Below are 137,074 nucleotides of genomic sequence, written 5' to 3' on the forward strand. Positions count from 1 at the left end.
ATTGAATTGTATTGTTTATTCATCCAACATTCTAAAAATATATAAATAAAGTTTGCTTGCATCTAGATCGAACACGTATAAGTCGCGTGTACGAATATGTAAACCATGTATGTGTTTTTTACACATAACTTACATGTGTGTAGATAAACGTTTAAAAATGAAAAAAAAACATTTATAATCAAATTCTTAGTTTAATTGTTTGTTATGTGCATAACATATGCATTCATATGTATGAAGTAAGGTTTAAAAAATATATATAAATCTTTGAAAGAAAAAAAGTTCACGATTTAGTTTTATAATTTTTTTTCTTGATAATTTAGTCTTTTGTCGTAATCATCTCCACATGAGCACACATATAAATCACACACATTGCAAAAATATAAACTATTGTGAAAATATAGAAAAAGAAAAAAGAAAACCATACTAAATCCTTAATTTTTTTCAATCAAGGGTTTATATTTTCTAAAACAATTAAAATAACTTGTTCATATATATTTGTTTTTTTTTTCATTTTTAAACATTACCTAAGCCCCAATGCACCCATTCACAACTAGTTGTTCTACCATCAAGCACCCAATATGGCAATATATCATTCTACCTACAATCATCTCACATTCTCACCTCCATCGACTCGATCTCCATCCCTTATGGAGTCACAAGACTAATCACCGCCCATTATCCGTGATCAACCATCAAATTTTCACCGCCAAAGCACAACAACCTATGCTACCCACAACCGCTTAATAAACCACAACCGTTCGACCATCATAATTACCACCATAGACATTCACCATTGTAACCACCATACTAGGCATCAATTTACGAAACATTTTGTAATTTGAGATTGATATTGATTTGTGTGTCTTGATTATATTGATTGTTAATATGGATGTATATGGATTTGGTGACAATAATGTGACAGCACACTATATATAATTACCCTGATTGTGCAAATATGTAACTTATTTATATGGATGTTGTATACTTATTTTGCATGTTTGATTAAATTAATGACCTAAATGTTTTAACTTCTTTTAGAAAATGATAACACACATTAATGGTAGCACCATAGTGTAATCATACCAAAGTCTTGTTTCATCAGTCCTTGGTGTTATTTATGTACAACCACTTTTGTTGTTTTGGAAGGAAAACATTAGACGCTGGAGCAAGCAACGTGTTGTTCATGCGATACAGAAATGTAACACCCTAGGTTAATCCTACATCGGCCGTAGACAACAAAGTTTCGGTTAATAAGTTAATGTTCCACTTCTTAAATCAGTAACACGCTTTCGGCTTAATGCTAGTAGACAATAGAGAACTCCACAATTAAGCATGCTTAGATAGGCATAGACGAATATTTATGTTTTTAAAATTATATATATATTTTTTGAAAAAAAAATATGTATTTTAAATGTTTAAACCCAAATACTTAACTAATTTAACGTCCAAATTCTTTTTCACCTTCGACCCAAAAAAATTTAACGTTTCTCGGAGACGACCCTGGTAGTAAAAACAAATCAATGAGCTTTTCGTGGGCAAAACATACAATATTAGTAGTATGAGGGACCGAATGTTACAAGAAGACGATGGAAGCTAATCAGACGTGGATGCAACTGCTTCTGGCATCATAAAAAAAGAGTTGCGCCGAAAGGGGTCAAGTTGGTCAGGTTGATCAGCTCGATTTTTCTCTTGTATATAACTTTTTATTCTAAAAAGATTTCTATAATCATTTTTCTAATACAATAAATCAGATTTTAATAAAATAATAAAAATTAAATAAAACGGGTTGCAGATTCATGTGTAGAAGTCATGGTCATGCTGAATGCTAGATCTATTAAACATAGGCGTGTGTATACATGTTGACGTCTACCAAGTGACATATGCATTTAGCTTCATCGCACGTATCAAATCAAATTAAATGTTTAAAGAAAATAATTTCAGTCTTAAAGACACGTTTTATTGATGACAGTAAATCGTGTGGCGGTGAAGTTGACATGGATTGGAATAGTTCGGTTCAGCTCCGGTAAGGTACGGACACCCATATAACTTACATTACTAAAAAATATTGTATTTTGAATACAACTATGTTTTTAATAAAATTCTCACCGGAATGTCTATAAAAAACAAACACGATTGTGTATTCGGTTTTTTAAGAAGGTTAATTAACGCACGTTATTAGAGACAAAATCAAGTTGAATGATGAAATAAATTAATTAAAGGCGTATAAATCATATAAACAAATACAAGTCATATGTTGTTTGGTTATAATCAGTTCGGTTTGTGGCGGACCGATACCATATGGTACCAAGTACCAACACATGTATAGGCTTATGATACCAAAGTATACTCTATTTTTAATAAATCTTCGCTTTCAACAAAATTTATGCCGCAACGTCGAGTAATTTTTTTTTCTAAACAGTTGTGTATTAAGCTTTTTTGTTAACAAACACAAGTTGAACAAATTTTTTTTTGGGTAAATGGGTATAGAGTCCCGACAAAGACCGTAAAACGTTAGTAAACAATTACAACGAGTAAGGTTAACAACGTACAAAACGACAAAACGAAATCTATACAGAGTGTTGCACGACCATAACCTAATGCCTTATGTTTCATTACTGTTTTTATTTTCACAAAACAATTTCATACCTATCATCCATAATATTCAAAGTTTCAAACAAATACAAGAAACTTGCAAATTCAACTGGGCCTTATGGACCCCAACTGCATTTATACTAGCCCACCAGAGCCCAATCTTGACCATTCCTCTTTTGTTTATTTTATCCAAATATTTTGGGATAGAATATCTTTTTGAGAATATTTATGAGAAAATGATTGTTTGCGTCCATTTAGTTTCAAGGCGGAGGCATAATGAGTTTACAAAAGAAAATTTGAACTGGTTGAGTCCTTGTGGTTTCAAAAATGAACCATTTGAGTCCCTGCCAGATCTGAAATTACTAGTTTACCCTTTTTTATGATCCATATAAGTCCTTGTAGTTAGGGGTGTTTATGGTTCGGTTTCAAATCGCGAAACCGCCCAAACCGGTCATCGGTTCGGTTTCACGGTCGGTTTTGTATTCTAGTTTTTGGCCGGTCGGTTTCAAAACTTTCAAACCGTAACAAACGGTTTGGTTTGCGGTTTATACCGATAACCGGCCGTATAAAACCGGATCGAACCGCGAGATTAGGATGTTTATTTGTTTTTGAATATTTATATGTATACACACATATCTTAGGCTTAACTAAAAGTGGTCTATGTTACATGTGGTTATGCCTTGATATAAATGGGTTATGAAACATATTACATTTATCCTTGCCTATATTTTTTTTCTTAATCCTAGCTGAGTAGCATATTTGCACTTAAAAACCAAATTCTGTTTGGAGTTTATACTTATAAAATAGCTTATGTCATCATCCCCAAGTTCACAAAGAATTTATCGAAAAGTAATTTATGTTTTGTGGTTCTAAAATGTCTAAATTAATAGTAAAAGTTTCATGTACTTATGTTGTTTAGTATGGTAAAATTGTGTTGAAGACCTCACCAAAGCTATAATGAAGAGTTCAACATCAAAATAGATCAGCAAAACAACATAGCATTACTTAAATAAGTTTTACAACTTGCATAAGTTCGAAAAAGTTCAAACCGTGTAACCATACCGGAACCAAACCGTTATTAGCGGTTCGGCTTGGTTTGGTTTCAATTTTCAACGGTTCGGTTTTGGTTTTCAATCATAGAAAACTGTACTAACGGTTTGGTTCATGGTTTGATCGAAAAACCGTCAAAACCGGACCGTGAACACCCCTACTTGTGGTTAAGTAATTGCTCATTTTTAGTCCCTCTTTAAAAATTAACTCCAAATTACATAATAAACCTCCAAACTATAATCAATCAAGCCATAATCAACTATCCAAACCATAATCAACCAAAAATAAATGAATCAAATTTTTTTTAACAATAATAAAAAAAACTTAAAAAAAATGAACTAAACTAATTTTTTTTAACAAAAATAGAAGAACTAGACCCTTTTTTAACAGAAATACGAACCGAATTATTTTTCAACAGAATTACGAACTGAACTACATTTTAATAAAAATAAACGAACCAGACTACTTTTTTAATAAAAATTGACGATCGAAGTACCTTTTTAGCGAAATTAAACGAACAATTTTTTACTAATTTTTACTAAACTAAATGACGTGTTTGGTTCGTTTATTTTTGATAGAAAGATAGTTTGATTCGTTTATTTTTGTTAAAAAAAAACAAGTTTTGGTCGCTTGTTTTTTGTTAAAAAAGAAGTTTGATTTGTTTATTTTTGTTAAACAAAATGAACTACTTGTTAAAAAAAATGAATTGGTTCGTTTAGTTTGCTTAAAACGTTGGTTTGGTCCGTTTATTTTTATTAAAAAGCAGTTCGGTTCGTTAATTTTAGTTGAAAATGTGGTTCGGTTTGTTTATTTTTGTTAAAAAAAATGGTCAAGTTTATTTATTTTTGTTAAAAGAGTTAAAGGAACTGAAAGTGACCAATTATGAAAGTTCAAGGACTCAGAGTGACAATTCATATATATAGAAGTGAAATGTCGAATCTACCCTTGAAGCTAACATAATTAAGTAACAGCAGGGACTCAAATAGTTCATTCTTGAAACCACAGGGACTCAACCAGTTTATATTTTCTTTTGGGGACTCATTGTGCCTCCTCCCTAAAACCATATGGACAAACAATAATTTTCTCAATACTTATTAATAAAGATTTATTTTATCCAGATATTTTGTATCTTTGGGCCTGCCATTTCTTGTTTACAACATTTCGTATCTGGGCCCAACTTCATATTAACGTATTCTTAAAAATCTTTGCAATTTTAGCCCAATTACTCATAATACAAGCAACTCATTTGGGCTTTCGTGTAACATACTATATTCTCAAACAACATCGTAGATACCGGTTTCAGGTTTGATCAGCAAAAGTCAAGAACTGGTAAGGTAGGAGCCAGTCTAGTGCTAGGTTTGTTATTGGGTTTTGTCATGCTTAGTATACCGGGTCCGATTTCAGGTCAGGTACAGACCGAGTCCAGAACCAGGCTTTTTGTGCAACTCTATTAAGACCTAACCCGAAGAAATCAATTTCTTGCCTCTTTATCATAGTTTAACTTGGTGTTATAGACATTGAATGAGCCGATCAACTTGTCATCGGGCATTTATTTTGAATTCACAAAAAAAGTTAGTTTTTTTTTGTTTTAATTTATTATTATATTGTGAAAATAAATCCTACTCTCTCTTGTTCTTGGGTTGCCAAAGCTTGACAAATAAAACAAAATCTGCAAGTTCCGCAACCAATTGAACCGCACCAATTATGCCTTAAAGAACCGATATTAGGTTCACAAGATTTCCTACATCCGATACCATACAAGTCTTGTCTTGAATGCCAGATTCTAAGATTCTGTCATGAGGGTGCCATGCATATGCAAATCAGCACAAACGTCGCCGAAACAACGCTCGGGTTTATTGCAAGTAACATGTACCTAAACATAGATCCAAACACCTCTCCAAGAAATCTCAAATATTATATACATATATATAAAAGAGAAGTAGTGTGGCGCTAACTAAGTGGCGGCACCAAACTTGTCCATACCATTTTGATTTTAATTTTTAATATTGGTAACATATCGAACGTAACGAGAACCGATCTAACGTCAATTTTTGTTTATGTAACGGAAACAGACTGAATTCGTGTAAACTCACTGCATTAACTTCCGGGACTGACGATACTATGGTCACAACAAACGTAACGAAAACTAGCCGGATGCCAATTTTCTTTTTTATTTTTTGTTATAGTTCTGGTACCGTAACAAACTAGAAAGAAACCGACCAAATTTGCGTAAAGTCACTGCCTTTTGTTTTCGTTCCAGTACCACCATAACGAAAACCGACCAACTGGCATTTTTGTTTTAGTTCTGGTATCGTAAGAAAACTGAATAAATTCATCTCAACGCTCGAGACCAACAACGCTTGAATTTTAACACCACATGGATTTTACAGACCTGCCCGGCATAACACGCCGGATATAATCATAGTTATACATATATAAATTTCATTTAAAACAAACATGTAACAAATGTCCTAAAACCTCATAAAATCTTTTCCATGTTATTTTGTCCTAATTAATTCAGTGTCATCCATACCACCACTACAAACCAATATTATCATGGCCCAAAATGGGACCAGTTTTCAATATAATCTGCCACCATTCTGCATATTATCCCACATCCAGATAATAATTCAAAAACTTCATTGTCCACTGTGCAAAACCTTCATCATCTTCCCATTTAATAATATCTCATCTCACAAACCCTAAAAAACTCAAAAAAACTGCAAATTACTACTAAAAATGTCATCTTTTTATGCATCACCAACTCCAACCTTACAATTAACCAAAACCCATTTGCCCAAAACATGTCCTGTCTTGTTGTCTTCAAGCAAATCCAGTTTCTTGAAATCTACTTCATTTTTCAAGATTTCAGTTCTTGATGTACCCAGAAGCTGTATCATCAAGCAAAAGACTTCTGGGATTAAAATGTCATGGGATGGGCCTTTGTCATCTGTGAAATTGATCCTTCAAGGCAGAAATCTTGAGGTAGTTTACTTATAATTTAAATGGGATTTTTTAATTAATTAATTTATTTATTTAATACTATTATTATTATTATTGTTGTTGTTGTTGTTGTTGTTGTGTATTTTATTATGAAAAGTTTGGGGGTGGGAGTAGTGTTTACATAGAAATATGGGATAGCAAAAATTAAGGCATTTAAAAATTGCATTCATAGATCTTGAGGTCATAGTTTGGTTTGGTTCAGTTCGGTTATTAGCCTAAACCGAAGTCATTAGTTGATCTGTTTTATTAACGGGTCGGTTTTTTGGTTGAGCGGTTCGGTTTATTCAGTTTGTTTCTCGGGGTTCAGTTCGGTTAATTTTCTTAGAAATATATGATATGAAAGTATAAAAGCTACAGATATTTGAAAATTTTGAATGGTTCTGGTCGGTTCGGTTAATTTCGGTTAATCAAGGGTACAAAAAAATCTGATAACTGATTTTTGGTTAAATTCGGGTCGGTTATTGCTTACCCCACTCTTTACATTATTATTCATGACTCGTTGGACTTGACTAAGTAGCTTGAATGTCTTAGACGCAAGGGAAGCAAAAGTATCAAATGCAAATATGATTTTGGAAAATTGTTGTAAAAATAAATAGGTTTTTTTTTGTTGTTGAAATTTGAGCTAATTTGATGATTGTGTGAAACAGTTGTCTGAATCTGTGAAGAATCATGTGGAAGATAAGGTGGGAAAGGCGATTCAAAAGCATAGTCATCTTGTTAGAGAAGTTGATGTTCGGCTTTCTAAGTTCGACGAGCTGAGGTCTGTTATTATTATTTTGTGTAGCTTTCTTTAAAATTAGGGTTGATTTCTTGAATCAAAAGATATTTCGGCGAACTGTTTGTTTATGTTCGTTTAACAAATGAACGAACATGGACAGGTAAGTTTGTTCTATTAACTAAATAAATTAACTAAATAACCGGACAGTGTTCATGAATGTTCGATAATGTGTTCGCTAATGTTTCTTTGTTAATAAAATTTTTAATGACTTTCTAAGTTTATCATATAGATTAAGCTAAATAATTAACTATAAAACAAAAATATATATAGTATTATGTGATTAAGTAATATGTAAAATTAACATATGAATATGAATGTTAAAGAAACACCACCACAAACTTGGTAGCGAGACCGAACCATTGACACTGACCATTACCAGCTAGCCAAATCAAATAAAACATTGTTTGTGTTCATTTGTGTTGCAGCCCTAAATAAAACATTAATTTTGATTAAATTACTTTAAAACATAGGTTACATTATTTACCAAGAAACATGGAGTTATTCGGGCCGAAGAAGAAGCCGAAACACTGTTTGCAAGTATAGATTTAGTATCATCTGTGATTCAAAGAAAACTAAGGAAAATCAAGGAGAAAGATTCGGATCATGGTAGACACATGAAGGGATTCGATAGGCTGAAAGTCCGTGACCCACAAATATTAATAAATCAAGATTCGGTTGCGGTTCCTCAAGAAGAAGAAGAAGATGATGTTACAAGTGAAGGTTTTACAGAAGATCTTGTCCCAAAGGTTTTTAATTATATATCTTTATTATATTATTATTATTATTATTATCATGTGTAGCTGAGTTGTAAATAATTTTGATTAGATTGTTCGAACAAAATATTTCGATATGCCCCCTTTGACTGTTGAGGAAGCGATTGAGCAACTGGAGAACGTTGACCATGACTTTTACGGCTTCCGAAATGAAGAAACTGGTAAAACTTTCTGTTCAATTGTTGCCTTTTATTTAATTTAGCGTCGATTTGGGTAACGGGTAAACCCGCGAAGACTTTTTTGTTGACTTTTTTTTGGAACTTTATAATTAGTTTATGTGCTATACAGGCTTACAAAAAGTTTATTAACCCAAAAAAATTGTTTTTGTAAAATGATTTAGGAGTGACTTATGCATTTTTTTTTTTTACATTTTGGATTAAAAATGGTAGTTTCTAAGGAATATTGACCAAAACTTTATACTTTTTTGTTGATTTTTTTTTAACTTTATATATAACTAATGTGCAAGTTTATCAACCCGAACAATTTTTTATTTTTTGTAAAATGATTTAGGAATTAATTATGCATGTTTTTACATTTTGGATAAAAGAATACCATTCATGTAGAATGTTGGCCATTACATTTTTGTTGACTTTCAACCCATCTATCCGTTTGACCCGTTGGATAAAAAAACATAATACAAATCGGCCCATTTAGCTGCTACCTGTAGTTAGTATTATTTGGTGTTAATTACTAAATAAATATTAATGATGTTTTTCTTTATTCCAGGTGAAATAAATATTTTGTACAAAAGAAATTCGGGTGGATACGGGATAATAGTTCCGAAAGAGAACGGGGAAACTGAAAAAGTAGAGGATGTGAATGCTGAAATTCTGAAGCAGCATTAGTTTGAAGAACGAAGACTGGATCACAGACTCGTGAATATATTTTGTTAAAGAAGATGGTGATTACTTGCATATGTGTGGTTGTTCTTGATTCAAGATCAGCTAAAGTTTGAATCTTTACGTGTTCTTGATTGAAGATTAACTAAAGTTTGAATCTTTACGTGTTCTTGATTCAAGATCAACTAAAGTTTGAATCTTTATGCGCCCAAATATGTTAAAATGATGTCTACTGTGTTTTGTTATCATACAAGAAGTAGGAAAACTGAGTCTGTAATCTTCAAGTCTGAGTAAGTTAATATGCTATTTTGTGCTTTCATGATCTCTCTAATCTTAATCTTGGATAGTTTTTTAGTGGATTGATACTTGATCAGAACTGAATTTGGTTCTTTGTATTAGGGTTGTAAATGAACTAACCGAACACGAATAAGACGGTGTTCATATTTGTTTGTTAAGGAAATAATGTGTTCACAAACACTTACCGAACGAGATTTTATGTTCATGTTCATTCAGTAAGGAAATGAATGTGTTTATAATTGGTTCACATACACAAATAAAATTCGAAGGAGCTTAGAGATTATGATCTATATATTCATTAATGTGAATAATGAGAAATGAAATGAGAACAATGCAAAAACAATAACAAAAGAATATAAAATGTTTAGATAAAATTATAAATGTAAAAAAATCCTTTCATGAACATGTACAAACGAATATGAACGAACGTTTAACGCATTACTGAAACACAGTTGAACGAACGGGGATTATGTTCATGTTCGTTTGTTTAACTAATCGAACGAAATATCTCGTTAATGTTCGTTCATTTATTAAACAAACTTCCCGACGAATGGTTCACAAACTGTTCATTAAACGTTTGATTCGTTTACACTCCTAGTCCTGCTTATATAGTATAAATAATTATAATAAATTACTTTATATACTGCATAGTAAAATTTATTTAAAAGTATAATATAATTATAAATGATTAAAAGAAATTTGACCATTTGTTTTTTTATTTTTGAAACACATATAATCTCACATGTAAGCCTATTTTTTCGGGGCTATGTTCAAGGTTGACTCCTCGACCGCCGTGAGATCGTACCCCTGATGCGGGGGAATCAAATAGAATCCGTAAACCCTTGCCTCCTGTCGGGTTGAACCCAGGATTAAGGCCTTGATTCACCCATTCATCAAGATGCCCATGATTCCAGGATACACATAAATTATTGAATTTTACAAAGTATAAAGTTTATATAGCTTCTTAAATTACTCACTGAAACTTCCGATTTTTAACAAACTTTCTGTCGTGTAAAAACAAAGCTAGCTTACTAACGCGAATCTTTTTTATTGATTGCACGAGCTAGCCAGCAAGCCAGCAAAGCCCCCGACGCTTAATCGCTTCATTTAGGCACCTACTGACACTAAAGCCGTTCCACTCGTGCTTCTCTAAAGAGAATCACTGTGACTAAGGGACTCATAAGCCAACTAGGCAAATTGGTACTAATATGAATTGTCGTACACTAGTGCTAGCATAAAGTAACGAATAACTTACAACCCTAAAGCTCATAAGTCATAATCTTAATATTACGTCTTAAAAAACTCATATCTACGATTATGTCATCTGAGAGTTTGTTTAGGTCTACCACTACTTCTCACCTCTGTCAGGCTTTCCAGTGCTTAAGTCGACATATATCTTTCTCTTCGTATATTCAAACCATCTTAATCTTCTATTTGTCACATATTTTGGGAAAAAAAAATAACTTTCAATTTGATTGCATATGAAAGAAAATGTAATAAAATTCTTCAAGGAGGCCCCACACTTCATCCCACCACAAATAGATATGTGAATGTTATTCACAAAGGACCAGTGCAATACGTCGTCGTCATTCACATAGCGTCCACGTGTCACACTATCGGATCTTCTAGGAGCTTTGAAAATGGAAATTGCTTATTAAAATTGTTTTCTTTTTCTTTTTATTTTTAAATAAATAGTTAAAATGAATAACCTAATCATAATTGGTGAACAAAAACCAAACCATTTTAAAAAAATGAACCGTTAACCAAAAATAAATATAATCAAACAAAAATGTTGGTTATGGTTAAAAGATTAAGTGAATCTGATTAACAGATCATCAGGTTATGATCATGGTTGTTTTCATTAACCAACTATAACCGAATCGAACCAAACTTTATATTTCATGTCTTTTCAAAATCAAATTTTTTTACATATATTTCCATCTTTTATACCTTCATTTCTAGCTTCAAACATTTCATTCTATATTGCAACATTTAAACATAGCCTGAAACACTATAGCTAAGATTGGAACCAACATATTTCAGCTTCGAAACTTCATAATGAAATTTAGAATATCATTACCGAACCATTTTAACTGGAACAACGAAAAAAAATACATTGTACAGTTAACCAAACGTAGCCGAAACCGATCCATAAACAACAGTTAAAAAAGCGATAGTTAACCGACATTTAGCTATGATTACGATTATGGTTAGGATTAAACCCCATTACCAAAGTAAACCAAACCAAACCAAACCAAACCGACATTACACACCCCTAATCAAAACACACAAACAACACAATTTTAATTAAACAGTCTCAAAAACCCTAAAATAATAATAATAATAATAATAATAATAATAATAATAATAATAATAATAATAATAAAATGAAAAACCATGTGAGAGGAGGTTACACATAGGCCTAACATTTACATGTTGTAATTGACCAAAACCCACCTTGGATTCATCGTGCTCTTCCGCCGTTGATTTCAAACCAACGGCTACGATCATCTTTCAGGCCTCATTCACCATTGGCGGTTTTAAAATCCACTCCCATTCATCCTTATCCTCCTTACACTGTAAGCTGTCTGTAACACCATACAATACAACTCTCCTCTCTAAATAAATAATATAATATCATTTTCTTTAAATTCTTCACTTTTTTAACACAAATATTAATCTTTTTCACATACGCTTTTCATAATTCTCCAAAATACATTCATAGTTGTTATAAAGCATCAATCTGTTGAGTCTTAGTTTTGAGATTTTAAGGTTTTTCTGAGATTTTAAGGTTTTTCTGAAATTTGAAGGATTTTTTTTCCTGAATTTTTAAGGTTTTCTGAGTCTAGTTGAGTCTTAGTTTTGAGATTTTAAGGGTTTCTGAGATTTTAAGGTTTTTCTGAAATTTTAAGGTTTTATTTATTTATTTATTTATTATTTTTTTCTGAAATTTTAAGGTTTTCTGAATCTTGTTGAGTCTTTGTTTTGAGGGTTTTCTGGGATTTTAAGGTTTTCTGAATTGTTAAGGTTTTTCTGGGATTTTAAGGTTTTCTGAATTTTTAAGGTTTTTCTGGGGTTTTAAGGTTATCTGAATCTTGTTTAAAGGCATGAATCTTGTTGGGTCTTTGTCTGAGATTTTAAGGTTTTCTGAGATATTAAGGAGACCAATAAGTGGTGTAGAGATGTTGGTGTATCTGGGTTGTGTTGCAACTGGTTTCTTGATTGGGGTTATGGTTGGGTGGGTGTGGAGACCCAGGTGGGCTGGGCTTAGTGGTAGCACATTTGATGGGTTGGTAGTCAAGAATCAAATTGTTGACCCGAACCCGAACCCGAGTCATTTGGCTCGGGCCAACAATGGTTTCAAATCGCAGTCGATTGATCATCCTAGTTGCAGGTAGGTATTGTGAACTTGTGATTTTAGTTATAAAGATTATGTTCAAGATTAGTAGGTGTTTGCCAGTTTATTGTTGTGATATGGTTTAGGGGGTTGTTTGGGGATTGGGATTGCTTATTAAACAGTGTATGTTATTTTATTTGAGTTTTGATGGAACTGGTTTGTGGAGTGTTTGGGAGTTAGTTTAACGGAACGAACATGAACGCTATAAAAAATGGGTTTTCTTGTTCATGTTCTACGTTAATATTCTAATCGAACAGTTCACGAACATAAACGGACACAAATGAACATAAATGACCAGACATAAATGGACATCTGTTAAAAGTAATTGTATTCCCAAACTAAAGTCTAAAGCACACATTTGAAAGTAAATAAAGATATCTAATAAAGGTTTTTATTTTTTAAATATGAAAGTCAAATTGATTTTAACTAAATATTAGTAAAAAAGAAATTCGAGCTAATATTTAAGCGAACGTAAATGTGTTCATGTTTGTTCGTTTAATTGAATGAATAAAATTTGTATTTATATTTGGTCATTTATTTAAATGAATGAACATAAACAGACATCCAGCCAAACGTTCACGATTGGTTTGCTGAACGTTTGTTTCATTTACGTTTGAAGTTGCTTAGGTCCAAAACCGGTTTTATAAGTGGGTGTTTGGGTATTTGATCCAAATTTTAATTTGAGCTCACCAAATCATGTCTTGTATGTAGTTCATCGGTTACTAGAAAAGAGGATGATCATCTTCCTAAAGACGAAGATTTGAAACATTTATGGCAACTTGTCGAAAGGAAAGACAACGGTCCACCATGGAAGCATATGATGGACCGCTCAACCGCTACAATGACATACCAAGCATGGCAAAGAGATCTCCCGGTACTTCCATTTTTTTTATTATATTGCTGACATGGCATGGTTGATGCCACATCACCTCACATGTCTTAATACGTTCGTTTTTTGTTATGGTAGACGGGTCCTCCACAATATTGTAGCAAGACTGTTTACGAAGACGCTACACCCGAGTTACTAAGGGATTTCTTTTGGGATGATGACTTAAGATTGAAATGGGATGATATGTTGTTACACGCAACCATACTCGAAGAGTATCCCGACATAGGAGCTAGTGTTGTGCATTGGATACGCAGGGTGAGTAATGAGTTAATGAGTCGAGTTTGGTTGATCTTTCTTATTCACATTTGTGTTGTTACTTGTTACTGATCTTTTACTTGTCGGTCCAGTTTCCGTTCTTTTGCAGTGATAGAGAATACATAATTGGCAGACGGATTTGGGAAGTCGATGGATCTTATTATTGTGTGACAAAGGTATGACAAAGCTTTTAAAATTCTGTAAGGCGATGGTATAGGCGGTTAATAGGAGTAGATTAGAATTCGTGCTAAAAAAATATTTCAGAAACGGGCAAAACAATCCGATATAACCACCACTAGTAAAAATATGGCCTTAACCGATACACATAACTTATAAGAAGTTGGATGTAAACGAGCCTAGTCGAGCCCAAGATCGACTAAACTCGAACCTCATCTCGTTTATTCTAAATGAGCTCAAGCCTAAGCTTGAGATTGAGCGCATAATATTCTGTATTAGGGTTGTGCAAGAAACCGAAAAAATTGATCATAAACCAAAATCCAAACCGAACCAAAACAAAGACCGACGGTTTGGTTTATCTTTTGTAAAAACCGAACTGAACCGAATTTCTAGATTTTTAGTTTTTTATTTTAAGTATTTTATTATAAGAATTTAATAAATATATAACTCATGTTATAAATATATCTCATTGTACATTATTGTTATACACACTTGATTAATGAAATCTCTCTCTTTCTTCATACATCTCTTTGTTATATTACTTTGCTATTAGGTCTGTTTTACAACAACTCAAATATTTTTGGCCAAATATATAATAGTCACTTAGTTAATAACTAACAAAATTATTTATACCTAAATTCATTATTTTCGGACTAACTTTTGTTTTCGGCCTAAATTTTTCAAGATGTAATGACAAAAACCGAAACCGAACCGAAACAAACACGAAAACTGAAAAATCGACAAACCAATACCGAACGGTTTCAAAAATCCAAAAACCGTAGTTTTGATTTTTTGTTTGGTTTTAGCCAAAAACCGCACCTTGCACACCCCTATTATGTATATTTTTTAAAAGAGCTCAAGCCTAATCAAGCTAGGTCAATAAGTATGACACTGAAGCTTGAATCCGGGCTCGTTTCTTGAAAAAGTTTCTAGTATAAGCTTGAGCTTCGTTTGATGAGAGCTTTTAAGTTTTAACATTCGATATCATTGCATAAGGCTTGAAAATACAAGCTTTTTTTAACCTCATTGTTCTTGATGTAGGGAGTCCCACGTTCTTCGGTCCCAAGAAAGCAGAAGCCACGGCGTGTTGACCTTTATTACTCGAGTTGGTTCATTAGACCAGGTATTATGTTGTTCATACATAAAACTGAATAATGCAAAATTTGTAAATTTGTTAACTTTAAAACCGATGACAGTTGAATCAAAGAAAGGAAGCAACGAACCGGCATGTGAAGTAACATTCTTCCATTATGAAGACATGGGCATCCCATGGGAACTCGCAAAGTTTGGAGTCAGGCAAGGAATGTGGGGAACGGCTAAAAACATTGAGCGAGGCTTTCGTTGGTACCAAAAGGAACGAGCTTGTGCAAAAACAATATCACATCATGTAAACATGGCTCGAATGAGTACCAAAATCGATCAAGACTATTTGACTCGGTTAGACTCGGTTGAAGATAATGAAGTTGTGGCTCAGACCCAAGTGATGGTAAATGAAGAGAAACATGGAGGGATAGATATAAACAACTTGCAGAAGCTTTTGGTTGTCGGTGCAGCGGTTGCTTTTGCTTGCAGTCTTGACCGTGGGCAACTGACAAAAGCTGTGATATTCGGAGTTGCAAAACGATTTGAGAATATAGGACGGCGGGCATTTCCGGCACCACAATTATGATGTGTTAATTTCTTGTTCTTTGATGTTTTTAAAATGTATGGAACTTGAATATAGAAACTGAAATTATGATATATACATCTTTGTTTTGTTAATAAACAAATAAGTTGATAAGTTATGGTTTCAAAATCAATTATTAAGCACTCTTAAATGTATATGATCTACAGGCATTGCCTAACATATATAAGTGGCGGCAAGCTAAAACCGGACCATTAACCGACAAAATCGAACTGAAATCAACCGAGAACCAAATCAACCAAAACTCTTAACTGATTTATTTTGTATATGATCTATATATGCAAGTAAGCTAGAACTGTAACTTAACCGACAAAACTGAACTGCAATTAACCAAAATTCAGTAACTGAATAACGGACAACAATACTAGCATACAGTTTAACATATGCAACTTGCGGTAAGCAGAAACCGACTTACAAAAGCGAACTCAAATTTTGTATTCATAGTTGGCTAAAATTAACCGAAAAAATACTATTCTTATTTTAGAGAATTTATAGCTCCACTTCTTGCATTTCATTTCCGTAAACTCTACTTGTTATTACATTCATTTTATGTAATTCTAAGCCAAATTTTTACCCTAAATTTGTTTTAGTTATTAACTAAGCAAAAAACAAACTAAATAAACTAAATCGATTAATAAAATATATATTAACCTATGGTTTCAGTTCGGTTGTAACTAAAACCAAACCATGCAAACAACAGATGAAAACCACTGGCTTCAATTTGTCCCACAAGTAACTTGTTTGATTAATTCAACAACAAAATCTAATTATCAAAAGAGTACTCAACAAAACTTAGTAAAACAAACATTACAAATTGAAACAAAAAAAAAACTAATCGAACAAGCTGAATCCCATATCGTCATCGCTCTCTTCCTTTGCTTCCTCCTGCAAATTACCAAATAAAAAAAAAAATTAAATAATCATACTTAACATTTAATTTGTACATTTGTTCCTACAGTATTCTCTTGTGTGTTTATACTTTGGCCACTAAAGTAAGATAAACAGCAAAAAAAACCTGACACGCGTAGTGGCATTATTACCCTGTTCATACTAGACGTGCAAACAAGCAAAGCAGCACACTAACTACTCAGCCCAAATCAATAGAAAGCTCGTAACAAGCCAACCCTTATAAAACATATGCCAAGCACAAGCCTCAAATAAAGCTTGCTTAGTTATCAAGCCGGGCTGAACCCTTGTATAGGAAGCACATTTAATCCCATCAAGTGTTAACGGCTTTGTGTTTTATCTTTATACTGCACAGTCAATCTCGAGTCCAGTCTTAAGGTGGTACATGAGCATGAGCTTTAGCTTAACTTAGACGTATTTAAATTTTTCTCAAAAGAATATATTAAAACGAATAAAATTGTATATTAATTGATTGACAAAATATATGCATGCCAAGACCAAGCTACAAAAACAACTCACGAGCTTTTTTTAATAAGCAAACCATGCTTTTTAAAAACAATAAAACCAGCAGTGCCGAAACCTAGCCTAAGTTATAATAAAACCAACTCACAAGCTAAACTAAAGTTTTATAAAAAGAGGACCAGGATCTAGTGAGTCTATATGAGTCAAACTCAAACCTTATAAAACACGAAATTGGCTCATTTACTCCAGTGTTGTAAAAATCACTAGTCGCTAGTCTTGCAGTAGAATGAAAACTAGCAATTAATCCGGATTAACCAAGGCTAATAAGATATGACTTTAATGTATATTTTTAAATTTCATACATATACACACATTTTTATACGTAATTTTCAGTTTTATACATACACAAACACATTTTGGCCAGAAATTTGCTAGAATCTCACTAAATCATTAAAGTAAAGACTAGCAATTAGTCAGCGCCTAGTCAGGACCGCCAAATCAACTTCACATACCAAACCCTAAAACAAACTCCCTATTTGCAATTTGATAGTGCTTATTCTAAAACAAATTTATTTATAACCTACTAGCACAAACTAAAATCCAACTTAAGTTACTTAACTAATAACCTAATATATACTAATGCTCATTTCTATTTAACATCATATTATTCAAAACTAAACCGTTGAAAACAATAATAAAATCCAAATACCTTCTTCTCCTCAGCAGCGGGAGCATCGGCAACCGCAGCACCACCACCGGCACCTGCACTAGCAGCAACAGCCACCGCAGCACCACCGCCACCATCTCCAACATTCATTACCAAATCATCCAAATTCTTCTTCTCACATAGCTTTGCAAATAAGCTAGGCCAGTATGACTCAATTGTCACGTTAGCTGCACTTACTAGTGTAGCAATCTTCTCAGCCTAATTTCAAAAAAAAAATATTATAAATTAATAATAATAATAATAATAATAATAATAATGACGATGATGATTACGGTGATTGCAATGCCGTCGTCGTGGAGGATTAAGGAAGCGTAGGTGCAAGCGAGTTCGCTAACCGCCATTTGTACGGAGAGATCTGGTGGTGATATTGTAACTGTATTGTGTTGTGCGGCGTGGATGAATAAGCGGCGTAAAATGAAGTATTGTCTTATATAGGTGGTTTATAATTTAGGGTTCCGATTATATTGGGCTTGTGTCATAGCTCCTAAGAACATTTTGGGCCTACTTTCACTAATAATGTGCACAAATATACTCGGTTTCAGATACAGAATTGGGATCGGGGTCGGTTCCGAGTATTTTCTCTAAAATCATACCACATGCATCAGGTTGGGTTCGGGTATAGAACCGGGTATTTGAATACCCTATTTGCAGGTATTGAAAAAACCCATAGTTTCGGGGTTTTTTCGGGTATAGATTTTGTTTTCTAAGGGGCTGCATTTATCTGGGGTATATGTGTGGTATTTTTCGGGTAATTTATGGCATATATCGGGTATTTGAAATACCTAGTCTCGGGTATGGAAGAGTTTTCTTATGAAAATATCCAGCCATTCAAGAGATAACATGGCTGTTCTAGAGTCTTCTTGTAGCAGCAAAATATCCAGCATTTCTAGACCTTTGTGGGCTGCTCTTGAAGCTTCTTTGCTGTCCTAGAAACGTCTTGATTCTTCTGGGTTGGTGTAATACGTACCGGGCTGTTCCGGAGAGTTCCGGAAAGTGCTAGGCTGTTCCGGAATATTCCAGCGAGTACCGGGCTGTTCCAGAATTCCGGAGTGTACCGGGCTGTTCCGGATTGTTCTGGAGAATGTCGGGCTGTTCTTGAAGGGTCCGGTTGGTTCTGGAGTCTTCTAGGCTGCTCTAGTTTCTCCTGGAATGATCCGAATGTCGCGAAAAATGTTGTGCACTTTGGTGGTGCGTGACACTAAGCCTAGCTCAAGCTCATATGTTTAGTTGAAACCAATACCAATACATAGAAGTCCACAAAATATAAAAGATAAAATTGCATTATGCTTGACGAGTATATATTTGCTTCCGATACAAGACTCAAGCTTATGATTGATAAGTGATATACTAAACATTTATGGATGTAACGATGTAAGCATACTTTCGAATTAAAACATTTGTTCTTGTTTGTTTCATTAACTAAACAAATATAGGTTTCTTTGTCGTGCTCGTTTTTCTAGACAAATAGTTTTTAGTTTTTTTTTTTTTTGTTAATATTATTGATGTTTACACCGGGACAATTACAGACTAACGGTAGATAGACGGGCAACAAGCTGCGCCGCTACACTCTTCTGAATAGCAAACCCTACCCTACTAAACACAACGTTCCCTTTAGCATGGGCGGAGTTACTGCTGACCACCTGCTGAACCCGCTTAAGGAACTGAACCGCGTCAGGGCCGAGAGCGCCAAAGGTGTCAAAAGCAAACGGTATGAACACGTGCACAAAGAAACTTTTTCAAGAACATAAACAAACAAAAGCGAGTTGTTAAGACTGATTGAAACACAACTAGAAAATACGATAAGTAGCACAAAGAAACAAGACCAACATATACATTACATACGGTTCAGACATCTAACTGCAACATTCAGAAAATAAGTTCCTACAACATATTAATCCGTAATAGATAGGCTGCAAAACGCAAATGGAGCTATCGTTGACTCAAGGACTTGCCACCTGAAAATAAAATAAGATATGATAAAAACATATCATAGACGTTGCACGACTTTATTTATAACATGCGTGAAAATAAGCTTGCTATTACCTTACGTGGCGATTCTGACTTTGACTTTGACCTTGACCTATCCCTGCTCAAACGTTGTAGAAAATGACAAGTTGGTCATGGGCATATACTATTTGAACCTCCCTATCTTATATATATATATACATACATACGTGTGTGTAAGCTATATTAAAATTACCTTGGTGACTTCACAGGGGATGTTGACCTGGACATTGGTGGTGATTTTGACACAGAGCGCTCCAATGATTTGCTGCAAAAAGAAAAAAGCCATTTCAAAAGTTAATCGAGCTATAAAACAACCAAACAATAATAACTTTTAATACCTCCTGCTTCTGCTACGGCTCCAGCTTCTGCTTCTAGGACTCCTATCATACTCCCTTACCTGCACAATAAACATTATGTTTAATGCATACAACCTTTTAATTTTTTTGTTCAAAAGTCCTTAAATGTTACTGTAACAAATATAAAGCATGGTCATGATTAACCTAATAAGTTTACGCCATGCGAATATTAGGGGGAAAACAAACTACCTCAATGTAGGTTCTTGTCCATGGATTTCTGAACTCGGTGTCATCAAGCTTTCTTATCTAAGATACAAAGTGCATAACATATGATTAATGGAGTAAATAAATATGTTTAACACGCTATAGCTGTTCTGAAATAATATATAACCAACTTACAGCATATTTCATGTCATCATAGTTGGTATAGTCAACAAGACCAAATGTCCCTGAATATGGACTTTTGTTAGAAAAATAAAATCCATGCAACTGATAAGAGTAAATTAAAAATAATGTTATAACACGTACCCTTGCTATCACGGGAAACTTCAGCAAAACATACATCTCCAGCCTTACGCATGTGGTCCTGAGAGAAAATATTATACTTTTATTTCAGTTATCAGAGCAACAAAAGTATAAAAAAGCTAAAAGCATTAAACATCAACAATACCTTAAGATCCTGCCAAGAAGCAGATGACGGTAGCCCTCGAACAATAACTGCACATAAAAACATAAGATAACAAGAAAAAGGAACTTGTCAAAAAAATACAATTGAGAAAATGCATTCATTAAGTTATAGTTTATAATTAATCTATAAATGTATATCTAAAGAAGCACCTCGATACTCAGAACGTTGTGAAATGCCAAAACGTCCACCACCACCGCGGCCACGTCCACCGCCGCCATAGCTACCGCGGCCGTCACCTGAGGATGACTGTCCACGACTGCCATGAGCAAGCTCAACCTGCACAACAAAGCATATCAAAGGTTTTTACCTTTTAATAATATAAAAGCATAGAATAAGTTGAAGCGATCAAAAACATATAACTGTGTTACCCTCAGGCGGCAACCATCAAAGTTATAGCCATCCCGGCCCCTAATAGCATCTTCAGCGTCTCGAGCATTCGCAAACTACAAATTTAAACCGCAGCAACCAGTTAATGATTGTAGAATTTCATTCCTCCAGACAAAAATTACATACACTCAGATAAGAGAATGAAGTTGGAATACAATAAATTACCTCCACGAAACAATAACAAGGAGGACGATGTGGAATCTTCAATTCTATGTCCAATATGCGCCCATACTGCACGAAGCAAAAACCAACTTAAGAATGCTGAATATATCTTCCAGCTTAAAAAAACTAACATATCATACTAAAATTTCAGATTCGTAATATGCAAAACTCCTGTACTATAAACAGGAATGACAATTAATGCTATAAAAAATGTTTATATCCAGCATAAAAGTGTAATGTGGCCAGATGTAGTTTTAATCCAGCAAGGAGTGTAAGACTGGTAAAAATGAGATTATTTAAAAATCTTTAGCGAGTGCTGCGATAATATCTCCGGATGCGCAAGCAAAAAGAAAATGCGTGACAGGTATGTAATTTGTGTTATGCAATACAAGTATATGACTATTAGTCAATATGTTTAGTATAGTGGCCCGGCCCTAATTAACATTAGCCGGCCCTAATTAGGGTTTTGTATTCTCTATATATATCTGCTATTGTACAACATTAGTACATACAATAATACAAATCATTCTTTACCAAACTTAACTTGGTATCAGAGACGAGTTAGACAGGTTTTAATGTGAGCCAATATAGCCGAGTTAGACATGTTATAATCAACTCGGTGATTATCTCGGGAAAAGAAATACGAATATGATATATTCGATACACTATACTAAACATATTGACTAATAATGACAGATTCTATATGTTAGCATTGTAAATGATATATGTTTTTTTATTGAAGTGCCAAGATGATGAAAATAAATAGACCCTATGCATCCCTTTGAATGTTTTTGAAAAAGTAATTTTACATTTTGGTGGTTTAACTACTTGACTAGAAATTAAAAACAATTGTATGAATTTTTAATTTTAATACAAGGAGACAAATGACAAACCTTGTAAAAAAGATCTTCAACTTCCCATTCCTTAATATCCAGGGGGAGATTCCCAACATAAATCATGCGTGAGAAACGGCTACTCATTTTTCAGTTCCAAAGAGACAGCTAACCGAAAACTGCAAAAAACTAATTAAATAAATAACCTATAAAAACAAAAATCACAAAGAGATCATGAAGTGATGTTTCCTAGTTTATAACTTCTAGCAGTGTGTCGTGCATGTCGTATACACAACTTTAACTGTCATGTAGTATGTTACAATAAAAATATGAATTAAAAAAAATCACGAAGCAAACCAAAAGAGCACTTCGTTAGCTCCAATGCTCATGCAATCCATGAAGCTCCAAAGCTAAAATATATTGAAATAAAATTCCCAAATCCTCTAAATTGCTCATAAGCGCCAACGTGCTCCACAGATATACATTTTGGCAATAAATTTGAGGTCCAACTATATTTTATTTAACCACAACTCCAAAAGATATTCCCTAAATCCCCATTTACATCCCTATGTATGATTCCATAGCTCATACTTGTCCAAGCGGTTGACATTTATATCATAAACAAAGCATCTCAGTCATAAGATTATGTAAAATTACCATATCTTAATCTATTTACCTTACTCTTAACACTTGTTTTTACTCTACTGTGACTCTGTGAGATATCCACCCCAGTTAACACTTTTTAGATCCCTAGTCATAAAATGATGTAAAACAGCCATTTTAGTGTATTTATTTAACACTTGTTTTTAGTGTACTGTGAAATATCCAACCCAGGTATCACTTTTAAGACCCCTCTCATTCATAAGATGATGTAAAATTACCATGCTTTAGTGTATTTACCTTACTCTTGACACTTGTTTTACTGTAGCTATGAAATATCCAACCTGGTTATCACAACTAGAAAAACTGATAAGGCATATCAGCTGCTCAATTTTTAACAACTTAATAGGTGCCATACTTTTGACACTTAATATTCAACAGGTTCAAATAATTATTTATTTGTTTCAAGACACCGAAACACCCTCTCACTACCTGGTTCTTTTTCAGGAAGCTGCAAGGAGGAACTTAAAAGCGGTTCTCAATTGACTATAATTAGGGCTGCCAATGTCTGACACGGACGTGTTAACACGACACGAAACGACGCGGAGTTAAACAAACTTGGGTTTGAGCTCAACAGGTTTCGCGTCTTAAACAGGTCAACATGTTCAAGACACATTTAAATTTATGTCCAAATTCTTGGACTTTTTATTCAAGCACGTTAAGGATTATGTATTAATTAAGATTTTTATGAACTTTTGGCAACTTTTGTTTCACTGCATAGTACATATGGCCATATGGGACCTAAACAAGTCATGTTGTGCAACCTGCTTCTAAATAGGTTCGTCTTCGTTGTAAGGCCCTGTTACCGGTAGCCCTACTTTCGTGTTGGATTTACTCATAAACGCAATTCTAAATATCAGAGTTAATTAAAACATTCGCGGAACATTAAAAACTTTCATAAAACATTTCGTAACAATCCAAAACTTGTCTTAAACAACAACTTGTCTTTCAAAAAACAAAGTAATTAAAACATATCACGTCTTGAGCCTTCTGATGCCAGCCTCTTATTCAATGCCACGTGTCTCCTCAAGCGAGCTGCCTCATCCTACTCACCTGCGTGCATACTAAAAGTCAGCTACGCTGAGTGAGTTCTAGTTAATCATACATTATACAATACACACAAACTTATATTCTTTCATTCATACTTTCATACTTTCATACTTTCTCTTGTACTAACTTGCTTTCATATCTTACGTTATAAAGAGCATTACGCCCTACATTCCTCGAATATTATTGGGGCTCGGTACCCTCCTTCCTCGAGTATTATTAGGGCTTGGTACCCTCTTTCCTCGAATATTAGTAGGGTTCGGTTCCCTAGTTCTCGAATATTAATAGGGTTCGATTCCCTCTTCGTTACCATACAACCATACATCATACCTCGAGTATTATTAGGGCTCGGTACCCTTTTCGTAACCATACAATCATCATTTCCTTCTTTTATTAACTTTATCACATTCATACACATAAGCATACATTTCATACTTACCTTATACATAGCGTTACAATCTGACAGTACGTGCAATATCCGAAGATCGTTCACGTACCATCAGGCAATCATTCATACATTTCACATTATTCACATAAGGCATACACTTATCTCTTAGGATAAGCGTATTAACAAACATATTGAGTATGCACACAGCCCCGAAAACATAACACATAAATGGGGTTAGAAACTCACCTGAATCCTGTTACGCTCTCCGTTAATCGTTATTCCCTTCTTGAGGTGCACGGCTAACTATATAATATTTACATGTATCAATTAACTACCACTACTCATATCATCTTTCTAGTCTTAGCTACTACCCACAACGAACGGGGGTCCGGGGGCAGCGCCCCTGGCAGCGGGGTCTAGGGGCGGCAGCCCCTAGCAGGGTCCAAGGGGCAGAGCCCCTGGCTGGGGTCGAGCTTATCATTAAGCGAACTTAACAATAAGCGAACTTAACATTAAGCGAACTTACTGTAAGCGAACTTAGTGTTAAGCGAACTTAACATTGAGCGAACTTACTGTAAGCGAACTTAGTGTTAAGCGAACTTAACATCAAGCGAAGTTAGGTTTGGCGAAGTTAACCTTAAGCGAACATATGTCAGGCGAAGTTGAGCATTAGCGAACTTAGCCTTAGGCGAAGTTATCATGGGCGAACTTGTCACCAAGCGAAGTTACAGTTTGGCGAACTTGGCCTTAGGCGAAGTTAAGCTTGCAGGCGAAGTTGCCCAGCTGCCGTCTCTGTTCAATCTTAATCCCCCACAATCATATCTGTTTTAACGTGAAACTCTTGGATACGATATTTAACCAACTCGCGATCAATCCTATGGTCGTTTTTGGATATGGTTTGACCCGAAAACACGTAAAGTTTAATCGAGCCGTTTCCATTTCCAGGTTCATTACACTCATATTTACTATCAAGTTTACAACTTTATCTTTCGTTTATTCTTGATCTATTCTAGGTTCAAGTTTCAAGATTAAACGTGTATAAAAATGTAACTTTAAAGGGTCAAAAACATACCTTTAGTGCTCGTTTGGATCTCGTTTAACTTGTTTATGCACTCTAGATCTCGTGAAATAAAGATCTAATACCAACTAACGTTTAATCTCTCTCGGATCTTGCTCGTTTCTCTCTCTCGGCCGCCGGCCGTATATGGCGGTGTGTGGTGTGTGTGTTTTGAATGTATAGAGAATAAGATGGAAATGAATGATGGTTTAGGGTTTAAGGGTGATTTAAGAAGGTATTTATACCCCTTAAGGCTCATGGACCTAAGGCCCATTACCCTTAATCCATCTTAATTAAATCCAAGTCCATGATCTCTTCTATATTAGACGTTAGTTAATATTATTAAACGCACGACAATTTAACGCAACTTTCTTTATTTATTAGAATATTTAGTATGTTACATTCGTGTTTGGAAAAAATGACACAATTAGTTATCGTGCAGTGTAGGGGTGTGCATGAAACTGAAAAAACCGAACTGATACAAACACCAATGATTTGGTTTTCTGTTTTTGTAAATAAGCGAAGTTACGGTTCGGTTTTGGTTTTGCATGTAATAAAAACTGAAAATTGGGAACCAAACCAAATTTATAGATTTTCATTTTTTTTGCAAGTAATTTATATAAATTCTATAAATACAAAACTCAAATGCATTAGCCTAAATGTATAATAATCAATTAATTACTAATCAACTAAATAATTTAGACCCAAGTTCATTAATTTAGGCCAGTTTTTTTAACACAAAATTTTCAAGCTGAAATGAAAAACCTGAAAAAAAAAACAAACCCGAACAGAACCCAAACTAAAGACCAAAAAACCAAAAAAAACAAAACCCAACGGTTTTTAAAAATTCAAAATCAAAGTTTCGGACTTTGGTTCAGTTTTAGCCCAAAACCAACCCCAACCGATCCGTGCTTCATGTCTAGCACCACAGTGTTGTCTGACCTATTATCCGATTTATCCCAACCCTAACTGTAATTCATGCATTCTCCTTCGTGTATATCAAGATAAATGCGATACTAAATAGGGGTGCAAACAAGCCAAGCTTACTCGATATCGGCACGTGAAAAAGCTCGATCGAGCCTAAAAGTAAGATCATTTAATAAATGAGCCCGAGCCCGAGCTTCAATTTCCGAGCTCAAGCCAGCTCGCGAACCTAAACAAGCCTACACTTCTATTAATTTTATAATGTATATTGTTATACGTATATAACGTTATAAAAACAATAACTATATAATATATATAAAATTATGATGGGAAAAAAATACAAAAATAATTATAAATATACAGAAATTAGGTAATTACAATAAGAGAAATAGTTAACGAACCAAGCCCGAGCCACACTCAGAACTTGAGAAACTGCTCACTAGCCGAGCTCGAGCTTGAGAAACTACTCACGAGCCAATCTCGAGCCCAGTCAAGCTCAGACTCAGCTCATTTGCACCCCTAACTTACTAATGCACAATAATAAAAATAAGTCACCTATATAACCTATAACTTTGAATTAGGGTTTCAAAAAGTTAAACCTAGCGATAAAATAAGTAAAATCACAAATTAACAAGTTAACTGTCAACACATGGTCTAATAATCACACATACATTAACATATGGTAATTAATTGTTCTTACTGTGAATGACGGTGAATAATGACTCCGGCTAGGGTTTCTGATTCCGATTGTTTAGCTGTAACGTAAAATCACATAAATAATAATAATAATAATAATAATAATAATAATAATAATGTTGCGGTTCAAATAGAAGATAAAATTAAGCAAGAATTAATAATGATTTGTTCAACATTTAGGATATTTTATTATTTGGTGAATGATGAATTGAATACCTGAATGAATTCGAACCGAGCGATGCGAAATTGGCTTCTCGTGTTTTTGCGTTACCACGAATATAAGCTTTCGGAAATGTCTTTTACAAACACTTTATTTGACTAGTATTTCCCCGACCTGCCACATTAGCCTCTAACGCGTCTTTAGCATCCCCTAATTATTTTCCAACATCAACACGGCTACAAATCTATGCCCCCCTATCACCCCACATATCGTCCGGGGGCGGTGGTGTAGCCAAAAGTCAACCAAATACCTCCTACAAATCGCCTCATTACGCATAGGGTAAGCGCGTATTGATTTTGATTTGATTCGTTATGGTACCAGTGTGACGGTATTGATACTTGGAATATATATGCGGTAGGAACTGATAAGAAAGATTCAGAAAATAAAGACGTAATAAAATCGAAGGATATATGTATGTGTTTGTTTCGTTGTGACGATGTAATAAAGTCGTAATACAGTTCCATTTGAACCGCACCCTTTTCATTTGTTTTTTTTACCAACCATGGTTTGTCACGTGGCTCGCTAAAAACTCTTTTCTTTTTGGTTGGGTTGCTTGGCAACCTTTGCATCGATAAGTATTGAATTAGTAAGATGTATGAATGGTTAAGAGTCTTTGAGCTATTCAATGTTGAGCATGATGATGTGGTGGTGACTAGTAGCGGAGGAGGTGGTGGGTCAAGGAAGCGGTGTGTGAGTGGCAGACTGAGGGTTATAAATACAAGTGAATGAACAAAGGGGTGAAAAATTTATTTAGCGTAATTTTGAAGGTTAATAGGTAAGAGATTTGATGACCAATTCAGAAATACCATTTTAACTAACCAAACACATATGATTCAAAGGTAGCCTTATATTGGAAACATTAAAAGGGACTACCAAATAGCACCCTTTCTCTTAAACATTTTAAAATTTGATGTTCCATAACATTTTCGAATGCACTATTGCGACATGCTTATATTTATATGTGTTTCAATATATATGTTATTCAAAATGATAATGTTCAGCTTATCTAAGTATAAATGTACAAACCATCTAACTTGCTTAAAGGTTTCGATACAACCTTTAATATATGGTGTTTTAAAAATTCAAATTTTGTCGCTCTTACATTTAGTTTTAATTGCGTTTCGTCATAAATTTTTCCCACATGATGAATACTTTTTTATTATTTAATCTTTTTATTAACTTTACATTTATATTTTATTAATTTATTACTTTACATATGTTTGTTTTACCCTTATTTAAAAAACTACATCATAATTTACAAAGTGATTATAGGCAATATAACGCATGTTATATTTTGAATTGTCACTATTTATTGTGATTGATACTTCACTAGTATTCGTAGTATGTATTTGTGTTCCCTATATATGCCTTAGGCTTTTATATTTTAGCTCAAACGATTGGACCAACTAGTCTTGTCGATCATTTTAATTCGTTAAGAAATCTAGAGTCAGGAGACATATAAAATACAAAAATATGTATTTGACTAGCATAAAAGTCAATTGTCCGAGCCCCTAGCCACGTATATCCTAGGAATCATTCTTAATACGAGGTACGAGTCACGAGTAACATAACCATAGAAAATGAACACTTACTGTATACCATTGTGGACTTTATTAGCATCACAACTTTGACCAGTTAAATGGTAATTATAATATATAAGTTATAACATAAAGCTATACATTTTTCCATAATTATTTTGTCTATACTATATAGCATAAACTCTAAAAAAGTGTGTTTATTATTTAACATTTTTATTATACCATGATAGCAAATATCGATATCGCGGAGATAGGATGATTATTAGTTATATTAATCTACTAAATTGCGTCCAACATCGGACTTCAACGAATGTGTATCGATAACGGAAGATGGAGCATACGCGAATTCATGACTTTAAACGTAACTTTTATGACAACCTCGGCTTCCATAATGAACAGGGATTTTGTAGAGTACTCATTCAACATAATTGACTTTAACCACATCTTTCATTCGCTATCCATCACCATGAAAGAGTGAATTATATGTTTTTTTTGTAGTCTAAGTTTTTTTAGTTATCTTGAGCATTGAAACTAATTTGTAGTCCAGTGCTACAACTAATACATGATAATTGTATGAGTTGAATACGATTATACATTTGTTGCAGAAGTAATTAACTTATTGATATATAAATACATAATTATACAACTTATTGCACAACAAGAGGTCACATCAAAAAGAACTTGTGTAGCCCGCCTACCTTTGTTAATACACCAGTATACCAATTAATGTATGAAAACGTGTATGATTTCGTTCGACAACTATCAAGTGTATATGATATGTAAGTATGCCAACCGAATTTGGTCCAATAGTTGTCATGAGAGCGATTATGATTACAATATCCATATATGTTCGTGTACTACTTAATATAATCTTCATCATCGTCTGTAACTACAGTGATTTTCCATCGATCATTTTCGTCCATTTGCATCATGTTTAATTATGTAGGTCATTCTTTCTCTCCATATCTAAATTTATCATTTTTTAACGACGAATTTATGTCATCTAACAGACTTTTTATTTGGTTATACTTATATGTTTAGTTCTTTGTATTTGACATGAAGTGACATATATCAATCTCATATGTCTAGAGGTTGAATCCGGCATGAAATTTTAAAGCTTGAATTCATTTGTATGCAACATTCTCCTTTTTTACCTTATTTTAGGTATCAAGTGTGCAATTTTGGAAATAGGCATGACACTTTCCAAACATCCAGAAGCACTTGTTATCAAATATCAAGATATTACATATATATGTTTTTTGGTCTTAAAAATAAGGTTATTGCAATGATTTATGAGATAATGACATGCTCCAAATGATTTAGATTATAATAAATCGGTCGATACAAGTTTTATCAATGTACACTAGCGAATAAATTTTTTTCGTTAAGGCCTACGGACCTTTATATTTTGACTCGACCGAGATATTTAAATTATCGGAGACGGTCCTGCATCATGTAGTATATATTAATTTGATAGTAAGATAGTTACTTAGAGAAGTTAGAGCTTCATAAAACATATAATATGTTTGATAAAGATTTACTTGTCAGAAATTACCCAAATCCTATGGAATATTCTCAGAGTTTGCTATCTTAGGGGTGTTTGGGATTGCTTATTTTCACCAACTTATAACTTATTAACTTTTTAAAAATGAATAAGGTGTTTAGGATTGCTTTTGATGTGAGAGGAAAAGTTCTATAAGTTACACTTTTGTAACTTATTAACTTAATGAAAAGTTATAAGGAGGTAAAATAAAGAATCCCAAACACCCCCTTAGTCTAGCTAAATGCAAAAAGAAAAAGAAAAAAAAAGTCTTGTTTAATTTAGAAGATAAAATAAAATATGAATACCGAAAATTATATTGCGAGGTCGCAAAAGAGATAGCTCTTGAATGATTTCAACATGAATAACAAATTATAACTCAACGGTTCTCATAAAAGTCTAAAAAGTTAAGAAAATTAATTAAATGGTCGAAAAACATGATATTCTGAATAAATATGGATATACAAATAAGCTTTTTATTGTAAAACTCACTGTTTAAGAAATCGAACCCGCTTCACATTGCAAGTAGGAAACCTTTTCAACGTCATCTCATTTCTACGCCATGACATGACATTTATGCGGTTTAGTTTTGACGATCTAATCTTAGATGCTAGTAACAAACGTATACATCATTGCATTTGTCATAAATTTATAACCATTAAAAGTTTTTATTCTTTGTCAAACTAAAACATTTAGCTATCACATTCAGAGTTAGGGGTGTGCAAGAAACCGAAAAAACTGACCCGCAACCGAAAAATCTAAACCAAAACAAAAACCGATGGCTTGGTTTTATGTTTTTGTAAAAACAGAACTAATGGTTCGGTTTTGGTTTTGCATATAATAAAATCCAAAAACATCGAACCAAACCGAATTTCTAATTTTTTATATTTTATATTAAGTAATTTATAAGAATTTAATAATATGTAACTCAAGTATTTTTGAAAATTTAAGGCCGAAAAACCAAAACCGAACCAAAACCAAAACGAAATGAAAAAACCGAAATCGAACGTTTTCAAAAACTCCAAAAACCGAAGTTTTGGTTTTCAGTTTGGTTTTAGCCGTAAACCACATCAAACCGCACCACTCACATCTGTATTCACAGTCATACATGCTAAAAAGCGTTCCACGATTATTAAATTACATAACTAACTAACACTTTTTGTAAGTACTGTAAACACACATGTTATACACTTTTTTTAAACCAATTAATAAACTTAAACCAAAAAATTGTAATTTTAGGTTTAACATAACATTATTATTATTAACCCAACTACCACATTACACCAAAGATTACAAGAAAGAATCTGAATATAAAAACAATCTTTTACAAAACTTTCCATGATTAAAACGGGTCCTAGTGGATGATGATCCCACAATTTTTGTCATTATTATATTACACAATTAAATATATTAATAATTAAACCCCATAAATAAAAAAGTAAATAAAACCATGAAGAAAAAATAAAGTGGTGTTGTGCTACATTGAATGCCTTCATTTCCTTTCTTCAACATTGACGGATAAATCAATTTCCATAAATATTCAATCTTTACATTTACACCACAACTCACAAATTCCCTCCTGGGTTTTCTAATTCGACCCGAATTACAAACGGGTTCGGTTTCATTCTCGGTGAATGTGTGATCTTGTTAGCTCAATTTGAGGTAACATCTTTTTGCCCAAAAACACTCAAATTATTAATTTTTATTGATTTTTATTATTTTTTATTGATTTTTATTGATTAATTTGATAATCTTGATCAACAGAAACAATACCCAGATCATAAAGATTTGATCTTTGAATCTTTTGAATCCAATTTCTTGATCAAATGGCTGTTGTTGAAAATGGGTCTGATGTTGACCAGTCAACAAACTCATCCCACCATCACAATCAGCAGCCACCGGTGAAGATGACGTCACTGCCGCCGGCGGCGGCTGCCGGAAATGGGTACTCCGGCGACAGTGGTGATGGGTTTAAGAAAGAAATAAGGGATTTGGAAGAAATGTTATCAAAGCTTAATCCAATGGCTGAAGAGTTTATACCAAATCAAAGACCTGCATTGCTGACGTCATCAGCTGCATATTTTGGTTATGCTGCTGTTAATAATTTCTTGGTGCAGACTAATAATAACAATGGGTTTGCTGCTGCTGTTAATGGCAGTCCTACAAGAAGGGTATATATATATATTTATATATATGTGTTATAAATTTTGTTAATGATATTGAGTTTCCACTTTTGTTTTGGGGGTGTTTGGATAGAAACAAAGTGCATATATTATTGAATTTTTATTATAAGTTATAAGGCTATACGTACTGGAGCGACAAAACAGGCGATAAGGGTCTACAAATTTTTGGAACACCGCCCCTCCAGGCAATAAATGGCCGATAAGGGAGGGGGGGGCGACGAGTATTTGTCGCCTGTCCTTGTTTGAAGAATATTATTATTATATTCTTTTGTGTGTGGTGTATATAGATATATATGTATAATATATATTGGGCTACAACACCACTAAACCCCTAAAACAAAAATCCACTCTTTGCTAACTGGGCGCCACATGACACAAAACGCCTCATTTTGTAGCCCCTCCACTACACATAGCCTAAAAGTTTTTAAATTTTTGTTTACCACTTTTGGTAATCTTGATTGAGGGTGTTTGGATGGAAACAGACTGCAATAAACGGATAACCTTGATTATAAATTTTGTATTTTAACGATCTTGATGTTATCTTGAATTATACGGGTGTATGGATAGAAACAAAGTGCTATAGTCTTGATTATAAGTTATAAAGTTTTAAAATTTTTATTTTCCGCTTTTGGTAGTTTTGGTTGAGGGTGTTTGGATGGAAACGAACTGCAATAATCTTGATTATAAAGTATGAATTCTTAACAATCTTGATGTTATCTTGATTCGCGGGCGTTTGAGTAGAAAAAAACGGCAATGCTCTTGATTATAAAATTTATAATACATAGTATAATTTTTTTAATAATCTTGATTATCAGTTGTTTGGAGGTTAGGGTGAAAGAATCAGTTTGGAAAATGCTTATCCAAACTGTATATCATATTGTGTTGGTTACAAACGTACAACTGATTATCCAACTGCAATTTACATGATCCTGTTGGTTTACAGGGTATTTGTGGGCCCATGAGTTTACCAGAACGGGTTCTCGTGGTTACACAAATAAAATGATTATGTTTTCAAAAAGCATATAACAGTTTAACTAAGCATAATTTATGATTATTAACTTGTAAGTTTGCTTATTAATTATGATGTTTATGACCAGAAGGGGAATTTTAGTCATGGAAAAAGAAGGATGAACAGCCGAACCAGCATGGCGCAACGTGATGATGTGATTAAAAGAACGGTTTACGTGTCTGATATTGATCAGCAGGTGAAGAACGAATCATGTATTTATTTTTATGATTTGCTGTTCTTTTGTTGAATATTAGTCATAACGTTAGATGTATGATGATGTAGGTAACTGAAGAACAACTTGCGGCTCTCTTCGTGAATTGTGGGCAGGTAGCCATGTTATGTTTTTGTGAGTTTATTGTATTATAAATTTATAATTGAAAACCAACTGATTTCGTGAAGATCTGAATCTTTTTTTTTTATTTGGAAAATTTAAGGTTGTGGATTGTCGTGTATGTGGTGACCCTAATTCCGTTCTTCATTTTGCATTTGTAGAATTTACCGATGAGGGTACGTGAATATTGATTTAAAAAAAAAATAAAAAAAAATTAACATTTAGTATCGAGTAAATACTTTTAAAACTTTTTCCGTTTTTTGTGATTGTATTTATTGTGTTTGCAGACGGTGCAAGGAAAGCGTTGACTCTTAGTGGAACTATGCTCGGGTACTATCCCATTAGGGTTCTGCCTTCGAAAACCGCGATCGCACCCGTAAATCCAACTTTTCTACCCCAGGTAATGCACTTTTGACTTTTCAAGATTTTGACTTTTGTTGACCTCAATAAGAAGCTATGAAACACACATTTTGACTTTTAAAAAAATTTGATTTATAGTCAGAAGACGAGAGGGAAATGTGTGCAAGAACTATTTACTGCACTAACATCGATAAGAAGGTAAAGTCATTTACTCTCTTTTCTTTAACGCGTATGATGATTATATATTGTTTTGGATGCACTTTTTTTTAATCAGGTTACTCAGGCAGATGTCAAACTCTTCTTTGAAACACTCTGTGGCGAGGTATGTGGTGTCCCATTTTTTAAAAGTCCAAAAAATCTACTCTTATTAGTTACTTTTAAAATTTTTAACCACACGTTGTGGAATTTGTTATTTCCTAGGTTTATCGCTTGAGGTTGCTTGGGGATTATAATCACTCCACTCGTATCGCCTTTGTTGAGTTTGTAATGGTAAATTTTCATGATACTTTTAGCGCGATTTTTGTTGCATAAAAAACGAATTAACTTGAAATTTGCTTTATTAAAGACACTTAAAACATATCAATCTCTAGTGACGTAGGCACTACTAAATCTCAAATCGTATCATATGTTAATACAATTTAGTAATTTGAGTGCATGTCTTGTATTTTTTTTTCGGGTTTATTACACTAAAATGCAACTTTCTTTCACCTTTTTGTCAGTATACGTAATAAATTTTTATTATTATTATTATTATTATTATTATTATTATTATTATTATTATTATTATTGCATTCTGTGTAACATACTTTTAATTTGTTTGCCAGTGTATGTGATTAATCTTCTAAAATAGCTGACAATTAGTGAAAGTTACATTTTGGTTTTACATATATTTTCTTAAAAACTGAAGTATTTTCAATATTTTGTTACAGGCCGAGAGTGCAATTGCAGCTCTGAACTGCAGTGGCGCTGTGCTGGGAGCATTGCCAATAAGGTTGAGTGGTCTTTTTCTTTCATTTTACTATTCAACCCGTTTATTTATAAACGGGTCGATGCAGGTTATGTTTAATATTTAATGGGTCAAGCGTATAAAAATAAAAAAAACAAAAAGCTTTAAAGGAAACAAGGCAAATGGGTCGAAATTTGTCCATAGTGTATATTTAAGGTTAAACCGCACAATACATTCAAAGAATATTATTTTTCATATTATTTTTTTATTATGTTTTCAGTAAGCATTTAACTGCATATGTGATGTTCGATGTCCCATGGACATTAAAATCAGTTAAAATGTGTTGATCCGATTGGTTAATAAAATCAATAAATATTTATAAGCTGGTTTATTTACTTCAAATTTCAACTTACTGCTAAAAATTTATATAAATTTTGTAATTATATTTATAGAAAAAATGTTTACGGTCAACCCAACTTGTCTGACCCGTCCATTTTCTCCCTTGATAAATGCTTCTGATTTGGACCCGTTTTGATGCAGGGTGAGCCCGTCAAAGACACCGGTGAGGCCACGTGCTGTCCGTTCGACTATGAACTGAATTAGCTTTTAATGGATATGGTCCTTCCTCTATATATACATCATGCATATATACAGAGAAACTGTTTGAAACATTTTCATGACATTTATGTTTCTAGTTCCTGTCTTATGCATAAGAGTATGAGATTATTAACTTTTAGTTAATTTCATGTTCCACTTTTATTTATATTTTCTTTAACCTTCATGTTTTTTTAATCAAGATTTTATGATAATGCATCTTTATAAGTGTTTTATTTATTTATTTTTTTCAACTTAATTTGGTTTCAAGTTATATGTTTTAGTATACAATGGAATTTGATGTTTTAATATTATACACTTTCTGTTTTCAAACAAAACATCAAATTTAGTGCAATAATAATTGTTACAACTATAAATTTAATAGTTTTAACCCTTTTGAATATCTTGATTATGTTTTTTTCTTTTATTTTTTTTTAAATTTTTTTTTTTTTGAATGTTAATGCTTTCCTCCTACTATTTAATAGTTTTAACCCTTTTGAATATCTTGATTATGTTATTTTTTTTTTTTTTATTATTTTTTTTTTTTTGAATGTTAATGCTTTCCTCCTACTATTTACATTAAACCGCCATTGCCAGGGATCGAACCCTGGACCTCTCACCCAAAGGCCAAAGCCTTTACCATCCCACCAAAGTGGAGATGGCGATTATGTTATATGCTTATCATGTATTGGCTGGTTGGTTTTAATAATTACTAGATTTATAAGAAAATAATTTGTACAAAATATTGTTAGTATATTGGAGATTTTAAAATGGTTCAATGCAAAATATAAAATTGATCTTTTATCAAGCATTTCTATTTGTTATTAGTAAAATTTAAAATTAATTGCTTTATTAAATAACTATAAAGTTTAAATATACATCATATTTATAAAAACTTTCAAAAGAAAATCATGAAAATGAAGTTTTAATAATCAAAATTAGTGAACAATTGAACATTAATTTACTTATTTACATGGCAAATGCCATAAAAAACCAACCAACTTTCTCTTTTTTCTCATAAAAGTCCCTCCACATTTTTTTGCATATTAAAGTCCCTATACATAGTGGTTTTGAACATAATTGTGATTTTTTTCTAGAAAGAGTAATTAAATTACAAATTAGATCCTTTATCTCTATGGTCACTTACATATTATGTACTTTAACTTGAATTTGCTCTCATTAATCCTAATACCATTACAAAAAGTATAAATCCCTTGTTTTTTTATTTCATTTTCACTCCGATTTGGATGACAATTCTTGTCGTTGAAAATATATGTTATAACTCCAAGTAGGCAAAGAAGATGAATCTCTTCATTCACACTCTAATTTGCAAAAGTGAATAAGCTAGGAATTTACATGTCTGAGAATCAATTTTTCAAGCTTAATAATTTTTTGTTGGTTTATTCTCTTGGGGGATTTATTATATTTTAGTTGAAGAACATTAAATTTGTTTCATTTCATTGTATGTACAACTTTTAATTTGTTTATTGAGGGTTGATTTAGCCATCATTATGTGTGGTTAATTTGCTATATCATACATATTATATAATTATACAACTTATATAATAAAAAATATGCATAAATAAAAAAAATAAGATGCCTCTTATTTAGCGTTAAAACATGCATAGAGGTTGATAGAAACGACAAGATTTAAAAAACTTGTATACCCGATGCCGACAAAAAAGTTTTGGGTGTAATTGTTAAAAGTGACAAAATTAAAGGAATGAAAATGATGGTTTACTTTAAACATAAAGGAGCTAATTTGTAATTTAATTACTCTTTTAGAAAAAAATTCACAATTATGTTCAAATTCATCATGTGTAGGGATTTTAACATGCGAAAAAAATGTAAATGTACTTTTATGAGAAAAAAAAGAAAGTTGGTTGGTTTTCTATGACATTTGCCCTTGTTTACAACCACAAAATATTACCTTTTTCAATCAAATAACACAACTGTAATTTTAGGTCTTTGAACATAATATACAAACCATATTTTTGTCTTTTGAGGTGGACAAATAATATCACTAACACATGTTTATATTGGGTAAAGATGACGCCTCATAATGTATCCAGGTATAATTTCCACCTAATGAGTCATTATTGGTGTATATTTCGCACAATTTAAACTAGGGTCGACCCAAAGATGGACGAGCCACACTGTCGATCGAGACCCTTTCTCTGAGGGCCTAAAATTATATATGTATATATGAAACCTTATAAAAACAAATTAGAAAAAGAAAAAAAGAGTATATATATCATTTTAATACTATAATTTTTGTTATGTTTATTGTTATAGTGTTAATCACTTTTAAAAAAAATAGTTTATTGTTTCCAAGCCGAGACTATAAGTTCTCAGGACCGGCCTCGTAAGAACACATGTTGTAATTATTATTATTATTATTATTATTATTATTATTATTATTTTTACAAATTTCATATGATAACATTTCACATATTTTATACCCAACATTGATATGTGGAAAAAAGTAAATGTATATAAGAATATTTTAACATAATTTAGTCAGTATCAACCAATCCATTTTCGTTATCTTTCCAAATTTTAATGTATATATTATATAGTATGCATAAATATAAATGTAAACGGGTTCATGAAACATTGAAATCTCATTCAATCAAAAACGTAAGACAATTGAATTCATATTCTGCGGTATATGGAGACAAACAATTTATCGGTTTGTCCTTTTCTGCGTGCCTATATATTATAACTACGATTTACACCCACGCTTTGCGGTGGAGGTATAAAAACATGTATTTACATATCCACTTCACTCGAAAGCATGAAGTTACCACCACTAACGCCTTCGTTCGCCATCCCCTCTCCCGCAGTCAGTAACTAACGTTAACCATTAAGAAAAGGTAACAAAAAGTAGACGTAAAAACGTTGAACCACACACGCTCATTGCATCGTGTTAATACACAAAAGTTAAACCGAAACATAAAATATAGAAAAAAATAAGAGTAAAATGCCATTTTCGTCCTTGTGGTTTGGCAAATAATGCGAATTTAGTCCAAAAAATTTATTTTTTTGCATATGGACCCTCCACGTTTCCCTTTTATTGTCAATTACATCCAAATCATTAACCATGTTAAATTTAATCGTTAAATCAGGGGTATACATGTTTTTTCACTATTTCTTTATTATAATACTTATTTTAGTGAACTGCGGTTTTCGTCCTTGTGGTTTGTCCAAATCTACGGTTTTAGTCCAATAGTTCCATGTTTGCAATTTTTGTCATTTTAGTTTCATTTCATTTGCAATTAAACCCGAATTTATTAACCTTGTTAAGTCTTGTCGTGAACCCATTTGCGTGCCCCTCATGTGACGATCAATTTTGTTATTGTTCTCTCCAAATAAATCTCAGTCCTAATTCGCAACCCCCCTCACGTGAGGGGTTGTGGCGTATTTGGGGAAAAGGGAAAAAAAGAAGGAACAAAACTGCTCCTCACGTGAAGGGCACGCCGATGGGTTTAACAACCAAACTTAACGAGATTAGGGAATTCGAGTTTAATTGCAAGTGAAATGAATCCATAGGGAAGAAAATTGCAAACTTAACTATTAGACTAAAACCACTATTTTGACAAACCATAAGGACGAAAACCGCAGTTCATTAAAAAATAAGTATTATAATAAAGAAATAATGAAAAGACATGTCTACCTATGACTTAACGATAAAATTTAACAAGGTTAGTGATTTGGATGTAATTGGCAAAAACTGGGAAACGTGAAGGGTTCATATGCAAAAAATAAACTTTTTGAACTAAATTCGCATTATTTGTCAAACCATAAAAACGAAAATGACACTTTACTCAAACTACTAAATGGTCAAGGCTTACCACCATATTTCTATTGGGAGCGTTTGGCTGAGCTTCTAAAAGTTACTTATTGAAAAGTAAAAGCAATTTAAAAAGTTTCAATTTAAAGCTCCTAAAACCTTTTGATTTTAAAAAAGCGAATAAGTAATTTTTATTTTTTTAAGAGGCTCAGCCAAACACCCGGTATAATAATAATAATAATAATAATAATAAATACTAGCTTTGATTTAAGTTCATTTTCATTTGGTTGCAGGGTTTAGGGTTGTGTGACGTGTTATTACATACATACATACATACATACATACATACTATCTCCGGCGACAAAATGCAGCAGCAACCACCGCAACCGCCACCGTCGAATATTCCTCTCAGTGCAATCACCGCCGATCAGATTCAAAAGGTTTAAATATTATTAATATTTTGTTTTCTTTCGCTAACATGCGCCGATCGACGAAATGAATATATTATTATTATTATTATTATTATTATGTCAGTCACTGATTCATATAGTTTTGTGTTTTATAGAACGAACCCATACATATTCATTTCATAAATTACGTACAAATTAGGGGTGCAAATGAGCCGAGCCGAGCCGAGCCCAAGCTAGTTTAGTCTCGAGCTTGGCTCGTTTTAATTTAAGAGGGTTTAAGTTCGGCTAGTTTATTATTTATTAGTTATTTTATTTATATGTATTTTTATATGTGTTTACATATATAATACGAGAAAAGTGATCGTACAAACTAAAAAAATGTGTTAGATGTGCGAATCAAATAGTGTAATTATATATACACGCAGTGTAATTATGTAATTACATTACATCGTTGTGTGGTTACAATATGCTGTAGTTACATTACACTATAATTGCACTATGTTGTATATATATATTTACACTACTTGATTCGTATAGTTAGCACGTTAATTTTATTTGAATTGATCCAACCACTACATATATATTTATAGTTATAATTCTATATATATATATAGTATGATGTAAATTATTTAATTATTTATCATTTATTTATATATAATAGTAATCATATGAGTATATTAAATAAAAGCTCGCTTAGTCTCGAGAGCCGGATGCTCGGGTCTAAGCTCATTTAAGATCGGATTGATTCGTGTTTTTAACGAACTGATCTTGAGTAGCTCACGAGCGGCTTGGATTTTTTACTCCCCTAATTTGAACTTCATTCTTCTATACTTGGGTCCAAGAAAGCCCAATATTAAATCATACAGTGTCTATAGTACTATAAACAATTGTTTTTCTAAGTCAAGTCTATGATTTTTGTATTTTATAAGTCTAGTGGGGCCCATGGTCATAATAATAATATTGGTTTTGTTCATGTAATTGTTGCAGCACCTTGAAGACAACAAAAATCTGATTTTGGCTATTTTGGAATGTCAAAACCTTGGGAAGTATCAGGAATGTGCTCAGTAAGTTATCTCATATTTAGTTAGAAATGTATAAAATGGGCAATCGGGTAACGGGTCAGAACAAGTTCAGGATAAAATGGGCCGGGTAATTGGGTCAGAACAAGTTCAGGCTAAAACGGGCTCGGCCGGGTTGGGTTGACCTGACAGATTTTTAGTCCGTTTCTATAGTTTTTGTCTTAAGAGTATAAGATGGGCAACTTTCAGCCCGATAATTGGGTCAGAACAAGTTCAGGCTAAAACGGGTCGGGTTGGGTTGACCCAACAAGTTTTAGTCCATTTTTATAATTTTTTTCTTAAGAATATAAGATGGGCAACTTTCAGTCCAATAATTGGGTCAGAACAAGTTCAGGCTAAAACGGGCCGGGTCGGGTTGAGCCAACAAAGTTTTAGTCCGTTTTTATAGTTTTGTTTCTTAAGAATATAAGATGGGCAACTTTCAGCCCGATAGTTGGGTCAGAACAAGTTCAGGCTAAAACGGACCGGGTCGGGTTGACCCAACAAAGTTTTAGTCCATTTTTACAGTTTTTTTTTCTTAAGAATATAAGATGGGCAAATTTCAGCCCGATAATTTGGTCAGAACAAGTTCAGGCTAAAGCGGGCCGGGTCGGGTTGACCCGACAAAGTTTTAGTCCATTTTTATAGTTTTTTTTCTTAATAATTACGGCAACTTTCAGCCCGATAATTGGGTCAGAACAAGTTCAGGCTAAAACGGGCCGGGTCGGGTTGACCCGACAAAGTTTTAGTCCATTTTTCATAATTTATTCTTAGAATATAAGACTGGCAACTTTCAACCCGTTAATACGACCCGTTATAGATTCAAACCGACCCTACGGGCCACTAAATATTGTAACGTTTTTAGGTACCAAGCTGTGCTTCAGAAGAACTTAATGTACCTGGCTGCCATTGCTGATGCTCAACCACCAGCATCATCACAACAACAACAACCGAATCCATCACAGGCGAGTTCTAGTTATTTAACTTATATTTTTGTCCTACAAAAACCACCATTTTATGGATTTTAACAATGTTTATATATATATATGTAGGCTATGCAAACGCCTCCGAATTCCATGCCTCAGACGAGTAGTTTCATGCAGCAAACTGGTGGTGGCGGTGGTCAGAATTCGATGTTTCTAGTAAACTCGAGGCAAGCTCAAGAACAGCAGCAGCAGCAGCAGATGTTGCAGTTGCAGTTGCAGCAACAGCAACAGTTTCGGGCACAGATGGGGTTCAGGAGTGGTGGTCAGAGTGGGTTGTTTGGGATGCAGTCTGGCGGTAGGGAAGGCGGGTCTGAGGCAGCTTATGGTGGAGATGGAAGAGGTATGTTCTTTGGCGGTGGCGGTTTTAGGGATTAATGAGGTGTTAGCATATATGTTAATGATATACTTTGCTTTTGGTTTTAGTTTATTTTGAGTTAAAAAGGTGGGAATATAGAAGAGAAAAATTAGATTGATTTTAAAAATTGATGAAACCAACTCTTTGTTTTGGAGATGTTTTATTTGTAAGCTCTCTAGAAGTTAAGCTCGGCCTGTTTCGAGCTTTATATATCAGAAACTTGATTTTGGTTCGGTGCGTATGAAAGGTTTGAAACTCAGCTCGGGTTCGGGTTATGTTTTGTTTCTCATGGGCTATGGTGAAATGGGTTGTTTTATTGAAAGCGTATTTTTAATGCATTAAACCTCTTGAATCATTTTACTAAAAAGGAGCATCTAAATACTAAAATAATATAACTTTTGTAATCACTTTGTACTGCATCATCATGTGACCTTTTTTTATAAAAATACTGTTCATTGGTTTAATGTAGGTATTTTTGTATTTTTATTTTATATATTTGTTTTTTAATTGTAAATGTGTTACTTAAAATACTCAACGTAATTACCACAAAAGATACATATTCCGAAATCAATACTGTAATTAAGCAATCGTTTCTTTCTAATATCAGTTTCCAATTTCCAAATGGTAATAACACGCGACAAGACTTGTTTATAGAAAACTAGTGTCGAATTCAAATTTACAAGGCATAGTTTTCTGGTTTGTGTCGGGTTTAACAAGTCAATCAGTACAAGACGTGTGTAGAGTAATGGGTGGTTAATAATTTTCTTTTTGTCTAGTTTGTGTCAGGTTTAGCATAATTTTCTTTTTGTCTAGTTTTTATTTTTCTTTTTGTATTAAAGTGTTGATATAATTGTACTAATTTCATTTTTGTTTCTTACCAAATAAAAACTAAGTTTCATCTTAAAACTTATGGTAACGATAAAACGCTATATATAGACCGTATTTGTAGTTGTGTGTAATTGTTAAATTTGCATCAAATAAGTATTTAAATGGGGATGCTTCTGAGATTATGAGATTGTTAAATTATTTTTTACTGTATCGAAAATAATACACAGTTCACAGAATAAAAAAAAGTTAATTGATTCTTTTGTGTTCCAATTGTGGGTCAATTTGGGCTTGGGATGAAATCAAGTTTGGTGTGACTTGGTTGGCCCATCAGCACTTTTTTTTATAAAACTTGTCAGTTATATATTTATACCCTTCTAACTAGAGGTGCACAAATCGGGTATTGGAACCGAAACCGGAACCGGTTCTGGATATGGTCAAACAAACGTCAAAACAAGGTCCAGGTAAGAACAAGTTCCGGGTAAAGTTGGGTATTTGACCGGTTTCAAAAGGGTTTTTATCAGGTTTCGGATAGAATAGAGTGACCGGGGTATTGGCAGAACCTGTTCTACCAGGTCCGGGTCAGTTCCGGGAAGAAACCCAAAGCCCAGTCCGTCCCGTGGGTAGGGTACGGGTAGGGTCGGGTCCGAAACCGGGTTTTTTTTCACCTCTACTTCTAACTAAACCACTAACAAATAGTTTTAAACATAAATCCAATACCTATTTACTTATAATGATGGCAAAACAGGTAAAACACACTAAAGATGGCTTTAAAGTCGTTATAAAATGGCTAGTATCGAAGCTTCACGGTTGACCAGTTCTAGAACCGATTACAAACCAGTTCATGCTACCAGTTCTAAACGGTCCCAAACCGGCTTCTGGGGTAAAAAAACACAGAAACCAATGTCAATCCGTCAGCTAGGTTCGAAGCCAAACTGGTTTCTATAGGAACTGATTATGCTGTCTGGCTGGGTTTTAGAACCCTTTCGAGTTCCATAACAAGGTTTGGGACTCGTGGCTTCAATCAGTAAGAAAATGGATTTAATTTAATGAAACTTAAAAAGAAACAATTTCGAGCTGCAAGCATAACTTGAAAGACACCACACTTTTACAACAGATAAAAAAGTCTTTTTAAGTTATAAACGCAATTCCAGTTTCACTTCCAATTCCAATTCAAGTTTAATTCTCATTTCCAGTTTCAATTCCAATCGGAATCGTACAAACACCAGAAAACCATCTTCATTACCACTTCAAACTCGCTTAAAACTCATGCTTCCACATCCATCCGGAATCTCCTGTTGTAAGCGTGAAAACAAAAAAAATGTTATTTGACTGAATAACTTTTACAAGTAAACTTTCACTATTAAAATGTAATGATGATAAAACATCTGATCTTACTATTTTCGGGAACCCGGTAAAGATCCACTAGACCTGTCAATAGAAAACAAAAATAACATAAGCTCAAGTTAATGCCAATAGAAAACAAAAATAACATAAGAAACAAAAAATTGACGGTTGGTTTTATGGGTTTTTTTTTGTAAAAGCCTAATGGTTCGGTTTTAGTTTTGCATGAAATAAAAACAGGTTAAATCAAACCGAACCAAATTTCTAGATTTTATTTTAGGTAATTAAATTAATAATAATTTAATAAATATGTAACTAAAATACTTTTGGCCAAATATATAATAGTCAATTGGTTAATAATTAACAAAATTATTTATACCTAAATTCATTATTTTCGGTTAACTTTCTTTTGAGCCTACAAGTTCAAATGGCAACAACAGAAAAAACCAAACCGAAACCAAATGGTTTCAAAAATCAAAAAACCAAAGTTTTGGTTTTTGGTTAATTTTTAGCCCAAAACCGCACCGAAGTGTACCACGCACACCCCTAGTGATAATCAACTTCAAATACATGTTTTTTGTACGCTAAATGTTAATATTACCTGCCCTGCTGTTTCCCATGGTAATTTGGGCCCGACCTCCCATTGTTAATAACCTTGCTTTGACTCCCCAAATTAGGTCTATTCATATTCACCCCATTACCATTTGCCAATACATGTTTCATTTGATCATTGTTTTTGCCCAAAACTCTCGCGCCTATAGGATTGAGGGCACTATTCGAGTTCTGTGACTCGGTAGATGGGACCCGCTTCAGTCGAGTTTGAGCCATTGGCGTCACAGCAACAGAAGACAACTTTGATGGGTGAGAAGCCGCAGCAGAAGCGGCAACGGTGGCGGCACGGACCTTTGCACGTGCCACCATGCTAGCTATGATCTCCTGTGCGCCCTCACGCACCTGAATATAATCCCCTTCTATCACAAACAGCTGAAACAAAAAAGAAAATAAGTCAATTTACTCTTGCCTGTATTTATCTCAATGTAAAAAGTCAAATAATCTAAGTTATGAAAACTGTTGAGCTTACTTCAGGATGACTGCCCAAAAAAGAATCAAGTTTCCCATGTTTATTCTCATAATCAGACCAACGAAGTGGTGATAGCATTTTCGTGAGCCGAGTCAGAAGCTGTATGTTATACAATAAAACATAACAGCTGTTAACATATAATTCTAATCCGCTTATTGTATGATAAGATATAATAAGCGCTACTAACCGTTGAGCTAATTTGTATCCTTCCACCTGGACCGGGCGGTATCGTGCGGACAACACAAGCCAATAAGGTTTCTTCATCAAATAAAGCCTTCTCTGCAGTCTTTCCTCCTGAAGAATTATTCTGTGTGACGATGTCCACCTTGTTTGGTAGGGCCCCACTAGCCTTTACTGACTGAATAACTTGAGGTGCAATGACAGCAGACGTCAGCTGCCCTATACTTGAAATATGAGCTTCACTTCCATGATTAGACAAAAAGATTAAATTTTTTTCCTGTATTAATTAACACAATGATTAGCGTACCGTTACAAAACCAGTGATGTGACAAAACAGTAATTAACGCAAACCTGAAGAGCAATATCATTGTCAGATTGGTTCAGCCTTAGAGAAGCATGAAATTGAGAGGAAATTTGTTGCAAACTCTGCTGTGAATAATAATTGATTCATGAGCATCAGCATTCCACAGTAATGCGGGATTCATATATAACAGACTGATGAAAATTTAAAACGTTAAATGTTATTACCTGTTCCTCATTTTTGGAAGGAACGCCATCCATGAATTCAGATCGCATAGTTTGTCCATTTACAGATGCTTCGTAGTCATAATTAGTCTCTTGCCTCATTTGATTTTGGTCATTTTGGGGAGAATACTGTTCATGATTTGGCATCTGTAAACCTTCTGTGAAAGCCTACCAACAAGTACAGAAGATCATTTGGCAAAACTGTAGCAAATGTCACAAATATAGTAGTGACAATTTCACACCATTTGAACTATAACATACTTTTGATGCATACCATCTAATAAATTGATGTATTCCAAAGTTATTATGGTACTAATATAGTTTAATGAAGTAGACCCAGTGTTTGAATATCAACCAATATGATCCACATGTACACAAATTAGAATAAAAGGCAGAAAAAAAATATATACACAACCGTACCTGTTGACTCTGCCAGTGTTGGATGGATGAACTTGCAGGTAAAGAATAAAACTGGCCAACATGAGATTGAAGAAGATGTGGATTCACATTTTGAGGGTGATGCAAAATAAATGGAGGCAAAGCTGCCAGTTGTCCAGGTGGATAGTAAGCTGGCATTCCATGTAACGATTGAGGATTCATTTGAGCAGAAGTTATATTTTTGGTCTGAAATAAGTCGAGATATTTCTTAATGTAAATAAACCAACAAATTGACTTAACATAATTTACCCTATAGCTTGGAACCAAAGATTACTATACCTGAGAAGAGACAATTTCTGCATCACCATTTTGGAGACTCCTTGAATCATCACTAGGATTGTTTCCTATGCTGCTAGCCTCCAGCTGGTTTCCACTTCCATCGACAAAATGAGACGTTTCCTTCACAGTAGTTTTGTTAGCATTTGATGAGCTATTTCCGTTCTTTTCTCTTGCCTCAATTAACTCTTTCTCAAGCTGTTGTAATGTGTGTAGATGAAGCCTCTCCATCTCAGCAAACTGGTACAAATTAATACCATAATAAATGTCATCAACATAGTAACCTAATAATATAAACTATTTAGCAAATGTCAACTACAATAATCCTAGTATAAACTGTAGTTATTGTTCAGATAAATTAAAAAACCTGTCTTTGGCAACCAATCCAAAGCTGGTTATATTGTTCTGTGCGTTCTCTGAGTTCAGCTTGCAACGAGTGATTTGTAGTTGACTGCAAAGCATCCATCTCCTGAACCCGTGCAATCCAAGCTTGTGCTTCTCTTATCTGCTCATCTTTATATATGATAGTTTCTTGAGCAGCTCTATGCTGAAAAAGATAACACGAATCACAACACTTGAAGAGATGAAAACCATAAATCAATTAGATTAAAAAGAATTAGAATGATGCTTGTGCTAATTTATATTACAAAAGCAAATAGCATAAATGTTACCTGTTCCTGCAATTCCATGAGCTGTGTTTCCTTTTCTTGAGCATGTTCTTGTAATTCAAGAATTTTTTGAAGGTGTTGGGTCCTTTCAGCTTCAGAATTATCACGTTCTCTCCTGAAAATGCATATACCGCAACTTAAATTACAGCATCACACTTAAGATACACCCCCCAAATGTGACTGATACAAGTGTATGCATTACAACTATTAACAAGAGCATGAATACACGATAGGTTTAACTTTAAATGTATAAGATATACCTAAAAGTTGCCAGTTCTTTGTTTTGTTGCTTCAAAAGATCCTCTTTAGCCCATGCCTGTAACAATTAAAAACAAAAAAAAATATATAAAAATGACAGATAAAATATAACTATAAGCTGAATCTTTAGGTAGATACCGCTTCATGGTCCAGTCTAATTGCATGCAGCTCCTTATCCTTATCATCCAAAGTTCTTTGCAAGTCCATTATAGTCTTTTCCCTTTCATGTAATTGTTCCTACATGCACACACATTCAAGTAAGTCACAATTGCCTATACACATAATCCATAAACACAAACTCTGCAAACAAGACATTGTAACACACCTGAAGTTTGAGATTCGAAGTAATGTGCTCTTTGATCTGAGACTCATATCGTTCCTGAATCCCCATCATTTCTGAATTAGCTATCAGTCTGGCTTTCATATTAACCTCTATATGCTGCAATTGCTCTCTTTGTTTCACAATCTCCTCAAGATGCAATTCATGCTCATTAACCCCATCGACAGTAACTGAAAAGGAGTCCCCATTCACAGACTCTCTCCCCTGATGCACCTTAACAAATCAACAAATCTCACTCATAAATCAATCAAAACACAATCTATGCAGTATTGCAGTTAAAACGATCCAAAACCAAATAGCAGACAAGAGCCACTATTTGAAATATAGATTATCACTATGAGATAGCGGTAATTTTATATCAAGCAAAACTTATATAAATTATATAAAAGCAAAACATATATAATATTAATAGTAATATCAAAAGTCAAAACACAAATGTCAATACTTGAAACATGAACTAATCTAATAATAAGCAATTAAATCTTCCTCCAAAACATCAGCCAAGGAATACAATCCTTCATCAAGATAACAGTCAAATAGCGGTCGATGACACCGATAATAGCAATGTGATTCCGCTATTCCGAACCGCTATTTGACTGCATAAAACACAATTTAAAAAACAAACTATAAACAACACAACATTTTACCTCATATATCAGTCTCTCATCACCTTGCCCTAGCTTCGACCGGTCCAAATCCTAATTAATAAGAATAATAATTAATAATAATATAATCAAACACCTAATCCTAAACCAAAACCCTAGAGCATTGAAATTAACGAAACTGAAGCTACAGAACACAATAATTCAACCTCGTTGCCGGAGTTTTGCGACAAGTGATCGGAAACAACACGCCGTTCATTCCGTGACGACTGCGATTGAGACGACGGCATCGTTATCGATATAGCGCGTCCGGTAACGGCAGCCTCCATCTGTATCCAAACCTACACCGTCACGCCACCGCCGTAAACCCTAGCTGAAACCACAAACGAAACCCTAGGTTAACGAGAGTATGAATCGAGTGAGATTGCGATGGATTACAGACGAGTGATCGATGAATGCAGTTGGATTGAATGCTAGGGTTTTAGAATGATAATAATAATATTATTATTATTAATATTATTATTACTGTGTAGTGAAGAGAAGAGATGATTTGGGGGAAGAAGTTTTGACGGAGGATGAGCTCCCGCCATTTATATCTGTGGTGGATTGGGGTGAGGCTTATGTCACGCGCTGTTTGCTGTAGTGTGTCACACTTCGGGTAACCCGAGCGTTCAAAAAACTCGCGGCATGAAGTTCGGGCTCGTGGTTTGTTTGAAAAAAACTTGATTTGAAACAAACTCAGCTGAGTTGGCTTGTTTTTGTAATCGAGCCAAACTTGTCCCCAGCTCAGCTCGGGACATGGCTCAGTCTTAGGCTTGTTTAACTTCAAAATCGAGATCGAGCTCTAGACTAGCTGAGTTGCCTCGTTTAGTTACCAGCACGAGCTCAAAACTTCCTTGAATCAACTTGTGAGCAGCCCTAGTAATAAACTGTACAGTTATCGGATCAGGTACTTTCGGTACCAATTTGGTAACCACTTTTTGATATTTATGGATCGGTACGATATCAACATTTTACTATTTTTTTGCCTACATGTATTGTACCTAACCAAGGCTGGGTGGTCGATGGACCCCTGGCCTGACACCCCGTTAGGCTCGAAACTCTTTTTAAAAAAAAAGTAATATGTATTTTTATGAAAACAAATATGTATATTTAATGTTTAAACTCAATTACATAATAACTAGTTTGGCTTAGTGGCAAAGGGATATTACTCTCATTCAAAAGGTTCTGGGTTCTAGCCTTATTTGAGACATGTTTAAGACTTTAAGTCTATTTTCATGCAAATGTTTTTTATACAACTCAAATCATAACCAAGTATGCACATTTAAAAGTTAAATTGTTTAAAGCCAACAAAATACTTATTTTACTTGAGCCCCAAAATTTTTTTTGCCTTCTCGGAGCCAGGCATGTACCTAACATGTTGGCCCGAACATGTAGGCCTGTAAACGAACCAAACATTCAGTGAACTGTTCGTCGGGAAATTCATTTACTAATAAACGGACGAAAATGAACAAACGGTGTGGGTTCGTTTAGTTGAACGAACGGATATGAACACATGTTTTGTACGTTCATTTATGTATGTGAACGCTTGTTCTTTTAAATGTGTAGTATGTTAGTTTACGTTTTTCTAATATGTTTATTTATCTTTGTTCAGTTATGTTGGTTTATAATCATTTATGCTTGTGAATTATTCGTTTAGTTTTTAAATGAATGAACATGAACACAAATACTTGTTTGATTAACTGTACGTGTCCGTGTTAACTTAAAGTTAAGTTAACCAACATGAACATAGTCTTATTCGGGTTCGTTTACATACCTAACTATGTTAACATTAACACGACTCGTTTTGACAGATGGTTTGATGCGTTAGTTTTTTATGCATTTAAGGTGGTTGTCGGGAATAAGATGGGATTGTATGTGTGTAAAAATACAAGGACTAGATAACTAGTGGCGGATCTAGTATTTTTTTTCCACTGGGTTATATTTGTTTGATGTTCATATTTTTCACAATCAAACATTAGAAATTATGAGTATGTCGTAGTTTGTGTCGGGCCAGGGCATGGAACATAACAGAAAACAATATCATAGTCTCGTTATAAAACACACAATAAATATACGATGGTTTATAAAAAAAAGATATGTAAGGTAACGATAAATGTATAGTTGGAACGAGTTTATGTAAATGATGATGCGTTGATGAGTATGGATAAACGGACTCATGTGACGAAGTTTATATAGCATGGGTTGCGTAAATGTGATTCTAAGTGAGTGATTGTGGAATGAATGTCTCACGGGCTAAAGGATAAGATTGATAGTTAGGCGTTTTGGAAGATTTGGACAGAGGCTATTTGGAAGGTGTCATAAGATGTCATTCTATTATGTGCGGGTTTGGCAATGCCCGTGCGTGACACTCTTATCTTATTTTAAGTCATCTTATTATATTCAAAATAAGTTTCTGCTTATGAAAATGATCCGGATGTATCATATTTAGATATAAGTTTGTTATATCATAATGTAACTCGGTAAGTATAATACACTAAAGCGGCCTAATCTAGTATACAATGTCTCCAATCAATACATACATGTTACAAATCATAAACCAATATTTATACAAAGTAAAGTATATGAATTTAAGTGTGTCAACTATCAAGTGACAAATATAATGAAAACTTATATGAGCGGTAACTATGTGTTTATTTTGTTATGGGGCGTTTCATGTAATAAAGGGTGTGAGAATGTTATTGATTTATCCTTGTAAAATAAAAGGTTATTTTATGAACTTTATGATTAATAAAGTTGTATTTGATGAAACCTTTTGTAAAGTGAACGTTAAAGGGCCAAGTTACGTTTGATTTGTTGTATTATTTGCGTCATTGTGTGCAATTAATTTGTGAAGTGAATGATTAAAGTGTTAACGCGCTTCATGAATATCTACAATAAAGTTTTATAAGATTATAAATACTGGATTGCTAAATTAGCAAACGTTGAAAATTTTAATGACAGATTCAGCGGCATAAGCTAACCCGTTTTAATACGTGTTTCAAGGTGAGCGCATGTGAATGGTGACGTAACATACTGACAAGGGACCTTAGGATAACACATAAAATAATGTTTATTAAAGGTTTTTTTGTTAAGTTTTAAATGTAACTACGTAAGTGATATTTTAAAAGTCTCTCGGTTTGTATATGATGTGTAAATCCAACAAAAGTCATGCACCCAAGTTTTTTGGGACAATTTTCATAAAGACACAAATTTGTGTTTAATACGAGGTTAAAACTATTAGTAAGGCCATTCGTTGTGGATTAGCTCCAACAAACGTTAATCATCATCCACGTTGGAGCCGCTATCACACCACCATACGCTCCCCCTCATTTCCCATTCGTTCGTTAATAAGTTACCGCCCTCCGACGTGGTGTTTAACCGACACCATCTATGCAAAAGCAATGCCACGTCGACAACCATGTGGGTTTAACGTTGGTCACTATACCGTCCCACAATGTATAGCCTAGTTGTTTTAACTGAGGGGGTGTTTGGGATTCCTTATTTTACCTCCTTATAACTTTTCATTAAATTAATAAGTTACAATATTGTAACTTATGGACCTTTTCCTCTCACATCAAAAGCAATCCCAAACACCTTATTACTTTTCAAAAAGTTAATAAGTTAGTTATAAGTTGGTAAAAATAAGCAATCCCAAACACCCCCTGAATGTTGGAGTTATTGAAGATTATATTTGATACATGACAAAATCTTACAATGTAGTTTCCACGCCTTGTAATTTTCTATTTAGAGGTTATATACTACAAACATATAACCATTCATTCTTCTTGTTTACACATATATTTTAATAAATAAAAATATATAAAAACTGTGAACGTTTTTATTGAGAAAAATGTTGAACAGACACCACAAAAACAAAAACTACGTAACCCAAACGGGGAAAAATGTGACATTTTGGTAAATATTTGTATATCGTAATTACAATGTCTCACAAAAAACAACTAGATGAATTATATTACACGACAAATATTACAAGTAGTGTAATAAAATTATTCTACTTATAAAATTGTTACGTAATAAAATTACGTTACTTGTAATATTTATAATGTAATTTTAATACACTAGTTTTTATGATATAGTGTAATTACGTTATTCAAATATTTACTAAGATGTTGATCACAGAGTCTTTATTTTCTTCGCTTCGTACTGTTCATACGAAATTTTCATTTGTACGATAGCCATCCGGTATATTATATACTATATTATAGGTATATTGGTTTTTATTAATCTCAACTATTATTTTTTGGTAGTTGCCGGTCTCAAATAACAAATTGGCTCATGACGGTCCCAACTTTTAACATATTTATTTTCAACGGTCCGCGACTAACAGAATCCTAACGCCGTTAGTTGCAGGTCGTCCGAAAAAAAACGTTTTTGGCCAGAAAACTTACATTTTTTTTCTAAAAAACTCAACATTTTCGTCCAAACATCTTTGTAACTTTGTATCGGACCTTTAGGAACCTTTTTCTAGTAAAAGACTCAATTATTGAGGTCGTCGGAACCCTAGAATTATCGTCAGAATCGGTTGGTGATGCTCAAGTGGTGGTGGCGGTGCTTAGGTGGTGTTTCCCATAAAAAAAATGTGAGTTTTCCAACCAAAAACGTTTTTCCGGCAACCTGCAACTAGCGGCGTTAGGATCATGTTAGTCGCGGACCGTTGAGAACATATACGTTAAAAATTGGTGCCGTTAGCGGCCAATTCGTTAGTAACGACCAAAAGACGATAGTTGAGATTAATAAAAACCAATATACATATGTATATTATACTACATTATTATTGCTTAATAAGCTCGATATATTTGATATCATATTGATTAGATTAATCCAATTGTTTTTTTGCTAAAGTGGTGTGACGTTGCAAATGATATGAATTTGGTAGAATGACAATGACTCATCAAAGGTACCTTACATTATATTTTGATGAATGCTTTCATGATTCTGGTTGGTACATGCTATTGCTAGTAATTTATTTTGATTGTAGAACGCTAGTTATCGTTAAAAAAGAGATTCTTTTTTTTTAATGATAAACAAACATAGAATTAATTAAGTATTTTGTACATAGTGACTCGATGGCTGGCTAAAGACCACCTGTCAGTTGGCTCAACCCAGCCGTACGAAGCCCTTAAGCGCCTTTAAGTTATCTTCATATCTTGGGGAAAACCCACCTGCCGAAGGACCACTGGTGGTAAAACCCGAACACTCTCACAACATCGAACCGAAGATCACAAAACTTCCACTCTTCTTTCATTGAGCCGCTCATGTCCTCCTCAAAATGTTATATATAGTAAAAAAAAATTTGGTTAAAATCATAAAATCGAAATACCGTCACACTTTAATGAAAAAGTCACTTACATATAAAATGACATATAAAGTCCATAAACTATCAAAAGCACGAAATCAAGCGAAAAAATCAGGCTTCACCGACCAAATAATGTTTATTTTAAACTAGTATTTTTACCGGCGCGTTACGCCGGGACAGGTTGGTAAACCCATGGTGGTAAAACTCAAGCGTTGTCGATCCTAAGCGATGTGGTGGTTTCGGCTGGTATAACTTGAGTGTTGGTAAAACCCGATCGTTGTCAATCCCGTGAGTTGAGGCGGTGAGTCTACACAAGTTCGGTTTATTTCTGACACGTTCTTTACGGCACCAGAATTAAAACATAAAAAGACAAATCGACATTCGGTTGGTTTTCGTTATGGTCGTTACGACGACGGTGGACCAGCAAAACCCAGGCGCTTAAAAAAGGAGCTTTGTCGTTCCTGGTCGTGCATTGGTGTGTCAGCGTGAATTTGGTCATCTTCGGTTACATTTATTACGGTAACGAAACTAAAACCCAAGTTTTGGTAAAACCCAAGTGTTGTAAGTACCAGGTTTCGCAGCGGTGAGTCGGCAAAACCATAACATTTTCAGTCCTGGACTTTGCGATGACGAGTCGACGCAAATTTGGTTGATTTCGTTTTAATCTTCACGGTAATAGAACCAAAACAAAAAAGGTCAGTTAAACCCGAGCGTTGTCGATACCAGGCGTTGCGACGGTGAGTTGGCAAAACCCGAACGTTTTCGGTCTCGAGTATTACGGCGGTAAATCAACACGAATAACCATTTAATTATTAAAATAAAAAAATTACTTAGTCAATCTCACGATGCCAAATGAAGCAGTAATACTCTTGCGTTGCCAAACTTTTCTTTTATATTATATAATAATAATATCTTAGATTAGCGGATTTAAAAGGTCTTGAATTTAAGGACGACAGCAATTAAAAATAAATTCTCCATAAAAATAAATAAGCAATCTCTCATAGTCTCATTCATCATACCAATCTCTGAATAAATTTATGCTTTTTCACCAGCTTAAATTATAAACAGTTAATATTTAAAAGCAACCATGCACATTCATGCAAATTACTATATGGTCATTTAATTCATTTTCTATGGGTAGATACTTGTTATAATGACACTTTAAATATCAACACCTTCAAATATTAAATATCGTTACACTTCAAACTTGTTCATGATTCCAAGAATGTTTCTCATATTCCCATTGAAATCATCTACACAAAATTCTATATAATATTATATATTTATATATATACATATAATCGTCACCTTCAATGTTTAATGTTTCCCATTAGTTTTCCTAACATCTGATACCAACTTGTCACACCTTAGACTACGGTTGATGGGGCAGTGTTGCAGCAAAGGCGCTGTTAAACCCCAGTCAACCGCAACCGGACACCGGAACCAAGAACCACCACCACCGTCTCCTGGTCCGGCTGGTGGTGGTTCTGGTGCCGGCACTCCGGTGATTTCGTTCACCGGAAGTCCATGGCAGATCCGGTGTCCGGAGGCGTCGGCGGGGACGCCTAGGAGAATTTTCAAATGGCCGTTCCCGCCGCCGTCTCCTGCGAAGCAGATAATGTCGGTGATACGGAAACGGACAAAGAAAGAAAAACCGGAGGCGGCCGGGACGATATTGGAAGAGGAGGAAGAGTTAGATAAGAATTTCGGGTTTTCGACGAATTTTCTGGCGAAATATGAGTTGGGGAGGGAGATAGGAAGAGGGCATTTTGGTCATACTTGTAGAGCTAAGTGTAAAAAGGGTGCTCTTAAGAATCAGTATGTTGCTGTTAAAGTTATTCCCAAATCTAAGGTACTATTGATGATTTACTGTGGTTACATACTTAAGTTCTTGAATAAGTTTAAGTGAATAACTGTTTTTTACTGTAAAGTTTTGATCTTGATGAGTTCTTGCTGACTTGCAGTTGCCCATTTGAAATCTTGGATATTTACATTGATTTGCAGTGGTTTACTCTTTTAAGTTCTTGATATCTTGTTTAACTTACGAAGAGCTTAGCTAGGCTCGTGAGTAGATTTTTAAGCTTGAGCTCGGCTCGTTTACTATTTGTCAATTATTTTTTATATAATTATAATTATTTTTATATACTTTTCTCTATAATAATTTTATGTATTAAATAATATATTATTTAGTTACTTTTATTTATTTTTCATAACATTATATATATTAATTAGTAATTATTAAATATATATTTTAAAATTTTATATAATTGACAAGCTTGCGAGCCGGCTCAAGTTCGATTAGTGAAGCTCGGGCTCAGGCTCGTTTATTAAACTGGCTTACTTTTAGGCTCGAGCTCAGGCTCGATTAAGCTTGGCTCGATCGAGCTTTTTAACGAACTGATCTCAAGCTGCTCGCGAGCAGCTCGGCTCATTTGCACCCCTAGTTGCGGCGCAACTTGTTGCCTGCTTACCTGCCACTTTATTGTAATTTATTTTGAGTTTAGCAATGAAAATGAATTATTGTAAAAAAATATAAAAAATTACTTGTTCTTAAATTTGTGGATTTTTATACTTACATACTTAAAAGTTCTTGAATCTTGATGAATATTTGCACTTGCCAATTTTAAATCTTGAATTTGAACATTAATTTGCAGTTGTTTACTCTCAAGTTCTTGAATCTTGTTAAATACTTGCACTTTCATACCTACAAATTTTAAATCTTGTTAAATTTTTGCACTTATACACTAAATCTTTACTAAATCTCATGCATTGCTGTTTCGGTTACTGCAAACCTTGAATATTTATTAAAAGTTCTTCATGAACTCATCAACCCGTGCTTGTTGCTAACATAGTGCCTGCTATATTTTTCACAGATGACATCTGCGTTATCAATCGAAGACGTGCGTAGGGAAGTGAAGTTAGTAAAAAGCTTATCTGAGCATCAACACATGGTCCAATTCTACGACGCATTTGAAGATGATCAATACGTGTACATAGTCATGGAGTATGCATAACCTTTCTTCATTTTTTTGCCTTACATACAAACATAATTTCTAACCAATAAAAATATTTATTCGACAGATTGTGTGAAGGTGGAGAGCTTCTTGATCGAATATTATCCAGGTTCGTATCACATTACTAGTTTTCATATGTTTTCACATATGAACTAAAATTGAAAAATTGGCCCGTTTACGTATTAATGAATATATTCGAGTCATATGTTATCTCTAATGGTTAAACTAGTTTTCATATGGTTTAACATATTACGGGCTTCTGGTTGCAGGGGCGGAAGATATTATGAAAACGATGCTAAGTCCATCGTTATTCAAATGCTAAGTGTAGCTTCATTTACTCATCTTCAAGGAGTTGTGCATCGTGATTTGAAGCCAGAGGTCGTTTCATTTACTCTTTATTTCCTTAAGCAGCTTAAGTAAATTTTATTAATTATTAAATCATGATTTTTACCTTTATTTAATCGCGTTTTGTGCAGAACTTTCTTTTTAGTACAAAAGATGAAGATTCTTTAATGAAGGTCATAGATTTCGGTTTGTCTGATTTCGTTAGACCAGGTAAGTCGCATTTTCTAAATGATACAATGATACATAAACAATTGGTTAATTGTATAAAAAAATATATTTTTTTTGTCCGTGTGATTTACAGATCAACGCCTAAACGATATTGTTGGCAGTGCATATTATGTTGCACCCGAGGTGCTACACCGATCATATAATGTGGAGGCGGACATGTGGAGTATTGGTGTTATAACTTATATATTATTATGTGGAAGCCGGCCCTTTTTTGCTAGAACCGAATCAGGCATTTTTCGTTCTGTGGTCAAAACTGACCCGAATCTTGACGGGTCACCTTGGCCTTCAGTGTCCCCGGAAGCCAAAGATTTTGTCAAAAGACTCCTTAATAAGGATCATCGGAAACGAATGAGTGCTTCCCAAGCTTTGAGTAAGATACATATTCGTTTAAATTAAATGTGACAATTATTAACAACTTATAATGTTTTGGAATACATTTGCAGCTCACCCATGGTTAAGAGACGAGAAACATGATGTGCCGTTGGACATTTTAGTCTACAAGTTGGTCAAGTCATATGTTCGAGCCACGCCTTTAAGGCGTGCTGCACTCAAGGTAATATATTTCACATGTTAGTTATGACTACACAAACAATATGATCAAGGTTATATATGCATAAAAAATATACGTTCGAAAACTTTTGGCCCGTTACTTTTTTTTTATTCATGAATTTTTTTAATGTTCTGCAGGCTCTTTCAAAAGCTTTGACCGAGGATGAACTTATATACCTAAGCGCTCAGTTTAATCTATTGGAACAGAAAGACGGGCGTGTTTCTTTGGAAAATTTCAAAACGGTTAGATTTTCATTTTAACATTTGACCCGTTCGTGATAACATAACCAAGATTGACCCGTTTACAATACGCATAATAAACTTGCAGGCTCTAGTGAAACATTCGACGCCCGCCATGAAGGAGTCAAGGGTCTTTGATATCTTAGATAAGGTAAAACCACAATATAATGATTAACGACATGTTTGACTTTTTTTTTATTTTTTTTTAGTTTTGACTCGCGATAACAACATTAGTTTGAATTCTATGATTGTAGATGAAACCTTTATCTTACACTCAAATGACATTTGAGGAGTTTTCAGCTGCTGCAATCAGCCCACACCAACTCGAGGCGCTCGAAGGATGGGAAAATATAGCGAATAAGGCTTTTCAGTATTTTGAACTCGAAGGAAACCGCGTCATTTCTGTAGATGCATTAGCACAGGTCTGGTTTTTTAAACTTTTATTATAAAAAAGCGCGCCTGAGGCGAGCCGAGGCGAGAGGCGACCTAAGGCAAGGGCCTCTTCGCTTTAGGCTAGTCAAGGCGAGCCTGAGGCGAGATTTTTAGGAAAAAAGCGACCTAAAGCGAAGCCGAGGCGCTCGCCTTTCGAACATAGGTGGTTTTTAAGCTTCTAAATGTTGTAAAATATGCTTTTTAGGTTGTATGTGTAGGTGTTTTATATATTAAATCATATATAATGCTTAAATATAGCTACATTACGGGTCGGGATGCTAAAAGCCCATGCTATATACATATATAAAAAATGATGCAAGTATGTTCGGCTCGTGTACAAAAAGTTTTCGCTTTTCCGCTTGGCGCTTCACGCTTCTGTTTTAACTTTTAAGCCCCGTCGCTTTTCCTCGCATCTCGCTTTTTAAAACCTCTCTATACTACAAAGGAGGCAAGTCAGACCCGTTTAATTATGAACGGGTCGATTTGGGCTACAAGAGGAACCGGCCAAGCGACTTTGTATATATAATAACAAATAGTCTAGTATTATATTTTTAATGCATACAACCTCCTATAGACTCACAATATTATTGTTTATTACATAAAAATGTAACTTGATGTCACCATATGTAAAAAAATATTTTATTTTTCCAATATAACATAACCTTCTGTAGTAAATGATGACGTGGCACAACTGTGTGTCGCGCCTTAAAAAGGTTGTTGCCACGTCATCGTCTACATTATATTAAAAACGGAATATTTGTGGCATATTTGCCACCTCTACTACACCCTTGATTTGCGGTTTCCGAGTTTAAACCTGATAACCTATGTAGGAAATGAACGTGGGTGATTCGGCTCACTCGATACTAAAGGACTGGATACGAAGCAGTGATGGAAAGCTCAATTTTCTTGGATTTACCAAGTTTTTGCACGGTTTATCTATTCGCAGTGTTAACACAAGGCAACATCAATAACACATGTTATAAATGGTCAACGATTGAGTTGACTTTTGATTTGTATTTGTACTATTATGTTTGGATGCTAGTGATGTCTTTATATCATTGGTTTAAATAAGTTTGAAATCAAATCATTTTTCATAAATGAATTAAAAATGGTGGTCACTACAAAATATATCAACACATGCATGGGCATTAATTAATCAATGAAACAATACATTACTTATTGCCTTATTGGTTTAGAGAGTTTATTTTTGCAAATTAGGCGATTCGTGGTGGTAATGTGAAACGTGAAAAGGAGCGTTGGCATATAGATGTGTGTGCAGTGTGGGTGGTTTCACATTTCACACTCAAAAACATGTGTTGTAATATGAAATGCGGCGTGCTGAGGTGTTTAACGTCCCATTGTCTGTGTGAAAAAGGCAACGTGTCATTTCATACACCATCAAAGATGGCTTTATCATAAATGCGTAAACACATTGAAATATAAAATATTAAGAAAAAATATCTTGGCCCCACTTACTAAAATAATGAAATTGATACTTAGAGATGGATTTGTGTAAAAAAATAGTGCGGTAGTGTGATAAGATGTTTATCCTTAGGTGGTTGAGAACTTGAGGGTTCTGCATTCTTCATGAAATACTTTGGTAATAAGCTATAATGTTTAAAATAGAACTAAAAATGATATTGGTGTTCAAAGATTTGAACTTGATATGTACTTTAATCTGAGAGGATAAACCTTAGGGTGGAATATAAATTTTGTTTTGAACAATGAAAATGTTTTATTTATTAACAAAAGTTAAAACTGCTTCTAGTATAAAAGATATTCGCGTACGGGGTACCCGGCGTTACTTAGTTGGTTGTTCAAAAAAAATGTAATATTTGATGTTTATCTTTTATTACATTGCATTATCTTTTCCTTATTTACGGGATTATTATTGTTCATGCTTTCAATTATCCAAAACAAATACAAGATAATGATTCTCTCTTTGATAGCAATTACAAGGATTAGTCACAAGAGATGACAAATGTTTCTTTCGTCAAGAACAAGATGGGCTTTGTTGATGGCTTGATCGAGAAACCTCGATCAAAATAAGTGACGGTTACTCGGCATGGACGAGACGTGACGCTATGTGTTAGGTATTAAATAGTAGAGAGACTAAAGTGTAAATGACTAATAGTTTAGGGTTATATCTGTAATATGTTCATATACAGATTCGGGAGAAGAAGAATACTCAGATCATCGATACTTTTCCATTCATCAGCTCTTGTATACGTATATGAACATATTACAAATATAACCCTAAACTATTAGTAATTTACACTTTAGTACTCCCTCTACTATTTGATACCTGACACTATGATTAACAACTGACTCAATTACGTTTTTCTTACGTTTCAAAGTACAACTAAATCAATTGCCATCTATTACAACGATTTTATTGGTTGATCTAATCCGTACACGTCCCTAATTATGACAATGGAGAAAACAATTCAAAGTAATACACCGATATGGGATCAGATATACTGGGATGATCTCAAAGAAAGATTTGTCAAAGAGAGTGCATCACGTGCTTAGGAATTGAAACAAACCCTAACCATCACTCGCCATGATAATTCATCGTTGTCAACCTATTATACATGCAAGTTCCCCGTTTTATAAAGGATTCATGACTTTTTTATACGCATTTTTTAGAAAATTTTACACCAAGATAACGAACATTATTTATCTTTAATATGAGTATAATATTATTAATTAACTAGGTAAAAAAACCCGTCACATTGTGACTGTGCATCGACGCGAATTCTGTTAGGTTTGTTACAGTAGCAACAATTAACCCAAATAAGTAAGGCTCAATACAAAAAAAACATTTTGAAAAACACATGTCAATTGTTGAAGCGCGGTGCGAGTGCTAGTAGACACGAATTCAGTGGTATTGGGTTGGGACCCTAGAACTAAAAAATAAACATGTTTAAAACAAAAAAAGAACATGCACTACGGTGACGAATCAACACGAATTTAGTCGGTATTGAATTACAACACCGGAACTAAACAAAAAAAAATACGTCAACACCTAAACACGTACAATAAATTATCATATTTAAAAAAAATCGTGTGCGGCATCAAACTCGAATTCGATCGGTATCAACAGTATTGTCACTGAATCCAAAACATAACCTTGAAAAAAATTAACATAAATTATATTATTTTTTAATAAAAAGAGATGATGTGGCAACACCATGTCGAGCCACGCGATCCAATCGAATGATCCGCGGGACCAAACCATCATTTTTAATGTTATTTATTATTAGTTATTATATTTATATTTATAATTAGTTATTATATTTATATTTATAATTATAATTAATTACATTATGACTTCTAGCCGACAACTATCAGTTAACACACTAGATAAGATTTGTAATAACATGTGAATGTTGAATTGTGAAATCGTGATAACTATGTAATGAATGGTCAAAGTCCAAGTTGTTAAAATAGTTTCATGCGCCCTTTAATTGCTTCTTTTAAACCATAACAGCTAAATGTGGTCCAAATTTAAATCATAGTGTTCATATATTAAAATAGAAATCTGTCATAAGCCAAATAGAGGTATGGACGGCCTGATATTAATAAAGCTCTTTTAGTCACAAGAAACTCCTTGTTATTAATATTGTTAGTTAGAATACTTTTATGATGTTTGTTACACTTAACATTCTAACTTTATTTTTCATACGAATCATCCAATAACAATCGATTTCATTTTATTTATAACGTAAATGTACACATTTTCTTGACTTGATCGCGAGTGAGAAACATTTTGTGTGTATAAACGTTACGTAAAATAATTCAAGAAGGTATTTGGATGTGTTATTAAACTTGTGTTATATGATATTTATTAATTTCTAATTATACAAGGTGTTGAATATTAAGAAGAAAGTATAGTCATTCCATCCTAATCCAAAAAAAATGTTCAATGAAAATTGTATTGATTAATTAGTTCTTAAAAGTATTAAAAAGATATCAAATTATCTAATAACTTTAAAATCATCTTTAAAATCAGTTACCTTATTATAATAAGTTTATAATAATTACAATAAATTCATAGTTTCATACACTATGCTTGTAAGCAACACATTTTAATCACAAAATCCGCTACCAATCTTGTTCAAGTGATTCGATCAGCGTCCCAGTTCCATTACCAAAAACCGTTAAAAAGATTAAAACTGCCATCAATCTTTGAAGCAGCAAATGTGGTCGTGGTGGTGATGGTGGTACTCTTGACGAATCATGCCTTGAATGTTACAAAAGTGTTTAACATGACAATGGATGTTAATGGGACCTTGATGGTTGAACCCATACTCATCTTCAGCTTCCTTCAAGAGCTCAATGAACAAAGGATGGTTTACATACATTACTGGTATTATGAACCTTTTCTTTTCTTCATCTTCATGTCCCACCATCACTGCCACACACCCTTTTGGTATCTTCATCTTACCATCATATTCTTTCATTATATGATTATGATGATGTTGTTGTTGATGATGATGATGGAACATCAAGAAATGTTTTCCAACACCCATGACCAAGATTCAAGAAAAGAGAAAGACCAAGAATCATAAGATGAAACTACAAAGAGAAAGAGTATATATTTGGCACATCTTTGAATGTGTGATTATGTTTTTTTTTAAGTTTGTTATTTTGTTTTCTTGAGAGTGAGGGCAGATGAGCATATATATTTGTGTATTATATGTTTGTTGAGGGGGTGGGGGGGTGGGTTGGAGGTCAAAAAGAGTAGATTGGTATTGACTTTAGATTAGATTTATATGTTATGTTTTAAAAACAGGTACGTACTAGCATGTTAAACCGGTTATATCAAATTTTGTTAAGGTAACCAGTATTTAGAGCCCGGTATTTTTTTGGGTTATTTGATAGAACATTGTACCGTCGGTTTGTTAAAAATTACCGATTTAAACCAGTTTTAAACCCAAGAGATTTTTGATATTTTTTTGTGCCCGTATTTTGAAAATGACTTTTAACCTAGTGGATAAAATTGAAACGAGTAAACACAGTAGACAACGATTCACTAATCAACCGGTACATTCCGGTTCAACCGGTAATTTTAAACCAAATCCAGTACGAGTAAGAAAAACCGTTTTTTTAATAACATTGTTTATATGTGAAAGAAGTGTGAAATGGGGTGGGTTTTAACTAGTCATGGAACTGCCCAGACCGTGGTAAAACCGGGTGGGTAATTTGGTATTTTTAAAACATGAATATGAAGTTTTAAAGTCAAAATGATGTTCTTTGACTTTCAATGCAATTTGATGATTGAAAACTTTCTAAGGATACATCAAGTTGTCTTATTTAACTTATGAAAATCTAATTCATGCGACACATGCTTCAAATACATGTTCCATACACACGGAAAGTGAAATGGTCCCACCTTGCTTATATTATATGCTATGCTAATTTGACAATTCTATTTATTTTTTTTGCTTGTCAAGTGTCTTCTTGTTTTTACTGGTGTTATTGAAACTTGAGGACATAGATAAAGAATAACTACAACTTTTTATTACACAATCATACATTGAATTATTTGAATTCGAGCTTTGAGATTTGTTGCAAGTTGTAATAACTTAATCATAGTAGCGGTCAAACCATTTTATAGGCCTAAATCATAAAAAAAGTTTAGGCCTTAAACGTGAGTTAAAAAGAAGAAATTATAGAGCTTACCATTTTTATTTTTAAAATTTACCAAGAAATTGTCTATGAATAATTAGACACAAAATAATTAGAAAATTAACTATGAAACAACAAAAATAGAGAAACAATAATATTCCATCTATATATCTTTAATATCAATTCTGTAAATATAAAAATACCTAAAATTATTAAACAAAGGTCTTATTGTTTTATCGGAGGCTTCAAACCCTTGCTTTACCCAACAATACTGTTGGCCCAACCATGCTTAATCATGTGGGGAGTCGTGTTGGTTGTATGATATTCATGGGTAGTAATTTGACAATTGCGTGATCAAAATTATTAGATTCTACCAAACATCATCTTATAGTTGATTAGCTTATCGTCAATGTATAATCTAACTTATTTGGAGTTTGGATTACCACTCTTCTTCTATCGGAATCTTCCTCTCATACCTATCAATCATTTAATGACATTACTTAATCGGCTCTTTGAATAATGAGAAATAGTTAAGTGGTAAGCTTCCTAATTGTACCGCTCATTAAGAAGGATATGATGATCGTTTATTATCCAAGTTCGGGCTCAACTTGTTTATCTTTATTAAACTAATTTATATACATTTTTATTATTTTTTTTATAAATCGCTCAAACTTGTGTAGCACTTTAAAAGAGCCAAAGTACAGCTCGAACTCGACTATGCAGTGTAAGACTCCATCCAACCCCAAAAACTTCATTTTTAATTCTTACAAGAGATAAAAACATCTTAAACCTCTTGTTAAATTACGAAAATAGGCGGTTATCCACTCTCCTATAAATACTACTTTATCTTAAATCACAAGAACTTTAATAATAGAAGTTAAAGAATTGCCTTGTTGCAACTACTTTAATAATAGACTTTTATCACTTAGAATATTGCAAATACATGATTTTAATTGTGTGGCCGTTTATTTCATGATGCAGGCAGCCAGCCATAGACTAACCTTATGATCAGCATGACTTATTTCTTTTACTTTGTTATCTTGACATACAGTGTCACCTGTTTATGTGCTTTTAAATTATAAAAAATATTGGTTTCATGTTTTTTTTATAAGTTTTGACCCAAAGTACAAAAATATTTCTTTTACTTTGTCTTTTTTAACAGCTTTCGTTTATGTACACCTTAAATTAATTGGATCTTTATTTAATACCTTCTTTAAGACTCCACTTGATCACATTAAAAATGTCTGAAAATATCACCTAATTCAAGTATTGTGGATTGTGGAATACCTTCTTCTCAAGTGATACTACTAAAAGAAAGAATTTTTTATTTTTTAATGAGAGATTAAAACTTTAAAATAGATAACTATGAAACTAACAGACTATGAAAATGAAAAATAATGTAACAACCATAACTTAACTCAAAAGTCAAAACTATAATAAAATCTCAATTAAATATAAAAACATAAAAATAAAATAATACACAAATATATATACAACAAGCCAATCCATTATTCACATTATTTCATAGCAAATGACAACTTAACAAGTAAAGAAAAGCTATTTATATATTCAAATACATTACGTATGTTAATACACAATCTTCTACACATACCCATCTCTAAATACTAATATAAAATCATACCCACAATTAGCAAAGTTACATAATTGAGGATAAAAGCTTATAGAACTATAAAGATCAAGATTTAAACCATGATGATCAATCTTTAAAGCAACAAATATGATGATGATGGTGGTCTTGATCTATCATGCCTTGAATATTGCAAAAGTCTTGAACATGACAATGAATGTTAATGGGACCTTGATGATAGAATCCATACTCGTCTTCAGCTTCCTTCAAGAGCTCCATAAACAACGGATGGTTTACATACATCACTGGGATTATAAACTTCTTTTGTTCTTCATCTTCATGTCCCACCATCACTGTTATACACCCTTTTGGTATGTTCATCTTGTTATCATCTTTCTTCATCTCATGATCATGATCATGTTGTTGTTGATGATGATGATGATGATGATGGAAGATAAAAAAATGTTCTCCTACACCCATGATCAAAAAATCTATCAAACTACAGTAATTCTGGGATTGGTGGTCTAGTAATATAGACGAAACCTTTTAATCACCTAAAGGATATGGGTTCGTATACCGAGAAGTAAAAAAAATTTGTCGTTAAAAAATGAGGAGGACAATGAAAGAATAATATTGAGAATGAAAAGTTTAGAGAATAGAGGTGGTTGGTATTTAAGGAGGGGTGTTGAGGGTTTGAGGGCGAATATGTAATTTACTAGGGTGAGAAAAAGGGTGATTCTAGGAAGGTATTTGACTTTAATTATACGCGAAGGAAATGAAGAAATGGGCCCGGTATTATCTGTTTAATAACCGACCCAGACCGTCTGACAACCGGGTTGACCAATTTGGAATTATTTAAAAAAAATATATATATTTACAAGATTAGTATGTTTCTTAAAAAGTCAAAATTTTGACTTTTGCTACGGTAGTATACTAATGGAAAATATCTTAACACGAGTTTTTTTTTGGTATCGGTACCAGTACATGTATCAACTTTTTAAGAAAATTAAGATTGATATCAGTATCGGTATTACTGAATTTTTGATTATTGTATCGATACCAAATAGAGTATTTTCGGTACCTCCACTAAGCTTTTGGAAACTCGGGATCGGTCGTGGTTTAGTACCGAGCTCATTCCTACCAAGATCTAATTTCTTTTTTGTTTTTTAAAGACTAATTTTATAAAAGGAGACAACTTACAAGAGACAAGTGGCCTAACAAAAGAAAAAAGGAACAAACAAGTTACAATCCAAACATACAACCATCTAAATAAGAAAATTCACGAAATTAAACTTGCATAATTTCTTCCTTTCTAAGCTCGATCTTTTACTTCTTTGCTTTACCAGTAAATATGGACCGATTTGATATCGTACGTTCACCATTTTAAGCATTACGAAGGGGACTTTATTAAAATTTATATTATTTATAGCTAACCAAATCAGTGAATCACCATTGTTTTGGTTAGATGATAGTTGATACATTAGAAAATGGATAGAGAGTTGTCTACTTAGACATCAGAATTATAGTAGTCTTTTGACAAAATATCTAAAAACTGAAATTAATGAATAGATAAGTGATTTAAGTTTGATTCGATTTATATTGTAAACTACATAAAATATATAGTTTAACCAACGGATATGATGGGTAACGACTAACGACGGTAATCCATTGGAAATCAGGGAGTGGGTAATGCGATTTACGAGTATTTAGCATCGACCAATACTAACAACTTTTTTTTTAAAGGTTATTCAAGTCTCGTATCGATAATCAGCACACAAACTAAACGAATAACTCTTGTTTATTAATCATAAAATATCACTCTAAAAACTGATTACAAACCCTCAAACTCTAACTCGGTTTGACTCTTGATGAACTCTAACTCGGTTACCCGGTTTATATAGACTAACCTAACTTGCTAGCCAAGACATTACCAAATATAATATAACCCTAAATCTTGTGTTGGGCCTTACACTTGGGCCAAACAACAATTGACCCAACAATCACCCCCGCAATTGTTGTACCCGAGCCACCCGACTCACCCCCTAATTTCTTACTCGAAATTGGCGGGTTTTCAACTTCAGGTTTTCAACTTCAGGTTTGAGGGTCAATTGTTGTTTGGCCCAAGTGTAAGGCCCAACAGTTATGTTTTTAACGGACGAATTGTTGTCGGATTTTTTAGCAACACTAACAAAGAAGTTTCTTTATGTGACCTGTCGATAAAAATTTCGACGACAATAATAAAAGAGTTGTGCATTTTTGAAATTCCTTCGATAATTTATCTAACGACAATTTTTATTTTTATTATTTTTTTATTTTTTAGGATCCATCGTATCTATCAACAATTATCGATGGACACCCGCTTTTCCGGTCGTGACATCATGTCCATGCTTATACAAATTGATTTGTTCATTTCAGTTACTAATCATAATCTACTGTATCAGAAGTTGACTTCACTTGTGTATGGTTAACTTAATCATGCTAGAGGCTTCCTTGTGTCTTTGATATTGTTCAATTGTCTTGTTTCCTTAAACAAGTGGAAGTTTGTTGGGTTGTGATAGATTAGTAATACTTGATATTACTAAGATGACAAATTAAATATTAGATAAGTTCATTATATATGCACATTTATCACATATATATGTGTACAACATTATATATTAAACTTGTTTTACAAATTAGTGAACAATTATGTTAGTTAAACATAGACTAAATAAATATGTACAAATAAATAGAAGTTATGAATTTTGAATTCATTACTTACATAATTCTCTTCTTTTTTTTTCTTCTTAAAACAGACGGTAATGACCATCCAAGATATTTAAATTGAAGACTTGAACTTGCAACATGTTGGCCATTTGGATACTTACCATGTGTCGATCTTACCACTAAGTCATCCTGTGATGGTTGTAATTGTCTACTAAATGTTAGAATAAAGATTCTAGCAAACCCGTGCCTCACCATCACGGCTGCCACCGCTATCCCATCCATAGAGCAGTACTCCACCGCAACCATTGCACTAGCGTGTCTTCAAGATGGTAATCGATATGTGGTGGACGCAATGATAGATTCCAACTACTGTAATAATTTGAATGTTGCCAATGTTATCTTTTAAATCATATATTAGAATTAGTGAATTACTCCATTAATTAATATCTTGTTTTATTTATTGGTAAATCGGTTCTCCTTACGTTCACATGCATAACCTTGCCCACTTTTCTTTGACCTCGTGCCTTTCCTGCTACATATTGTTTCGTATGTGACTTAACCTCTATCCATTTTGAATTTAATTAAATTTAATACACCCAAATTTCTACATTTAAATTTTGTTATTTCAAATACTAATTAAATTGGCAAACAAAAAAGAAGAAATATCAATTTTAAAAATTGTTGTAATTAACCCACCCAGCTTTCATATTTTATTTAAATTAAATGTTTAACATTTTTATTTAGCATGTTATGTTCTTCAATAAGGAAATCTTTTTTTATCTTTTTCTTAACGTTGATGTGAGTGGTGATATGGATTTTATTTTTGATATTTAATATAATTGTTTTTTAAAAATTTTAAATATAACTACATATATTGGAAATTCATACCCCCCATGTCTTCTCGATCATCCTTTGCTTTCTTGACGGAAAAAATCCAATGAGGTTCGATTTGAAGATTCAGTGACCGATTTGGACAAAATATTCATGAATAATCTAATAGAAACACTTTTAAAACTTAGTTATTATTATGTGTTGCAAATTTTTTGTTAAACATTTATTGGGATTTTATTATCCCAATAAAATGTTATGACATATTTTTGTTGTTGCAAAGCTACTAATTAAATATTTGCTTAATTATAGTAAAAACCGGAAATGAAATGTAAACAAAAATGAAAAGCATTAGCAATCATCTTGCTCACGTATCATCGGTCACAATTTATTCTTCGACTACTTGGTGTTCAAAAGGTTTACTGCTTCAGTATATACCCTCATTATTCTTGCTCTAATTAAGTGTTTTATTTTACAACAACATAAGATTCGGTCAAACTGACCTTTTGGGTATGTTGTATATGTTGAAAATTAACGAACATTTGATTTCACTATATTTGTATACAAATAATTATATGTTAATACGTACAAAGCGAGGATCCTAATATAACTCTTTGAAAATTGAGAACCTTGAGAACCATATTAAGTCACAAAAAAACTCCTTTAAAAATATAAAACAAAAATAAAAATGAAAATGTTAAAAGAATAAAAAAATCAAAAAAAAATTATTTTTCATCTCGGTTTCATAAAAAAACTAATTATACACACACACACATATATATATATATATATATATTTAATATCGATTTACATAATGTGTACGTTATCATTATCTTAATTGTATATATGTGTTATAAAGAATAACTTTTATAAAACTAAAAAATACATATTATACATATATGTATAATTTTAAACTGATATTTTTTTTAATTTTTTTATGAAACCAGGATAAAAAATATGGTTTTTTTACTTTTTTTTATTTTCGTGTTTTTTTGTTTTTTATAAAAGTAGTTTTTTTATAATTTAAAATAGCTCTTAAAATTCTCAATTTTGAAATAGTTCTCACATGATCTTAATCTTATACGTACATATATTTTATATTTTAAATATTTCTGGTCCTACATTCTTCATGAAATACTTTGGTAATAAGCTATAATGTTTAAAATAGAACTAAAAATGATATTGGTGTTCAAAGATTTGAATTTGATATGTACTTTAATCTGAGAGGATAAACCTTAGGGTGGTATATAAATTTTGTTTTGAACAATGAAAATGTTTTATTTATTAACAAAAGTTAAAACTGCTTCTAGTATAAAAGATATTCGCGTACGTGATACCCGGCGTTACTTAGTTGGTTGTTCAAAAAAAATGTAATATTTGATCTTTATCTTTTATTACATTGCATTATCTTTTCCTTATTTACGGGATTATTATTGTTCATGCTTTCAATTATCCAAAACAAATACAAGATAATGATTCTCTCTTTGATAGCAATTACAAGGATTAGTCACAAGAGATGACAAATGTTTCTTTCGTCAAGAACAAGATGGGCTTTGTTGATGGCTTGATCAAGAAACCTCGATCAAAATAAGTGACGGTTACTTGGCATGGACGAGACGTGACGCTATGCGTTAGGTATTAAATAGTAGAGAGACTAAAGTGTAAATGACTAATAGTTTAGGGTTATATCTGTAATATGTTCATATACAGATTCGGGAGAAGAAGAATACTCAGATCATCGATACTTTTCCATTCATCAGCTCTTGTATACGTATATGAACATATTACAAATATAACCCTAAACTATTAGTAATTTACACTTTAGTACTCCCTCTACTATTTGATACCTGACACTATGATTAACAACTGACTCAATTACGTTTTTCTTACGTTTCAAAGTACAACTAAATCAATTGCCATCTATTACAACGATTTTATTGGTTGATCTAATCCGTACACGTCCCTAATTATGACAATGGAGAAAACAATTCAAAGTAATACACCGATATGGGATCAGAGATACTGGGATGATCTCAAAGAAAGATTTGTCAAAGAGAGTGCATCACGTGCTTAGGAATTGAAACAAACCCTAACCATCACTCGCCATGATAATTCATCGTTGTCAACCTATTATACATGCAAGTTCCCCGTTTTATAAAGGATTCATGACTTTTTTATACGCATTTTTTAGAAAATTTTACACCAAGATAACGAACATTATTTATCTTTAATATGAGTATAATATTATTAATTAACTAGGTAAAAAAACCGTCACATTGTGACTGTGCATCGACGCGAATTCTGTTAGGTTTGTTACAGTAGCAACAATTAACCCAAATAAGTAAGGCTCAATACAAAAAAAACATTTTGAAAAACACATGTCAATTGTTGAAGCGCGGTGCGAGTGCTAGTAGACACGAATTCAGTGGTATTGGGTTGGGACCCTAGAACTAAAAAATAAACATGTTTAAAACAAAAAAAGAACATGCACTACGGTGACGAATCAACACGAATTTAGTCTGTATTGAATTACAACACCGGAACTAAACAAAAAAAAAATACGTCAACACCTAAACACGTACAATAAATTATCATATTTAAAAAAAATCGTGTGCAGCATCAAACTCGAATTCGATCGGTATCAACAGTATTGTCACTGAATCCAAAACATAACCTTGAAAAAAATTAACATAAATTATATTATTTTTTAATAAAAAGAGATGATGTGGCAACACCATGTCGAGCCATGCGATCCAATCGAATGATCCGCGGGACCAAACCATCATTTTTAATGTTATTTATTATTAGTTATTATATTTATATTTATATTTATATTTATATTTATAATTATAATTAATTACATTATGACTTCTAGCCGACAACTATCAGTTAACACACTAGATAAGATTTGTAATAACATGTGAATGTTGAATTGTGAAATCGTGATAACTATGTAATGAATGGTCAAAGTCCAAGTTGTTAAAATAGTTTCATGCGCCCTTTAATTGCTTCTTTTAAACCATAACAGCTAAATGTGGTCCAAATTTAAATCATAGTGTTCATATATTAAAATAGAAATCTGTCATAAGCCAAATAGAGGTATGGACGGCCTGATATTAATAAAGCTCTTTTAGTCACAAGAAACTCCTTGTTATTAATATTGTTAGTTAGAATACTTTTATGATGTTTGTTACACTTAACATTCTAACTTTATTTTTCATACGAATCATCCAATAACAATCGATTTCATTTTATTTATAACGTAAATGTACACATTTTCTTGACTTGTTCGCGAGTGAGAAACATTTTGTGTGTATAAACGTTACGTAAAATAATTCAAGAAGGTATTTGGATGTGTTATTAAACTTGTGTTATATGATATTTATTAATTTCTAATTATACAAGGTGTTGAATATTAAGAAGAAAGTATAGTCATTCCATCCTAATCCAAAAAAAATGTTCAATGAAAATTGTATTGATTAATTAGTTCTTAAAAGTATTAAAAAGATATCAAATTATCTAATAACTTTAAAATCATCTTTAAAATCAGTTACCTTATTATAATAACTTTATAATAGTTACAATAAATTCATAGTTTCATACACTATGCATGTAAGCAACACATTTTAATCACAAAATCCGCTACCAATCTTGTTCAAGTGATTCGATCAGCAGCCCAGTTCCATTACCAAAAACCGTTAAAAAGATTAAAACTGCCATCAATCTTTGAAGCAGCAAATGTGGTGGTGGTGGTGATGGTGGTACTCTTGATGAATCATGCCTTGAATGTTACAAAAGTGTTTAACATGACAATGGATGATAATGGGACCTTGATGGTTGAACCCATACTCATCTTCAGCTTCCTTCAAGAGCTCAATGAACAAAGGATGGTTTACATACATCACTGGTATTATGAACCTTTTCTTTTCTTCATCTTCATGTCCCACCATCACTGCCACACACCCTTTTGGTATCTTCATCTTACCATCATATTCTTTCATCATATGTTGTTGATAATAGTTGGTCTTGTCTTGTTTTCTTAGTGAGTGCTTATGACTAATGAGTACATGTGTATATATACAGGGGTTGGTTGAAAGTACTCGTCTCTTCTTAATTAATTTTCATATATATCCACTTTTGAAAATAATGATTTTATTATTATTATTATTATTATTATTATTATTATTATTATTAAAGTGAAGATGTTACTAAAGTGAACAACTATAAATAGAGGGATATGATATTATACCTTTAGAAAATCAGAAAAAAATATATAGGGGTAAAATCCGTTACAAATGAACTTTTACTTGAGAAGTACGCTAACATGGGAAGCACGTACTAGATCGACTAATTTATCATGCTACACTTTTTAAGTAGCGAAACAATTATTACTTCAGAGTAATTATTCTTGCTATAATGTAATAATTAGCACACCACACAAAAGTGAAATAACGTAATATTAGTTTGCTACATTAATACAAACTTTATGTAACAATACTTATTCTATTTACAAAAATGCTATCACATAACTTTTTTTCGCTTCATATGACTCACACGATAAGTTCTAATTGTATTTGATCCTAAACCTCTATACATACTCGCCGAAAACATCAAATCGTAGTATTATTTTTTTTTCAATTTAATGTGAAAAGAGGGAATTACTTATATGACAAGTAATAAACAAGAGTGAAACAATATTTGTGAGGTGGCCGGCATTTAACTTTATATATTATATTATACAGCTAAATAAAAAGCTAAAAGAGGAAAATGGTCGGCTATTAGTATTAAGTATTATAACTGATCATGTAACCAATGGGTGTGTAAAATGGTGTGATTTTGCCATTTTGGAACAAGATTATGATACTTTAAAGAGAAACTGATTTAAATGGCAACTAATTAGAAATATTTAGAAATACACAAAAATGATCTATAAAGTAAAATACGAGTGAGGTTTATACGTTTCAATACATTTCTAACGATAAAATCATACGAAAAATAGCTCATTATATTTAATAGTATATAGATTTAGATAGATTATAGATGATAATAAAACATTGGACCTTTAGTGAGACATATACGTTATTTTTCTATTGACGAAGGTGGTGGGTGTAGCCGGTGATACACTGATACCTATTCGAAAACATTGTTTGTGTAACTTGTTTACCGATGTGATTTACCAAAGAATTACAAGCTTTAGCTAAAACAACGGGTTACTGAAAGAGATTTGTGACATTTATCATATGTGGTATCAATGACGGAATCTTTACCAATGGATCAATGACGGACTTTTAAAATCGGTTTCATTAGTACGTATCTTTTATTTCTTAAAAATATTTTCGGTTTTTGTTAATGAAAATGTAACGTACGTATAATGAAAAAATAGTGTAAGCAAAAAGAATCTCATTAGAATAAAAGATCAAATATAAATATATTTCGATTTAACACTTTTTCAATCTTTTAATATCGGGGTTGTTTGGTAATCTTGTACTAAATCATTAAAATATCTAATCAATTATAAGGTAACATCTAAATCATTAAAAAAAACTAGCAAACAGCTTCGTACACTTAAAAAAACATTGTATCACTATGGCAAGATAGTGAAGTGTTACTTGATTTAGTAAATACAAATAATCCATAAGTATACGTTATTAATACACATTTTCAGCTTTGAAAATAAATTAGTAGGAGGAGGTTGCAAACAATATTGCCAATGCAGCAGCCATAATTCCAACAAGTAATACCACAATCAATTGTGTACCGTTTTTTGAGTTGTGGATCTTTTCGGTAATAGATCGAATGTATGAACGTCTAACGGGTATAGTTGATTCGTCTATCTCGCCGAGATAATATTTTTTCATCTTTTCTCTAGCTATAGCGCTATGCCCGACATCATTAAAATCAACCGTCACGTCTTTGCCTGGAACAATCAGTTAAAAGTAGTGGATAAATTACTCAAATTAGTATTGTACCTGTACCGAAAATCCATAAAACTGAATATTGAATACCATACTTAATTTATTGGTATGGCATGGGTATTTCAGTACGTTACCCCCTTTGTTTTTTTTTTATTTATTATTCAAATTTCCAATGATCTTGGTACTGGTAAAGGTACAAGTAGCATATATAAACTGAATCATACGGGTATCAAATTGGTTAAATTGGCATGGGTAGCTGTTGGACAATTTGATTACTAATCGACCGTACCAATTTATTAGACATAAATATGGAAATTCCCAATAAAACCTAAATATATATTCCATAATGGCACAAAATACCAAGATCCGTACTCATACTCATGAGTACCGAATAGGCTAAATCGATACAGGTATGACCATATGGGTAGTGGTACAAGTATGGTGCGGGTACGAGTATTCGGGAAAAATATGTCACCCCTTGTTAAAAGTTATTTAAAAGCTGATTGATTTGCCCTTGGGTTGAAGTTAAAAAACTACTATAAACTAATCTAACTTTAAAAAATGTAGAAATTTAAAAGGTAATTCAACCATCTAAGTGTAACCAATAAAGTGTAACGAACCTAACTAATATCAACTGTTTCATTTATGGTCTTACAGTTTTAGCGATGAAAAAACCTACCGGTTGCTCTTAGCCAAACGTCACCACCTCCAGGATGATCATCCACAAATAGGGTTACATCATAAACCTGATACAATTTAGGTTTGTAAATAATACGTTATCAACCCATTAACATAATGTTGAAACAAAATTGGAACTACTTTTATCTTTTATTATGGGTTTTCAATGTTTGATGAAATAAAATGACTATCTTAGATAAAATATGGAGAATAGAGTAGTAAATGAATCACCATATGATATTTTGGAATGAAAAGTATAATTTAAAAAGAAAAATAAAAAAAACTTAAGATTGTCGAATCATCAGTTCAATTTGCTAGTTCAACCGACCAGTTTAAATGGAGACGATTCAGATAATATAGGATTTCTGGAAATCTATGACTTGGATACATTATGATCCTCTAAATCTTGTACTGATATTTAGAATAAAGTATTTCATGAGTATACGAATATTTCCTACATTACATGTAGCAACTAGCCAACTGCTACCTAAGTTCAAAGTTGCTACCGAGTTCTAACCTGCTACCACAATATAGAGTTTGCTACTGCTACACACAAATATGCTACTTTTGTACAAGTATGCGACTTGTGCACAACAATTATGAAAATCAATGTGACACCAGCTAGGGGAGTTGCACCTTAGACTCCATCGGGGCCAACCCCCGACCACCATCAGGGTGCCACCTAGGGGTCGGTGCCCCTTTGGAAGTTGGAACTCCCATGGTCTAGTGGGTTGCTCCTTACAAACTTAGAGGCACTTAAGTACCAAAGTCATAATTTAGAGGCACTTAAGTACCAAAGTCATAATTTAGTTAAACGAGCTTTATTCCACGCCTACTGAAGAAACACTAACCGGACCCCGGGCAGATTACGGGTAACCTGGGGGTTAGATAGATGTTTCCCACGAGGGGTTAGACCCGGCAAAGATGGTTCTTCTGATAACCTGCAAAACAGACCGTGAGTTCGTCACTGAGAAGGGGGGGGGTTCCTCCTTGTGACCACCCTCCGGCGTGAGAATCAGACTAGATTGCTCTTTAAATATAAATGTATATTAAGAGATTGCTAGACAGATATCAGGTATAATATGATGATAATATGATAAGATGAGATGATCATACCATTTGGGGTATTTATAGCCGAAGGTAGGTTTCCAAGGAGGTGTGGCCGGCTGAATAGTATTCCTGTTCTACCAACTGTGGCCTACGCACGTGCCCTGCTGGTAGTTGGTGGGTAGGCAGCGGCTGACAGTGACCAGGCCTGCTGTGTACTATTCCTTTTCCACCAACTGCCGGCTATGCACGTGGTATGACAGGAGTTGGTGAGTAGGCAGCGGCTAATAGTGACATACAGTACAAGAGCATGCTGCTCGCCATACTGTTGTCAATAAGCTGTCGTATCTTTAGTCAGATCTTTTGCCCATACCTCGTCAGGTACAGTACAGAAGATCTTCCCGTATCGTACGGACTGGCTTAGTTGGGCGGGAGTATTCCCCCTCCCGCCTTTGTGCGGGATTGTTCCCGGCTTTGCTCATTCCTTCAGGTGACACTGAATGATTGAGAGCTAAGTGCCTTGTGCGTGTAGCCTTGCTGCGCGGGTGGCCTTCCCTGATGGCTTGTATCCGCAGCTGCGGGAACAGGCAGAGTCCTTCACCATTGGGAGGCATTTCCTGCGGGAACAGCTTGCGTACTGCGCGTAAGGACGTCACGTCTCTGAGCATGGTGGGTCCTGCGGATCCAGTTGGTTTCTGCGCAGACGTCTCTCTTCAAGGTGAGTCTTCAAGTCCCCCCAGTCCAATTTTCTTCTCATGAATGTTTAATAAAGTGAGGTGAACTTTTGGACTTAAGCAAAGGGTTTTGAAAAGGGTTTAGTTTTAAGGTTTTCCATGGGGATTCTTCCCGCGGAAGTCCTTATGTCACTTGCAGAAATTCCCGACTTTCCTGCTTGATCTTTGGGTATGATGCGGGTAGGTCTGTAACCTCCTCGCAAGTCAGGAGCGTTGAGTCCCTCTTGTGTGGATTCTCCATGAGGTTTTGGTAGTTTTGAACATAGTGATCAATTATGTTAAAACCACCAATTCCATCCTGGAGCTTCAAACAATGTAGTTCTCGACGTTCCCGCTATGCGGGGATGTTATTTCCGTTTCCGCAAGCATTGCCCAGAAGATCCTTCTTGGTTTCAATTCCCTGCGGAGCGCTAGGTATGTGAAGGGTTTTGCCTTGACACTGTACCCGCGCTCGTCTTACGGTTACTTTACTTCCAAGGTATTCCTGGCGTCAATTCCCTGCGGGTGCTAGGTATGTGAAGGGTTTTGCCTTAACACTGTACCCGCACCCGTCTTATAGTTACTTGGTTGCCGAGGTATTCCTGGCGTCAATTCCCTGCAGGTGCTAAGTATGTGAAGGGTTTTGCCTTAACACTGTACCCGCACCCGTCTTATGGTTACTTGGTTGCCGAGGTATTCTTGGCTTCAATTCCCTGCAGGTGCTAAGTATGTGAAGGGTTTTGCCTTAACACTGTACCCGCACCCGTCTTATGGTTACTTGGTTGCCAAGGTAAGGGGTATTTTCCCGCTTACTTTTGAATCTTTTTGAATTTTTGAAATTCGAAGAGTTGGTGAAAGGATAAGAACAGTCCAAACCTCTGAAACGTCGTGCGACGGTTTCTTCTGACTGTGTCAGGACGTGCAGGAAGTTATGGTGACGTGACAGTACATGGTCATTCCAGACGCTTTTTCAGGCGCGTGGGCGCGATTTTTCGGGCGCGTGGCCGCGAAATTAATGGTACGCGTCCTTTTAACAGCTGTTGCCAGCTTGCTTTTTGCCACGTGTCATAGTTTCATTGCACCTTCGATTTCTCTCTCTTCCGCATTAAATTCATCGCATTAATTGCGATTAGTATATAAAGGGGGAGAGGGTTCTTTGTAATCCACACTTTCACTTTTCTCTTCATCTTCAAAACGATTTCCGTCGATTACTCACCTTTTCAGGCAAGCATTCTCTTGAAATCGTTTTCTTCTTTCATCTGTAAGATGTCTTCTCGTGATCTCGAATCTACAGCCCAGGAGGCTGGGGTGTTCGCCGATGACAAGAGTACTGCTGGCGAGTGCCAGTGTGCTCTGCCTGTCGATCTGTATCAGTACGTCGTCAGGAAGTTCATGCTCGAGTCTCTCGAGCCTGAGTTTCCTGAACCCCATCAGACGGTGTATGATGCCCCCAGAGCCAAGATCGGGGTATATGCTGCATTCTTTGTTTATGGGAATCTTAGGTTCCCATTGACAAAGTTTGTGTACCGTGTCCTGGAAAGGCACGGTGTGCACCTGACCGAGGTGCACCCGATGGCGATCGCGAAGATTCGCCACTTCGAGTGGGTGTGCCGGATTCTGGGCATTGAGCCCTATGTCGACCGCCTGATGACCTTCTACTCTTGGAGGTGCATCCAGGGGTGGTATACGCTGATAACCCGGATTAAGGGTTTGAAGATTTGCGCAACCGAGCGCAGTCTTCGCTCGTGGAAGCGGGAGTTCTTCTACATCTCCGCTCGCGCCATCCCCCTTGCCATGAAATTCAAGAATGGGCAAGCACTTCCCAGCCTTCACGCCTCCAACTACCAGGAGGCGGAATGGTTCTCGAAGATATCCCGAGTCCAATCTCCGGTTTACCGGTTTGCGGAGTCCGGGATGGTGATGCTCGGGATGAGCCGGGTGTGGAAGGATGTAGATGCGCAAAAGATCACAATCGTCCTTGATTATGGTTCGAACTCTGTTCCTTACGGTATGCTCTGTTTCTTTTTGTTGATTTAGAATCTCTTCTAACTTCTTTCCTGTTTATTTCAGAGGGGAACGACTTGCAGTCGCTCATGTACCCGCGGGAGGCTGACAGTCCCGCTCGGATGGGTACTCGCGCTCTAGACGAGAACGAGTTACCCATCCTAGAACAAACGGCGGATCGATTCGTGGAGGTCTACCCGCTAGGCCACGAGATCCTGAGCGCCAGGCGGCCAGGTAAGGCGCTATTCAACCCTCGACCCCTCAATGTTGAAACCTCTGCTGGAATTCCTCTAATCGTATGTTCTGATGAGGAATCCGCAGATGGTCCTCCGTTGGTGCGGAAGAAGAAGGCTGCCGGCGGGAAGGGGAAGGAGAAGGTGGCCTCCACTGCCGATCCGGTGCCTCGGTCTGACTCAGAGGCCGAGAGCGAGGAGGTGGCGGGGAACCCCGGTGGTGATAAGACCACCGCTCCGGAGGCTGCGACTGTCACCTCCGGAGAGCCCCGGATGACGACGGTGAGCGGCGTGAAGAGGCCGGCTCCATCGGGTTCATCCCCGCCTGTCCGCACTTTTAGGCTCAAGAAAACCCGTAAGTACAAACTTTATTTTTAACTTCATAGCTTTCCATCATTAACACTTATCTTCTTTGTGCAGGCGTGGATGTTGACGCATTCCAGGGTGGAGCGCAGAGGAGTACCCCTCCGCCCATGACGGTAGGCTTGGTCAGCCTACCTGAGGCGACGACCCAGGCGGCTGCGCCTGCGCCTGCTTCCGCTGGTTCAGTTGCTCACTCCGTTGAGCCGATTGTTCCAGCTGTGATGACATCACCGCCGGCTGTCAGTGCCATTTTTACCGCGTCTTTCACTGAGCCGGCGGTTACTTTTGCTGCGGATTCCGCAGCGGCGACCGCAGCGGCTGTTACCATGCCTCCTCCGTCATCGGCAACGACGGCCGATCCTTCAGGTATGCATGGGGCTTATCGCCAACCTCTGCCTCCTTCCCATCTGCCTGACCTCTTGGATGGATTTCCCTTGGGTTCAGGTGATGGGTTTGGCGGCTATCGGCCTGTTGTTGACCCTACAGGTGCGTAGGGTTCTTTTTGGCCCTTTTCATATTTTTATCATCTTTTCCTAACTGCTTTATGTTTTTTGCAGTGTCGGATTCCAATGAAGTGTATGTTCCACGATGGAACATCCGCCGAGGAACAACCCTTCGCACACCTGTGGAGTGCGTGGAGTGGGCTCGTCACGCAGCTCCCAGTGGTGCGTTGGGGGTAGCTACCAGGAGGGTAGGCTAACCAATGAGCTTCGGGTTCTCCTGGCCCGGATGCAGCCGCGCGTCGAGCTGCTTTGTCGTGAAAACGACAAGTTAAAAGCAGCTCGCATTCAAGAAGTAGCTCAGGCGCGGGCTGTCCGGGAGGAGAATAGGAGGCTCTCCGCTGCGGCTGCGGAGAAGGAGAAGGCGTTCAAGGCCCTTGAAGTTGAGGTTCAGGCCCGTCTCGAGGCCCGTTCCAAGGCTGCCCAAGCTGTTAATGAACAGCTTCGGCTGGCTAAGGAAACTGCTAGGAACGCAACTGAAAGGGCCACCAAGGCTGAAGCTGTTGCTGAGCCTCTACGCGTGGAGAATGAAGAGCTTAAAGCCAAATTAGAGGCTCTCCAGCAGGCTCATGATGCCTTGGCGATGGAAGACGCCAAAAAGCTCCAAGAGATCCTGGACTAGAGGGGGGTGCTTGACCACACTGAGCGGAAGCTAAAGGGCGTCGAAGAGGCTGCGGCTAAAGAAGTGTTGCTTGCCAACCTCAACAAGAGTGAAGCCGAACGCGCCCGTAACGAAGCTCAAGCTGCCCTCCAGGAGGCTCTGGTTGCCAAGGAATGGCTTCTTCGAGAAGCGTTGTCTCAGGTATGCTTTTCATGTCTTTACGCTTTTCTTTGTAAATAGAAAAGGTTCTGATACTTGTATATTTTCTTTTTTGTAGGTTGTGCATCGAGTCTTCACGGAGACGTCTTATGACGATGCTATGAGCGCAGCCCTCAACGCTTCTCATGAGGATGGGGAAAAGGCCGGTTTCCTGCTTGGTCTAGGGTTCGTTGAGAAAGGCATCCCGCCTTCCAACTTCCCTTTATTTGATGTAGATACTGAAGCTGTATACGACCAAGCAGTGAATCAGTATGCCGCCTTCCCGCATCCGGTGGTGGAGAAGGTAAACGAAGTTGCTGCTGCTGATGATGGGCTAGCTATCCTTAAAGCTTTCCTTGAACTGCCACGCTCTACTGATGGTGCTGGTCCAAGTGGAAGTGGCCCTGAAGCTTGATCCTGAAGATCCCTTCCCACTGCTAGGATAGATTTAGCTTGTATAGATTTATATTCTTGTAGGCGGGTAGTTACCCGGCCATTCTTGTAATGAATATTATGAAATATAAATCTTTGTACGGGTAAGACTGCTATTTTCACTGGATTCCTTGCTTTATAAACGTTATATGACTTGCATACTTTAGTTTAAATTAGCAATTTTCCAAGTGTTTAGAATAAGTTAACCTTTGAACGTGGTAGATAATAGGTTGAAGTTTTGCTTCCTCTTTCGTGATTGTGCGGGTAGGACCGTCACTTGCACTTAGGATGGCTAAACTTTACCTACATCTGACATGCGTGGAGGTTTTCCTCATCTTTTTAGAAATTTTCTAAGTGTTTAGGATAAGTTAACCTTTGAACGTGGTAGATAATAGGTTGAAGTTTTGCTTCCTCTTTCGTGATTGTGCGGGTAGGACCGTCACTTGCACTTAGTAGGATGGCTAAACTTTACCTACATCTAACCTGCGTGTAGGTTTTCCTCATCCTTTTAGAAATTTTCTAAGTGTTTAGGATAAGTTAACCTTTGAACGTGGTAGATAATAGGTTGAAGTTTTGCTTCCTCTTTCGTGATTGTGCGGGTAGGACCGTCACTTGCACTTAGTAGGATGGCTAAACTTTACCTACATCTAACCTGCGTGTAGGTTTTCCTCATCCTTTTAGAAATTTTCTATTTTGAATAAGTTATCCGTTCGACGCGCGGTTGTCAATAGGTTCGGTTTCCTCTCATGATTTGTGCGGTTAGGACCGGCACTTTCATTTAGTTGGATGACCAAAGTTTACCTATGACTGACCTGCGTGAAGGTTTGCCGTTTTTTGGGTTTATGCGGGTTTTGCCGCCTTCCCCACGCAACGACTTTCACACTTATGTATGTGGTGAAAACCGGCATCAGTGTCGAATAAATTAACCGTTCGACGCGCGGTTGTTAATAGGTTAGTGTTCAGTTTCCTCTATGATTCATGCGGATAGACCGGCACTTTCATTTAGTGGGATGACTGAACTTTACCCTTCAACTGACCTGCGTGAAGGTTTGCCGTTTTTTGGGTTTATGCAGGTTTTGCCGCCTTCCCCACGCAACGACTTTCCACGTAATTATGCGGTGAAAACCGGCATATCCGTGTTGAATAAATTAACCGTTCGACGCGCGGTTGTTAATAGGTTAGTGTTCAGTTTCCTCTATCATGATTCATGCGGATAGACCGGCACTTTCATTTAGTGGGATGACTGAACTTTACCCTTCAACTGACCTGCGTGAAGGTTTGTCGTTTTTTGGGTTTATGCGGGTTTTGCCGCCTTCCCCATGCAACGACTCACACTTATGTATGCGGTGAAAACCGGCATCAGTGTTGATAGTTCATAAAGTATAAATGTAAAATCATCAGCGTCGATGTTCTAAGGAGAATCATTTCCATTAGAAGTGGCTCTGGGCATTTTCTTTACAAATTTGGAATTGATCTACATGCAAACTGTGTAATTGAGCTCCCTTCCATGTTGTTGGGATGGGAGTGCCATCGAGCCGATATGCACCTGGTTCGGGATCTCGTTGTTTGCGCAGTATGTAGTCTCCAACATTGAAGCTGTAATTTTATTCGTGTTTTCCCCAACTGGGGTTCTACACGCATCAGCCTGCTTAGCGTTCATTGCGCCACGAGGTGCGCGAGCGTCCCATCTCTGACAAATGCTTCGACCATATCCTTTACGTCTGTGCATTCTTCAGTGTTGTGGCCTTTTGTCCTGTGAAAGTCACAGTATTTGCTCCGATCAGCGTTGGGACGATGTCGGATTATTGGAGCCTTTGGCCATGGGAGCTCCTCAGTGGCGAATATCTCGGTGACGCTTTTGGTGAGTGGCGTCCATCTGGAGTTCTGGTTCGACCGTACGTTATCCCTTCCGCCTAACCGATGTTGCAAGCCGGATGAGGTGTCAAAGTTTACCCTTGACTGCCAAATGCCTAGCTTCCGCTTTTTGTTTAATCGGGCGGTAAGGACGTTGTCTTCTCTTGTTTTCTGAGTGTAGAGGTTTGTGCTCTGTGGGAGACCTCTACCCAGTTGCTTCTCCGTTTCCGCAAAGCGTTTAGCTGCTGTCATGATGGCATCCCATGTGGATGACATGCCATCTTTACCCGTTAAGGTGCGGATGAGCTCTGGGTCGTTCGCGCCCTGAATAAAAGCAGCGCGAACAAGATCTTCGCTAATGTTACCCAGACTTAGCTTCTTTGAGTTGAAGCGAGTGATGAAGTCTAGCAAATATTCATCTTCCTCTCGAATGCATTTGAGGATTGTCCATTGCTCTTCGGTATACTTTCGTTGTTGGCTGAAGTGTTGGCTAAACTTCTGTTGGAAGTCTGCCCAGTCGTAGATGTGGTTGACCGGTAGACGATCGAACCACGCTCTAGCTGGCCCAACAAGCGTCATTTGGAACATGTAACACCACGTAGGTTCCGTCCAATTACTGACGGTTGCCCCCGCTATGAATCTGTTCAAATGATCATCTGGGTCAGATATACCATCATATGTGCCTATGTTGGACATTTGTTTGGCACTTTTTGGGGCAATTGCTTCCGCAATGTCCCTTGCAAATTTGGACGTTCCCGCATTTGCAACAGTTGGTCTGAATGTTTTGGAGAAGTCACGTGGATTTCCACCTGTGTTTTTTGGTTTGAAGGCTTCTCCAAAACGCCTTCTCGGTTGGGAGTCCGTTTCCTTACGCTTCCCTTTTGCCCTATGGCGAGGGTTCGCGTCGGTGTCGGATTCCTCCGAGTCATCGTCCAAGTATTCTTCGAATTCGTCAGCCTGTTGGACGGAACGCAAGCGTTCGTCCAACTCAGCTTGGAATTCCTTCTGACGTGCCTCCGCCCATGCCTTAACTTCATCGAGTGTTTGGCGGGGGAGTCTTGTTCGTTTCTCTAACTGGGTATCGGTGAATCCCAGTGAGCGATTATTTACTGCACTTGCCCCAGCTTGGGTAACTGGGGTAGTGTTCGTAAAATTTACTTCACTTGCCCCGGCTTGGGTAACCGGGGTAGTGTTTGTAAAGACTGTGTAGTCGCCGGTATTCCCCCCAGTAGCTGGGGTTGTGGTTACCGGAGTTTCTTTAATTATCTTTCCAGAAGTTTGAAAAAACTGAAAAGAAATGAAGTTCTAGCTTTTATGCACGGATGGCGCCAATGAAGAAACACTAACCGGACCCCGGGCAGATTACGGGTAACCTGGGGGTTAGATAGATGTTTCCCACGAGGGGTTAGACCCGGCAAAGATGGTTCTTCTGATAACCTGCAAAACAGACCGTGAGCTCGTCACTGAGAAGGGGGGGTTCCTCCTTGTGACCACCCTCCGGCATGAGAATCAGACTAGATTGCTCTTTAAATATAAATGTATATTAAGAGATTGCTAGAGCAGATATCAGGTATAATATGATGATAATATGATAAGATGAGATGATCATACCATTTGGGGTATTTATAGCCGAAGGTAGGTTTCCAAGGAGGTGTGGCCGGCTGAATAGTATTCCTGTTCTACCAACTGTGGCCTACGCACGTGCCCTGCTGGTAGTTGGTGGGTAGGCAGCGGCTGACAGTGACCAGGCCTGCTGTGTACTATTCCTTTTCCACCAACTGCCGGCTATGCACGTGGTATGGCAGGAGTTGGTGAGTAGGCAGCAGCTAATAGTGACATACAGTACAAGAGCATGCTGCTCGCCATACTGTTGTTAATAAGCTGTCGTATCTTTAGTCAGATCTTTTGCCCATACCTCGTCAGGTACAGTACAGAAGATCTTCCCGTATCGTACGGACTGGCTTAGTTGGGCGTGAGTATTCCCCCTCCCGCCTTTGTGCGGGATTGTTCCCGGCTTTGCTCATTCCTTCAGGTGACACTGAATGATTGAGAGCTAAGTGCCTTGTGCGTGTAGCCTTGCTGCGCGGGTGGCCTTCCCTGATGGCTTGTATCCGCAGCTGCGGGAACAGGCAGAGTCCTTCACCATTGGGAGGCATTTCCTGCGGGAACAGCTTGCGTACTGCGCGTAAGGACGTCACGTCTCTGAGCATGGTGGGTCCTGCGGATCCAGTTGGTTTCTGCGCAGACGTCTCTCTTCAAGGTGAGTCTTGCGGGTCCAACTGGGCTCTGCTGGGACCTACCTCTTCACCTACCAACTCATATCGATAATTATTATGATTTCTCATTTGTTCTCGAAGTAAATCCAGTTACCTAAAATAGTTTGAAGACACTAAAATCACCAACATAAATTCAACTGAATTAGCGTAGTTAGTTTCTAGTCAGACATACAGGTTCGATATCCACTTACGGAAATAGTGAACAATACCTACTCAATAAAAACATCAAGTAGGTCAATCATATCATAAATGAGCATGAATATATAGCCAGATATACCTACCAAATACCATTTATAATCATTAAGTTGCTTTGATTCCTATAATTCAGCTATTAGATTACATCCTATAAAACCCTACCGCTAGCATAGCCGTCTGGATAATCGTTAAAACTTTTTGAGCTGAAGGTGAAAAAAAATTATTGGGCTTAACAATTATATGTTTAAATAGGCCTATTTGTTATGTTTTTGGTTGTGCAAACAATTTTTGTTTATAGAAATGGGTTTAAATAAATTCAGTAATTGGCTTTAAATATTAAGAATATATATTTCTTTTAAAAATGTATATATATATATAGGGGAAGGTTAACATATAAATGAAATTAACGTGCTAAACGTGATAATCAAGTAGAGTAATTATATATACAAGTAGAGTAATTATGTAATTACTCTATGATAATTACTCTACTTGTATATATAATTACTCTACTTGATTCTCACGTTTAGCACGTTAATTTCATTTGTATTTGATCCAAACCCTATATATATATATATATATATATATATAAAATAAATTTTGAGACCACTGGGGTGATCGGGCTGGGGGCGTCGACCACCCGGCCTCCTTCAAAGCCGGCCTTAAATGCTAACACAATATTTAACAAGCTAAAAAGCTCAATATCAAACATTATGAACTTACATGACCGCAAAATCATAAAACTATGAATCAAGTTAGTAAACATTAACCTTTCCAGATATGATAAGCCAGCAATCATCGAGTTTATTGTGCTTAGCGACCTCATCAAAGACGAAAGTCTTCTGATCAGACGCCATTTACAGATCACCCGCAACTGCGTAAACGAAAATTGATTACAAATAACCAATATGGAAAGATAAAGCTTTTACACACACACTCACTTTCTTTGATATAATAGATTTATTCCACAAAAGCATGTAGAAGCCATGAAAGAAGTTGGGTAGTTTACATGTGAATAGTTTCACACACACATTTTGACCAAATGGCTTCCAAGTAAAGTTTAATTGAAATGCATGTTAACAACTAACAAGGTTTTGGAATCTTACATAACCAATTGGGCTATTTAAACAAGAAAATGGGAGTTGCATACTTGCGTTAGTTTATGTAGGATATGGGTCACGATTTTATTAAATAATATTAATAAAACAAATAAATAGTATCTTTATATAATTTGAGAATTTGTAGTACATATACCGTATATAAATTTAAACGAGAATAACAACAAATATAGCATATAAATAAATAACTTGATTCATACCTAAGTCTTAACTTGTACTCAAACGGCACATTCTTTGACGAGTTGAAACCGTATCGAAACAACGCTCACATCGACTAGCTGGTGTTGACCGGAGCGTCACCTTCGAGTCATGTCTTCTTGTATCCCCTTTCGCTTGGTGAACCCATCTTGATCACCCGAAAACATCTACACCTTTCAAGCTGCAAAACTGAACAAACTGTGGTTCCACAACATTTCCAACAGTTTAGTATGTATAACTAACCTTTTTAACTTTTTGTTACGTAAAGCTTGGTCATATTTTTAGGATATGCGTATTAAGAAGTGTGAAAAATGTAACCACTTTACCGTCACATAGACGTGAATGCCACAACTATTAATAGTTGTGTACCGGTCTCATTAGGGCTCATTACAACTAGTCTTACATGTTTAACTAAGGTTTTTATTTTTTCTTTTCAAAGTGTGTTGTTGAAAACAATATATGTTAATGCTGATGAATTGAAAAATATTTGTCAAAATAGTATAATGTTATTTAAACAAGAATTTTACCCGCTCTATAGAAATAAAAAAAATAATAAATGATCAAAAAAGTTAAATTTACTTAAATAGCCAACCCTCAAACCCAATCATCTCACAACAAAGATTAGGTAATAAAACAATAATATCGAAAATAAAAATAGATACCGATATAATAGTGGATAGTTACTTATTTAGTATGTGTAGAAGATAGAAGATATGTATACTTAAACAAAATACTACTGATACCTTTTTTTCTGTAAATAAATCTTAAACATACCGTAATCTATAGGTATTCTTCTTAATTTATATAATAAGCTAGTTTTTATCCCCCAGTATTACGGAGGTTGTTTTATATTATTTGTTTATAATATTTATTTTTTTGAATTTTTATTTTTTTATTATATGAAGTTAATAATATACTTATAGTTTGATGATAAACTGTTTCACAAATAAATGAGATGTTATAACATGATTTAAAAGTTATATGGGTTTGATGAGACTCAATACCCGTTTATTTTTTTTACTATAAAATTGGTTTTTTAATTATATATAATATATATCTCTTTTTTCAAATAAACCAGATATTAATTTTTAGTATATCCCTACTTTATAAGATTTTTATATCAAATATCTGGTGAGATTAGTTTTTAATTTATTGAGATGTTATAACCCGTTTAAAAATATATGGGTTTGATAAGACTCATACCCATGAATTCGGGTCAAATGCAAGAGAAGCCTCTATTTAAAAATCAAGCAAATCTGGTGACTCCAAAAAAAGGGAGAGCGACCACATCACGACACATAAGATTTTTATATTTTCGTTTATATATATTACTAGTTTTTATCCCCCGTATTACGGGGGCTGTTTTACATTATTCATTTTAATATTTATATACTTTTTTGGGGTTTAATTTTATTTATTGTATGAAAATTTATAATATACTTAGAGTTTGATGATAAAAGGGTTTCAAAAATAACTAAGATGTGTATAACCCGGTTTAAAATTATTTTGGTTTGGTGAGACCCAAGACACGCTTATTTGTTTACAATAAAATATATTCTTAATTATAAATAATATCTTTTTTTTTTTAAAATCATATAATAGTTTTTAGTATATCCTATTTTATAGGATTTTCACATCAATAATTTGGTGAGGATAAATTTTAATTTAATGAGATGTTATAACCCGTTTAAGAAGTATCTGGGTTTGGTAAGACCCATACCAGTTAATTCGGGTCAAATGCATGAGAAGACTCCATTTAAAAATCAAGCAAATCTGGTAACTCCAAAAAAAAGGCGAGCGACCACATCGCGGCATCTAGGATTTTTATGTTTTCGTTTATATATATTATAAATAGATAGTACAAGGGTCATTGCGGTTTAAGATCTACAAAACCTAGAACCTAAATGCGAAACCAAAATTACAATTCTACTTACATATAAAAGTTCAACCCCCCCCCCCTAATTTTAAATGTTTAAGTTTTGCTTCCCGAATTATATGTTAAAGTTCTGCCACTGCGATCGAGCAAGGACATAGTAGGTCCTTATACCAAAGAATTATCAATGAACCTATTGACAATACATGAAAATGGTGGAAGATAGTTGTAAATATTTGATAATTTTCGTCGGACGCCCCTATAGTTTTGCCTACGTATATCATTACTAGACAAGCGACCATTTGATGGGGCCAAAACCTCACAAACACGACCCTGGCTTGCAACTCACGTCGTCGCTAATCACCTTTGTTATTTTTACTACATAATCACATGTTCGGCGACCGGCTAAGGATGAAATATTTGCTATTGATTTAGAGTTAGATGGTGCGTGAGTTAACGCTTCTTATTATAAAGAAGAAAAATAGTGAGTGAAATAAAGTGAAGAAAAATAAATGTGTCTTGAAAGATGTATGAAATATGAATCATTCCATATATAGTTAACAAATATAAAAAACCAACACACATTGATATATATTGAATACATGTTCACTAACACCTCATAATTAAACAACAAATAATCTTTCAAATTTCAACACACATAACCACATTGGTTAAAAACAAACTAGAATGAGACTAGCAAAACTCTCAATGCAGCAGCCAACATCCCAACAAGTAGTACCTTGATGATGAACTGCGGCTTGTAGATCTTTTCGGTAGTTGTTGAAATGTATGATTTTTTTACAGGAATAGTTGACATGTCTATTTCGCGGATACAGAATTTTCCCATCATTTCGTTAGCTGCTTCGCTGTGTCCAACATCACCATAATCAACCGTCGCGTCTCTGCCTGAAATAATTAATTACACATGTTAAAAGTTAGGTTAAAATGTTGGGATAAAAAATGTATGGGTGTAAAAACTCACTTTAAATGTACCTGTCGCTTTTCGCATGACTTCACCGCCTCCAGGATGATTTTCCATAAATGAGGTTACATTATAGACCTGATACAGTTAGTGAATAGAGATTCTATTATTAGGTTTCAAACAAACAAAATTGTGCATAAAAACTCACTTTAAACATCACAACATTCTGGCTGTTTATTGTTAGTAAATCAAAACATGATGAATTCATATGAAAATCAACATTGAACCGAAAAAAAAAATCGACGGTTTGGTTTTAAGTTTTTCATAAATACCAAACTGTCAGTTTGGTTTCGGTTTTGTGTGTAACTAAAACAGAACCGAACTTATAGAATTTAATTTTTTATTTTTAATAAGCAATTCATATTAATTTAATCGCGTAACCCAAATGTTTAATAATTAATTAATTATAAAGTATCCAAAAAATGAAGAACCATTGTCATTATTTTTGGTCAATTTTGTTTTTTCCAGCCAAATTTTCAAGCCCAAATAACATAACTCAATAAACCAAACCAAACTTATAGAAATTAAATTTTTTTATTTTGAATTTTAAGTAATTCATATTAATTTAATATAGTGTTAAACTGTTAACTCATAATTTTAACCCAAATATATAATAATCAATTAATTATAAACTATAAAAGAATTATGCCAAAATTTATTTTAATAATAAAAAAAATTGCCAGCCCAAAATTTTAAAGCCCAAATGACATAACTAAAAAAAACAAAACCGAACCAAACAAAACTCAAACTCAAACCCAAACCAGAAAGCAAAAAAATTCGTTTTTAGTTCGGTTTAAACCCAAAATTTTGGTTTTTGGTACACGATGGCCATAAGCCCATAATAACATAAACAAAGGAACACATCGTACCTTTCCGGATATGATGATCCAACAATCATCAAACTTATTACTTAGCAACTTCATCAAACAAGAGAGTTTTTTGAAGTGATGCCATTGATATATGAAAAACTAAAACCGAACCAAACTGAACTCAAACCAAGATGAAGAGTGAAAGTGTTTGTAGCAAAAGCACACACAAACACTGTCTCTTCGATCTTGAAATGATGCAATTGATTCTACAAATTAAAAGGTGGAGGTATTTGTACGGGAATAATAAGTTGTAGCACACTAGTTTTGACCCAACTATGACTTCCACCTTCCATCCAAATAATGTGACTTGTTATTTGTTATTACGTAACATATTAGTTACGTATTATAATTACCAGTTTGAGTTCCGTGTATTATATTTATAGTTTTTGAAAATATAATATTTAATAAATAATCAGTATATAAGAATTAATAAACCCTTTAAACATTATTAATACAGTCGTTGTATAATAGTCTTTAAAACAATTTTCAAGTAAAAGATAATTGTAAATATCAAATGTTAAAAAAAATAGGTTGTAAATATTAAACTAACAAATTTCGAAACATAAATTTAATGAATAGTAACTATTATTTTACTATTATAAATTTGTTAAAAAATGTGAGACTTAATATAAGAGTGACAAGTGACAAAACTTGTAACCTTTTTATTTAAGAGTATAGATATAGATTTTTAAATTTTAAAATAAGTGAATGCATATGTATAAATGATATTACATATCCACGCAGTGGCGGATCCAATGCTTTACTACGGTGGGCCTGTGCCCACCGTCCGGCTGTCGGAGTGCCTCGTTTGTAGGTACGCGTTAGTATATCATGACTCAACAATCGGTCTGTGCCTACCGTTCTGCGCCGGTCTGTGCCCACCGTTGGTTACCGTCGATGACGGATTTATAGCGAGATCTTGAACGGCGGTGGTCTGGCGTCCCTGCTGAAGTACGTGAAGACAAGAGAGAGAGTGAGAATGGGAAGATGTGCAGCCTTAAATTTCCTTTTTATATATTTTTTATTTATTTTTCGAGTTGTAGAGCAAACAATTAAAACCCTACGTTATTTAATAAAAAGGCCTCGTACTATTTTATTACGGAGTATATTGTTTTCAAAGGTTACTACTTTCCAAGATTGTGTTCTTTCTATTTTATTTTTTTGTTTTAACAATTTTATTATTTAGGTAAATAAATAATTTTAGTTTGTCCAAAAAATATTGTTATATGTAATGAATGTATTATTGGAAATATTATTTGTGACCTCCTGTTATTATCAACTAACAAGTCGGTAAATTCGTGAAGCATATATAAACAAAAAGTATATTGTGACCCTCTCTGATTAAAATTTTATGGTTCCGTCATTGTAGTTCGTAATAATTATAATGGCAGTGATGCTAGGTAATAGTGTATAATAATTAAAGAGGTGGGTCTAAAATACATCTTAATATAATATATATATAATATGTATTTTAACTTTTAATAAGTGGCGTGTAAAATAGTAATTTACCATTTCATGTGCCTCGAAAGTTTATTCTGATTTGGACCTCCAAAATGGTTGGCCGATCCTGTTCTTATTAACCCAACCTATTTTTAACCCGGTCCATTTTATGCCCACCGTCATGAAAATTCCTGGATCTGCCTCTGTATCCACGTGACAAAATTATTATGATAAATATACTAAACATAAGTATGTGATAATTGATTAATAGATGAAATAACGTGCAGATTCGCTAATTAGAATAAAGAATTTGATTAAAATAAATATAAGCAAATTTAGCATATAAGTTTTCGTATTTATAGCATTGTTTTCGGAACAATATCAGACTGGCTAGTCTTATTAAGTCAAATTAAACCCTCTTTATTATTATTTTTTTTTGAACGACAACTCATACACGTATCTATTGCTATTTTTAAATTACATCAATAATAATATACCGAATGTCAAGATTTGAACTCTAGCCTATTTCCTAAGAGGCGGGCATGTCTAACACTTAACCTTGGCTGAAATGACAATCGTCTTCCTTTAAATTGACTGATTGTTGATAGGAGTGTTTGAACCGGTCAATCGAATCGAATGACTGGACATGATTTTATTTTATTGTTCAAAATTTTCGTGTTCGTTCGATTCGTTTACATGCTTTCATTATCACATTGATGAATACATCGGTCTCAATCTCTATGCTCTGTCGATTTATTTGTGTTCGTTTGTGTTCGTGAACACATTCAAATCCTTAATGAACGAACACAAACATAAAATATTATTCAGTAAGTGTTCGTGAACATATTGTTTTCATAACGAATGAACACGAACAATGCCTTATTCGTGTTCGTTCGGTTCATTTACAACCCTACTTTTGTGTTCTTTAAAAAAACAAAAAAGTTATATACATATTCTTATTTTCTCTTCATTTATCTATGAATATTATTACTAACTCGATTAAGGAACAATTATTAAAAAAAAAGATGGAAAATAAATTTGGAATAAGGTGGCAGTGACACTGGCTGTATCAGTAGGGCTGTTCACTATCCGAATCCGAAACTATATCCGAATATCCGAAAAGGGACTGACAGAAACGATGGCTAACCGGACGATGGTGGCTGACTGGACGATGGTGGATGGCGACGGTGGCTGACCGTAAGATGGTGGATGGCGACGGTGGCTGGTTGTAAGATGGTGGATGGCGAAGGTGGCTGGATGTGCGATGGCGAAGGTGGCTGGCTGTATGATGGCGGATGGCGACGGTGGCTGACTGTACGATGGTGGATGGCGGCGATGGCTGACGACCCGTGACTCATGAAGATTAATGTGTGAGAGAATGAGATAAGAGGCTGCTCTGTTTGTTTGTTATGTTATATTGTTATGTAGGGTTTTATTATTTGGTATTATATAAAATATAAATAAAAAATATTAAAATTAAAATACCCGATAATTCGATTTCGTATATCTGAAAAATCTGAAAACTGCTATCCGAATTCGAATCTGAATTTTCGGTTATCAAAAAAATTCGAATAATTCGGATACAAATAGTCGAATAATTCGGATACAAATTCGGATTCGAATTCAAATAATTTTGAACACCCTAGCTGTATGCTACCTACCATCTTTGAATACCTGATGTGTTGCAAAACGACAAAATGTAAGTGGTTTGATTGTGTTTTTCCCTTTTTTTTTTAATATGTTGGTTTTATGCATATTCCATTTTTATATTAGGATTAAACATATGGTAGTAAGTTTTTTATAATTTTATATATTTATCATGTAGATCTTAAGTTTTGTGATTACATAAATTTCATTGTAATTTTAAACATTTATAAAATAGACAGAATTATAAATTTTGTTCTTTTTTAAATATTTATAAAATAGATAGAATTATAAATTTTATCCTTTAAAAAAGCTAAATTATGGTTTGTGTCTTTTTTTAGTTTCTTTGCAGGCGGTGTCCTTTAAACATTTTTTTCATACACGTTATGTCCTTTTTTCTAACTGAGTTAGAAAAACTCAGTTAAATACTCTCACGTGAGGCGCATATGAGGGCATTTTTGTCTTTTCGTCTGTACCTGCAAATTTATAACACATTCCCCTCCTTTCTCTCTTCTTTCTCTCTCTACGCCATCACCATCACCACACCATCACCATAACACAACCACTCGGACCATGGATTTCCTCAAACATCAGCACCACCGCCACCACAGTTCCGCCACTAGCCACCGCTCCATCTCTGACGCCAACTCCCAACTCGACGAGTTCCGCTCACCTCTCCGAGCCGACTCACCTCTCTGTTCCGACGAGTCACCAATCAACCCACCAATCATCATCACTCCCAAATTACCAGTCATCATCACTCCTAAATTACTCCTTGTACCGATCAAACGAATCACCACTCCACCCTTCCGTCTTATCCGAAACCAGGTCCCAAAACGCAAACAAACAAAACACCATCTCACAAACCCTAAACCCTAACTGCACTCTCTCCACCACCACTTCACGGTCGCCGCCACCACCGCCGGAAACCACCTACTCCTTCGCCGCCCGGAACTGGGTTCTCACAAACCCTAAACCCTAACTGCACTCTCTCATTTCACTATCTTCCTCTACGACTAAAATCAAACCACAACCACCACCAACCTTGCCTGCCCCCATCATCACTGTACCAAATTACTGCTGCTGTTGTTGATTGTACCCTCAGGACCATTGTCACCATCAACCCTTACCATCGCATCTCCTACCATTTTTTCACAAAAAGCTACAAAGGGGATTTTTTTTGAGAGACCGAAGTTTGGGGTTCAAATCCAGATATGGAATTTTAAATCTAGATTTGTTTGTACTTTGGAGAGATTGATGCCTGTTTTTTTATGTTGTTAAGAGATTGAAGCCTTAGGGTATCAATAAAGAGGAAAATGCTAGACTGAGGTGGTGGTTCAGGTGGCCAGAAACGGAGGTGGTGGTTCAGGTGGCCGGAAACCGGAGGTGGGGTTGGTGGTGGATTTTAGGGTTTTGTAAGTGGTAGGAGGTGTTATAAATTGCAGGTACAGACGAAAAGACAAAAATGCCCTCACATGCCCCTCACGTGAGGGTATTTAACTGAGTTTTTATAACCCAGTTAGCGTAAATGACATGACGTGTAGGAAAAAAATATTTAAAGAACACCGCCTGCAAAGAAACTAAAAAAAGGACACGAACCGTAATTTGACTTTTTATAAAAGACAAAACTAGAAATTCTGCCTATAAAATATTCCATTTAGTACTCAACAACAATGTTATTCGACTAATGGCGTTTTTTTTCCATTTTAGTTTCGTGCAATTTTATTAAAATAAAAAAACGATTTAAATTAAATGGACAACTTAACTTGATGTTTGTAGCCTCTATAGAGGGCATGATGCTAAACGTAGCTCCCGCGCTGCTGAGGATCCGTGGAGGAGTGTGTGGGACATTATCATATTGAGAACCGGGTTAAGGTAAAAAAAATTGATCGGATCGTTATATGGAGCTAAAGGTGCAGAAACCGGATATATTTAGGAACCGGAACCAGGTTGGAACCGGTTTCGGGTATAACTAACAAAAGTCAAAACTAGGTCGGGTAGTAACCGGTTTCGCGTATAGTCGGGTACTTGACAGAGTTTTCCACGTTTTGGGCAGGGTCGGGTTTTGATCGGGTAAAGTAGAACCGATTCCGGCGGTCCGGGTCGGGTCCAGTTCTAGGTACATGTCTAGGGAAAAATCCATTACCAGGTTGTATCCGCAGGTCGAGTACAGGTAGAAACCTGTTTTAGGTCGGGTCCGGAACCGAGTATTTTGTGAACCTCTACATGCCATAGTACTAGAGGTGCACAAAAAACCCTAACCCGGAACCGGACCCGAAATAAAAACCCGAAACCAGTTTCTTTAATACCCGGGTTTTTAATACCCGATTCGTACCCAACCCTACCCGTATGGTACGGATAGGGTATGCATTTCGGTACTAAAACCCGAACCCGAACCGGACCCGATTTGTACCCTGTATTACCCGAAAACCCGAACCGGTTCCATACCCAGAACCGGGTTTTTCCAATACCCGAAACCGGGTATTTCAAATACCCGATGTATACCCAAAAAATACCTTAAAATACCCGAAAAAGATCCCTAAAAAGTGCAACCTTTTAAAAAATCCAATCTATATATAATAAATACCCGGAAAAAAAGCCCGAAAAAACCCACAAATAGGGTTTTTTCAATACCCGAAAATAGGGTATTCATATACCTGGTTTTAGAATACCCGGTTACATACCCAACCCGAACCCGATGCATAGGGTATAATTTTTAGAGGCAATACCCTGACCCGAACCCTACTCGGTCATTACCAATACCTGATTTTCTAATACCCGGTGATACCTGAACCCGGTTCCATACCCGAACCCGAATATTTGAAAAGCCCGAATTGTGCACCTCTAATAGTACATGCCTACATGGAGCTGTGGTTGGTGTGTGCCTCTTGGGCTTGGTTGATCCGTTGGCTCATTATTTGGTTTGGGCCAGAGTGGATTTCTTTTGGGATTTAACTATTTGGGTTTAGAAATGTATAAATATTATTATGGACCTCTTTGGGCCTTTGATAAGTAAATGTGGGCTTTGCAATGGTATGTGTATTTTAAAATTTCTTGAGCCTGTCATGAATAATTATATAATTTTATTAATATTTTTAGGGAATATAAGGACGTATTATATAAGGACGTATTATGTAATTGACTTTGACTAGTTTTAAGAAATGTCGACATGTGGTAACAACAAGGGAACATCTTTTTAATGCTAACCAGATTGTCATGTGTCAAAAAAATCTTTGTAATTGGCTTTCACAAGTTATTAGTTACCGAGAATGTGTGGGGCAACTTCATATTAAATCATATCATGTTATATAATACGTTCTTATATCATGTAATAAGGTACAACGTTATATTTAATTCAGTTAAAAATGGGAAAATAAGCTTAATAGAGAAAGGGTACTTAAAAAGTTATTATTAGTTTTGGGCATGTTTATTATTTTATTAAATCCTTAATATATATGTTTAGATCCTTAAACCTAATCAAGTTTTATATGTATAACTCGAGCTCGTTTAATTCGACTTATTTTAAGCTTTTAAAAAGATAATTTTTAAAAATATTTTAGTTAAATTATAGAGTAGAAAATGATGAGAAGATAATCATTGGTTCATAGAGACGTGGCTAATATTCAAAGTAGGGCCCAATACTCTTTTTGGCTCCACTAAAATTATCTATTTTCTGTTTTAATTTTTAGTTGTAGGGTAATATTATGCTCATACATGCTTGTCAATTGATATTCACAATTTTTGTAGGGTTTGTCTTATTTCTATAATTTTAAGGTGTTTTCATTTATTATAATTCTTTTTATCAAAAGGTGTTCAAGATTTATTAGTTTATGGAATTAAATAAAATCACTTGTAACGAAATGTGTAGTACTTAATTTCTATGCTCTTCAATATAGTGAGTGAAAGAAAGTGAAGGAAAATAACGTGTCTTTTAAAGATGTATAAAATATAAATCATTCTATATATAGTTAACAAATATAGAAAACCAACACACATTGATATATGTTGAATACATGTTCACTAACACCTCATAATTAAACAACCAATAATCTTTCAAATTTCAACACACATAACCACTTTGGTTAAAAACAAATTAGAAAGAGACTAGCAAAACTCTCAATGCAGCAGCCAACATTCCAACAAGTAGTACCTTGATGATGATCTGCGGCTTGTAGATTTTTTCGGTAGTTGTTGAAATGTATGATTTTTTTACAGGAATAGTTGACATGTCTATTTCGCCGATACAGAATTTTCCCATCATTTCGTTAGCTGCCTCGCTGTGTCCAACATCACCATAATCAACCGTCGCGTCTCTGCCTGAAATAATTAATTACACAAGTTAAAACTTAGGTTAAAATGTTGATATTAATTTGTTCTCAAGTATAAAATGATGGGATAAAAAATGTATGGGTGTAAACAAGCCAAGCTGCTTGTAGGCTAAACGAGATCCACTTGCAAAAGGCTTGAATCAAGCCGCCGAGACAAAAAGAAAGTTTGTTTATTAATCGAGCTTGAACCTGAGCTTCACTTATCGAACTCGTGTCTGTTTGCGAGCCTAAACGAGTCTGTTATTTGCATAACTTTTATTTGATATATTTAATGCGTATTTATTAACAATTAAATTATTATATGAAAATTATGATAAAAAACTAAATAATATATATTATTTATATATAAAAAGTATAACTAAACTAATATACACACACACACATTTATAACTAAAGAAAAATTAATTAATAAATAATAAACGAGTCAAGCCAGATCTGAACCGGAGCTTTAGAAATAGAGCTCGGGTACGATCCGAGCTCGAGCTGTTTGTAAGTTAAGCAGGCCAAGCTCAACACCCCAGGCAAATGTACCTGTCGCTTTTCGCATGACTTCACCGCCTCCAGGATGATCATCCATAAATGAGGTTACATTATAGACCTGATACAGTTAGTGAATTGAGATTCTACAATTAGGTTTCAAACAAACAAAATTGTGCATAAAAACTCACTTTGAACATCACCACATTCTGGTTGTTTATTGTTAGTCAATCAAAATCATGATGCAATTATATGAAAATCAACATTGAAACAAAAAAAAAACGGTTTGGTTTTATGTTCTGATAAAAACCGAATTATCAGTTTGATTTCGGTTTTGTGTGTAACTAAAACAAAACCGAACTTATAGAATTTAATTTTATATTTAATAAGTAATTTATATTAATTTAACCGCGTAACCCAAATGTTTAATAATCAATTAATTATAAAGTATCCAAAAAATTAAGAACCCACTTCATTATTTTTGGTCAATATTGCTTTTCCTGCCAAATTTTCAAGCCTAAATGGCATAACTGAAAAAACCGAACCGAACTTATATAACTTAATTTTTTTATTATGAATTTTAAGTAATTCATATTAATTTAATATAGTGTTAAACTGTTAGTTCATAATTTTAACCCAAATATATAATAATCAGTTAATTATAAACTAAAAAAAATTATGCCAAAATTCTTTATTTTGATTATTTTTTTTTCGCCAACCAAAAATTTTAAAGCCCAAATGACATAATTAAAAAAAAAAAACAAAACCGAACCAAACTCAAACCCAAACCCAAACCAGAAAGCAAAATTTCCGTTTTTAGTTTGGTTTAAGCCCAAAATTTTGGTTTTTGGTATATGATAGCCATAAGCCCATAACATAAACAAAGGAACACATCGTACCTTTCCGGATATGATGATCCAACAATCATCAAACTTATTATGCTTAGCAACTTCGTCAAACAAGAGAGTTTTATGAAGTGATGCCATTGATATATGAAAAATTGAAACCGAACTGAACTGAACTCAAACCAAGATGAAGAGTGAAAGTGTTTTGTTGCAAAAACACACACAAACACTGTCTCTTCGATCTTGAAATGATGCAATTGATTCTACAAATTAAAAGATGGAGGTATTTGTACGGGAATAATAAGTTGTAGCACACTAGTTTTGACCCAACTATGACTTCCACCCTCCTTCCAAATAATGTGACTTGTTATTTGTTATTATGTAACATATTAGTTACGTATTATAATTATTTTAAAAGTTTAAAATAAGTGATTAATGCATATGTATAAATGATATTACATATCCACGTGACAGAATTATTATGATATAAATCTAGTAAACATAAGTATGTGATAATAGATGTAATTTTTGAATATACATATTTATAGTCGTTTTTTGAACAATATCAGAATAGCTAGTCTAACTAAGTCCATTTTAACCGTCTTTATTTTCATTTTGTTTTGTTAGAACAACAACTTACATGCGTATCTACTATTGCTCTTAAAGTACATCAATAATACACCGAATGCAAAAAATTGAACTCGAACCTTCTTTGTAGAGACAAGTGTCTCAACCACCTAACCTTGATTGAAATAACAACCAATTCATTTAAACTGACCGGTTGTCGGTAGGAGTTTTTGAACCGATAAATCGACTGGACATGATTTTATTTTATTTTTCCAAAATCTTAGTTGCTTCTATTTCATGTTTAGTATCTTGATAATATTGCATATCCATATTAAAAGATAAAATACTTTTGTGTTCTTTTAAAAAACAAAAAAGTTATATACATATTCTTATTTTCTCTTCATTTATTTATGAAACATTATTACTAATTCGATTAAGGAACAATTATAAATTAAAAAAAAAAAAGATGGAAAATTAATTTTGGAATAAGGTGGCAGTAACACTGGTGGTCGTCGCTGGCTGTATGCTACCTCCCATCTTTGAATACTTGATGTGTTGCAAAACGACAAAATGTAAGTTGTTTGATTGTGTTTTTCCCTTTTTTTTTTTAATATGCATGTTTTATGCATATTCCATTTTTATATTAGGATTAAACATATGGTAGTAAGTTTTAATATTTTATATAATTAAGATTTATTTAATGTGATGACATACCTTGTTAATTTCATTTTATGAGTAATATATTTATCATGTTGATCTTAAGTTTTGTTATTATATAAATTTCATTGTAATTTTAGACATTTATAAAATATTCTGTTTTGTACTCAACAACAATGTTATGCGACTAATGGCGTTTTTTTTCTTTTTAGTTTCGTGCAATTTTATTAAAACAAAAAAATGACTTAAATTAAGTGGACAACTTAACTTGATGTTTTTAGCCTCTATAGAGGGCATGGTGTTAGCTCCCGCATTGCTATGGATCCGAGGAGGAGTGTGTGGGACATTATCATATTGAGAATCGGGTTGAGGTAAAAAAAATTGACCGGATCATTATATGGAGCTAAAGGTGCAGAAACCGGATATTTTTAGGAACCGGAACCAGGTTGGAACCGGTTTCGGGTATAACTAACAAGAGTAAAAACTAGGTCGGGTAGGAACCGGTTCCGGGTATAGTCGGGTGCTTGACAGAGTTTTCCACGTTTTGGGCAGGGTCGGTTTTTGACCGGGTAAAGTAGAACCGATTCCGGCGGTCCGGGTCGGGTCTAGTTCTAGGTACATGTCTAGGGAAAAACACATTACCAGGTTGTATCCGCAGGTCGAGTACAAGTAGAAACCTGTTCTGGGTCAGGTCCGGAACCGAGTATTTTGTGAACCTCTACATGACATAGTAGAGGTGCACAAATCGGGTTTTCTAAATACCCGGGTTCGGGTATGACCGGGTACGGGTATGACCGGGTATTGGTAATAATCGGGTAGGGTATTGTCTCTAAAAATCATACCCTATGTATCGGGTTCGGGTCGGGTATAGAACCGGGTATTCTAAAACCGGGTATTTGAATACCCTATTATCGGGTATTGAAAAAACTCTATTTACGGGTTTTTTCGGGTTTTTTTCCGGTATTTTTTTTATATAGATTGGATTTTTTTAAAAGTTTACACTTTTTAGGGGTATTATTCGGGTATTTTTAAGGTATTTTTCGGGTATTTGAAATACCCGGTTTCGGGTATTGGACAACCTTGGTTCCGGGTTCGGGTATTACCGGGTACAAATCGGGTTTTCGGGTATTACCGGGTACAAAATCGGGTCCGGTTCGGGTTCGGGTTTTAGTGTCAAAATGCATACCCTATCCGTACCCTACGGGTAGGGTCGGGTTCGGGTTCGGGTATTAAAAACCCGGGTATTAGAAAAACCGGTTCCGGGTATCTATTTCGGGTCCGGTTCCGGGTTCGGGTGTTTTGTGCACCTCTATGACATAGTACATGCCTACATGGAGCTTGGGCTTGGGTTGATCCGTTGGCTCATTATTTGGTTTGGGCCAGAGTGGATTTCTTTTGGGATTTAACTATTCGGGTTTAGAAATGTATATATATTATTATGGACCTCTTTGGGCCTTTGATAAGTAAATGTGGGCTTTGCAGTGGTATGTGTATTTTAAAATTTCTTGAGCCCGTCATGAAAATATTTTTAATTATACAAGACACATTCTCAGTAACTAATAACTTGTGAAAGTCAATTACAAAGATGTTTTTTTGACACATGACAATCTGGTTAGCATTAAAAAGATGTTCCCTTGTTGTTACCACATGTCGACATTTTTTAAAACTAGTCAAAGTCAATTACATAATACGTCCTTATATAATACATTTTTATATCAGGTAATCAGGTACAACGTTAAATTTAATTCAGTTAAAATTGAGAAAAATAAGCTTAATAGATAAAGGGTAATTAAAAATTATTATTAGTTATACATGATGTAAACAAGTTGAGCCGAACGTGACTTTATTTAAACTCGATCTTGACTTGTTTAGTTTAAATGAGCTCGAGCACGACTTGTTTCAAACTTTGTGTCTAAAGTTTTAGTTTGGCATGTTTATTATTTTATTACATCTTTAATAAATAATTTTATATGTATAGATCCTTAAACCTATTCAAGTTTTATATGCATAACTCGAGGTCTCGAGCTCGTTTAATTCGACTTGTTTAAGATTTTAAAGAGATAAATTTTAAAAAGTTTGAATTTTAGCTAAATTATATAGTAAAAAATGACGAGAAGATAATCAATGGTTTATAGAGACGTGGCTAATATTCAAAGGATGGTGCCAATACTCTTTTGGCTCCACTAACATACGAATTTTATGTTTTAATTTTTAGTTGTAGGGTAATATTATGCTCATACATGCTTGTCAATTGATATTCACAATTTTTGTAGGGTTTGTCTGATTTCTATAATTTTAAGGTGTTTTCATATTATTATAATTCTTTTTTCAAATGGTGTTCAAGATTTATTAGTGTATGGAATTAAATAAAAACACTTGTAACCGAATGTGTAGTACTTAATTTTTATGCTCTTCAACAAGCCAGGAGGGGTTTAGTTTTGTAATGGTAGATGATGAATCAGTATGGTAGTTTTACGGTGGTGATAGTGGTAAAAGTGGTGTAATCTCGAGCGGTAGAAATGGGGTAAACGAGCCAAGCAGAGCCCCGAGCTCGCCTAAGCTCGAGCTCTTGTGAGTAGTTTTTCAAGCTCGAACTCAGCTCATTTTGAGCTCAATGTCTAAAGCTCAAGCTCGAGTTGTGAGTAGTTTTTCAAGCTCTAGCTTATAGCCCGGGCTCGACTCGTTTATTATTTCATAATTATTTACTTATATTTAAACTTATTTTTTTGTATATATTTTAATTTATATATAAATACATGATATATTAGTTGCTTATTTTTTCCATAAGCTCAAATGCTAAATTACAAATTAAAATTGGTCATTTCATTTACAAGTCATTATATAATCACTTTAGATAGGCAATTCCAAACTCTAAAAACAACTTGATTTTGTATTCAAATTCAAACACCAAAGTAGAGGTTATACATGCTTTTCAAGTATGGAATCTATTTTTTACCGACCATGAGAACCGTTATTACAAAACTTACCGGATCATGCTGATAACCAGCTAAGGATTAGGTAAATCGCTATCCATCAAGAGATTATGGTAGGAAGTCGGTGACAAGATTTGAACCTGTGATTACAAGTTACTACTACACCACCCTTTGAAGATTAAAGTATTAAATCTTTGGTAATTAAACAAAACAAATTTACCGAGAAAAATCCCACTGATAGAAAAGGCTAACGACAGGGAAATGTTTCGATTGTTAAAAAGAAATGATTCAACAAGTGGCGGTCATCTTCAAACTCGTATTAGTTTGTAGCACTTGCATAAAGTATATCTTTTGATCATACTTCATAATTTTTCTGGTATTTTTATTCTCTGACACTTCTCTTAACTCTGCTTTTATGCATTTGCTTCTTATAATAAAACAATTTTCTAGTTGAAACTCAAGTGTTATGTCAGTCATATCACAAGATCTAACCTAGTTCCTGAAAGATTTGGGTCACCATACTACCATCTACTCCTTTCATTTGGTTTAATCAGTACCCAAGTACATAATTTTGTGTCACTAAAGTATATGATATATGATATGAATAGTTAAGTAAATGATCCTCCAATATTCAATGTTTCTGTTTGATTTACTGAATCTGAATAAGAATATAAGATAGACCTAAACCCCATGTATTTTCGGATATTCTGCTTTGATATGAAGCTATTAGTGATGATATGCATAAAGTAGGTTATATTCAAGACTATAATTGCCTTAGGCAAGGTGTTTGGTTCTTAATAAAGGTATAAGATAATGGAACATTTTTGGACCACAAATCTTCTCATTTTGGTGGTGTACACTATGCATATGTGCTTTTGATCTTGTCACCTTGTAGAAAACGTGCTATAAGTTGTCATAAATAAAATGATTCGGATATATACTTAAGGTAGGCCTAGACTATGAGCACTTAGGTAAAGGGATCCAACTTTTTTTTTTATAAATAAAGTATAATAATGAAAGCCATTTGATCTATAAAGCTTTTATACAATAAGCCATATAAATAATTTGTGGGAAATATAGAAAGATACGTGGTTTAGTGACGGAAACATTTAAATTAGGAGTGACAAAATATATGTTGTATTTGGGCTTTTGAATTAGAAGGGCCCAACTAAATACTTCTAATATTATTCATATCTAATGAATTAATTTTGTTATAACGATGTTTAAAACAACCCTCAATGCTCGAGTGAGTAATTCTGCGAATCTAATGAACTAATAATTACACTTATGACCCCAAAAAATAAGGGGGGGGGGGGGGGTTCTCGCCCTATGAAAGCTCCAGCCCCGCCTCTAATGTGGTTGGACTGGTAAGAAGATTTTGGTGACCCCGGTCCAGTAAAAAAACACTCTTTATAATATGAAAATTTCTGGACCCATCACGGGTACATCCCTTTACCTTTTTTTATTTTTTTAAATTTAGAATACTTTAATGCACAATTATTATTCGGTACCAAAAGAAGGTATGGCAGCACCTGATGGAATTTATGTCCAAACTAGGATTTCGACCCCCCGCAACAAACATGGTTGAAGCTTAGATATTGGTGATCAAGTCCATTGAATATTCTTGATTTTGATCATGGCTTTTGAAAATTGATAAACTAAGTTTTGAGAAATTGTTGGTGTTGTTTCAAATACACCAAAGACTTCTAGTCGTCTACCATGATTTTGCTTTGCAGCTGCAAAGCTAGCTTTTCCTAAATTGCCAAAATCAGCAACCTATATATATATCATTATACATTTCCAAAACAGAGAGTTAACTTAATCCATCAACATCTTATCATGTCAAATATGACGTAAAACATACACGCTATTTAAGTTTTAGACATATATGGTAGAATCGTAACCATAGAATACGACCCGAATCGAATGCATACATTTGTCTCATACACTATAGGGATGGTGGGAAGAGATATATTTTACATCCCATGGGGGCTATAATTGAAGACCCCTTTTTTACTCCGATAATATCATAGATTGCGCCAATGCAGAGGAAATGAATGCATTTTATACTATACTATTAAATAATCTGAAGTTAAGTGAACTCCCTTCTGCCTTTGCACTCGAGGGCCAATCTCCGTCCGGCCCGAGGAAACCTTTGCACACCTCCGTTACCTTTTGGGAGGCCTACGCCCCATAGAAACTGTCTACCTGAGACTGTCCCTTGGCCCGTACGTCCTGACACAAGGTTAGAATTCTACCACTCTTTTTGTCAAACAAATGAAGATCAAAATGTGCATGGCACCTCTATGTATGTCATCACATCCTTTTATAACCATTAAAGTAACTTCAATTAATGCTAGGGCCTGGGGCATTTTACAACTTCCCAAAGCTTTAGTGTTCAACTATAGATTGTTGCAAAAGATATAAACAAATTATAATTAAAGAAATGGGAAACATTTAGCACAAAACAATAATAAGGGAAAGTACACAAAACTTTTCCATGTAGCTTCAAGTTTCTGCAGTGATTATATAGTGTTTGACTACTTGGTTTAGGAGCATTTGATATGCTTTGATCGGTTTCAAACCATCATAATAGCATAAAGAAATATAAAATCAATTTTTTAAATTCATCCAAACCATATCAGCTTCAAATGTTGACCATCATGAGAGACACTTAAAAGAACCAAATTATGAGTCTAACCCGAAGTCTCAAGAAACATGGGTACACAACACCAAAACTACCTCAACTCAATTAAACAAAATCTGACATGCCCGAACCCGATTAAACATGCCAAACTTATGACTCTTTAATCCAGTCATAAAAGTAGTTCTCATTCTCATTCTTTCGGAAACGCAAGGCAACTAATTCGTAATCGATGGTGTCGTTTTTAATCGTAATCAATTTTCATAACTAATTAAAGAAAAATAAAAAATGACCCACCGGCTGCAACATAAGTTGCCACGACACGCCAAAGTGCGAATCATCATCATGGCCATAAACGAATCTGATGACACAATTAAAAATTAAACGCCTAGAATGTACAAAATAAAATTGTTAACCCGAGGCGGCTCTGGTCGGTATGACGGTACGTTGCTACACCAAAAACCGAACCATCATCATAGCCATAAACCGATCTCAATATTCAAGCAATATTGATAGTATCCACATACCTTCACACATATCAAAGTCGAAGCAACCAAGTTAATCATTGAATTAAGTTTCGAAGTATAACCTAGTGCCAAACAAAGACAAACCAAACTCCCAACACACATACCAGTAGCAAAATATCCATACTGTCATATCTTGCCCCGCCATTAATCATAGCAAAACAATATCCAATCAACAGTATTGAATTAGATGATATATAGAGCATTCAAACACGAAGACAATAATGAAAGCAACACCAAGATGTTGATAACTGAGAGGCAACACAATTTGAACAACCATCACTTCCTGTGCTCCTTTACTTTTTTTGTTAACTATCTCTTTAAACAAACTATATAATTCCATAACTAAATACTTGTAAGATAGTTGTTGATTAGTTTTGCTAGCTAATGGATCATTACTTATTTAGTGTAGTTCACAAAATTATTATAGAAAAAGTAAGATCAAATCGACCACCGTTTTCGGAATCCGACAACAGAAAATTCAATGAAGTACAACTGTTAAAGAAAGGAGTACACCTACTAAAGCGAAAGTAACAATTTGTAAAGCACTGTGTACAACACTCAAAGCACAATTTTGTCAAAGATAGTTACAAATTAATATATATATATATATATATATATATTAGATAACGATATTGTAGCATCTTATGCTTTATAGTTATTGTTATTATTATGGCTAGAGAATCATTCAATGGTGCATAAGTTTTTATATGTCCCCTTCAACATGATGTTACATTTTTTTAATATGTCAATGGTTAAGGGTCTCATAAATCAGAGGCTAAAATTTAAAAAGCAAGTGTTTTTTGGACTTTACATATATATTCTTAAAGTGTTTATGTATAACCTAAATCAATCATTCTTCTAAAAGAGAATAACGAGAAGAGTTTTTCTTTTTAGAGAATCACAAAAATAAACATTTGTTTGATTGTCATAAGTAACTTTTTAATTTTATAGCTATATAGTTATGCCAGAAAATTTTCACGTGTATCATCGGATCATAGTTATGACTTAAACCACTATGATAAACTAGGGATGCCACTTTTACCCGAAACCCGAATCCCAACTAACCTGGCTTGAATAACTAGAACCCGAGAAAGATTAACTCGGACACGAATCAAAGTAATTCGGGTTGGTTCTTGGGTCTAATTTATGTATTTCGGGTCAACACGAAAACGCGAATAAACTTTTTAGTTTCAAAACAAAATATATTAGGCTGGAATCTACTATTGTCATTCCACATATTACGGATCGATTGTTTATTGTTAATTTATGTTTTCCATTTATGATTAATATCAACAGTAACCGAACAACCAAATTATGCTTGATAAAAGACGGTTATGGTTCGAATTTGTTTTACTCTTCTTTTGAATTTTTCTATTAGCTAATGTTTATTTGTTGATGTTATTTATGTTACAAGCAGAGAAGAATATGTTGTTTTAATTTTAGCATTGTAGTTTTTAAATTTTTTTTCTATGATACCCGATTAACCCAACTTGAGAAAACCCAAAAAAACACGTGAGAGATTTGGGTTGGGTTTTGGGTCAAGACTTACAACTTTGAAACCCGAAAAACCCGGATCAATAAACCTGAAAGACCCGAAGAACACCCCTATGATAAAGTGACATAATTTATTGAAAAATAATATTTTCACTCGCATAATTTTGTTAAATCTGTTTATTTATATTTTTCAAGTAATTTTTTTAAAGAGATTTCAGTTCTTTCATGCAAACAAACCAAAGGCCCTTAAAATATTTGGATAGTATAAATGTATAATCACACTAGACAATTATGAGTTTATTGCAACTTATAGTTATGTTTACATGCTACATAATACATACACTAACATGTTAATCCCTTACACAAAAACAAAACTAGTTAAGCCTATATATATATATATATTATCCTCACAAATATTAAAACCCCAAATTAATTAGAGTTTTGTAGGCAAAAAAATTCATACAAATTGGTGGTTTAACCCCAGCCAATGCAAGTATTGATGAAGGTAGAATCCATAATCCATCACCACATATTAAACCAGAAGCCACAGCAGGCACCATCAAAGCTGCTTTTTGCTTATTAACCTTATGCCAAATAAACACAACCAAACTCCCCACACACATATCTATAGCAAAATAAGCCCCCACAAGAAACGGTACCGCCATCGCCATCGGTAGCGGGACCCACTTTCCAAAACCATTCGGTGACGTGTCACGCACTAGGTTCGCCAACATGGCAAATGCAAAAAACCCATAACATAACTGTAAACAATGTTTTGGCAATGCTGAGAACCCTTCGACTCCCAAAACCGCCATGTTTCGGTATATTAACGCGTACGGGGCTTTGTACTCGCCGTCGGGATTCCCGACGTCGAACGCTTTGTAAAAGAGAAAAAAAGTTAGTGGGGCCACCACGCACCCGATGGCGGTCCCGATAGCTTGACTAACCAGCATTGATCGCGGTGAAGTCAAAGTCAAATGGCCCGTTTTGAAATCATGCATTAAGTCAGAAGATATCGAGACGATGGATTTAATCAAACCGCACCCGATTAAACCCGCGACTACACCATGTTCTTTTCCCGACATTGCAGCGAGTACAAAGAGTGCTACTTTTCCATAGTTATAAGCCATGTTCATATCCGTTAGGCCCGCTCCATACGCGTTACAAAAGCCCAACGATGGTGCGATTACATATGCCACGAGAACGTAGTACCATTTGAGCTCGGGGAACATGATCGGGATGATAATAATGGAGACGATAGAGAAGGCGATGTAACCAACGGCTGCAACCCAAAACGGGATGCTCTCTCTTAAGAACACCTCGTTTCGTTGAAGATTGTCTTGAGGTTGTATATTGTTATTGTCCTCTGGATCTGTATACATAACTTACAACATTATGTCATATAATGTAACTTTTATAAGTTTTAAATTTTTTTAAAACTTACTGGTTTTCGGGTTGTTTCTTGATGTGGAATATATGTTTCTAGCTGTGAACATAGTGATCTTGAGAAAGTTGTAAAGCCCGTCTCCTAGGATAAGCGCGATCGAAATGAAAACCTACAAATACAATGTAGAAGTTGGTGGACAGGTCGACATATCAAAATAGATTTGGGTCGAAACGGGCCACTTTGAGTATAACACAAAGCATATATATTCAGATTTAGGGGTGCAAACGAGCCGAGCTGCTCACGAGCTACTCGAGATCAGCTCGCCAAAAAGCTCGAACGAGCCGAGCTTAATTGAGCCTGAGCCGAGATTGAGCCTAAAAGTAAGCTCATTTAATAAACGAGCCCGAGCCCGAGCTTCACTTATCGAGCTCGAGCCGGATCACGAGCCTGCCATTTATATAATTTTTTGAATTATATATTTAATAATTATTAATTAATATATATATATATATAGTGTTATAAAAATAACTAAATAATATATATTATTTTATACAGAAAATTATGATAGAAAAAAGTATATAATAATAATTATATTATTTAAAAAAATTATAAATGGTAAACGAGCCGAGCTCGAGCTCTATGTAAGTTAAACGAGCCGAGCTTGAGCCTGGTCGAGCTCGGGCTCGGCTCGACTCGTTTGCACCCTAAATTCAGACTACTCTAAAGGCACCCAGATATGTGTGGGTCATTTACACCCGTTTTAACTAAAAACATGTCAGATGATGAAAATATAGAAAAGGTACTTAAAAAGTTTCAAACTACTGCCTTTTCAATAAAAAAGAAGTTAGAGCATTTTTATCACCTGACATGTTTTTTTTTGTCGGAATTCGTATATATGGGACCATGTGGCCAATAAAGTAATTTCACATGAATTATCACTTTTTATCTGATCTATATTGGACCCTTAGAGATGTGTTACAACTCAAATGGGCCAATAAATAACGTGTCAAAATTGTTGTTACTACTAACCTTGTAACCATTTAGACTCTTCATGCTACTTTCTGGTAAACTAGAAGAAAACCAATCGCCTTTACGGTCACCGATTAGTGGCCACATAACTCCATACGATAGCACAGGTCCGGCAAGCAACGACAAGTTCACAAGGTGTGAACATATCATTCCTGCGCCTATGTAAGTCATACTAAAATCAAAATAAAACCTGCATAAAACAAAGGTTTTTAATATCAACACATGAATGTTGATAGCATGTTATAAAATAAGCCAAAAGTTCTAGGAGTAAAATACACACGAGTTTGTATAAGCTTTTAACCCGAATGTAGGGAAGTATGTGAATACTTCCCTACATTCGGGTTAAAAGCTTATACAAACTCGTGTGAATTTTAGCCCTGCTTGCGGTGCGCACATATGATGTATATATGTGTGAACCCTCGGGTGGGCAAAAGTGAAATTGCACTAATTTTGACGTTATTTTACTAATCTCGTGAAAATAACGTTAAAAGTGACGGACGGTTAATCAGGCATCATGTAGTGGCGTTGATAGCTGAAAGATAAGGGTACATGCACCGATCAGCCGGTGTCCCGATGATTGAGTGCTATGTGCCTTATGTTCAAGGCTTGATGCAAAACTACTATCGAGCCGGAGGTCTCACCGGAAGCAGCCTCTCTATCCCTATGGGGTAGAGGTAAGGCTGCCTACATCTTACCCTCCTCAGACCCTACCATAGCTTTGCTATTGATGGGATATACTGAGTACGATATGTGAATCCACATTTGCCTGTACCCGTATAGAACCACTGAAAAAAAGCCCAAGCGAAACTACCCATGAAGCATTTCGCAAACCCGACCACTTGCTTCCTGCACAAAACCATAAAAATTATGAAAAATCTCTAAAACCGAATAATTTCATTTTATTTCATATTCACTTTTATTCCCTGTTTAAGTTAAAAGTATAGAATATTAGTTATTTTTACCTATTTTATAATATTAATATGTCGGTAACTTTGGCCGAAATTAATTTTCGATTATTAATCGCAAACAAATCTTAATATATGACAAAAGTAGAATATTAACTTTTTGCCAACTTTTAATAAATAAATTTATCTCATTCAAGCTTTATCTAATATAATAATCTCGCCTTTCTGTCTCCAGATCTTGTGACACCAGCTTTAATGAAAAGGCAATGTGACATCATGTGAGTGTGTTTGGATACGATTCTACTATTCTAAAGTTATAAAGATAAGAAAATTATATCAAAAGGATAAACACTTAAAAGTGTAATTTAGGTTAATGATAGGATAATATAATCTTTTTATACAATAAAAGATTGTGTTATTTAATTATTGTGACATGAATGCAAACCTGGCCATTTTGTCTCCTTTGGGAGTGTGGAAGCCATTGATGAGTACAGCTGTAGCTGTTCCACTTGGATATGTAAGTTTATAGTCAATGATCATAATCTACAAAACAAAATATTGAACTCTAAAGTCTAAACCCAAGAAATAATATTATAATTAATATTATAATTGTACAAGTCAAGTGGAACAAGGTACATACAAACCTTTCTATGTAAGAGGAACCAAAGCCAAAAGACCAACAAAGCTAGTTACAAACAAAAAACCAGTCATCCAACCAATCCCAGGTTCTTTGTAACTCCCAGGTGAATTTCCTGGTGTATCTACTCCTACCTGCTCATATGTCTTCTTGTTTAATCCCAACAAATATGAACCAAAGCCACCTACAAAAATCCTTAATCAAATCAAAATCTTCATATAATTTAAAAAAAAACGTACCCCGTAAATTCTCACTGAAAGATACAAAACCAAAAATAAATAAATAAATAAATATAAGTTTACAATATTAAAAAAAATATCCTTAAATCAAATAAAAACATGTAATAGAAAATAATTAGAAAAAAAAGTCCTTAATCAGATTAAAAACCTATAATAAAAAATAATTACAAACTCCTTAATTTTAAGGTACACAAATCCTTAATCATATAAAAAACCTATAATAAAAAAATAATTAAACAAAAAACGTACCCAGTAAAATCTCACTAAACTCAGAAAACAAAGAAAAAAAAAACTTTTTATTCTTTTTATTTTAGAATTTTTATATAAAAATAGCGTAAGCTTAAAAACAACTAACAAAACGTACCTGGTCAAATCTCACTAAAAATCATAATAAAAAGGAAAAAAAAACTTTTTATTCTTTTTATTTTACAACTTTTATAAAATAAATAGCATACTCTTAAAAACAACTCAGAAAACGTACTCAGTAAAATCTTACTAAAAATAAAGAACAGAGAAAAAAAGTACTTTTTATACAAATTAATATAAAAATTCGTTAAAACAAAAAAGGGTTTTGCTTTTAAAAGAAAATTAAAATTAAAAACAACCAACAACGTTAAACTTTCCGAACCTCCAACAGCAATGCTGTAACAAGCAACCGCAGATGTCTGAATAATCGTGTTCTCCTGTCGGGTAAACGGCGTGGTCGGAAACCCCGCTTTATGCAATAATTAGTCCATGTTCTAATAAACACGAACGCCAGCAGTGCAGCTGAAACGTTAAGATTGGGTACCAACCCCGTAGTCAAATTAAGCTTCATTACAATCACACTATACATAACTCCAATGAATAAACTCGCCGCGAGTCCTCGAACCGTTATGTGTTGTTTCCATGGTGGTGATCTTTTTAAACCACTCGACGGAATATCGTCCGGTGTATGAGTAGAATTATCAAACTCTTGTGTAGATTCCATTAATGAATTGAAAGTTATGAAGCGGTGAATTTGATAAGGCTGAGGGGTGTGGGGCTTTAACGGGGGCGCGAGAGCCCCTCCGCTCGCGCCCCCAGGCGCGAGTACCACACCACCGGGGCGCGAGAGGGGCGCGAGCACGAAAAACAAAGCAGGCGCAAGCCTGTTCGCGGGACCAGTATGGCGTAAAGGTGCATGGGATTGTGTGAAAGAGCCGTTGGACATTTAAAATGAGCCGTTGGGCTCTTATTTAATAAAAAAAAAAAGTTTTTTCTTCATATATATAACCCATTTCACATAAAACAATTACCACAACTTCAAAAAAAAACCCAAAATCAACCCATCTTCCAAACTTTTTTTTAAAAACATGGCTGGAAATTGGTACCAAAACCTAGATTCAGATTAATGTGTTTTTTCATTAATGTGTGTTTTTTTTAGTACTTTTATTTTTATTTTATTTTTAGATATTAATGTGTTTTTTCATTAATGTGTGTTTTTTTTAATAATTTATGAGTTTTTTTAATAATACGTTTTTTGAATATATTTATAAAAAAATAAAAAAAAATCCGCTGGAGCCCCTCCACACTAGGGCCAGGGGCTCCAACGGGGGCTCCAACACCCCCCTTATCCAGTTTATCTCTCTGCCACACGTCATAATATTATTGGCTGGAGCCCCCACTCACGCCCCCATTAGAGCCCCCACACCCCTCAGCCTAAGGCTGAGGGGTGTGGGGGGGCGCGAGAGGGGGCGTGAGTGGGGGCGTCATCCAATAATATTGTGACGTGTGGCAGAGAGAGAAACTTGATAAGATGGGTGTTGGTAGTGGTGATAGCGCCCCGGGGCATGGTGTGGAGGGGCGCGAGCGGTTTATTTTTTTATTTTTTTATAAATATATTAAAAAAACGTATTATTAAAAAAACGGGTATAATATGTAGAGTATCCAAGAAATTAAACTTTTTTAGGATCATTAAAACTTTCCAAAGTTCAAGGTTTATTTAACAATTATTCTTTAATTTATGATTTAATATTATATGAAAGTCCAAGGGTTAAAGCTGTAAATATTTCAAATTATATTAAAATAAAATAATCCCTGCAGCCCCCTCCCCCTCAACGTTTTTCCGGCCATCTGGATTTCCGGCGAAGCTCCGGCAGGCGCACAAACTTTTTTTTTTTAATAAAAACCGAGCCAACGGCTCTTTTCACGCATTTCCACACATCATTCACGCCCATTCCAGCCGCTACCCCCCCCTGGCGCCTGCATCATTTTCCGCTCTCGCGCCCCTCTCGCGCCCCTATCGCGCCTCGGTGGTGTGGTGCTCGCGCCCCGGGGCGCGATCGTCTGGCCTCTTGCGCCCTTCCTAGCGCTCCACACCCCTCAGCCTAATAAGAATGTGATATTGTGATGTGATGAATTGAGTGAGTATTAAAGATGGAATTTAATGTACTGGCAGAAGGCGTGTGTAGTACAGAAATGGGATTAAATGGTATGTAGTACAAAGTAATATTAATAATATTATTATTCAATGAGTTGAAACTTATGATTGGAATTTGAGATTGTAAGTGTGGTGGGTTGAAATGTATGTATCCAATGGTTGGTTTGACTTGCTTTTTTGTCAATGAGAAAGATTTTAATTTTTTTTCTTTTTATTTTTTTTAACGACGAACACTCTTAATTATGTATAGGAGTATCTGGCTTTTCTAATGAGAAAACCCTTAGAAAATACCGAAAAACCTTTCTGGTCACCTCACCGAAGTGATGATGATGGGAAACAGACTTGTTAGGTTATGATTTTGTGAAAATTTTAGAATATTATCTGATTTTAATTAATTATGTAGCGTAAAGAGCTAAATTTTATTTTGAGAATTTCCACAGGTGAAACTAGATTTTGATTGATGACTAAATTAGCACTCCACTTTTGGTTTCAGTTTTTATTGTTCTAAAGAAATAGGTTGGCGTGCTTAATCATTGTTTTTAGTGTTTTGTATTAAGGTTAATGGATGGATAGGTTTAAGTTTCTTGTTTTTATGTCTTGTTATAAGGATATGTGTAGCTGGTGGTGGGGCTCTGGAGAAGTATGACATCTCGAGTGGTATGTTTTCTCTTGTGTTGTGTCCTATATGGCTCTAGGTGGAAGAGAGAGTGGAAAAGAGTTTGTAGTTACAAACCAATGTTGGGAGGGGAAATGGAGAGAATAGAAGGAAAAAGAGTTTGTAGATGATGCGATGTGTTTTATGAAGATCTCCGTGGGAGATGCTTTAAGTTTAACATGTGTTGTATCTTTTCATGTCCTTTGTTTGTAAATTGATATTAGTGCGACACAATAATAATATTATTGCACACATAAAACCCAACTTTTCACATCGGTCTAAGCGTCCTTTTCCTGCCACCAACTCCGCCTCTACCCTTTACGTTGCCACATATTATAATATATCCCCGCTCTGTATCTCTACCCCATCATCATCTTTGCCATTGATTATGTATGACGGGATGTGTTCTAAACATCGCCAATTCAAATGGACAGAAAGTTATGTTTCTCTTATTGTTGGCCATTGAACCATTAAAGATCCACAGTCGACGTAGCGAAGGTTCTTTCACCTTAAATTAATTATGTGTGTAAAGTAAGTTTCTTGTATCTATCATTAACACAATACACTCATAATATGTTTAATATAATCATAAGGCATAAAAACGTGTAGCATACGATCCCAAAAGTTGGAAGGTAGACTTTTTGTCCAATTTAGACAAATAACAATAGGGGTCAACTTGAAAGTTCGTGTACCTTTCTTCTACAATGTAGGCAATATCAAAATATCACAGCTAAAGTGTGTGGTCCAAAAGGTTTATAATTAGTAAATTTTGGGTATGATTTGGACAAAATTCAAACTACAGGGTTTTAAATTTAGTGCCATGACAAAGATTTAAAATTTTATTTTTATTTTTATTTTGTTTTTTAGCATCAACTTGTTTTGTTTGGTGACGTGTGGTGGAAACACGCCAATTAAAATGGTCATTTTTTCTTTAATTGATGAAATTGTACAAATATTTTTTTTCTAGTCTAATATTATACAACTAGGTTTAGAACTTGTGTATTACACAAGATTTATCAAATGTTAAAATAAATAAGATTGAGTTATTTGAAGTAAGAAAACAAACAATAAACTAATGTTTGGTATATATAAATGGAAGACGGAATGAAATGTACCATCCACAAATAATTGAAAAAAAAGAGTGTTTGGTAAGTTAAGAAAATTAAAACACCTGTGAAATTGTACAAATATTTTTTTCTAGTATAATATTATACAACTAGTTTAGAACCCGTGTAGTATACAGGATTTATCAAATGTTAAAATAAATAAGATTGAGTTATTTGAAGTAAGAAAACAAACAATAAACTAACGTTTGTTATGCAGAAATGGGAGACGGAATGAAATGTACTATTACACATAAATGAAAAAAAGAGTGTTTGGTATGTTAAGAAAATTGAATCACTTGTCAATGTTACCTTATCTATTTCATTACCTAAAAAAAATCATAAATTCATTGCATTAACTCCTAGTGTTTTTTTTTTCATTTCATCTCATCTTTCGTCCTACATAACCTACACCACCGTCGCCGCCGCCACCCGCCGACCATCGTTTTCTGGCGCTAACACCCATCATCGCCACAACCTCCCACCCCCTTCACTACTGCCAACCACTACCGCTGCCCACCACCCGCCACACCACCTACCATCGCCAACCACCATCTCCAACCACCTCCAACATTGCCACCCACAAATGCCAACCACCATCACCTCCCCCCACTACCCACTACCGTCTATCGCCCACAAGCACCATCACCGACCGCCATCACTCACCACCACCCACCCATCACCACCAATTTTATTTTATTCGTTCATCTAGTTTGCCTACCCATCAACATAAAGTAAATAATCCATTCCAATCCTTGTTACCACTTGGTAACCAAACAATAAATTGGAACAATAATGATCCATTTTATTCTTTTGCTCATTTATTCATCCGTCTGTTTCATTCACTCGTTCATTTCATTACCCGTACCATACAGACCTAAAAAGTTTTATATATAAAATTTAAAAATTTACAAAAAAATTGTTTAACAAAATTAATGCCATCTTTAAAAATTAGGAATTTAAAATACAAAATAATTGGATTAATCGCGGGTAATTATTAATGTATTATAATTATGGAAATAAAGTTAACGAAATATAAGTATCAATAAATTTAATTATTGATATTTACCTATACTAATAAAAGAAAATAATTTTGTACACATGTCATTCTGATGTTAATTATCACTAGTAAATTCCCGTCAAAATCACTTCTCTTCTATTGATGGAAAAGAAAAAAAATCTTGCTTCTAAATATAGTATTGATTATAAGTTTAACATGTCGTATTAATTGGTCAATCTCCATTAATTGAATTATTAATGACATAAATTATATTCTAAACATACTTAATATAAAAAAAATAATATAATAATTATATGTCATAAATATATTTTCTTTAAAATTGAAATCTATATATAAAAGAGTTTATGTTTAAAGGGTATATTAACACTCAATTTTTTATACATCTTTATATTGAAGAAAACCATAATAATTTTTTTTACAAATATTAAGTGTTAAAAATTATAGACAAAATTTTCATTTTTTATATTTATTATAAGATTATTCAGTGTGTTTATAAGAACAACATGAAACCTGTTCAAAAAGGAAAATATAATGTCTTTTTGTCTATGGTCGTGTATGGAATGTATAACATTTTTGTGAAAGACTTTAGCAACATCTTTCACATCGAAATGCCTCATTTTTTTAAATGTTGTTTCCTGTGGCATTGCTTCATTATTGTATACCGACGGTAAAACAACTCATTCTCAATTTAACATTTAAATATATATATGATGATATAAAACGACTATATTTGTAATACCTTTTTTTACATAATAAAAGAGACTTAATTATCTTTTTTTTTTGTATTTGTATTACATTATTCATTGTAATTTACACATATAAATAAATTATCATTAAGAAAACAAATAAATCCAAACTTATATTTTATTAGCTAGAATAAATAAGAGTGGAAAATAAGATTTTTTGGCGGGAAAATTTGGTCAAAATTCAATATGGTAATGACACGTGTCTCTCATTACTCTCTTTTATTATAATTAGCTAGAATAAATAAGAGTCGAGAATAAGATTTTTTGGCGGGAAAATTTGGCCAAAATTCAATATGGTCATGACACGTGTCTCTCATTATTTCTTTTATTATAATAAGTAGATTTATACTTTTAAATCCATCTGACCCGTTTTCTAGTGGAATTTGAAGCTTGAACTCTCACCTATTAGAAAAATGAAACACCTATTACATTATGAGATATCATTAAACCGAATGTCTTTTGATGAATGTATAAGTTTTTTAAAGGAACTCATGTAACACTAGTTTTTTTTAATATTCTTTGTATTGTATCATCATAATTTATGGAATTCTGAATTTTGAAGAGTTATCAAGTTAAATAATATAGTGAGTTTTGCCTAAGAAGAAGAATAAAAACACCCACGCAAATGAACAAGTAAACAGACATTGAAAGAGTTGTTCTATTTCAAAACTCTGTCCCTAAAACTTTGTTATCTAATAGAGATATCATATCATAACTAGGATGGTAATAACAATAACAATACATATTTAACCCCCCCCCCCCCCCCCCCCCCCCCCCGAGCTAAGAGTGCAGACAGGGCCCTTTCCAACATTTCGGGTGCACCGAGGAACTAATAAAAGTGGATGTAAACTATTTTTTTTCTTCTAAACATAAAAATGGGCCTTTTAGTGGTTATAAAAAGGATTTGTGGGTTTAATTATAACTTGTTTGAAAAATAATTGTTTTTATTTAAAAGAAAATTCATATAATAACTTCTTTTTACATTTTTGATTTTGATAATTTTGGTCTCCTGTCGAAATGGGCCCTAAGGGGTCACCCATCCTCAGACCCACCAAAAGACAATCCTAAACGTGGGAGCATCGTTTGAAATGTGAAAGGCTATTATATAAATTTGTTCTATAATAAGACATGCATATATCGGTTTATAAACCCAAACCAATTTGGCTTATAAACCAATCCAGGTTGGGAACTTGCTTTGGAGGGGCGAATGTTCATTCCTATCCGGACCGGTTTGGATAGAGTTGTAACCCGTTTGTGACAAGAAAAAGAAAGCCAACTATTTTGCCATGTTTTTCAAATCTGGTCAGGTCCAACCCAATTTTAGGGAACGAGACTATGAACTGGGTATATGAACCGACGAGTTTGGTTCGGTCCAAGCCGATTTAATTTTGTGAAGTGGGTCGGGTTATAACCAAGGTTATTTTGTATAAAGGTGCACAAATCAAATATTTCAAATACATGGTTTCGGGTATGTAACCAGGTTCGGGTATTGGTAATACCCGGGGTCGGGTTCAGGTCCGGATATTATCTCTAAAAACCATACCCTATGTATCAGGTTCGGTTCGGGTATTTTAAAACCAGGTATTTGAATACCTTATTTTCGGGTATTGAAAAAACCTTATTTTCAGGTTTTTGTGGCTTTTTTCCAGGTATTTTTCGGGTATAGATTGAATTTTTTATAGTGTTGCACTTTTTAGGGGTGTTTTTCGTATATTTTTCAGGTATAGATCGTGTATTTGGAAAACCCGGTTCTGGATATGAAACCGGTTTTGGTTTTTGGGTATTACCGGGTAAAAATAGGGTCAGGTTCGGGTATAAAAAACCGGTTCCGGGTTTATATTTTTTTTTCACCTCTAGTTTTGTACACCTCAAATCCAGCCGGTGATGATTAGGCCAATGCCATGTGAAAAGTGATGTTTTCATTTTCATGATATTCTTTCAACTCATCAATGGGCTTTACCGGTTAACCAACCCATGGGCTTATTAACTACAGCGTCGGTCGGTCATATTACCACACGTGTGCGCTGTTGCATTATCCCGTAAGAAACGAAAACACACCAAATCCAATACATATAATAAAATCACCATAACTTATTATTATTATTATTATTATTATTATTATTATTATCAGTAAAACTTGGAGAAAAAGAATCAATCAATCTAAAGATGAAGGGATCGACGACGGAGACGAAGTTCTTGCAAGAGCTAGTATTATACGCCGCCAGTGCAGCCCTCAGCTGCCTGGTACTCTTCGCCGGACTCAAACATCTTGACCCTAATCGAGAAGCTTCTAAAAAAGCCCTTGAACAGAAGAAGGAGATCTCTAAGCGGCTAGGCCGTCCTTTGGTTCAAACCAATCCTTATGAGGTATTCTAATAATAATAATAATAAATTTTGATTTTTTTTATTTTTTTTTTCTGCTATTAAAAGTATTGAATTGAGGGTTTAGGAGCATGTTTGGTATTGACTTTGAAAAATGCTTATTAGCTTATTGGTTTTTTCAAAATGCACTTTTGGGAAACTGCTTTTTAACCCTTTCAAAAAGCTAAAGTAAAAAAGATTTTTGTGATTGCCGAACACATTTTAACTTATTGGCTGTTTGAAAACATCAATAAGCCAGTAAGCATTTTTCAAACTTAATCCCAAACATGCTCTTATGAATGAACATGTAAAGGTAAGGCTTTTGGTTGGAAACTTACAAACTATTAATTTTGTGATTTATAGAAGCTTGTTTGTGTTTGTTAAATGTAGCATTTGTTTAAGTAAATATTAGTATTAGTAGTAGTTTGTGTAAGTTTTTAAGATATTGGGCAGTTCAGGGCCGTCCACGAGATTCGTTAACAATTTATGGGACGAAGGCGAGAATAAAGTTTGGGCCTTTAGTAATTTATTTTTATTGGGCTTAAACAATTAAATTTTTAAATGAGCTTATTGGTTATGATTTGTGTTGTGCAATTTTTTTTTTTTGATAAAAATAGGTTTGAATAAATTGGGTTTAAGCATTAAAAATACATATTTTTTTCAAACATAAATATATATATCTTTTTTTATAAAAGTTTCGGGCCTACCGGGGTGATCAGGCCGGGGACAAGCCGACCTTGTCGGAGATAAAGATTTAGGACATGGTAATAATGTGATGATGATGATGATGATGAGAGAGAGAGAGAGAGAGAGAGAGAGAGAGAGTAAAGTAAGGAAAATGAAGTACATGTGATATTCTAGAAAAATACTTTCAGACATGTTCTTTGATCTTTAGTTTTGTGTATTTGTACATAAAACTGCATAAATACTTGTACTTGTTGCTTTAGCTGTTAAAGATGAGGCCGGTTTGGCCCAAATCAAAGTAAGTTCGCTAGTTTGGCCGTTTTGGTATCCAAATGGTTTGGTTTGACGATTTACAGTTCAATTTGAAAATTTGAACTGGACATGTAAACTTTTATTAATTATATATATTTGTTTACATTTTTTAGTATGTGATTTTGTATACGTATTATAATTGTGATTTGTGAACCATCTCTATCAGTTTAAAGTTTTTAATACAAACTAATGATTGTGAAAAAAAAATGATTCTTACTACCAAACTGCCAAAAAAAACCATCAAATCGCCAAACTGGTCGGTTTGACCCATCCAATCTGACTGCTTTGGTTTGTCATTTCTCGAAACCACAGCTAGCGGTTTTGGTTTAAAATTTTTCTGTGATTGGCCGAATCGGACCTGAACAACACTAAATTCCGAAGTGCAGTGCAATAGTGCATTACTCTTCTAGTACTGCTGCACGTTTTTATCATTCAAGTGATACGATTAAAAAAGTTTGCTCACTCTCTAGATTAGTGACTACTGACTAGTTATCGATGTCTCTTAACCAACAAGTATTCTCAGTTTCAACCTTTCTAGTTACACTGGCAATACATATACGTTGAAATAACACATAAATGTCATTCATTGCTACAATGTGTAATAAAATGTAATTTGAATACTAAAATCAGTAATAAATTCTATGTTAGTTTCCATTTTACACCTAATTGAAAGTTAATTTGCTAATGTAAAAACAAAAAAAAATTGTTTCTGTTTTTTGCACTTTGCAGTTTGTTTTATTGCAGTTTGTTTATGTTTTTATGCATAACAGGATGTGATTGCATGCAACGTGATAAACCCTGATCATATTGATGTGGAATTCAATTCCATTGGAGGCTTGGAATCCATCAAGCAATCACTTTATGAACTGGTCATATTACCTCTACGTAGGCCCGAGCTTTTTTCTTATGGAAAACTACTTGGGCCCCAAAAAGGTGTGTTGTTGTATGGCCCACCTGGTACAGGGAAAACTATGCTTGCAAAGGCTATTGCAAAAGAATCCGGTGCTGTTTTTATTAATGTGAGAATATCAGATTTGATGAGCAAATGGTTTGGAGATGCACAAAAACTCGGTTAGTGTTTCATGTTTATAGTTTTCTTAATAAAATGTTTTGATCGTTTCTGCTTTAGTGAGCATAAATACAAATTATGTCTGGGCAACTTAGATTTCAAATGTAAGATGCTTTTGCTATGTATGCATCTTGAATTGTCAGGTAGAGATGGTAATTTTAATTAATTTGCTTACGGGTACGTAGGTTTATGTTATGTTTATATTAATGGTTTCTTTAAAAAAATAATTTAAAAGGGGGACAGGTCAAATTAGTCCAACAAGGTAAACATGGTCAAATTAGTGTATTTTAAGTTTTAATGCATCTTCTAAACCACTTTATTGAATAATTCAGATCATTTAACACACCAATTATTCAAAGGAAAAGACATGAAAAATGGACGAAATCTGGTCAACCTAACGACCCTAACAATTTTGACCCAACTACAAAGCTACCTTGAATATGCAGCTTTTTGGCCAACCTTAAACTTCTATGTTTTTTGAAAAAATGAGTGAATTTGTAAGCCCAATATGTTTCATACTGGTTTTGTGTTTAACTCTGAGAAACATTGATAAGAGTGAACTTATTTGTAGCGCACAGATATTTTTTTCATTATTTTAAGATTTTAAAACTGTTCACTCATGGTATTGACTTACTTTTGCAGTTGCTGCTGTATTTAGTTTGGCATACAAGCTCCAGCCTGCGATAATATTTATTGACGAAGTCGATAGTTTTCTCGGTCAAAGGCGGACCACAGACCATGAAGCATTGACCAATATGAAGACCGAGTTCATGCAGTTGTGGGATGGTTTTACCACAGATCGTAAGTTTTTATTTCTTTTTAAATAGCAACTCAATGTCTTTATTTCTTAACTTTAATATTTTAGGCGTATGTATTTTAGTTAAAAGTGTGAATATGTGGTTTATGTAGAGAATGCTAGAGTAATGGTGCTTACTGCAACTAACCGTCCTTCCGAGCTTGATGAAGCCATACTGAGACGACTTCCACAGGCGTTTGAGATCGGGATACCCGACCACAAAGAACGGGCCGAGATTTTGAAGGTGATTTTGAAAGGCGAGAGAGTAGAAGAAAACATTGATCTGGACACCATAGCTGCATTATGTGAAGGTTATACTGGCTCCGATCTTCTAGAACTTTGCAAGCAGGCTGCCTATTTTCCCATTAGGGATTTGTTAGATGATGAAAAGAAGGGGAAATCATCACTTGTAAGTCTCTCTACTCTGTTCATCTTAAATCAGTTATAACAGAAAACCGATGGTGATATGTTTGTTTTTTGTTTAATCAGTTACCAAGGCCGTTATCGCAAGCAGATTTGGAAAGAGTGGTGTTAAAGTCCAAAAAGACGAGGGTTGCAGCAAGAGAGTATAGTGGTTTGAGCTCACAGTCAGAGGTGTGGTCGGTGCCAAGGGAAACACCATCAGATGATTATCAAGTTCAAGCTACTATTAACGAGCTTTCCAAGATTGTTCTTTCACAGATTATGAACATTAGATCGGATAATCAAGAACGTGAAGATTAGGTCAGGTATCTAAGATTTCGTCTACCGTTTTTTGGATAGTTTTTTTCGTTATGATGTACACAATAGTTTTATGTGAAACTGAAGGGTGTTTTGGTCATTTATTCCCAGTCTCTTTCGCTGTGGCATCCATTAGATTTTGTTACACTAAGTGGGTTTAATCATGTGATTCAATATGTTACAGGGGAGTGTAATGTTATCTAACTATGTGATACCCAATAATCAGTACGTTACAACTATTGATTGCAAAAGTTATGTTTACTATTCAGAATTAGGTAGATAATAGTCACACTCACACATATAAATCTGTACATGAAGGCCCATTTGATACATAATCAATTTTAAGTGATGAACTGAGAAAACTATATAATCAACACGTGACAACTGTGGTTGTAAAAATTGTTTTGTTATGCATGAGCGCATTATATTAAGCACCATACCCAACACTGATATTATACCATGATTATGTTGTCGTTTAAGGATATTAGTTTTATTATTCTTTAATTTGTGCCCTCTAAGGCTTGTTATATGCTATGTGGCCGAAAGTGCACTCAAAGGTGCAGAAAAGGCAAATATATATAGTTTGCAGAAAGTAGAAATTTAATGTTATTTTTCTTTGAAAAGATTTAAGACCAACAGAAAAGAGTATATATGAGGTAAAATTGTATTGTACGGTGAGAGGGACTGTTCAAACTGATCAACATTCAATATTGTAAGTTTAGAATATTAAGAAAATATGAAAAGCTAAAGGTGCAAAAGAATTAACTATACAAATAAATAATCTGATTATAAACACTAACTCAGAAGTAGTAGGTGTATCCGAACAAATATGTTGTCACTTCAAGACTTAAAACGTATTTCTAGGATATTGATTGTACTTATCATAAATTTGTATTATAACTTCACTTGCATATTTACAAGACTGCATATTTACAAGACCACAGTCAACTAATTTATTATACTACAATATTTTTATGTCAATAGACCTAGCATTGGCATCTTTGGAAATAATGCAAAAGTATTATGGATCATTTATATGAATATGAATATTAAGTTAAAATCCTGATTGACGTGAGCGGTCTTGTAATTAAAACGATGATGGTTCTCGCACGAGTTAATAAATCTTAGTTAAAACGGTAATATGACCCAAAAATTCAGTCAGGCTAAGTTCCAGAGAGAGTGATTAGTAGATCCAAAAGATTTTGTTAAAGTGTTAATTTATATACCAATACTAGTGCATAAAAAAAATTAGTTTTTCTAAGCAAACTGTTTTTTGTTTTAGGTATAATGTTGAAGGTTGGAAGGTGTATTAAATTGTATATGTAACATTTACAAACCGAATCAATTTCAAGCCAGCTTCTTGTCATGAGCTGTTTGTGTAGTGCTAACTACAATTAGCTATATAATTCGAAAAATTAACGTCACATTACTATTCTAAAAAAGATGCAATCCACACATCCTTAACGCACCAACTACATGCATGTCAAGGCCACTCAAAGGACTATATCCATTTTATCAAAAGACTTGTTTACATATCATTCGCTAGCTTTAATCATGAATTCACGCTTCATAATAAGAAAGGAAAAAACAATATTGATAAAATACACAGTCAACAGTAATAATGCTATACAGTTATAATGACACACTGGGCTGTACGTATAGTCTATAAACAAGTCAAGCCAAACTGAGCTCGTCTAAATTTTAGGTTTAACTCGTTTAACTTTTGAGTGCTCATCTTAAATATTTTGAACCTCGAGTTGGTATCGTTTATTAACTATTAACTCTTCTGTAGCAAGACTTACTGGTATTATACTACCTTTATTTTCTATGTTTTGAGGAAATTAAACAAAATTTATTGAACCAATTTAGTGGTTTCAAATTATTAATGTTAGAGAATAAGTTAGTATTCGGATTATTATATTTACAATTGTGTTTGTTTGATTAGGACAATTCATATTTTAATTAATTTGACATTTTTACAAGTTACATAATCCTTTAATTTATATGGACAATTTCATTATACAACTAATTTTATCAAACCATTCGGACTCTAATAAAGTTCAATATACCACTTGTCAATTTGTTTCAAAAAGTCATATATGTAAATAAGATTTTGGTAGAAAAATATATATAAATAACTGAAATCTAACTCGACCGGTTAAGTTTAGCAAATTGATATGTTATGCATAATAAATATTATATTACTATATATGATATTATGATTACCTACTTATTTGTGTAATTGGTTTATAAATTATAAATGTTTAATACTTAACTGCTCCCTTATTTTATAATAATTCACTTTTCACATGAAAGATGGCCACTTGTGCATCCCAATAGCTTCCAAGGCTAAGGACAACATCCTAGAAGTCCTCAAATTATATATTTTTAACTTTCAGCTAGGGTTTTTGATCCTTGTTTCCCTCGACTGGTTATAATTATACCTTTCCCATTCCTAATTCCTAAACTATAATATCATTATCATAAAATATTAATGTTAGACACGTATAGGTTAGTTAAATTGAGTACAAACAAACTACTAATTAGTACAAACGTGACACAAGCACACGTTTATAGACCAATCAAATATTCCACCAGCATCTTCATTCTCTTCCTCACACCCTCCATTTTTGACTCCTCTAGCTCCTTCACATGTTTAACTAATTTTATAATCATGTCTTTTTCTTGACTCACTCAAACCTTCAAACCTACATCATATATTCATAATCCTATAAATTCAATCCTAAAAGTATATCCCCAAGCATCTCTCTCTCCATACTCAACTCTTCAAATCAATATTATTGTGTTCTTAAATCTTAATTATCACCGTATTATTTGATTAGAGCACCAGCAACATCAGACGAGCCAGTTCAATACAATCACCACCTCTCTGTGTGTTCTCAATCATCACTGTGATATCGATTAGAGCACCAACAACGTCAGACGAGCCAACTCAGCACAACCCTCACCTCTCTCTCGTAATTTCCATTTCCCTTATTTTCTCTCTCCTTCCTCCACTTACAACCGAACTCCACCTACATCCGCTCTACCATACCTCTCTCTCTCTTCCACTTGTGCTCCAGGTAGGACCAGAGCGAGTGGAAAAGTTCACCGTTGTGGGTGCTTTTAGCGGTGTTATCTTATCGATATCATCATTGTCTTATTGTATACTTACGGCAAAATTACAATACTCCGAACGATCACTCATCACCGTGTTATCTATTGCTAAACATGATTCTTACAACTTTAGTTGTGTTTGTGACAATAATCATCACTTTCTGGTTAATCTCTAGAGTACTATCAACAACAGCAGTAGGACACATATTACAAAACAAGTGGAGAGAATTAGAAGAATGTTTTCACCGGCACCAGACTTACAAAATCCCTAAATTCAACCAGCAAATGCAGGAAAATCAAGTCTACCGGAAAGTCATAACCTATCTCAACTCACTACCGTCAGCTGAAGACTCCGATTTCGTTAACCTATTAGCCGGTAACAACAAACCTAACGAAATTAACCTAATAATCGACTCAGCTACGACCGCAAAGTTTACCGATACGTACCTCGGTTCACGAATCTTCTGGAAGTTCGATAACGACTGCTTAGTGTTAACGATTCGACGTAAGGAGAAGCGTAGAATCATCTCTTCATATCTTCAACATATTCATAACGTTACGGACGAAATTGAGCAGAAAACGAAGGAGATTAGGTTATATATCAACGCGGTGAGTGAACCGGTCAACGGACGGTGGATATCCGTTCCGTTTAGTCATCCGGCAACGATTGACACGTCGGTACTGGACTCGGATCTGAAAAGTAAGATGAAATCGGATTTAGAATCGTTTTTGAAGTCCGAACAGTATTATCACCGGCTCGGACGTGTCTGGAAACGGAGTTACTTACTGTACGGTCCGTCCGGTACCGGAAAATCAAGCTTCATCGCCGGAATGGTGAAGTTTTTACGATACGATATCTACGATATCGATTTATCAAAAGTCGTTAACGATTCAGATCTGAAGCTGATTCTGTTGCAAACGACGCGTAGATCGGTTATCGTTATTGAGGATTTGGACCGGTATTTGACGGAGAAGTCAACCGCCGTGAGTTTGACCGGAATATTGAACTTTATGGACGGAATTGTAACTGCCTCCGGTGAAGAACGCGTGATGGTGTTTACGGTTAGTAATAAAGATCTAGTTGATCCGACGGTTCTAAGGCCTGGTAGAATTGACGTCCACGTGCAGTTTCCGTTATGTGATTTTCCCGCCTTCAAAACATTAGCGAATAGTCATTTAGGGGTGAAAGAACACAAGCTTTTCCCGCAAGTCGAAGAGGTTTTCCAATCCGGCGCGAGTTTGAGCCCCGCGGAAATTGGCGAGATCATGATGTTTAACCGTGGGTCCCCCACCCGAGCTATTAAAACCGTTATTACCGCATTGAAGTCGAATACTGATGTAAAACCAGCGACGGTGGTTCATAATAATAATAATAATAGTAATAATAAAAAGGAAAAGGAAGAGCCGTTTAGACTGACGCACAGTGTGTCGGTTGGTGGGGCACTGGGAGTGCCGTCGGGGTTGTTGCTTGACCATGTTGGTCCGACTGCCTTACCGCCTTCGAGGTTGATGTATAGTGGTTCGGCTAGGACGGTTGACGAAACGAGCGGCTCACGGTCGTTTCGTGGGGACAGTATTCCAACAGTTAAAGAATTTAAGAAGCTTTATGGGTTTCTGAAGCCGAAACATAATAAAAAGGAATTTCTAGATAAGGAAGAGTCTCGACACGAGGTGTCAGTGTTTTAGTTTGTATGTTGCTTTATTTTGTTTATTGGATGTAAATTTCACATAGAAATTTAAATGTACAGTATCTCATTTGTTAATTTTTAACAAAATGCTTGTAATTTAATCTATCTTATAGCAATTTAATGGAGAAAATTCTCAAAAGGCGTTTATGAATACGTTTTTCAGGTTTTAGGTGTCATTTCAAATAAATTCCCAAAATAGGTATTATAAACTAGTCGTGACGAATAGTTTATGATTGTCCACGAGTAGTTTGTATAACCAATTAAAATTTGCCACATGTCTATAAACTAACCGTAACGACCAGTTTCACTTATAATCTACTCGTAAAGATTAAATAAGTTTAAAGCCTCGTAATCAACGCCCACGAGTAAATAAGGTATCCTTTAATCGTGACAAGCAGATTATAAAACCTTAAGAGTCACAGGTAGTTTATCAAACTAACCATGACGATGAGTTTAAACACCAAATGCATCGAACCGGTTTGTTTATCAAAACACTAACCAGAATGGTTAGTTTGTTTGGTCAACTAGTCGTTACGAGTAGATACTGGTCAACAATTACTTTACATCCATTATACGAGTATTTTACTGGTAATTAACTCGTCTCGATAAGTTTACCTGGTAAACATTACTCATACGAGTAGTTCATATGTAGTTAACTCGTCCTGACTAGTTTACCTTGTTTATATTCCCGATACGAGTATTTTATTAGTAATTAACTCGTTTTGATAAGTTTACCAGATTTACATTACCCATACAAGTAATTTATTGGTAGTTAACTCGTCTTGTCTAGTTTACCTTGTTTACATTCCTATACGAGTAGTTAATTAGTAACTAACTCGTCTTGGCTAGTTTAACATAACAATCTACTTGTCTCCTTACTTTATAGTCTAAACTAGTTATTGTCGACGGCGCCCATCTAAAGGGGACTTTTAAGGGGGACAATGTTTCTGGCAGTCGGTATGGATAGGAACAATCAAAATTTTCCCATCGCATACGGTGTTGGAAAGACAGAAAGTGGTCCATCGTGGACATGGTTTTTAATGAAACTTAAAGAATGTGTGGGTGATCATCCAAACTTAGCAATAATTTCAGACAGGGCTGCATCGATCGACTTAGCGATCCGGACCGCCTTTCCACTCGCGTATCATGGGCTCTGTTGTCGACACTTGATGGTTAATATTCGGAACATACTCAGTAGCTCCTTTTTTTTCTTCCCACTTTCCTCCGTAACAAACTACAATATTATCAATTTCCTCCTCCATTGATGTGCGGGTTCAAAACAACAAGAACATGACATATATATAAACCCAAGAACTTCAAAACAACATTGTATCGATTAGTTTAGACTATAAAGTAAGGGGACGAGTAAATTGTTATGTTAAACTAGCCAAGACGAGTTAGTTACTAATTAACTACTCGTATAGGAATGTAAACAAGGTAAACTAAACATGACGAGTTAACTACCAATAAATTACTCGTATGGGTAACGTAAATCTGGTAAACTTATCAAAACGAGTTAATTACTAATAAAATACTCGTATCGGGAATATAAACAAGGTAAACTAGTCAGGACGAGTTAACTACACATGAACTACTCGTATGAGTAATGTTTACCAGGTAAACTTATCGAGACGAGTTAATTACCAATAAAATACTCGTATAATGGATGTAAAGTAATCGTTGACCAGTATCTACTCGTAACGACTAGTTGACCAAACAAACTAACCATTCTGGTTAGTGTTTTGATAAACAAACTGGTTCGATGCATTTGGTGTTCAAACTCATCGTCATGGTTAGTTTGATAAACTACCCGCAACTCTTAAGGTTTTATAATCTGCTCGTCACGACTAAAGGATACCTTATTTACTCGTGGGTATTGATTACGAGGCTTTAAACTTATTTAATCTTTACGAGTAGATTATTAGTGAAACTGGTCGTTACGGTTAGTTTATAGACACGTGGCAAATTTTAATTGGTTATACAAACTACTCGTGGACAATCATAAACTATTCGTCACGATTAATTTATAATACCTATTTTGGGAATTATTTGAAATGACACCTAAAACCTGAAAAACGTATTCATAAATTTTTCCCAATTTAATGTCATATTAGCGTATAATATTCAATTTTGATTTTGATCTTGATCCTTAAAATGCAGTAACAAACTTTTGTGCATCTAAACTTCTCTTAATTTAAGTACATTTATTTATTTGTTAAAATTTTGTATTAATAACGGAAGATTGTTTTTATTATTTTGACCAATTATAAAACGAGTAATAATTATCCCTCTTAACGACTATCGCTAATGCCTAGTTGCACACTATCTCATATTTATATCTTTATATAATCCGATGTCTTAAAAACCAACCGATAGATAATTTTGACGATGAAATGTATAACATGGTGTTTTGATATCAGACTTATAGTTGAACCGCGGCTCCAACAGTTCATTCAGTATCAAAAGTCAGTTCGTAGACACAAAAAAAAGAAAGGCAAGATCATGGTTTTCTACCGCTATTATCGGGTTCACTCAAAATTGACTGATTTATTCCATGTTTTCTTAGTTGGACCGACCAGTACAAAGTTCACTAGTAGAGGATGATGCAGGGCCGCAGGGGTTACTCCAACTAGTAATGGTTTAACCTCTTATAAATCACTTATCTAACAAGCTGCATTAACCTGATTTCATCGGTTACCAATTTAATAAGTCTTGTGAGGTTTCAAACAAAAAGCATATTTTTTTAACGGAAAAGAAAGAAAACAAGTACTAGTAAAAGTAAAAGGTTAAAGGTTGAACAAAGAAAACATAGCCTTTGAATGCCAATGAGATTGTGATGTGGGTCAAAACTAGACTTTAAGAACTAGCCTAAAATTGAATATTTTGGTCAAAGTTCAAACATGTCACATTAAACTAGTCAATAAAATATGAATCCTTCATTTCATTATCATGTCCGGTAACTTATAATAAAGTATAGCCTTACAAAGACAATTTTTTTATTATAGCATTGACTGATTGACTCTTTCTAATCTTTCTTGTATGTTTCGCTTTGGTTTCTTTTAGTTGATACAAAAGCATATACCAACAAAAAATTGTATGTTTATCTTGTGAATTTGTTACAGGAAATTATTAAATCAGTCCTTGGATTATACTTGAATAGTCAACATTGCCACTTAAACATTCATTTTCTGTATACCTTATTAGATTTTTCCTTTAAATTTTTTTTTGTTTCCTTTTTCTTTTATACGTTAGTTTGACGAATTTACATTTTAGGTTTTGTTCTAAAACTATAACGAACCTAACTGATACGGATCAGATTCATGTTGAGCCATAGTCATTTTTGTTTTAAATAAGTTTTTCTTTTGTGTTTTGAATATGTTAACTAGAAGAAATATTTTTGTGTTTAGTTCCGAAACTGCAATGAACCTAACCAATACCGGCCGAATTCGCATTGACTCATTTGTTTTACCGACCGAATAAATGTCGTTTTAAATATGTTATAATTTTGTATTATAAGTTATATGAGTGTCATTATTATTATTATTTTATCACTGTTTTGGTGTTTACTTTTTTGTGTTTTTTTTTGGGTTTAATGCTTGTACGGTAAAGAATTTATAAATTTTATATTTGCCGATGCTATTTTCAACGTTTACTAATTTATTTAATGTTATTGTATTTACAAAATATAAATTCTCTTGCATCATGATACATGAATGAATAAATCAGGGCGTTATGTTGTTTTAAGTGCGGTTTATTGATTTTTTTTCTAATGCTATTATTGAGGTCCATCATGAAAAAACAAAAAAAGAAAAGAAAAAAGGAACTAGTGATTAAATATCAGGTTCATGTCAAAATGTGAATTGAATTTGTTGAGATGTTTATCATTCAATTCGTGTATGTATATCTATTAATTAACTCCGTACGTTACTTCTATTATTTTTTATTTATTGTTATTTAAAATAATTGATAGGAAAAAAATATTTAATTACCCTAGTGTGTGACAGATCAGTATATACATATTTAGTCAAAATTGTCCCTTATATACATATTTAGTCAAAACTGTCACTTATTATACATATTATAAAAACGGTCATCATTACACATGAACTATTTGTTTAGTCAAAATTGTTAGGATGAATGAATATTGACCGATGAGAGCTCTGATAAGTTCACTGTTGCATCAATTAAAAGGGTGTTGATTAATATAAGGGTCCGTTCGTTATGAAATAGAATAATTGGGCCTTAAAAAGGAAATAATGTGTTCCAGTGGAAAGTGAAGAAAGATAGGATATCGACTCGGGGCTTGGTTTATGTCACCATAACATTCATAATGATTCGGGTGATTGTAGACTTTGTGGTGAAGTTCAGGAAACTACGGATCATTTGCTCACCTCATGTCAAATAGCTATTCAAGTTTGGAATTTCATAAGTTTGTGGTGTAATATCCTCCTCTATATATGCTTTTACGATTCGTGATTTTTTGAAGATTCATAAAACTGGCATGATAAACAAGAGAAAAAGGTTTTGCATGGAATCATAAAAACAACGTGCTAGTGTATTTCAAAATTGAGAACGAGGCCATCTTTGTAAATAAAGTTGTTGGGGTTTCAAATGTAAGGAAAAATACCAAGTTTTTGGGATATCTTTGGATAAAAATAGTCCTCAACTCTAAATTAGAAAAATTTTATGCAACTTTTTTTTTTCTAATTTTGTAGCTTCTTGCTAGTTTTATCGGTTTTAATGATTTGCCGTTTAAAAAAAAGTCAAATTGTTTAATATACAAATGAATTTGTAAAATAAAAGGTTAAATACTCGTATATCCTACACATATATATTATTAATTTATACATTTTTATCAGCAATTTCAACCAAGTCAAAGTCTAACTTGTAATAGTTATCATGAATTCATGTCTTGAGGCAATTTACATTTTACATGTAACGACCTTTGTTTGATACTTTATATTAATAACTAGTTTTTATCCCCCGTAGGAGGTTGTTTTATATTGTTTGTTCTAATATTTATTTATTTTTTGAATTTATATTTTTTTTATTGTATGAAAGTTAATAATATACTTATGGTTTGATGATAAATTGTTTCACAAATAAATGAGATGTTATAACCCGGTTTAAAAGCTATATGGTTTTGATGAGACCCAAGACTCGTTTATTTTTTTTACTATGAAATTGGTTATTATAAATAATATTTATGAAAGTTAATAATATACTTATGGTTTGATGAGACCCAAGACCCGTTATTTCTTTTACTACAAAATTGGTTTTTTAATTATAAATAATATTTATGAAAGTTAATAATATACTTATGGTTTGATGAGACCCAAGACTCGTTTATTTTTTTTACTATAAAATTGGTTTTTTAATTTAAATAATATATATATCTTTTTTAAAATAAATAAGATATTAATTTTTAGTATATCCTATTTTATAGGATTTTTACATCAATAATTTGGTGAGAATAATTTTTAATTTAATGAGATGTTATAACCCGTTTAAGGAATATCTGGATTTGGTAAGATCCATACCCATGAATTCGGGTCAAATGCATGAGAATCCTCCATTTAAAAATCTAGCAAATCTGGTGACTCCAAAAAAATGGGAGCGACCACATCGCGACACATAGGATATTTATATCTTCGTTTATATATATTATTATAGATTATAGATTATAAACTACTCTTTCAGATTGGGATTTAGTCATTCTTACTTTATAAAGGTCACCTTTTCAAAGTAATATTTTAACTTTTTACTAACTCTCACGTTGGGGCAACTTTTCTACCAATAGTTTTTTCAGATATGTTTGTTTTTTGTTTACCAAGTCTCACGTAACCAACATGGAAAAAATAATAATCTAAATGCACTTTAATTTTATTTGATTTCCTATGATATTAAATAAGAACCAATTTAGATCAGACAACTGGGAAAATATATAAGTAATATTTAAGTGTGATATGTAAGACAACTACTACGTAATTGTATAATCACCTCATTTTTCTACATAGTATCATGTAAAACTATATTGTAGTGAATACACCTAGGTGTGTAAAAGAGTCGAGCACCTTAAACAGCTCAAGATCATCTTACGAAAAGCTCAAATCAAACTGATCTTAAACGACGAGCAATCGAGCCTCTATTAGGGCCTATCGAGCATGAGTCATGGCTTCACTTATTTAGCCTTTTCATATAATTTTGATTTAATATAATAACTATAAATTACATAATAACCATTACCATAAAAAAGTTATAATAAATAACTGTGAAAATATATATATATTTTTTGTATATGCGATATGTATAAATGCGATGTGTAAAACAACTATATAATTGTATAATTATTTCACTGAAAAGTGAAAACACCTCAAGGTGTAAAGGAGCCAAGTACTCGTGAGCTATTTATTCGTCTCGATAAAAACACAAATTGAGTCGATCTTAAACTCAAGCCTACTGCCTTCATTGGAGCTCATAATATACACGAGCTCAAACCCAAACTTCACTTACTAAACCTTCTTTATATAAATTTTAGTTAATATTTAAATTACATAATTACATAACATTTATTACATATAAAAAACACGGGTTTGCTAAATTTGAAATAAAAATTTTTTGAAAGTCATCAACAAAAAGAGAGGGATTCAACCTTGGTATGATAACTCGTACAATGGATTAGTAATAAGTCGCTTTCGTTCACTCAACCTTCTCTCCCATTTAAAAAAAACAATTACTATGTTATATTACACATGACACAGTGTTGAACTCCCTAGGCGCTAGTCGGGTAGTTGGGTAGGGACTAACGATTAATCGGGACTAATAAATATTAATCAAGATTCATA

At 34.4% G+C, this 137,074-nt stretch overlaps 10 protein-coding genes and 3 pseudogenes across 18 annotated transcripts; 7 read left to right on the forward strand and 6 right to left on the reverse strand.

Moving 5' to 3' along the window:
* The first annotated feature begins 6,274 nt into the window (after positions 1-6,274).
* On the forward strand, positions 6,275-9,359 carry LOC143552217 (ribosome-binding factor PSRP1, chloroplastic-like; annotated as a pseudogene). Its single transcript, XR_013138601.1, has 5 exons — positions 6,275-6,627; positions 7,293-7,405; positions 7,894-8,169; positions 8,249-8,357; positions 8,923-9,359. The product of XR_013138601.1 is annotated as a ribosome-binding factor PSRP1, chloroplastic-like (transcript).
* A 2,903-nt stretch (positions 9,360-12,262) lies between these two features.
* On the forward strand, positions 12,263-15,765 carry LOC143552218 (uncharacterized). Of its 2 annotated transcripts, none has more exons than XM_077042490.1 (7): positions 12,263-12,289; positions 12,397-12,726; positions 13,441-13,603; positions 13,697-13,873; positions 13,966-14,049; positions 15,092-15,173; positions 15,247-15,764. In XM_077042490.1, exons 2-7 carry the CDS (start codon positions 12,440-12,442, stop codon positions 15,717-15,719), a joined length of 1,266 nt encoding a protein of 421 aa, XP_076898605.1. In that variant the 5' UTR covers positions 12,263-12,289; positions 12,397-12,439; the 3' UTR covers positions 15,720-15,764. The 2 variants fall into 2 exon arrangements, with proteins under 2 accessions (XP_076898605.1, XP_076898606.1); XM_077042491.1 differs by lacking the exon at positions 12,263-12,289 and adding an exon at positions 12,362-12,378 and having other exon boundaries at positions 12,416-12,726; positions 15,247-15,765.
* A 654-nt stretch (positions 15,766-16,419) lies between these two features.
* LOC143552201 (large ribosomal subunit protein P1-like) lies at positions 16,420-18,270 on the reverse strand. Its single transcript, XM_077042477.1, has 3 exons — positions 18,102-18,270; positions 17,812-18,027; positions 16,420-16,619 (listed from the first exon to the last, which is right to left on the reverse strand). The coding sequence occupies exons 1-3, from the start codon at positions 18,168-18,170 to the stop codon at positions 16,566-16,568; spliced, it is 339 nt and encodes a 112-aa protein (XP_076898592.1). The 5' UTR covers positions 18,171-18,270; the 3' UTR covers positions 16,420-16,565.
* Positions 18,271-20,152: 1,882 nt separating this feature from the next.
* On the reverse strand, positions 20,153-27,037 carry LOC143552202 (serine/arginine-rich splicing factor SR34A-like). 2 transcript variants are annotated; one of them, XM_077042479.1, is made up of 10 exons: positions 26,979-27,037; positions 22,263-22,381; positions 21,373-21,438; positions 21,189-21,263; positions 20,970-21,096; positions 20,803-20,849; positions 20,661-20,718; positions 20,532-20,581; positions 20,382-20,438; positions 20,153-20,233 (listed from the first exon to the last, which is right to left on the reverse strand). In XM_077042479.1, exons 2-10 carry the CDS (start codon positions 22,347-22,349, stop codon positions 20,168-20,170), a joined length of 633 nt encoding a protein of 210 aa, XP_076898594.1. In that variant the 5' UTR covers positions 22,350-22,381; positions 26,979-27,037; the 3' UTR covers positions 20,153-20,167. The 2 variants fall into 2 exon arrangements, with proteins under 2 accessions (XP_076898594.1, XP_076898593.1); XM_077042478.1 differs by lacking the exon at positions 26,979-27,037 and having other exon boundaries at positions 22,263-22,512.
* Positions 27,038-31,711: 4,674 nt separating this feature from the next.
* On the forward strand, positions 31,712-35,864 carry LOC143552219 (polyadenylate-binding protein-interacting protein 11-like). Of its 2 annotated transcripts, none has more exons than XM_077042493.1 (11): positions 31,712-31,934; positions 32,037-32,443; positions 33,556-33,660; positions 33,747-33,791; positions 33,899-33,971; positions 34,083-34,195; positions 34,294-34,353; positions 34,430-34,477; positions 34,576-34,644; positions 35,085-35,146; positions 35,642-35,864. In XM_077042493.1, the coding sequence occupies exons 2-11, from the start codon at positions 32,099-32,101 to the stop codon at positions 35,697-35,699; spliced, it is 978 nt and encodes a 325-aa protein (XP_076898608.1). In that variant the 5' UTR covers positions 31,712-31,934; positions 32,037-32,098; the 3' UTR covers positions 35,700-35,864. The 2 variants fall into 2 exon arrangements, with proteins under 2 accessions (XP_076898608.1, XP_076898607.1); XM_077042492.1 differs by having other exon boundaries at positions 31,714-31,934; positions 33,553-33,660.
* A 3,989-nt stretch (positions 35,865-39,853) lies between these two features.
* Positions 39,854-42,527, forward strand: LOC143552252 (uncharacterized). The gene is made up of 4 exons (XM_077042522.1): positions 39,854-39,928; positions 40,886-40,962; positions 41,822-41,951; positions 42,009-42,527. Exons 1-4 carry the CDS (start codon positions 39,854-39,856, stop codon positions 42,315-42,317), a joined length of 591 nt encoding a protein of 196 aa, XP_076898637.1. The 3' UTR covers positions 42,318-42,527.
* A 1,622-nt stretch (positions 42,528-44,149) lies between these two features.
* On the reverse strand, positions 44,150-49,460 carry LOC143552220 (uncharacterized). Of its 3 annotated transcripts, none has more exons than XM_077042496.1 (16): positions 49,044-49,460; positions 48,880-48,930; positions 48,218-48,436; positions 48,031-48,129; positions 47,895-47,950; positions 47,638-47,749; positions 47,334-47,513; positions 46,970-47,206; positions 46,673-46,876; positions 46,256-46,420; positions 46,079-46,156; positions 45,735-46,004; positions 45,548-45,646; positions 45,068-45,450; positions 44,521-44,553; positions 44,150-44,417 (listed from the first exon to the last, which is right to left on the reverse strand). In XM_077042496.1, coding segments are annotated over exons 1-16 (2,307 nt in total). In that variant the 5' UTR covers positions 49,164-49,460; the 3' UTR covers positions 44,150-44,416. The 3 variants fall into 3 exon arrangements, with proteins under 3 accessions (XP_076898611.1, XP_076898610.1, XP_076898609.1); XM_077042495.1 differs by having other exon boundaries at positions 44,151-44,417; positions 46,079-46,153; positions 48,218-48,445; positions 49,044-49,459; XM_077042494.1 differs by having other exon boundaries at positions 44,151-44,417; positions 48,218-48,445; positions 49,044-49,459.
* Positions 49,461-55,331: 5,871 nt separating this feature from the next.
* Positions 55,332-60,017, forward strand: LOC143552203 (CDPK-related kinase 3-like). Its single transcript, XM_077042480.1, has 11 exons — positions 55,332-56,045; positions 57,067-57,197; positions 57,275-57,316; positions 57,477-57,585; positions 57,684-57,762; positions 57,854-58,150; positions 58,224-58,333; positions 58,468-58,572; positions 58,658-58,720; positions 58,824-58,991; positions 59,832-60,017. Exons 1-11 carry the CDS (start codon positions 55,575-55,577, stop codon positions 59,970-59,972), a joined length of 1,716 nt encoding a protein of 571 aa, XP_076898595.1. The 5' UTR covers positions 55,332-55,574; the 3' UTR covers positions 59,973-60,017.
* A 15,304-nt stretch (positions 60,018-75,321) lies between these two features.
* LOC143552205 (cytochrome b5-like) lies at positions 75,322-87,722 on the reverse strand. Its single transcript, XM_077042481.1, has 3 exons — positions 87,534-87,722; positions 76,352-76,418; positions 75,322-75,674 (listed from the first exon to the last, which is right to left on the reverse strand). The coding sequence occupies exons 1-3, from the start codon at positions 87,618-87,620 to the stop codon at positions 75,436-75,438; spliced, it is 393 nt and encodes a 130-aa protein (XP_076898596.1). The 5' UTR covers positions 87,621-87,722; the 3' UTR covers positions 75,322-75,435.
* A 2,799-nt stretch (positions 87,723-90,521) lies between these two features.
* On the reverse strand, positions 90,522-100,943 carry LOC143552222 (cytochrome b5-like). 2 transcript variants are annotated; one of them, XM_077042498.1, is made up of 3 exons: positions 100,592-100,943; positions 99,747-99,813; positions 90,522-90,858 (listed from the first exon to the last, which is right to left on the reverse strand). In XM_077042498.1, the coding sequence occupies exons 1-3, from the start codon at positions 100,676-100,678 to the stop codon at positions 90,635-90,637; spliced, it is 378 nt and encodes a 125-aa protein (XP_076898613.1). In that variant the 5' UTR covers positions 100,679-100,943; the 3' UTR covers positions 90,522-90,634. The 2 variants fall into 2 exon arrangements, with proteins under 2 accessions (XP_076898613.1, XP_076898612.1); XM_077042497.1 differs by lacking the exon at positions 90,522-90,858 and adding an exon at positions 98,828-99,204 and having other exon boundaries at positions 100,592-100,920.
* An 8,698-nt stretch (positions 100,944-109,641) lies between these two features.
* On the reverse strand, positions 109,642-114,557 carry LOC143552223 (metal-nicotianamine transporter YSL3-like; annotated as a pseudogene). The gene is made up of 8 exons (XR_013138603.1): positions 114,185-114,557; positions 113,317-113,501; positions 113,126-113,223; positions 112,526-112,621; positions 112,056-112,094; positions 111,776-111,965; positions 110,804-110,915; positions 109,642-110,731 (listed from the first exon to the last, which is right to left on the reverse strand). The product of XR_013138603.1 is annotated as a metal-nicotianamine transporter YSL3-like (transcript).
* A 7,055-nt stretch (positions 114,558-121,612) lies between these two features.
* LOC143552225 (uncharacterized) lies at positions 121,613-125,650 on the forward strand. The gene is made up of 5 exons (XM_077042500.1): positions 121,613-121,849; positions 123,610-123,910; positions 124,551-124,709; positions 124,818-125,113; positions 125,194-125,650. Exons 1-5 carry the CDS (start codon positions 121,649-121,651, stop codon positions 125,425-125,427), a joined length of 1,191 nt encoding a protein of 396 aa, XP_076898615.1. The 5' UTR covers positions 121,613-121,648; the 3' UTR covers positions 125,428-125,650.
* A 2,963-nt stretch (positions 125,651-128,613) lies between these two features.
* On the forward strand, positions 128,614-130,279 carry LOC143552224 (AAA-ATPase At2g46620 pseudogene; annotated as a pseudogene).
* The last annotated feature ends 6,795 nt before the right edge of the window (positions 130,280-137,074 follow it).

The sequence above is a fragment of the Bidens hawaiensis genome, unplaced genomic scaffold (assembly GCF_021521415.1).
Source record: "Bidens hawaiensis isolate Kalapana, Puna unplaced genomic scaffold, B.hawaiensis_p1.1 tig00016829_1, whole genome shotgun sequence".
NCBI lineage: Eukaryota > Viridiplantae > Streptophyta > Magnoliopsida > Asterales > Asteraceae > Bidens > Bidens hawaiensis.

Bases quoted from the DNA above. Each gene is read 5' to 3' on its own strand.
- LOC143552218 (XM_077042490.1), top strand. From the start codon at position 12,440: ATGAATCTTGTTGGGTCTTTGTCTGAGATTTTAAGGTTTTCTGAGATA. The intron at 14,050-15,091 runs GTATGACAAAGC...TTCTTGATGTAG, and splicing joins CTTATTATTGTGTGACAAAG to GGAGTCCCACGTTCTTCGGT. The intron at 15,174-15,246 runs GTATTATGTTGT...AACCGATGACAG, and splicing joins GAGTTGGTTCATTAGACCAG to TTGAATCAAAGAAAGGAAGC.
- LOC143552201 (XM_077042477.1), bottom strand. From the start codon at position 18,170: ATGGCGGTTAGCGAACTCGCTTGCACCTACGCTTCCTTAATCCTCCAC. The intron at 18,028-18,101 runs GTAATCATCATC...TTTTGAAATTAG, and splicing joins ACGACGGCATTGCAATCACC to GCTGAGAAGATTGCTACACT. The intron at 16,620-17,811 runs GTATTTGGATTT...GGTAATTTGCAG, and splicing joins CCGCTGCTGAGGAGAAGAAG to GAGGAAGCAAAGGAAGAGAG.
- LOC143552202 (XM_077042479.1), bottom strand. From the start codon at position 22,349: ATGAGTAGCCGTTTCTCACGCATGATTTATGTTGGGAATCTCCCCCTG. The intron at 20,850-20,969 runs GTGCTTCTTTAG...TTTTATGTGCAG, and splicing joins ACAACGTTCTGAGTATCGAG to TTATTGTTCGAGGGCTACCG. The intron at 20,719-20,802 runs GTATTGTTGATG...ATTTTCTCTCAG, and splicing joins CTTCTTGGCAGGATCTTAAG to GACCACATGCGTAAGGCTGG.
- LOC143552219 (XM_077042492.1), top strand. From the start codon at position 32,099: ATGGCTGTTGTTGAAAATGGGTCTGATGTTGACCAGTCAACAAACTCA. The intron at 32,444-33,552 runs GTATATATATAT...GTTTATGACCAG, and splicing joins ATGGCAGTCCTACAAGAAGG to AAGGGGAATTTTAGTCATGG. The intron at 34,645-35,084 runs GTAAATTTTCAT...ATTTTGTTACAG, and splicing joins CCTTTGTTGAGTTTGTAATG to GCCGAGAGTGCAATTGCAGC.
- LOC143552252 (XM_077042522.1), top strand. From the start codon at position 39,854: ATGCAGCAGCAACCACCGCAACCGCCACCGTCGAATATTCCTCTCAGT. The intron at 39,929-40,885 runs GTTTAAATATTA...TAATTGTTGCAG, and splicing joins CCGCCGATCAGATTCAAAAG to CACCTTGAAGACAACAAAAA. The intron at 41,952-42,008 runs GTCCTACAAAAA...ATATATATGTAG, and splicing joins GTTATTTAACTTATATTTTT to GCTATGCAAACGCCTCCGAA.
- LOC143552220 (XM_077042494.1), bottom strand. From the start codon at position 49,163: ATGGAGGCTGCCGTTACCGGACGCGCTATATCGATAACGATGCCGTCG. The intron at 45,647-45,734 runs GTTAGTAGCGCT...TATAACATACAG, and splicing joins GGATACAAATTAGCTCAACG to CTTCTGACTCGGCTCACGAA. The intron at 45,451-45,547 runs GTAAGCTCAACA...TTTTTGTTTCAG, and splicing joins TTTTGGGCAGTCATCCTGAA to CTGTTTGTGATAGAAGGGGA.
- LOC143552203 (XM_077042480.1), top strand. From the start codon at position 55,575: ATGGGGCAGTGTTGCAGCAAAGGCGCTGTTAAACCCCAGTCAACCGCA. The intron at 57,198-57,274 runs GTATGCATAACC...TTTATTCGACAG, and splicing joins TACGTGTACATAGTCATGGA to ATTGTGTGAAGGTGGAGAGC. The intron at 57,586-57,683 runs GTCGTTTCATTT...CGTTTTGTGCAG, and splicing joins ATCGTGATTTGAAGCCAGAG to AACTTTCTTTTTAGTACAAA.
- LOC143552205 (XM_077042481.1), bottom strand. From the start codon at position 87,620: ATGGCGTCTGATCAGAAGACTTTCGTCTTTGATGAGGTCGCTAAGCAC. The intron at 76,419-87,533 runs GTTAATGTTTAC...AAATTGTATCAG, and splicing joins GGCTTATCATATCTGGAAAG to GTTTATGATGTAACCCTATT. The intron at 75,675-76,351 runs GTAGGTTTTTTC...TGATTGTTCCAG, and splicing joins CGTTTGGCTAAGAGCAACCG to GCAAAGACGTGACGGTTGAT.
- LOC143552222 (XM_077042498.1), bottom strand. From the start codon at position 100,678: ATGGCATCACTTCATAAAACTCTCTTGTTTGACGAAGTTGCTAAGCAT. The intron at 99,814-100,591 runs GTACGATGTGTT...TAACTGTATCAG, and splicing joins GGATCATCATATCCGGAAAG to GTCTATAATGTAACCTCATT. The intron at 90,859-99,746 runs GTACATTTGCCT...TAATTATTTCAG, and splicing joins AGTCATGCGAAAAGCGACAG to GCAGAGACGCGACGGTTGAT.
- LOC143552225 (XM_077042500.1), top strand. From the start codon at position 121,649: ATGAAGGGATCGACGACGGAGACGAAGTTCTTGCAAGAGCTAGTATTA. The intron at 121,850-123,609 runs GTATTCTAATAA...TATGCATAACAG, and splicing joins TTCAAACCAATCCTTATGAG to GATGTGATTGCATGCAACGT. The intron at 125,114-125,193 runs GTAAGTCTCTCT...TTGTTTAATCAG, and splicing joins AGAAGGGGAAATCATCACTT to TTACCAAGGCCGTTATCGCA.